The sequence below is a fragment of the Felis catus genome, chromosome B1 (genome assembly GCF_018350175.1).
Source record: "Felis catus isolate Fca126 chromosome B1, F.catus_Fca126_mat1.0, whole genome shotgun sequence".
Lineage (NCBI taxonomy): Eukaryota > Metazoa > Chordata > Mammalia > Carnivora > Felidae > Felis > Felis catus.
The window spans coordinates 81,428,494-81,572,672 of NC_058371.1; the positions used below are offsets into that span (position 1 = coordinate 81,428,494).

Sequence of the window (144,179 nt, forward strand, 5' to 3'; positions counted from 1 at the left end):
TAAAACCCTGCTAATTTTGGCATTTAGGATGCTGCTAACATACAGCTATGAAGGATACCTGCTGAGCAACAAGCCCATTGCTAACACTCAGAGGGTGTTAGGCTTCTAATTGGCCTTTTTATTGCCTTTTTCATCAGGATGAATGGAGAATAAGAGGTCAACATTCATTGGAGAAAAGCAAGCACCATGATGTAGAGAGTCCAAGATTAAAAATCCACAGCAACAACAATGAAAACCCAGAAAAATCTATAGCAGGAAAACATTAAACAAGATATTTAAAATTTTTTCAGAAAAAAAAAGATATTTTGGAAAATAAAAGGTATTTCAGATTCACTTTGAGATAGTCTACATGAAAAAAGATACATGCTCTTAAAATAAAAGTATATCCATAAAATAAGAATAGGATCCTAGTGAAGAGAAACAATCAAGAAACAATAGGTCTTGAGGGGCGCCTGGGTGGCTCAGTCTGTTAAGCGTCCGACTTCAGCTCAGGTCATGATCTCACGGTCTGTGAGTTCGAGCCCCGCGTCGGGCTCTGTGCTGACATCTCAGAGCCTGGAGCCTGCTTCCAATTGTGTGCCTCTATCTCTCTCTCCCTTCCCCACTCATGTTCTGTCTCTTTCTCTCTCTCAAAAATAAATAAACATTAAAAAAAAAAGAAATTTATGGTCCAAATAAAAAGTATGCTAAAATCAAATGTTATTTTGATTACACAAAAGGAGAATCCATTTGAAGTTGACTCTAGAAACATTTCCCTCCAAGGGATGAGGTTGTTGTGATGTTAGAACCACAGAGTCACTTGGCTCTGGATGGATACTTTCTATGCAGTTATGACAACGTTAATGCTGTTTATTGGTTTGGAACATTTAGAATCAACCTGTGTGCAAATCACAGCAGACTTGACTCTGTTTAAGGAACACAGTGTAAACGCCATCAACCTTGACATTGCACAAATAGAGGTTCTGGTTACAAGGCCAGGAGGAGAAGCTGAGGGCAAAATGAAGGAAACAAGAATCATGAAATCGCTACCCTGGGCGGAGGCAGGAAGGGGATGTGGGAGCCGTAGAAGTTAGCTACGTCATCTATCACAGGGCGGAATCAATAAAAGAGGTCTAGAATCGATAAATCAAGAAATAGAAGTAGAAGCTTATTATTTAGAGCTGCAGAGATGGCAACCAAAAGAAAAACAATAGCAGATGACAATGGGTGCCTCAGGGCAGCCTAACCGAGAAAGGGGAGAGCAGAGGGGATTGTTGTTTTGCAAGAAGTCTTCTGTACTATTTGTTAATTAATCACAGGAATGTCACCTTTATGAAAAATTTAAACAATCATATTTGTAAACAAAATTTCAAACAAAAACGAAAGGCTGCATGAGCTACGTAAAAGATGCACGTTGGACAGAGGGCACTGTAGTAATCGTATTTACAACAGAAATTCAAGATTACTATCCAGCCTCCTTCTCCTGCCTACGGGCTCAGTAAGGCCTCCTGAGATTTGTGTTTGGGGGTCAACATTCAGCACCGCGCACACAGCTGGCCTGGTGACTGGGGAAGAATGCTGGAGGACAAGTCAAGTATCATGTGGTAATAACATCTGACCCCTAATCAATAGCACAGGGCATTTCTCCAACTTGCCTGGCTTCTCAGGCCATCTGCCTTTTGGACACTCACATGTAGTCAGCTCCCATCAAACAGCGGCTTGGCCACTATGTGAAGGAACCCGGAGGGAGGAGACTGTTCTGCCAATGACCCCAATTCTATTAGAGTGTCACCACACACTGCAGGTGATTAAGGCTTGTGTTGGAACTGTCCCAGGTTTTTTTACTTCCTCATCGCAATTTCCTGGCAGCTGTGCTCCAAGGCTAGATGAAATCTTGACTCTTACCAGAAGCCACTCTCAATAAACATTTGCTGAATAAATGCTTGCATACATGAATGAATGATTAGAAGCCAGAGGAAAAAGCCTCCAAGAGAGGCTTGGGGCGAACAGGACAGCAAGCGGGTACTCGGGATCTTTGCAGGTGGGGGAGAGGGGTTGGGCATGCCAGGTGGCATGTGGGGGATGTGGGGGCGAGAGCAGACCACGGACAGCTGGCTTTTCCTATTAGCTTTCTCTCTGTGCCGTTTGCTCTGAACTCTTCTTTCTCTCCTGCCTTGTGCCACTTGGCCCCGGGACCTGGGCTTTCATGTGTCCTCCTGGCCACCCTTCGGTTCTGTTCAGCATCTGCAATGCACATCCTATGTACATAATTCTAATACTTGGCTTCTCCACATTCACAGAATGTTCCTATCATTTCCCTTCTTGCGTTTCTTCCTGCATAGTGTCTAGCCTTTTTTTAGGAACTACAACAGAGGGAGGACAGGTTACCCCCTACACACCACTCGCCCCCCAGCTGACTCTTTCATGCTAGATGCACCTCATTGAGCTGTTCTGCATTTGGGAGCCTTCTCTCCCTCCCTCCCCCGGTAAGCAACTCTGAATGAGACTTTTTCAGCAGTAGTTCCAAGCCTCAAGGATAATCACCACAGGCAGTCGTGCAACCTGGGAAGAACCTCCTGTTCTTCAGTATTTAAAAGCCGGGAAAATGGATACACCATAATAGACTGTTCTTGTCACTCTCCACAGCCATTGCACCAAGGCAATAATACTTTTTTTTTTTTAATTTTAATGCTTATTTATTTTTTAGAGAGAGAAGGAGAGAGACAGAGTGCAAGCAAGGTTAAGGACAGGGAGACACAGAATCCAAAGCAGTTTCCAGGCTTCGAGCTATCAGCGTAGAGCCCGACACGGGGCTCGAGCCCACGAACCGTGAGGACGCTTAACTGACTGAGCCACAGGCGCCCCAAGGCAGTAATTCTAAAGAATTTTCCATGAGAAAAAAATAAATAACCTTTTTTTAATTTTTTTTTTACCATTCCAAACCAAAGTCCTGTAATGCTTCTCTTCTAAAAGCACAGAAATGGAGTTGAAACCATAATTTTCAAGGGAACTTCTAGTTGTCATTCCCTATAGGGAACGCGAAGTAACAAAACATTGTCCCTGTAAAAAATTTAAATAACTTGGCCCACATATAAATAAAGCAAGGCATCACAATTTTAGAAACTAAGAGCCTATGAAACTGCAATTTCAGGAGCTCCAACACAGTTCAGTAATTTTATTATAGAATTTGCATTCTGACCTGCAGTACCAATTTGAACAAAATTTAAAAGTATCTCTGAAGGGTGTGTGTTGCGGGGGACAAATGAAAGTATCAAATAGCGCTCAGTCGTAGTAGTTACACAATCTGGTGTAAAACAGAGATCAAGTGCAGTAAGTATATGCCTTAGCCCTAGTTTTAAAGTGGTACCCACTGATATTGCATTCAATTTAGGACAACTGGGATACTGCCATCAGTTTAAGAAGCCTTTCTAAGAAAACTGCCGGAAGCATCAGCCTTCTCTGATGGGAAGGCAACATGGGCAAGCAATGGAAACTTGCATGGGCAAGCAGTGGAAACAAGCAGTGGAGACTGGGTTCCAAGCACAGCTAGGACACTAAGGTGCCACGCAGCCTTGGACAACTCACCCAACCTCCCAGGCCAGAGTTTTCTTTATTGAGGGAGGAAAGTTCATATTGGGCTACTTTTATTTTATTTTATTTTATTTTATTTTATTTTATTTTTATTCTATTTTATATTTTATCTTACTGTAGTTTTGTTTTTAAGTGAGCTCTCTATGCCCCCCCATGACCCCAAGATCAAGAGTCATATGCTCTACCGACTGAGCCAGCCAGACACCCCAATATCGGGCTAGATCTTAACCTTTCATTGGTCACAGATGGTTTTGAGAATGGGGTGGGCCCATCCACCCACAGGGAAAATATACCTCGCTACATACACAAAACATTTTACATGCAGTTTTAGGGGCTCATCGCACCCCCAACCTCTCCATCCCCCCGCCCCATGCACATGGATGTATGAGGGCATGTGGGCTATATGTTCTCCCTGGTTCTTCAAGCTCTCTCCTTCTTGAGGCTGCTGGGCTGCCTCCCCTTAGTTATTCACCAAGCTGGGCCACATCTTCCACTCTTAGAACCCCCTATTGTAGTCTTACAGTCAACAAATGCCCTTGATGAAAGATTATTGAATTTCACATCTGTAAATATTCACCTGCCTTCCTGAATCCCCTGTGTTGCTACTGAACGCTATTCTGAAGAGGTAGAATATAAGAATCCCAAGGAAAGGAAGCTCAGATCTCACATTCAGACTCAGGGTGAGCCTTCCCTATGGAAAGAGCAAATCACGTTCAACTGTGAAAAGATAAAAATCATATTTAGAATAGCAGTCTCTGAAATATCAGATCATTATCAGCTTATTCCACCAAAAGATCATTAAATCTTTAGGTAAATTCATTGTTTTTTTTTTCAGACCAACATACACTGAGTGTCTATCGTGCTCCGAGCCTCGGGTAGTGCGGGAGAGACTAAGATAAGTGAGATACAGTCCTGCATTCAAACAGCAGCTAGTCCAGTGGAAGAATAGGAAGAGAAAATTGCACTAGGAACATGCATCACTTTAAATGGGAATAAGCTGAGGGGGCTATGGTAGCATAATGGCGGAGGGGGGATGGGGTTCCACCACTGCCCAGGACAGTGGTTGTCATGGGTGAGGACAACAAATTTTCCAGAGTGACTAGAGCTTAGGGCCTGCGAGGGGACAGGCTAGCAGGTGGGAGCAGCCAGACTATGCTCTGCAAGTAGGTGGCACTTCTCTGATCTCATTATTATACATGCCATATATGGTGATAAAACTTACCAGAGGATTTTCATCAGAGTAGAGTGATAACCCTGGAATTTTAGCAAGCGCATGTAGTGGATGGGTTAAAGATGGGAGAACCTGAGGCAGGTTAGTTAACGCTCTTTACACACATCTCTCTTTGGATGCTTTCCTGATGAGAGTTTTATTCGCCTAAGCCCCATGCTTATATGCCAGTTTTTGGTAAACATTTCTCCTTGCTCAGTTGGTCATCAAGGTTTGCTGGGAGATGTTTGACCCCATGTTCCTCCATCATGATTTTGTTTTTAACCTCAGTTTGAACAAGAAATCACTTATATGGGCTCTTATACCCTGCATATGTGACCACAGATACATTTTAACTGAGAAATACCACACCTAACTAGAAAGAGCTCACAAATCTATTGTGAATGTACTTGCACTTGGTACTAATTTGCAGTCTTTGAAACGGTGAGCATGGGTGCCGGCAATGCCACCATATTGGTTCAAATGTCTTAACATTTTCTTTTAGAATGCAAGCATTTACAGTTTTGTATGTTCAGAATTATGAATGCTATTCATATGTTACCACCAAGATGCTTTACCTTGCCTCCCTCTACTCATGCTTTGATTCTACAAACATTTTCTGGGCCCCTACCATATTCTCAGGTAATGTTCAATGTTCTGTTGTGTAAGACAGAGAAGGTCCCCGATCAGGTGGTGATCTCCGGCGATGTGATGGAGAGTGCCTCGGGCCAGCAAGGATCCAAGGAGGTAATACCCAAGCAGGAGCCATTGTGCAAACAGCAGGGAGAGGAGCACTGGAGGGAGGGAGAATTAGTGGCTGGTGCAGAGGTGCTCAGACGGGTAAGAACTTGGTGTGTCTGAGGATTTGGATTGGGGTGGGAGGAAGTCAGACAGGAGATGTAAGCCAGAACCAGAGAGCATGGGACACAGAATCTCAAACCTAAGACCCAATGCCTCTTTAAAAAAGAATTGTAGTGCCCCTCCTGCGGCTCAAAAAGGAAATTCTTTTCTATGTTAATTTCACCTTCACTGTTTTAAAATTTAAAAACATATTAAGACTACAAAAGCTATCAAATTTCCCTAGGAACAATAAGAATGGTATTAAACCATGAATTCCTGCCCCTAGTTTGTAGGTGGCCAATGAATTGATGGACCTCATCTGCAATTTTTCCCGTGAGAAGAGTGAGACCTCTCCTCCATGGCCCATGTTGATTATTACTTATTTTGTTGTAAGATTGTCATGGTAACCATAGCCTATCATTGGGAAATAATTTTTGCTTCGTATAGAAGTTCCCTCATCTCATCTCTCAACAGATGAGTATCATTAGTTCAAAATTTTTGCTCGTAAGTCCAAACTGGTATCATCAATCAACCATTAATTCCTATTAAAGGAGTAATTTTAAAAAGCAATTTATAATAAAGTGCTTTGTATTTCAACATGTAAATGTTTAGGCACAACTCCGCTGGAAGATAGAAGTAAGCAGACAACGGCCCACTTAGGCAGAATCAACATGCATGTGAAGGGATGTTGCAGTAATGATTCAAACATGGTCAGTGGCTCCTTCAGCAGTGAGGGGATTTTCCGAAATGGTGAACATTTCTAGATAAAATTTGGAACAAAACACAGCACATCCTTTTCTATTTTGTACTTAATATGTAATATCAAGTCTGGATCCAGGCTCAGGTAATGATCAACAGGCAGAATGAAAGCTCATCCTGGGGCGCCTGGGGGGCTGAATCAGTTAAGGGTGGGACTCTTGGTTTCAGTTCAGGTCATTGATCTCCTGGTTCCTGAGTTTAAGCCTTGTGTCGGGCTCCATACTGGCAGTGCAGAGCCTGCTTGGGATTCTCTCTCCCTCCCCCGCTCATTCTCTCTCTCTTAAAATACATAAATAAGTTAAAAAAGAAAGAAAGAAGAAGAAAGAAAGAAAGAAAGAAAGAAAGAAAGAAAGAAAGAAAGAAAGCTCATCCTGTAGCTGCAGGACATCCAGCATTCCTCACCCCGCCCACTAAATGCCAGTCGCAGCAGCCCCTCCCAATCACTATGATAATCATAATCCCATAAAACTCTAATCACCCCCTAGGAATGAGAACCACTGAGGCAGTGCCTCATGAGCCACAGGAGGGTTTGGAATTGATGCTAAGCACCTGTGGGAACTCAGTGAAAGCTTTTGTGGTAGGAAGTGACATAAACTGATTTGCATTTTTATTTTATTTTTTAAATTTTTTTTAACGTTTATTTATTTTTGAGACAGAGAGAGACAGAGCATGAACAGGGGAGGGGCAGAGAGAGAGGGAGACACAGAATCTGAAACGGGCTCCAGGCTCTGAGCTGTCAGCACAGAGCCCGACACGGGACTCGAACTCACGGACCGTGAGATCATGACCTGAGCGGAAGTCTGACGCTTAAGGGACTGAGCCACCCAGGTGCCCCCGATTTGCATTTTTAAAGGTTTTCCCTGGTGCCATGTGGAGAGTCAATTGTAGCAAGAGCAAGGTTAGTGACCCGGGAGACCAACCAGAAAGTGATGGTTGTGGTCCAGGCAAGAGATGATGGTGCCTTAGGCTAGGAAGGAAGGAGCAGGGATGGAAAGAAGTGGAGAAAGATGTGTTTTGAGGGTAGAGGCAATGGGATCTACGGATGGGATGGATGTGGGATGAGAAAAGATTTGTGGCTTTAGCAACTGCGTGAATGATGGTGGTCTTTACCAAGAAGGGGAAGAGCATGTGGGGGTGTGGCATGGGATCAAGTTCAGTTTTGGCCATGTTAAGTTTGAGATGACACCCATGTGGAGATGTCAAGCAGGCACTTGGATGTCTGAGTTCCCAAGGGATGCCCTGGCTGGAGACACATCTGTGAGTCAATGGTATACAGAAGGTAATCAAAGCCATGGGATTGGAGAGTGGAAGAAGTCACCTTGGGAGGGAGGTGTATAAAGAGGAGAAGGACAGCTAGGACAGAGCCTTGGGGCCCTCCAACACCATTAAATGAGGCCTCTACTCTATTAATTATTCCATTAAGAGCAACACTGAAGTTTTTACATTAATTTTAATGGGAATATTTAATGATTAATGACACCAGTTTTGGCTTATGAACAAAAATTTTGGAACTAATTATACTCATTTATCAAAGCATGGAGATGTACTTCTTCATGAATTTCAAATTATTTCCCAATGCATAGAGTATGATTATCATAACAGTCTTGTGATACAAAAGTAGTAATTAATGTTTGGATTAAGGGCAGTCTACATAAGGGAGAACTTGGGCTTGCCTTCTCATGAAAAACTACAGATGAAGTCTATTAATCAATATTTATTGGCCCCCTACAGAATAGGCACTGAGGTTTTTCAGCTTAAAAATCACTTATATATTCTCTAAGGGAATTTGATGGATTCCTTTTTTTTTTAATTTTAAAAATCTTCCTTTTTTATAGCTTTATTAAGATATAACTTTCACATCATGCAACTTTATCGTTTTTTAATTTGAAGGCAGTGAAGGTGAACTTTCAAACAGACACATATAGATTAAAAAATAAATCACCCTGGCAGCCTAACCAAACATAAGTATGGCAACTCCTATTTATTGGGCACCAACTCAGATACCGATATGACAAGCAGACTCGTCCCTCTTCTTCACACATTCACTGAAGGGTGTGACTCCCATTTTACAGAGAGAAACCCAGGGTCAAAGGACTGGAGAACTTCACAAGGATCACCAGAGATCACCAAGGGCCAGAGTCTGGATATAGGTCTCTGACTTGGACCCTTTCTCTCTCCCTTACTTCCTCTTGCTCCAGTCTCCCGAAAGACAGAAGCTCCAGTCTGGAATATATATGGGAACCCTCCATCCATTTTAAAGATAGATCAGGACGCCTGGGTGGCTCAGTCAGTTAAGCATCTGACTCTTGACTTCTGCTCGGGGCATGATCTCAAAGTTCACGAGTTCAAGCCCCATTTGGGCTCTGTGCTTGAGATTCTCTCTCTTCCTGCCCGCCCCCCCCCACTCCGCTGCTGCACCCCTGCTTGAACTTTCTCTCTCAAAATAAATAAATGAACTTAAAAAAAAAAATAAAGGTTGATCAGTGTCACAACCCATTTGGATTGGTGTCTCAATCATTGGAATTTTAAAGCGTTTTACTGTCACATAGGGGCACCTGGGTGTTTCAGTTGGTTAAGCGTCTGACTTTGGCTCAGGTCATGATCTCATGGCTCATGAGTTTGAGCCCCGTGTCAGGCTCTGTGCTGACAGCTCAGAGCCTGAAACCTGCTTTGGATTCTGTCTCCCTCTCTCCCTGCCCCTCTCCCACTCATTCTCTCTCTCTCTCTCTCTCAAAAATAAACATAAAAAAAAAAAAGGCTCTTTACTGTCACATGAGGATTAGTTTTAGAGACATTTCTTAGTGGTGTTACAGTTAATGCCTTATGCTTAAGTAGAATTACATATCCTATAAAGGTTAAATGGGTTTATCTTGTCTCCTTCCTCTCAAAAGGACCTATGCAAATTTAAATTTCTAAATATACTTAGTCAAGTGAGGGGATGGAGCTGGAAAATTGGTAGGAACATGAGTTAATGGATTTTACTAGATACGAGTGGGTTATTAATATACGATGACTGGTAACTGGTAGAATCTGCTGTGTATTTAGGCAGACACCCAGGGCACAGTGACTGCCAGTTCACCCAGTTAGGAATCATACGCTTCCAGAAGTAGAATAGGAGGCTTCCATGTCCTGACCAGAGGAGACAGAATTACACTACCAAAATAAATCCTTGCCTACACAGGGATAAACAAGAATTTGGAATGTTGGAAAGACACAGAAAAAGAATGGCTAAGGTTGTGGGGAAGGCATACGCTGCATGTAAATTTCCAGTGGGGTGGCCTCTCAGCAGATGGAGGAGACTCTGGGTCAGAACTCTAGAGAAGCCCGAATCCTTTGGGATTAGTGACACGCTAAGGCGGGTGGCGGGAGTTACGATTCTGAGACCGGGTTTGGCAAATATTCAAGGTAGAATAACCTAGGATGGAACCAGGAATAAAGACATTATTTTAATATTGGAAAACACAAGGGTAAGAGGTATCCTAATAAGTGGCTAGTCTATAAATTAAGGGTGGATTAAGGAGTAATGTAAATCAATATTTGTAAGTACTCTGAAAGCAGTTATTTAGTAAGTAGAATAAAACTGGCAATAGTGTTACATCAAGAATCTTCTGTCAAGAATCTATAGGTGGGATTCTTGTTGGAAGCAGCAGGAGAAAATGGACAAGATTTATGTTTTATTAACATTAGCTGTGCTATACACACTGGCCACTGCTTTTTTTTTCTTTAATGTTTATTATTGTTGTGGGGATTTAAAAAATTCTTACTGGGTTTCAAATCATCTACGATATCCCAGAGATAAGAGTTCATTCATTAGGCCTGGGGCACATGGGTGGCTCAGTTGGTTAAGCATCTGACTTTGGCTCAGGTCATGACCTCACGGTTCGTGAGTTTGAGCCCCATGTCGGGCTCTGTGCTCGGAGCCTGGAGCCTGCTTCGGATTCTGTGTCTCCCTCTCTCTCTGACCCTCCCCACTCATGCTATGTCTCTCTATATTTATTTTTAATTTTTTTTAACATTTATTTTTGAGAGAGAGAGAGAGAGAGAGACAGAGTATGAGAAAGAGAGGGAGAATCAGAATCCGAAGCAGGCTCCAGGCTCCAAGCTGTCAGCACAGAGCCCAATGCTGGGCTCGAACCCACTAACTGCGAGATCATGACCTGAGCCGAAGTCAGATCCTCAACTGACTGAGCTACCCAGGTGCCCCAAACATTAAAAATTAAAAAAAAAAAAAAAAAAAAGAGTTTATTAGGCCTGTATTGATGAAGCCCTCTAGGTCATCGTCACCATTGTACCCAAGTCACTATTAAGCGCCTACTGTGTGCCTGCTTCTGTGCCAAGTATTTAGTGCACATCACAGCATCACACAACCTGTGAGAGTGTGACTATTATTCTTCCATTTACAGATGATGAGACTGAAGCTCATACATTAATTCGCTTGCCTGAGATGACACAGCTGGAAGGTGGCAGAGTCAGCATTAAAAAAAATGTCTATATATAATTCATGTGCCCAGACTCTTTATCACATCTGCAACATAACTATACAACCATGCAATGGAAATCCATGCAATGGAAATCCATGCAATGGAAATATGGTGGAGGTGAATTTATTCTTTCGTCTCCATCTGACCCAAGACTAGAGGAAAAAACAAAATTTTCTCTCATGTTCTCACAAAATATCTAGTCTTAAGGAATAACGGCAGCTTGATTTCAATTTATTTTTTTTTAACCTTTTAAAAACTTACTCCAAGGCTATCTTACTTTGATTTACTTGTCTTTGAGATCAAGGCAGGGGAGGGGGTAATTTACACATTGTCAGCTTTTCACAAAGTCTTCCTTAAAGCCATTCCTGAGCTTTTAAATATAACAGGACGCTGCCTTTTAAACTGCGAATTGCATCTCGGTGAGAATGTATTATGGCTTTTCAGTTGCTAGCACTGAGCTTCCAGATCTTCCGTGAAGAGATTTTCAGTTCCAGTGCTTGGAAACTGTAGGCCTGAGAATTCCCTCCAGCACCATCCTTGGGGACCACTGCCTTAAAAACCACTTAAGAATTGTGCGGATTTTAAAATTACAGTCAACAGACTCAATTAAAAAAAAAAGTTTCCAGTAAACTGCCTACAATCCCAATTCTCCCAGAAAAATAAGAAATGTGTATGTAACAAAGAAATCAATGCACATTGAGACCAAACAGCTCGTCTTCTGCGTTGGGTGAAGCCTGAGTTATGAGATCTAAATCTGGTACGGTAATGTGCCGGGCATTTAGCACCGTCCCCTCTGAGAAGTCTTCCCTGAGTCTTCTGGTCCAGTTTATATTCCCTTCTGTGCCCTCTGCTGTCACAGCACAATGTTATTGTGTCACTTATCTTCCTTTCTCATTAGAGTGCAAGCTGTGCAGGTAGGGCGGGGGATTTATTCGCTTTTATCACTCAGCACAATGGTTGGCACAGGGTTGGTGCCGATAACTGCTTAACAAATGGAGCCAATCACCTTGATGCTAGTGACTAACCTTTAGACCTGAATTTCCTATAGCATGCCGAATATCTCTATGCCAGGTTGTCATAACCACCTGGTTCAAGGATAAAGTAATTTAATCACCAACGGTTAGTACAGGTGATTTTCAGTGTCTTTTGTTTTTCTTAGACTTTAAAAATCTTTAGCGAACCAGTATTGTTTGGTTAAAAGAAAATTACCAATAGAAATGGTGTATCTTTAAAAAAGTCAGGTATGGGGCTCCTGGGTAGCTCAGTTGGTTAAGTGTCTGACTCTTGATTTCAGCTCAGATCATGATCTCATGGTCCTGCAGAGCCTGCTTGGGATTCTCTCTCTCTCTCTCTCTGCTCCTCCCCCACTCCTGCTTACTTGCACTCTCTTTCTCAAAATAAATAAGCAAGCATTTTTTAAAAAGTCAAGTATGTTCAGGGTGCCTGGGTGTCCCAGTCGGTTGAGCGTCCGACTTCAGCCCAGGTCATGATCTCGTGGTCTGTGGGCTCGAGCTCCGCATCCGGCTCTGTGCTGAGAGCTCAGAGCCTGGGGCCTGCTTCGGATTCTGTGTCTCCCTCCCTCTGTCCCTCCCCCGCTCACGCTTGGTCTCTCTCTCTCTCTCTCTCTGTCAAAAATAAACATTAGGGGCGCCTGGGTGGCTCAGTCGGTTAAGCGGCCGACTTCGGCTCAGGTCACGATCTCGCGGTCTGTGAGTTCGAGCCCCGCGTCGGGCTCTGTGCTGACAGCTCAGAGCCTGGAGCCTGCTTCCGATTCTGTGTCTCCCTCTCTCTCTGACCCTCCCCCATTCATGCTCTGTCTCTCTCTGTCTCAAAAATAAATAAATGTTAAAAAAAATTTTTTTGAAAAAACAAAAAACAAAAATAAACATTAAAAAATATAAAAATAAAATTTTAAAAATAAAAAAATAAAAATTCAAGTATGTTCATACCGTATTGCTTAAACCACGTATTCTTGCAGGCTGACAAAAACTCAAATCAAACTACATGAAGCGAAAGAGCGGATTAGCCATCAAGATTCTGGTGTCGCAGGATAACCATTAACAGGAATGTGGCAGCACTTGGTAAGTCCTACACCCTACAGTCTGGATGCCCTTAAAACTCTCTCTTATGTTCTCATCCCCAGCCCATAGAGCCAAAGAGATGGTAGGGACAATCCCAAGGTTTACCTTAGCTTCAGCCAGACACAGAAAAACTCTTCTAGTCTCAGCATTCCTACAGAACAGGTCCCTACGGAGACCACCTAATAGTGGCCAGAGGGACTGTTTGATAAATCCCACGGTAATCCTGTAGGTTGGAGGAATGTCTTCAGAAACTGGTGGGCAGATGCCGGGGTGGACCAAGCAACAGGTTATCTGTCACGTATACTTCTACTCAGACTGTTCTCTTGCCCAGAAGTTTCTCCAATTATGAAAATGCTTCCAACCTTCAAAGCTCAACCTTAAATACCACTTCCTCTGTAAAACCTTTATGGATCTCTTTACTCACTGAAGTCTGAACTGTATCTTCTTTCCTTTGTGCTTTTCCTTCTGCCTTATTTTATACTGTTTATGTCTGCAAACTAACAACAGAAACATATATAATGGAATTAACTCTAAATTTTTAAGTCCTACCCGAATTGAAATTCTGATTCCCAGACTAACTAGCTAGGTGACTTTGGGCAAGTTATTTAGCTTCTGGGCTAGTTTCCTCATTTATAAGAAAAATGACAGGAGTTGAGGATAGAGTATTCTCTCTTATGTTCTTGTGTGGAAACTGCTTCACAGTGCTTGGCGTGGGAAGCCTTCACAAACTGCTAGCTTTCCTCCGTTGGGTTTCTCTTATCACTAGACTACATACTCCCTGAGGTCAGTCAGGATTCCCCACCGTGCTTCTTACATGTTTTAAAGGTAAGTAGTCTTCATTAAATGTTTGTTGATTTGAACTCTTCTCTGATTGCTTTCCCAGATAGTGTGAATTGATCGTATTAATATCTATTGAGAAGTTCTAAGTGCTTCGCGTGTATTGACTTAATTTCCATGGTAACTCCATGAGACAGGCTTTGTTGCTTCTATTTTATGGGTGATTAAACAGGTGCAGGAAACTTAAGGAACTCACTGGATGTCGGAAACGAGGGAGTGAGGAGCTCTAGGCCCTCCACTTCTAATCATCCCCGTTCGTGGTTTCTTGGTGGCAGGAAATAGGTCTACTATGAAACAGCTCGCATTGCTTTTTGTTTGAATTTGTTGAATTTAAAGTAACCCTAACAGTTGCTCTTTTTCCCCTTAATCCGAAACTTCCAGGAAGACTCAATAGTCTCCTATGACGACAATGACCTCTATCAAGATTTTACCCAAAACACAAATAATTGCACTTGAGCAGGAAGGACTCATTTACCATGCCGCAAATTCCTAGGGTACCCCCTTCCAGTAGGTTTCAATCTTCCGGATTATTTTGGAGTTTGACCCAGTCTATCTCCAAGCTGCCTACTAGAGTGCTACACCCAGTTAACAATTTGCATAACTGTACCAGCAAGCAGCCATGGGAACTGGGGGAAAGCAAAAAATAGCTAACTGCTAGGAAGAGGGTGAGAAATCCTGACCCTGGCTCTTTATTGTTGGACAATTTTCAGCGACACTTCGTTGTTGAAGCTCAATAGTTTTAATTTATTCATCTTCTCTAACTTTATTGCATCACACTAATCCCCATCATCACTCCTGATCACCCGTGAGAGGAATGACTTAGGGAAATGGGAAAATAGCACACAGGGGAGGGTTTAACAGTGACTCCCGTACTCACATGCAGTAATGTTTCCAGGGCATTTTCACACCTTTTTCTTCCAAAAGAGCTTCACCTCAACTTTGTGATAAGGAAACAGTGTCTCCTTTTTACAAGTGAGGGACCAGAGGTTCACTGAAGTTAAGTGACCCAGCAGATGCCCATAAACGTGTGCACTAATATAGGTATTCTATCCAGGGCTTTCTCCACTGGCACAATGTTTTTGGAGACAGCAAGATGCAGCAGAAGTTTCTATTTGGTCACAGTTCGGGGCAGAAACGGAGCTATGGTAAACAACTGTGGGAAGGATGTATCAAAAGAAGGGGTGGCATCGATGTGGCCAAGGGAAGAATCTAAGTCTTCTCAAGTCTGTGTCCTTCATGGGCAAAGTGTCTGGGGTTGGGGTGGGGGATGGGAGAGAGGACAGAGGATTCCCATAGGAGGTGGATGGGCAAGCGAACACCGTCTGGCTGCAGTTTTGAGCTCTCCTTCCGGGCCAACGTTACACTTGCTTTGTTTTTTTTGTTTTTTTTTTTTTTTTTTGAAAAAAAAATTTTTTTTTTCAACGTTTATTTATTGTTGGGACAGAGAGAGACAGAGCATGAACGGGGGAAGGGCAGAGAGAGAGGGAGACACAGAATCGGAAACAGGCTCCAGGCTCTGAGCCATCAGCCCAGAGCCCGACGCGGGGCTCGAACTCCCGGACCGCGAGATCGCGACCTGGCTGAAGTCGGACGCTCAACCGACTGCGCCACCCAGGCGCCCCTACACTTGCTTTTTTGTGTGAAGCTGAGATGCCGTAGAGTCTTGTCCATCTAGAACTGTTGGTGCTGCAATTCCTCACATAAACAAGTTTATACGGTTAGGTCTAAAATTCCAAATTTTGCTCCTTTTTTCTTAATTTCCAAAGTTCCACACGTCCTTTTCTGATTGATAGGGATGCTGCCCTCTTCATGATTCAGTTTCCCTGTCTCTGTATTAGTAACTTAGTTTGTTATGTTTGGCAAAGAATTATTTGAGAGAAATCGCTCTGAAGATTCAGAAGCAAATCTGATTGATCCTAAAATCTAGCAAGTGAAATAAGGAAACGACAAATTTTTAATCAAAGTAAGCAATAATGACAGGTTTATTTAAAATTTCCAGTAGAGAAAACCCACTAGTTTTGGAATAAAAGTACTCAATGTACGAGAGCATAAGTGAATATAAAAGATTAGCAGAAGAAAAATAAAACCAAACACAGTACAAAAAAAATCCTTAAAAGTTTGAAATGGATTTAAACAGGGATGTTCTTTAAATCCTCCAAATATTTAACAGTTGGTGAACAATTCACTTGAAAATTAAAGCCAGTTTTTGTAAACTCCATAAAAAACTGCTTATTAAATTGAAGTACTCCATACGGTTGGTATTGAGACATATAGGCAGTCGATTTCAGAGTAGCAGGAATTACTCATTTGCTCTCACAGTTACATGAATTAACCAGCTGCACAACTGCTTTTTGGAGAGGATGGGATAGAAGGCGCCCAAAAAAAAAAAAAAAAAGAAAAGGATAAAATGTCTAAAAAATTGAAACACAGCAAAATTCAGGCATCAGTTTGTTTCCTGAAAGTCACAAACTGACTTTTTACAGTATATTCTACATTTGCAGTTGTCATTTCCCTCTCCCCCACCCCCTCAAATACTAAGTCCACTAGTCTAATCCATTCTTAACTTCCAAATATTCTGTACATATATATTTAGCAAAGAGCATATACCTAACATTATTCTGACAGCAGTATGGTCAGCGTACAATTTTAGAAAGATTACTATGTATATCATCAGATTAAACTTTACTTAAAAAACAAACAAAACCCATTACTAAACAAATAGTTTTAAAACATTATGAAAACCCATGAAAATAAGACTCAACATGGGTTCTAAACCTGATAAAAACACACTTCAGAAAGACTATTAATGCTAAACTTCTGCCAAACGATGACCCTGAAGTGCCAAACACAAAAGAATCTCTTAGGACCATTTCTCTTAGGACCAAATAGATAATTTGTCCCTGGCTTGGCCATCTCTCCTTTAACTATACACGAAGTCCTGCTAAAAGTATGCATTTTAGTTGATTTTACAATAGAATGTTACAATGTAAACTAAACAGGTTCTTGATATCGACAGTATGTTACCAAGGTTTTTGGTTTTTTTTATTTTTTTAATTTCTGAATCCAACAGTTGGTCACAGAGGTCAAGTATTATCAAGGCTCCTTTGTCAGTTCTTGATCGTGTCTGACTCATCCATCCTTCAAGTACATGCAAGGCTCAATAGTTTTCAAGAGGCAGAAGCCTGAGGCTGTTTAAGACACAGATGAAATAGGATTGTGAGGTGAACCCATCTGAGTAAGAACTTTATCCAGCCACTGGAGGGGGCCATGCAGGTGGATCTCAATCCAGCAGGGGGTGCTAGTAACATCCTGGCGGTGATATTCTGCTCCCCAACCCTAGAAGACACAGTGGAGGTCATTTAACTTGCTTCACTCTGTGATTAAACTTTTTAAGTAAGAAGAATTCAAGTAATCAGACACTCTTGATTAAAGACACAGATGCCTTCCATAAGACAGATGCTTGTGTGTACAAACACATACAGTATGGCAGGCAGTTTCAGGTGATGGGTGTGTTCTAGGCTCCCTAAGTTTCCTCCACAGAATCAAAGTTAAGAAGCACTGGTCTTGGGGAATGAAAGTTTCAAATATATTATAAGGCTGTTTCATTTAACGAAGGCACCTTTTAACTTTTTATCATCAAGAAAATAAAGAAAAAGTCAGGTTAGCCAAACTGACTTTCTGCTTCTTCCCTCCTCAGCCACTGAAGGTCCTCCTACCAACACAGAGCTCTTGATCTTTCAGTCTCTAAGCAAACGGGCAGAGGCACATACATATCCAGAAAGCTATTACGGACACCGAAGCATTGCTTTGAATCAATAGATTCCATTATACATTTGTACAAGAAGGTAGTCTGCCAGACATCTTCAGTATGACTGAATCGGGACACTAAAGTTGCAAAAGACAAAGGTAATTTTGCAACTGCAATGATCAAAAACTCACTAGTGTGGTGGGCAATGGAATATAAAGCTCTCATAAACCCTTGTTTCATGAGGAATGTCAGAGAAGGCTGGGTTCTATTTATCTGATACCTATCTACTCCAGGAATTTCAAGAAGTACATATAAATACCAGAACTCTCAGGAAGAAGGTGTGATATATGAAGTGCATATGTATATACATTCATACATTTGTACAAATATCAATACACTGCTATGTTTAATTTAAAGGTATGTGTGCCTGTTTCCCCCATTAGACAGTAAGTTCTTTGAAGGCAGGGATCAGATCTTATTTATCTCCATCTCAAACATCTAGCACAGTGATTGGCACAAAGCAGAAGCTCTAGAAATACGTGTTCAGCTGAATGGACTTGGATTTTTCAGATATATGGGGAATTTACTGTGCAAATAATTTAGAAAATGTATGTTCTAAAGTCCAAGATGATCATCTTCAAAATGGCAAAAAGACTGGCTATTAAAATTAGCAAAATGACCTATATAATTTCTCTAAGATGCTAAGTGTGCAAGGGCAAGGTATAAAACCCTTATGGTTTTAATAAAGAACAATACCATATAAACACTCTGCAAACTTGTTGTTGCAAATGTATGATAAGCAGCTGCCCTTCATCATGTCAGCAGGAGTTTTAAAACAAAATTTGTTCACCCTTAGCTTTCCAAATCCGGCTTCCCAGCTATGTCTATTATATCTTATATTACCCTCCATTCCAGTATATATCATGTTATTTTATAATTAAGCATATACTAGGCTGTAAGCATTTGTGAAGCTAGAAACTTTAAGGTGCTTTTTTTCATCTTTGTATTAATTCTCTGGAATAGTGCTAAAAATATTTGCTGAATGAATGAAATCCAATACATTTTTAATGCATATCCTCGTATCATAAACACTTTTTATTAGTGTAAAGTTTGTTTTTACTTGTGTGTAAATAATTAAAAATCTATAAAAGTAAAACCATTAAAAGTGACAGGGTAAACAATATGAAATGAGTTTGAAGAGAAATTCAACTGGAGCAGTAGAGTCATAGATTCTTCTTGAGTGGCCCTTCAAGAATAGACTCATCAGGGGAACTCTGTAATGATTACCACAGTTCCCAACTCTATCCACCCATTTTACTTTTTTTTTTTTTTTTTTTAAATTTTTTTTCAACGTTTATTTATTTTTGGGACAGAGAGAGACAAAGCATGAACGGGGGAGGGGCAGAGAGAGAGGGAGACACAGAATCGGAAACAGGCTCCAGGCTCTGAGCCATCAGCCCAGAGCCTGACGCGGGGCTCGAACCCACGGACCGCGAGATCGTGACCTGGCTGAAGTCGGACGCTTAACCGACTGCGCCACCCAGGCGCCCCTATCCACCCATTTTAAAGATGAACATGAGGAAGGGCAAAAGATCCCTGTGCCTTAATCACACAGTTAAAATGGCAGCTAAGGGGTGCCTGCGTGGCTCAGTTGGTTAAACGTCCGACTTCAGCTCCTGTCATGATGTCACGGTTTGGGAGTTTGAGCCCCGAGTGGGGCTCTATGCTGACAGCTCAGAGACTGGAGCCTGCTTTGTATTCTAGGTCTCCCTCTCTCTCTGCCCCTCCCCCAACTCATGCTCTTTCTCGCTCTCTCAAAAATAAATAAATGTTAAAAAATAAATAAAATAAAATAAAATAAAATAAAATGGCAGATAAAACTAGAACCTGGGTTTCCTGACTCTTAATAGTTATTCTTGGGCGCCTGGGTGGCTAAGTTGGCTAAATGCCAGACTTCAGCTGAGGTCATGATCTCATGGTTCGTGCCCTGTGTCGGGCTCTGTGCTGACAGCTCAGAGCCTGGAGCCTGCTTCAGATTCTGTGTCTCCCTCTCTCTGCCCTTCCCTCGCTCACACTTTGTCTCTCTCTCTCTCTCTTTCAAAAATAAATAAACATTAAAAAAAAAAAAAGGTATTCTTTCCTCAATACCAATAAAACAACAAATAAGGGGCACCTCGGTGGCTCAGTCAGTTAAGGGTCCAACTCTTGATCTCAGCTCAGGGCACGATCTCATGGTTTGTGAGACAGAGCCCTGAGCTGGGCTCTGTGGTGACAGCGCAAAGCCTGTTCGGGATTCTCTCTCTGCCTCTTCCCTGCTTGTGCGAGCACGCACCCTCTCTCCCTCAAAATAAATCAACTGTAAAAAAAAAAAAAATTAAAAAAAAAAAAAAACCCCAACAAACAAAAACCATCGCTGGCAAGTCAGAGTCTTCATTTTAAAATTCATTTTAGCCAAATGCAAAGTCAAAAATTAAACCGTGAATATTAATAGTGCATGAGAAAGATCTTTCCAGTCCCATAGGTACACAGCATATTGGTAAACTTCTTTAAAAGGTAAAAACCCTCCTTTAATACTAACAAGGTACCATACTCAGCCACACACACACATCACAAAACTGGTGAATTATGTTTCAAGAAAACCAACACCAGGAGAAAAAACTCAGAATCTGCTAATATGATTCAAGAAGTAAGAAAAAAATGATATTCAGGGAAAGGCATCTTTGATCTAAAGGATGATTAACAAAGTAAGGTTCCAAAATTACCCTCTGTAATACATACATTACAAAACAGGTTTCACAACAAGTTGGGTGAGCTTCTGAAGAGAGGACATAAAAGGTGATTGCCTCACCCAAATATATAATTAGTTTTGTTTCTCAAGGTAACAGGATGAAAATTTATCTTTGAGTATTTAGAGACAAGTCAGTTACTAGAATAAGTTACAACTCATGAAAATCTAGTCAGATATTTGATATTTAATTTTGACATCTTAAAATTTTTTTTATTTCTTGGAGGTGGAAGAGAAGGGAGAAAGAGATCAATTATTGTGAGCAATGTCTTTAACCTTCTCCATCCTCAACCCTAACAACAGTCTTAGAACGAAGGTATCTACTGATCTTTGGGCAAGGGTCTTATTAACTTCTGAATTATAGGAAAATCATGAGGTTTTACTGGAACCATTAAAAAAACCTGACCTATCACAAATAAACCCCAGCATGGTGAACTTTTATTTAAAAAAGATCACTCATTTATTGCTGAAACAAAAGCAACAAATGTTATCATCATAAAGGTACTAAAAATGCAGAATGAAAAAGGAAGGGGGGTTTGTTTACTGAATTAATCTTTTAAGAAAATCGTGCATTTAAATTATATATGTTAAATATACAACAAAACATATTCTTATGGTATTACAGTAGCTAAAATAGTGCTTATTTGAAGAGGAAAAAGTTATTAAAGCCTGCTACACTGTTGACATTTAAATACAAACACTCCTATATTCTAACTATATCCTAATAACCGACATCCTCACTAAAGTTTAAAAAATGCCTAGGTAATAATGTTGGCTTCTATGGACATATATCAAGAGGATATAGATTTATATACTGCGAGAAAGCACAGCAAACATGTTAAAGCCTAAGCAGAGGACTTACTTACTTTTACAAAGCTCATGCGGATAGTACACATTTTAGTGAGCTCATAGACTGTCTCGAAGCCATGGTTCACAGACTGTGCCAATAACTGAGCAAATTCTTGGTTATTAAAAATTTTCAAACTACACCCACTAGGGATCTTGCAAACAGTAGTGGGGTGAAATCCATGATGGTAGTTGCAGTTCCGACTTTGCACAAAGATGCTGCTGTCGCTGAGGCATTCGGCATACACTTCCCCTCCCACATAGTAAAGATGCACTCCTGTAGGAAGACAAGGGACGGATCATATTCATTACCATTTCTCACAGCTGAAAGGCATCTGTGTCTCTTCAATATATGAATTCGCATGGATTTAAACTTTGGTTTTTCTCTAAATCTTGTACAGCTGATAAAATCTTAGTTAACCATATTAGCTAATACAATGTCCTTTTGTTAACGTGTATGTCTAAGAGGTTTCTAAGAAATAATATAACAACACAGTCTCGTAAAAATTAGTAGCGAGATACAGCAAGTTCATTTTGACAAGAGTCTAATGCCCTATTTGGCCATGGATTGAAAGCATATTCTCACTCTAAAAATACAGCATAATAAAGCCGGACTTTATTATTGGATTCTACATATACTCATCATATGAGCTCTCTTTCTTGCATTTATTTTGTAGCTCAGCTCTTTGAAAATATTAGGGTAGGAGAAGGGAGAATCAAAAGTAAAAGGGCTAGAAAACCACATGGAGGAAGTAGTGCTGAGCTAGAAGATGAAGGTCTGGGGGGTGTGGGGGGGGAACTATAAAAATAATTCATACTGTGTGGAATCTGATCTCCCTGAACTACCATCTGCTCCAAACTTCTTCCTGTGACATCTTAGAGTGCCAGGAGTGTAGGAAATTGATCCTACCCAGCCTTTAAAAAAAGGAAACGGGGGGGGGGGGGGGGATACGTTCTGACAAAGCCCTACACCATTAAGGGAGATTATTATAGGCCACGCAGCAAACAGAGTCCCATGCCATGTGGCTTTAAACAATCCACCTTGCATGGCTCAGCCAATGCTAAAACTACGGTCTCCAATCCAATCCAAAATATTATGTGTTGTGTTTACATGTACACACAACGTCTACGACTTCTGTGGCAATTAAATAGCTGCTGGAGCAGAAGTCCATTTTCCTGCTTGATGTAGAGAAAACAATTTGAGAGAGAGAGAGAGAGCGCACGCACGAGAAACTGTGTGTGTGTGCGTACACACACGTGTTTACTTTTTCTCCTGATTATAAAAATGAGGAATTTTCATTTTCAAAAATTTAGAAAGTAAAACAAAATATAAAGAATAAGAAAATATCATCACTTGTTTAGTGATGTAGAGGCAAAAGTTAACAGTTTGATGTGCTGTATTTGGTTCTATTACTAAACTTTCTCTGTAAACATTTAAAGTTATCTACACGATTATATGGATACAACAATTTACTTTAGCGATTCTCCCGTTACTGGACCATAGTGTTGACACTAATTTTCTTCTGTTGTAACAATGCCAGGATAAATGTCTCTGGATAATTTTTGATAATATCCTTAGGAGAGATTCCTGGAAGTTAAATAACTGGATCGAAAGCTCTTGATTCACTTTGCCAAACGACTTTCCAGAATGCTTATATCAATTTACACCCTACCGGCAGTATATGAGTGCCTTTATCATTTTGCCCATGCCAGTATTGAGTGAGTTTAAGACAAAAAAAAAAAATTAAAATAAATTTTCGCTGAAAAACAATATTGTTTTCATTTACATGTGAGACTGGATATGCTCTCATATGTTTATTAGCCATCTGTGTTTCTCTTACGAACTTACTGTTCATATTTCTTACCTATGTATCCTACTGGGGTTCTAATATTTTTATTATTTTTTTATGAGCTGCAAGTAAGATATAAATAATTTATTTCCTATTTGTTTCCCTATCAGTCCTTTGTCTTTTAATTTTGTTCTTGGTGTTTGGTTTTTTTTTTTTTTTAACCTACAGAAGTTTAAAAGCTTTGAGTAGTCAAATTCTCTTGTGATCTTTTCTATTGCTTTTTATGCTTAGAAAATTTCTGTCTCCGATAAAATGTATTTTTCTTCTTGCTTTTTACCAGCTTGCCATTAAAAAAAAAAAAAACCCTCAATTCACTAATCTATTTGCATATGTGAAATGAGGTCAGGGTTCCTCCCTACAGCCTCAACTAAAAACTAACTTTGTTACTGCAGGACCATTAGAAGACTACTGATTTGTTATGCTTCACTTAACATACATTAATTTTGAAATACAACATAGTCTGAGTTTAATTTATTCTACCATTTTGTCTATACCCTGACTTAATTGTAGTTTCATAATTAATCTAACATCAAGAATTTTTTCTTTACTCTTCCATTAAAAAAATTAGCTATTTTCACTTGTTTAACCTGCCAGGTAATATTCAGATCATATTTTCCGACTTTCAAAAAATAACACATTGTGATTCTGGCATGGATTATTTTAAACCATAAATTGAATTAGGAAGAAAGGATATCCTTAAAATATTCTCACAATATTAAGCCTTCTCTTTAAGGAACACAGACTGCTTATTTACATATCTAAATTTTCTCTCTCAGTAAAATTTGGTTTTCTTTACCTAATTCTCATGTATTGCTCATTCATATTATTTCCAAAATTTTATGTTTTCTGTTGATATTAGAAGCATGATTTTCCTCTACAATATATTTTCTAACTGGTTATTGCCAGATTAAAGAAAACTGACATAAAATCTCTAAAACTAAATTCTTTAAAGGTTTCTAGATAAACAACCATAACTTCTGAATAAACACAACGACCACGAGTATTACTATGTCAGTAATACCTATATCGGTGAAAGAAGAAAGGCACTCATCCATAGACTTATGGTATAAGTGGAAATTAACAAAAGCTTTCTGGAAAGTAATTGGCATAATATATCAAGACCCTTGACCTACTAACTTCAGTTCAAGAATCTCTCCCAAAAATATTATCAATTAATCATATCATCTGCAATAATTATAATTTTGGCTTATTTCCATTATCAATAATTCTACATTTGAATACGCTAGTCAAGATATCTGGAACAATGTTAAGTATCAGCATTCCCAGAATCCGTATTTTCTTCCTAATTTTTAATAGAAATATTCTAGAGTGCAATGGCTTTTTACTACTTTGGGGTAACGGTCAACTTTAGAACTTAATGAAAAATTTCTCCCTTGATCCCAAATATATGCAATATTGTGTTTATGTACAATTTTCAGGGTTTGCAGATCATGGAAAGAGACCTATATGTTATGAACCTAGGTTCAAGCATTTCATCATTAAATGCGGAGTTTAGGATTTGGTTTTTTTCCCCCTTAATCATATTAAGGAACTATTAAGTCCTGTTTTAGGAGGTTTTTTTTGTTCCTTTGTTTGTTTGTTTTTTCCAGAATCGAGTATTGAACTTTACCTCAAATGCCTTTTAAGCATTTACTAAATGACCTCTTAATTTGGTCCACTGTTCTAAATTTTATAGTAGGTCATTTAAAAAAAAATGTTTACTCTGGAAATAATTTCAAATGTACAGAAACAGAACAAACAGCCAAGAAAAACAAAAGAAGACCCACGTAACCACTATCCTGATTCATTTATTGTGACAATTTATTCTATATTTTTTATCATTCGCACCTCCTTCCCCTCTATTTTTTTCACACACACTCTCATATGCATATATGTGTATATGTATATACATACATATGTGTATATGTATACATAAACATATACACACATATACATCCATATATATATTCTGACACAGATTTGTTTTAGATGGATAGACATTTGTATATATGCATATATGTGTGTATTTCCTAAGAACAGGCATACTCTCTTACATAGTGACAATATAGTTAGCAATGCCAGTATATGTAACATTGATATAATACTCTCATCCAATCTACCACTCATATTTTAACTTTGCCTGCTGATCCCAATAAGGTCCTCTGTGGTATTTTTCCTGTCTGGCACAGATCATGCCCAGGGTCAGCTTATTACCTAGCTGTCATATCACTTTAATCTCTTTTAATTTGGAACATTTCACACCTTTGTCTCTTGACATTGATATTTTAGAAGAATACAGTTCCTCTTCACCCTTTTTAATAGAATGTTCCTCATTTTGGATTTGTCTGAAGTTTCCCCATGATTAGATTCAGATTTGCATTCTCAACTGGAATTCTGCACAGGTGATGTTACTTCTTTCTCAGGGCATCACATCTGGTGGTATATGGGATCCATCTGTCTCTCACTGGTGATGATAATTTTGATCTCCCAGTCAAGATGCTGTCCAATGTCTCCACTGTATAACTACTCATTTCTATTCTCCCTTGTTACTAATAGGCAGTCTGTGAGGAGACACTGTAAGACCATGCAAATATCCTGATTCTTGCAAAAAATTCTCTCTTTAGTATTCACTGAGGATTCTTGCCTGATGGCTGCAAAATGATGACTTTCAAACTCTAGCACTCACTGCACATTTGTGAACCAGCTTTCCCCATTCATTCCTTATCCTTACCTATGTATTATTGGCACGAGCTTATAAATTACTATGGTTTTTCAGTGGCTTAAAATCCATGACCATACTTCATTATTTTGTTACTCAAACTGTCCCAGAAGTGGCCAGGGGAAGCACCTCCAAGATGGCTCCTGTGACACGCCCCTATCACTTTCATTGGCATCTCTTCACTTTCTGATATAACAAAATGTTCCAGGCTCAACTCTGTCTACCTGGTCCGGACTTGGGAGTCAGCCCTTTCCCTGAGGAGTCCTGACTCCTCTCAGTGGGAAATGGTGTTAGAGACGATGAGCTGAGAACCAGACGTGTTTATGGCTCCTGGGCATCTTTGCCTGCTGGCCCTTTCAGCAGACAGATCAGAAACTACATGCACGTATGAGCACATCTAAATATGCATACGCATACACACACACATCCACGTGTACACACATAAGTACATGTATTATTAAGTCATGATTTCACCCTGATACCTCCACAGGGTGAATTTTTTGCCCTCCTCCATACTTGTATGTTTCTTACTCCACAGTGAAAATCCAGGCTCCCGGAAACATCCACATTCAGTCATTTGCTTAATCTTATAACTAAAAGTTCCATAACTTTTATTCATACTGCTACTAAGCAATCAAAGCCTACTAAAATGAGCTCGGGATTTGTTTACAAGCACTCTACCCTACCTGGCCCAGACTGAAGAAACATAGCCAAATACTATATTCCTAAGTTATTCTGGACTGGTTCTTTCTTTATTTTTCCCAGTGAGTTATGGTACTCATTTGAAACATATTAGGTTTACTTGTTTTAACTTGCATTTAGTTTTAGGTTGTAAGTCACTCTTTAACAGCTATTTTATTCTGCAGCAAAACACAAGATGGAAGAGTGCCCCCCCCCCCTCCCAGATCAATTATTTCAGCTGGTTAATATCAATTCCTATGAGGTGGCAGGACACAAACACTGCTGACTGAAAAGTGACTAGCGTCCTGATAATACAAACTGAAAAGCTATTTACAAACCGGAGCCAGTGTTTATTACCTGGTGTTTGCCCTGGTAGGCTGCTCCAGGAACAACTGCGTCAGTTCTAGGGGAACAGGGGCACAACAGACACACATGTGAAAGAGGTTCAAGTGAAAACTCACCTTTTCCAATATGCCGCCTGGTGTTTTCAATAGTGGAATTCCGGTTAACGTTGGAGAGCAGCCCAAGGCAGAAACGGTTCTTATTGTTGGAAGGATCGGTGAAACCATCCACCAACACACTTGTGGAGGAGGCATGGAACGCTTCGCCCACACGATTATTGAGCTCATAGTAGACAATAGAGCACCAGTGTTTTGGTTCCTCATAAGCGACCGCCTGAACATCTGTAAGAAAGAAAACCTTACAGTCAACCTCAGCGAGTGCCTCGGGCTCTCAAACACTGAAGCTGTGTTGTCAAACTGGCTCAGGACCCTGGAATGCAGGTATGGGACGGCAACTGCTATTAGAATGTATACGGTTTCTCTAGGATATCTGAAACAGGTACTCCTCACCTCACAAAGTGTGACGTCCTCCTTCAACTGGAAAGTAATTTTCTCCAATTACTATCAGATAACCAAAACGCCAGCTAAGCAAGCATACCAACAGCATTTGCTGCACACTCACAATATGCTACTTGCTCCGTAATATGCCAAAATGGAAATTACCCCCACCACAGATGCTGGCTCACCATCTAAAGAAACACAAGTGGCAAGTGAAAAACAAATGGAAAGAGAACAATCGAGGACAGGAAATGTGCCAAAGGTGCTGGCAGAAAAAAGGTGACTTTCAACAAAGCCTTCGTAGGCCTATGCTTTTTCAAAGCAATGAAAATCGGTTTCTAATTATTGATAAGAAGTTCCCTTACTTCACATTAAGCTGCCAATAACTATCACAGCCACAGCTTTGCTCCAGTCCTTAAACTCAGGAAGAAATCTTGCCAGCTGGCCATTTTTACAGAATGAATCATATCTCTCTCATCCAGATTTCATGCTAACTTCCTTATATTTGCTTTAAGTCATGCAGAGCAGGTGTGTTTTGTCTCTCCATTCCCAGAATGGGCCAACAATGGAAATTACCCAACTTTACTGACAGGATGCAGCTTGTTAAGTCAAATCTCTTAAGACTAACAAATCTCCAAACAGAACATGCTTCTAAACATTTGCAACTAAAAGGTTCTAAAGATAAGTTCCTTCTGTAGTAAAACCTCTTTTACCACTGCTTTAGAGATTCCAGGAATATAAACCACGTATGCCCACTGTGCCAATATGTAATGATCTGAGGTTTATGAGGTCCTGAGCATACAAATGTACAAAGAGAAAGAATATCCACATTAGAAGCATAAACTGGACTGTTTAGGAAAAAGTACTTCTGTGTTCGTTTAACAACAACCTCCACAAATATCATAATGCACTTTATTTTAGAATTCGGTAAGGAAAACAGAACAATCCTTAAAAAAATCCACACACACATTAGCTGCTCTATATACTAGATCAGGTGAGCCAAAAACAAGCATACACTATCTTCCCTGCTAAGCAACTATTCCACGTCAATTTACTGTATTTCAAAGAATGAAATTTTAGTGATTTACATAGTGCTAAATCTTAAGACTGTAACATCATTATAGAAGGCTTTTATCAGCTATCAGGATTGTTCAAAATACTACTCATTTAGGTCAGAAGATGACAACATTTTTCTATAAAAGACCAGAAAGATTTTGTGGGGCATATGGTCTCTACTGTAACTATTCAACTGTGCCCTCGTAGTGCTAAAACTGCCACAGATAATGTGTAATGGACATAGCTGTGTTCCCATAAAAATTTATTTACAAAAAACAGGCAGCAGGCTGAATTGGCCTGTGGGCTGTAGTGTGCTGACTCCTGCTTTAGGAAAACCACCAAAGGTAAAACAGTAACAGAAAGGCCAACATTCTTTCCTCATGAAGATATTAACTGTGAACTTATTTCTAATGGGGAAATTTTTAAAAGCTATTTAAAGGAAAAATTTTAAAGCAATTTAAAGGCCTGTTTCCTGAAATCAGACATTTTAGGCTTAACAACAATAGCTACAGGGGCAACACGCTCATAGCTGTAGAGCAGTCCTGTGTCCATTCTCTCCTGCGATCCTTCTTCCCCAAATACCTATTCCAAAGATGTGTGAGACACAAGTCACTTTCCCCAACCAGAAGCTTTATCTGTTGGTTCATAATTATGTTTGGGAAGATGTTCTAGAGATTATCAGGAACCATCAGATACAGAGCCAATAAAGATGTAAAAATATTTTACAGATGAAAAAGGTGTACAATCAGGGACACCTGGGTGGCTCAATCAGTTGAGCGTCAGACCTTGGCTCAGGTCGTGATCTCATGGTTTGTGGGTTTGAGCCTCGCATTGGGCTCCACGCCGACAGCACAGAGCCCGATTCAGATCCTCTGTCTCCTTCTCTCTCTCTACTCCTCCTCCCCTCCCCAAAATAAATAAACTTTAACAATAAACAAATAAAATAGGAAGGTGTACATTCCAATTTATTACACTGCACATCTAAAAACGGTTCTTTCGTCATCAGATTTTAAGAACTTACAAGATGTAAGCAACTCTGACAAAGTCTGAGATATCTCCAATTTTAATAAAGTCAGAATGAAATGAGACCTACACCTAGTAACTAGATTGCCTTAAAACTTCAATTTGCATAAAATTTACACAGTGAAGCTTCATGCCACGTGTTGAGTGCACCAGTGAAGCATCTTCCTCCACGAGAGGTTGTCTGGGAACAGTTTTCTTCCACCATTTGGTCATGACTTCCTACAGGTGCTCAGGGATTCTCCCGACACTCACTGCTTTCAGTTCTCTGCTCCATTAGGCCTACCCCGCTAGCCACTGCAGACCTCGAAACACACCCATCCTCCACCAGAAAGGGAAAGGAATGACCCGACCTGCTTATAGGTTCTGCTTCTAAGTTCTTCCAGGTGAGAACAGGAAAAACACATGCCTCAACCCCTTTCTGTAACAAGGTTAGAAACAAGTAAATATAGCAAGAAAAAAATGTTAGTAGTTCTTTCCAGTTGCAGCTGTGTATGGATGAGGGCTAAGACTCTACCAACAAAGGAAACTTTGGGAAGCCTTGTTATATGAACTTCTAATTTTGGACATCACCAGTGACAGCCCCACTTCAGTAAAGTTATGCTCACTGTTTCTCAATACCTACCTTTGTCCTTCACTTAAAAATATTCTTTTATTGCCAATTTAAAATTATTAAGTATTGTGCTCAAAACAGATGACCACACAATTATACACAGGCCTTCACTAGTCAAATCAGTGTGTTTGTTCTTCATATAAAAGACTTACTTGTAATCCAAAAAATTCTCTCTATCCAGCTTCTCTTATTGTGCTTTCTCCAATAGCTATCTTTTTACAGACTAATAAACATTTGTGAGAGAAAGTAACATTTGGACAGATAAACTTTAGACACTAAAAAGGGATAAACAGCAATTCATTTTACCTCCTCTGTTGATTTCTGAGGGCAGTGAAGGTGCCATCATATTTGTGTCCATTGGCTGGGAGCCATCCTGGGTCATGGGGTCCTCAGGAGGCAGGTAAGCAGGTGGGGGCGTATCAGCTACAAAGTTTAAGAAAAAGAAAAGATTTCTTTATCTTTAAATAACCACACACACTTAAAACATAAATTCTGTGAAATTCCTGAGATTAAACTGCCATTTCAACCTCATCAGAAAATGGACGCTAGACACTGAACTCGGTGTCCACTTCCTGAAAATGACCGGCATCTCGTGATTTTGTACAACCGTAGAGAAGATTCAGGAGGAGGAAAAGCACTATATGCCAGTTCCAGAAGTCATCTGCCTTTCCAGGATCATGCTGTCTTGAAACAATCAGGAGAGCATTTAAACATGTTCTCATACAGTCCACTTTAAGAGGACCTCTGCATTTCATAGTTTCACTGGTGGATGGAAAACCTTTGAAAGCTACGTAGGATCTCTTAAGAAAAAGAGCTTCAGGGTCTCTTACTTTAAACCCACAGGCTTTTAGGAATTTACCAACGGAGTTTCATTATCGCCAATTAGTTTACAGATTTAAACTGTTAATTTCCCATGACTTCAAGCAATCTGTTAGGACTACCTTACCCCTACCTGCTTAAATAATCACTAGTTTTAAAACCCCTAGTAGCAGAATAACAGGAAATAAATCAGTTTATCACAGCCATCTTCTATTTCAGAATTTACATATGCTTCTTCTAGAAAGCTCAAAGTCAGCTGGCAATAAGAGGCAAACAACATGACTTGAAACAAAGAACACTAATATAGGTCTTTTGTGTTTTCTTAAATAAAATAAGGGGTATGGGTTCCCCACAAATAATGCTTTGTGATCAAAAAACAAGTTCCTCACTGGCTATTGTGAGCCCATCTAGCACACCAGACAGGGCAGGGAACAAAGTTTTACCTTAGGGAACCATGAATAACCTGGAGAAGTAGCCCAGATCACTCAGGGCAACTGCTGAACACAAATAGCTAATACTGCTGCTCCTTCACAACTTTTCAGAGATTTCCAAAGACTGACTCTCCAGCTGAATTGCAACCCATTAACTTCCACCATCCAGCGGCTAACAAGCAAGGACTCGACACAACGACAGGACTATGGGGACCTTATCTGGATGCCTTTTTCACCCTTTCCTCCAGCTTATTTTAATTCAGCTTCTTCCCTGCAGCTGTAACACTGACTCCGCTTTGCTTCCAGCCAGGAATGAAGACCTAGAGCATCCTCTGAGACCAAATCCGATAAATTTCCACAAACGAGCTGGTGAAAATGTCCTCAGCAGCCTGTGGCACCAGCAGCACTGAGAAAGTGCTACCTTTTGGGTGATGCTATGGGTGATGCTCTACTATGGGTGATGCTCTATGGGTGATGCTCTACTATGCCCACAAGTGCCTCCTCCCACCTTTGGCGGCTTTCTCTTTTCCACATCACCTTTGCTTGGCCTGCGTCTTAATCCCTGACAGCCGGGGAACAAAGTGTAAACTCAAGCAATAATCTTCCCGTTTTTCACTCCGGGGGCCCACCCTGGGTTTGCTGCTGCTCCCAAGCTTCTGAAACCATCTCTTCACCACTAACCTCTTTATCAAACCCAACAGTTCCGGGTGAGGGTGGGGGCAATAGGAAATAACCAGATGATACTTAGTTTGATTTCTAAACTAATCTATATTTCCCCCTCCCCTGCCCTTCCCACACACCCACACTGCCCTGTTCTAAGGAGTTTTGGATTGCAAAACAAAACGATGCAAAAATAAAAGGCTGAAAACAAAAAAAGTAATAAAAGACAGCACTATCAAATGTGGACGCTTTTCAATTTTTGAGGACATAACCAGCCTGTTGTCAAATTCCCATTCACCTAAACCCATTTCAAGTTGCCTAATAAACTTGCTTGCCCACCCATTTTCCTTTCTTGAAATGTTAATCGATGTTAAGTACATCTTTGTTTACAGTATCCTCCTTGAGGTCTACTGGCAAGGAATTTGGCACTCATCATTTTTTGTGAGATGCTTGCTTCCTAACCTATAATTTGAAAAATATAATGTCCTAATTAATCATTTATTTTGATAAACATTACACCATCAGTTAAGTCTAAAAAAGAAGGATAATTGTTTTTGTCTTTGCTAAGTTAAACAAGCAGATGGTCTCCAGTACTTCTGTTGCATTTCCTTTGTTGCTAAAGTATATGTTTCTTGGGATTACATCACCACTTAAATGAATTTAATTAAGTGTGTGGGGGGGGGTGTGATCCCTCAGGAAATATCTTTTCTGAGGCTGCACTTATAACAGGAGTTTTTTTTCACGTACAGCAAATGTGCGCAGCACATTATTTTTCTCTTCCTCTCTTTTATCAAGAGCGAAGACTGTAACAATTATGCCACTCCTAGAAGGATGCAGCTGTTTCAAAAACCCTTCAAAATCAGAAATAAAACTTATTCAAGCATCTGCACCTGACAAACAGGACATTTGCTTCCTTGACTGCGAGGTCTCCCTTCACCCAGGGCGGTACCCCCGTCTGAGAGCCAAGTGCCAGGTACCAGAGCCGAAGAGCTCTCTGCGCACAGGTCCGCTCAGAGATCCCCCGACTCCGCAGCAGCAGGGCCACTTGCCGGAACATCACTGAACTTTCCGACCTACCTGGCATCTGGAAAGGGCTTCCTGGGTCTGAGCTGGTGGGGGAGTGCGGGTAGGTGCCACTGCTGCTTCCAGGAGAGTTGGGGTAGCTGCTGCTGGGGGAGTGAGGGAACGGATGGCTATTGGGTTGCTGGAAAGAATCCGGAAAAGTGGCGTTGAGTGGCATGTGAGGCTCATTTTGTCCTAAGTTACGGAACTGAGCTAATAGGCTGTGCTGAGGATTATATTCACTGTGTCTTGGAACCAGCACTGGAGGAAGAACTAGAAAAGGGGGAAGAAAAGAGAGAGACGAAAATGAAAATGATGAAAATCTGTAATCACATCACAATGAAGTAGAAACATAATCTGTAAGTAACAACAAATTATCTGAACCCTGCCCCGCTGCCAACTGAAAAGCATCATGCAAATGAAGAGCCATTTTTCACTGAGGAATAAATGCAGTAACAAGTGGTCTCTTTAGAATCTGCCGTGACTTATGCCCCAGACCTGTAGCATTGACATACTGCCCAAGGAAAGTCTGCAAAACACCTTTTATGTTAAAAATGTCCACAAGGTTTCCCCATTCTTGTTTTCATTCACTAAAAACCAAAGCACAATTATGAACATGTACCACCACTGACAATTCCACTTTTCCAGCCCTGGTTGATAAGATGTTCCATTTAAGAGTTAATACTTATTGAATGGTATGAATTATTCACCATAAATGTTTTAAATGGACACATTAACTCACTGTGAAACAAAAGAAGGCACAGTAAATAACGTTCAGAGGGTAAATACGGTGAGCAGCATAAAATCCAAATGCCATTAAAAGTAGTTAATTAGACAAAATATGATGTTTTGTGGGACAGACTTTATGTTGTGTCCAAGTCGTCCTACTTCACAAAACTCTGTTCTCTGATGATCTTCATGCATTTAACCCACTTTTCAGTAATCCATATTTTGCCTGACAGGCAAAGGAGGAAACAGGTCATATAAACCACATTTTGCTGATTGGATACTCAAGGTTTAAAAGCCAAAAACATACACACCGCTAGAGAATGAAAGAAAACAGCTCAAGTCATGCCTGAAAGCTCCATTAGGTACCTAAGGAGTTAATAATTAGCATGGTCTGCAACCTCCAGAAACCTCTGGAGGCAAAGCCACTGTAAATTATGTTGCTAATCGAAGTGAAGGACTGGGTAGTAAACCCTAACAGGGTTAGATCCTCAACTTCCCACCATAGTCCCCAGACACCTCCTCTCCGGTAACACGGGCCCTTGGAACCCCTACTATGCTCACAGCCTTGGCTAGAAAAACCACCCATTTGGAAATCTGCTTGGAGGAGAGAGGAGGAGATTTAAAATCTTCTATTGTTGGGAGTTAGAACTCAAAATATATTCTCCCAAAGAAACAATATTTAGTGGTATTAGGAATTAAGTAGATTTTTGAGGACTTTCCAGGGACTCTATCTATAATGTATACCATTTTTGCAGGAAAATGTGCCATGAACACTTGCATTATCACTTACTTATTCATAAGCTAAAAACTGTTTATATAAAAATAGGTTTCTGAAGGTCTTAAATGGTCTCTTATGCTATTATCTTAAATTGCTAATCTGTAGAAATAAGATCTACTAGTTTCTCTAAGCTGATCCCTTAGAAACAAGTCTTTTTAGTACAATAAACATATTTCCTTTTCTGCACAGCGATGGAATCTGCCCAAATTAAGTCCCCAAAAGTATAATTCTTCCTTCTACCTTTCAATAGTCATCCGAAACGTAAATTATTTTGCTAAAGAAAAAATTCCCAGTTGTCATAAGGCTCCTCCAACGTCAACAGAAATCTATATTGCAAAATAAACAAAGGCTCTGAAATAGCACAATACCTTTGAATTACCTATGCAATCATTCTTTTTCTTTTAGCTGCTGCAGCTTGAGTTACTACTTCCCAACTTGCCTTTCATGGTCATCTAGCGATAGCCTCATTTCTGACTGGTGCCTTAAAAGGGGGGCAAAATACTGGCCTCTAAACCCTGCCCCCAAAATGCAGCACCAGACATAGCACCTTGAATCAATCCTCCGTCTCAACCCTTTGGAGGACCCACCTCCTGCCCTGCCCCCCAACCTTCCTTAACGGAGGACCCACCCCCTGCCCTGCCCCTCCCACACTCTCCTTAACCGAGTCCCTGTTTCAGCACCACTCATTGTCTATAATTTTATAACAGAGAATTTGTGGGGCGCCTGGGTGGCTCAGTCAGTTAGGCCTCCAACTTCGGCTCACATCATTGTCTCATGGTTCGTGGGTCTGAACCCCACATCAGGCTCTGTGCTGACAGCTCAGAGCCTGGAACCTGCTTTGGATTCTGTGTCTCCCCTCTCTGCCCCTTCTCTGCCCCTGCTCTCTCTCTCAAAAATAATCATTAAAAAGAAAAATAACTTTTTCCTCACCTCTGATTATCAAGATAAGATGAATTCTGCCACTGCTGACATACGCACAAGTATCTTTTAATAAATTTAAAAAATCGTATTGAGTATCACACATCTATAATAAAATGCACAAGTTTTCATATAAATGATATAGTATGTACTCTTGTGCCTGGTTTCTTTAGTTCAACACTATGTGTGTAGGATTCATCCAATGTTATGTATACCATACACACACACACACACACACACACACACACACACACACATACATATATATATATATAGTAAGATGTTTACTCAGTCCCCCCACCTAACCTCCTCAGAGGATAATCAATTTCTTTTGTTCCTCTGGTTTATCCTTGTATTTCTTCTTGAAAAAATTAAGCTGATAAATATGTGCTTTCTTACTTTGTCTTTATTACTAAAAAGGAAAGTAGCCCACTCTATAGACTCTCTTGCACTTTGTACAGCACCATAGTTTATTCAACCAATCTCTTATGTCTGAGTAGTTTACACTATTTTACCATTACATATAATACTGCAATGAATAACTCCATGTATATACACTGCAGTATTGTTAAAGGATTATCTTCAGGGTAAATTCCTAGAAGTAGAGATACTGGGTTTTGAAAACGCAGATACAACTTTGTTATTGTCAAGTACCCATCATGTAAGAGAGCGATTTTCCCCCCACAACCCCACAACTATTTTGTCAAAGTTTTGATTTTTTGGACAACTGGATGGGTGAGAAATGATATTTTGGTGCAATTTTTTTTTAATGTTTATTTGAGAGGCAGTGAGAATGTGAACATGCAAGCGAGCAGGGGAGGGGAAGAGACAGCGGGAGACACAGAATCTGAAGCAGGCTCCAGGCTCCCAGCTGTGAGCACAGAGCCCTACCAGGGGCATGAACTCACAGACCGCCAGATCATGACTTGAGCCAAAGTCGGACACTTAACCGACTGAGCCATCCAGGCACCCTTCTGGTGCAATTTCAATTTATATTTCTCTTATTACGGTGAAAGTCCATCATTTTTTCATGTACTTCAGGGGACATTTTAATATATTTTTCTGTAAATGGTCTTCTTGTGCCTTTTGCCCATTTTTTGGTCTTTTCATTATATATAGGGACTCCTGGGTGGCTTAGTCAGTTGAGCATCCGACTCTTGGTTTCTGCTCAGGTCATGATCTCACAGTTCCTGGGATTGAACCCTGCGTCAGGCTCTGTGCTGACAGCAGGGAGCCTGCTTGGGATTCTCTCTATCGCTCTCTCTCTCTGCCCCTCCACTGCTTGTAATGTCTCTCTCTCAAAATAAATATTTTAAAAAATATTTAAAATAACATTAAAAAGAAAAAAATATATATTAGAGATATTAGCCTGTGTGACATTTTATATGTTACAAATATTTTATTGCAATGTGTCATTTGTCTTTTGACTTTCCTTATGTGAAGAAGCTTATTTTTTTATGTTTGGTAGTCAAATTTACCAATATTTTCCTTTATTGCGTATGCAGTTTGATCATAAAAAGGCTTCTCCTACACCCATAAGGAGGAATTCATCCATGCATTCTTCTAGTACATATAAAGTTTCCTATTTTATTTAGATCTCTGATCTGTTTGTAGCTCAGTTTTATTTATACTACAAGGAATAGATCTAATTTTATCTTTTTCCAAATGGTTGGCCAGTTGCCCCAACACCATTTATTAAAAAGCTCTTCTTTGTTCTAGTGATTGGATATACCACCTTTCTCATAAAGTTCCATATATGTTAGAGTCTATTTTTAGACATTCCATCCGTTCTATTCTAGTCTGTGCCCTGCTACCACTGTTTTAATTATAGAGGCTTTATGTTTTAATATCTGATAGGGCTAGTCCCCTCTCACAGTTGTTCTTTTTCAGTGTTCTGCTTGCATGCTTACTCCTCCATATGAACTTTAGTTATTATCTTGTCTACCTCCAGAATAAAGAGATTTGGTACCTTTACTGCGGGTCACATTATATTTATAAATTAACTTAGTAAGAAAATCTTGATGATGTCAGATGTCCTATTTAAAACCCAGGAAAGTTTCTTCAAGGCTACTTTTGCATCTTTTCGGAGTGTTCCATAGTTCTTGTATTAGCTCAGACTGCCATAAAAAAATATCACACTGGGTGGCTTCAACAACAGACATTTATTTACTCAAAGTTCTGGTGGCTGGAAGTCTGAGCTCAAGGTGTTGGCGGGCTCATGTCTCCTGAAGCTTCTCTTCTTACCTTGCAGATGGCTATTTTCTTGTGTTTTCTAACATCGCTTATTTCCCTGGTGTCTCTCTGTATATCCGTATCCCTTCTTATAAGGACACCAGTCAGACTGGATTAGGGCCCTCCTCAATGGCCTCACTTAAAGGCCTATCTCCAAATTCAGTCATATTCTGAAGGACTTATGATTAGGGCTTTGACATACAAATTTGGGGTGGGGGTGGTGAACAATTCAATCTAAAACACTGCACTTGGTTTTACACATTTATTACATTTATAAGTATTTTATTTTTTCTGTTCCTATTTTAAATGAAAGTTTTCTCTTCCATTATATCTTCTAGCTGGTAACTGTTTATATATGAAGGTTATTGATATTGCCATGCTTTTATATACTGCTACCTGGCTGGATTCTTTTGTTGTCTGAGTTAGTTTTATCATTGATCCTTACAGAGTTCTCCAGGTAAATAATCATGTCACTGAACAGTTAAAACACAATTTTCCTTTCCAATTGTTTTCTCTTGTCTAGTTGCATTGGCTAATAGTGCTAATATAATGTTAAAAAGTACTAGAGACCGTGAACTTTCTTGACTTATTCTTGACCTTAGTGGAAATGCCTCTAGTGTTTGTTTCTCCATTAAGATGCTGACTTTAAAACTCTGATACATATATATATTAATTAAGTTAAGGACGTATTCATCCATTCCTGTAGTTCAGTGTTGTTATTAGGAACAGGTGTTAAATTTTCACTAGAGGATTTTATAGCATTTCTTAAGATAGTATTGATTTTTCTTCTTAGACCTAATTAATATGATTAATTATTATTCTTGCATTCCTGGCATAAAGCCTGCTTGGTCATGATATATTATTTTCTTAATGAGGGGTGTTTATAGTAATATTTAGGAATTTGAGGCCAATATTCATAAGTGATCGTGATCTAAGTTTCTTGGTATGTTATTTTTATCAGGTTTCGATGTCAATGTTGTACTTGTTTCATAACTGTTTCTGTGCTCAGAAGAGTTTAGGTTGCTAACTAGTCTCTAAATGTTAGGTAGACTTCCCATTAAAATTATCTGGGCTTGGTGCTTTCTTGTGGAGCAGTTCCTTACTTTCTCTATTCATTCCATAGAAATAAATTTAAGCTTTCTATGCCTACTGAGGTTAATTCTGGTAAATTATACTCTCCCTCGAAAATATCCATTTTATGTGGTTTTCAAATTTACTTGCATAAAGTATGCAAAATAATCTTACAGTTAAGTTTCATATCCTCTGTATCAATAAGTATATCCCTCTTATTTCTTATTTTTTTTATATTTGTGCTTTCTCCCCAGCTGACTTTTTTTTCTTTATTCAATTACCTGATCCTTGGCCTTTTTTCCCCCCTCCAAACCAGGAAAGGTTTGTTGATCTTTTTTTTTTTTTTACTTCATTATTTTTTACTTCATCTTTATTATCTCCTTCCTCATACTTCCTTTGATTTACTTTGTTGTTCTTTTCCTAGCCTTTTTGACTGGAAGTTTAAAATTAATCTGTTTTTATTCTTTCATTTTTACTAAGTGTTCAAGGCTATGAATTTTCCTCTGGTCACTGGTTTAAATATATCCCATAGATTCTGATATGTAGATTGTGATCGTTATTTTCCAAAAGTCATGTGATTTTTGTTTATATTTGCCCATCCACTTATGGGTAATTTTTTTTTTTAAGTTTATTTATCCACCTTTTGAGAGAAAGAAAGACAGAAATCCCAGGCAAGCTCTGTGCGCTGTCAGCGCTCATGGGGCTCAAACTCATGAGTGAACTGTGAAATCATGACCTGAGCAAAAACCAAGAGTCGGATGTTCAACCTACTGAGCCACCAGGTGCTCCTCACCTATGAGTCACTTAATAGAATAGTTTTAAAGTTCCCAGGTAAAAGAGCTTATTTGCTTTCAATTTCTAGGTTTATGGTATTGTGATAAGACTGTTGATTACACTATTTCTAACTTATGTAACTTGATATTTTCTTTGCAACCTACAACAGAATACATTTTTGTGAATGTTCTTTGCACTAGAAAAGAAGATATGTTTTCTATCAATGTACACTGTTAAAAAGTATCTTTAAGAGCTAGGTTATTAATAATGCTGTTTAGGTCTCCTGTAAAAGGTCAGCAACCTTCCTCTACAAAGGATTAGAAAGTAAATATTTTAGGTTTTGTGGGCTATATGGCCTCTGTCACAGCTATTCGACTCCACTGTTGCAACAAGAAAGCCATAGATAATATGTAAAAAAAAAACAAAACTGGATATAGCTGAGTAAGAAAGCTTCACATTTTTGGTTTCTTCACAGAAACAGGGAGAAGGGATTTGGCCTGTGGGCAGAGTCTGCATACCTCTTCTGATATCATTACTTACGTTTTTTTCTTCATGACCAGTCTTGTATTTAGACTGGTATGTTAAACTTCCTATTATTAGTGTGCTTCTATTTGTTTTTGCTGCCATATCCTATAGTTTCTGCTTTATACAGGAGGTTGCTATGTCGTTTGGTACATGTATGTTCATTATGAAGTGTTCTTTGTGTCAATACTTTCTGGTCTGAATTCTATTTTTTCTGATATCAGACTCACAACTCCTACTTCTTGTTTCAATCTGCCTGATATACCTTTGCCAATCCTTTATTTTTAGACTTTTTAATCACTTTTCTTATCTTTTGAAGAGATGGGTCTCTTGAATACAGCACTGACTTCTGCTTTATGAACCAACTTGAAAATCTCTTTCATTGTTAAGCCCATTTATTGATATATGACTGATATGCTTTGTCTCAACTCTTGTCATGTTATTGTATACAATAGTTATCGTCGTATATTTACCATATTTCTCTATGTGATCTAATCCTTTGTCTTCTAGATTTATATTTTTTAAATGTTTGTTTATTTTTGAGAGAGATAGAGGGAGACACAGAATCTGAAGCAGGTTCCAGGCTATGAGCTGCTGGCAGAGCCTGATGCAGGGCCTGAACCTGAGCCACCCAGGTACCCCTGTCTTCTATATTTTTAAAGAAAGTTCTAAAGATGGCCTTGTATTTCTGTCATAGGATTATTTTTGTATTTGTATTTCTGGTGTCTTCAACCTTTGTTCTTTCCTTACTTAACCATGTATTTTCTAGTTGGTCAGTTTTAAATGGTTATCTTTTGGTTCTCATCTATTATCTATACAATCAATGATCTTATTCTACTTTCCCCTTTTTCTATTCTTCTATTTTTTAAAAAATGCTTATTTATGTATTTTGAGAGCAAGTGAGGACGCAGGGAAGGGGCAGAGAGAGAGAATCCCAAGCAGTCTCCATGCTGTCAGCACAGAGCCCCATGTTGGCTCGAACCCACAAACCATGAGATCATGACCAGAGTCAAAACCAAGAGTCACATGCTTAACTGACTGAGCCACCCAGGTGCCTCATCTTCTATTCCGTTTTTAAATTTGCACTCTTTCTACTTCATCAGAACATCTTAGGTTTACATACTATCACCATTCTTACTTTTACCTTATCTCTACAATTTCATTGACAATTTTTTTCCCAGTCATCTCTTAGTTGAATAAGGTTACTCCATTAGATTTCTCAGGAAAAGCTCACTGTAACAGTGTTCCCTCTTGCATATTTAAAACTTTCTGTAGTTTTCTTTTTTAATGTTTATTTATTTTTGAGAGAGAGAAAGAATGTGAGCAGGGGAGAAGCTGAAAGAGAAGGAGACACAGAATCTGAAGCAGGCTCTAGGCTCTGAGTTGTCACCACAGAGCTCAATGTGACGGTGGAATTCACAAACTGCAAGATCATGACCTGAGCCGGTCAGACGCTTAACCTACTGAGCCACCTAGGCACCCCAAAACTTTCTGTAGTCTCTTTTTTTTTTAATTTTTTTTTCAACGTTTTTTATTTATTTTTGGGACAGAGAGAGACAGAGCATGAACGGGGGAGGGGCAGAGAGAGAGGGAGACACAGAATCGGAAGCAGGCTCCAGGCTCTGAGCCATCAGCCCAGAGCCTGACGCGGGGCTCGAACTCATGGACCGCGAGATCGTGACCTGGCTGAAGTCGGACGCTTAACCGACTGTGCCACCCAGGCGCCCCAAAACTTTCTGTAGTCTTGATACCTAAAGGAAAGCTTGGCTTGCCCTGGAATTCCTTAAGTTTTCTGAACTTTTTCCACTGTTGCCAATTTCTGTATGATGTTTTTGAGAAGTCTGAGTTCAGGACATTCTTGCCTTTACAAGCTATGTGCTCTTCTTATCTAGAAGCCCAGGGGACTTTTGTTTTGAAAGTCTAATATAGTTTTACTAAGGTATGTCTCAAAAGTTCATCATTCTAGGTGAATTTTCCCAAGTAGTTGGTGGGTCCTTTCTATATATAAATTTAGGTTTTCTCTAATTTCTGTTGCATGGTCTCTGGGAACTTAGGAGCTCCAATTATACATATATTGGATCTTCTTTGTTTTCCATTCCAATCGCTTTCTCTCAGACCTTTTTTACCTCTTTTCAAATCTCCCATTCATTATTTTCCTGCTTTCTTCAGTAAGTCTTATTACATTTTTAAAATTTTTATTTTTTTCAACGTTTATTTAAAATTTTTGTTTATTTTTTTGAGAGAGCAAGTATGAGTGGGGGAGAGGTAGAGACAGAGAGGGAGACAGAGAAAATCCCAAGCAGGTTCTGTGATGTCGGGGCAGAGTCCAACATAGGGCTCAATCTCAAGAACCATGAGATCACGACCTGAGCCCAAACTGATTAACTGCGCCACCCAGGCACCCTTTATTACATTTTAATAAGAATTTATTCTCCCTTTGGCACACTATAATTTATTCTTTACTTATGAAATGTTGTTTTAAAATTTATTTTCTGAGTTCTAGCAACTGTCATTGACTTTCTTCCAATTTTTGTCCATTTCTGTAGTTCCCAAATTTCTGAATTTTCCCCCAAATGCTTGCTGGAGGATATTTATTTTGAAGTGTTGTCTTACACATTCAAGCCACAGACTGAAAGAAAATATCTGCAAGTCACATAGGTGATAAAAGATTTTGTCCTGAATATATAAAGAACCTCAAAACTCATTAATAAAAAACCAAATAATCCAATTAAAAATTAGGCAAAAGATGTGAAAAGACTACGCCAAAGAAGATGACCTTAAAATCATCATGTTTAGTGAAACAGGCCAGACACAAAAGGGCAAATATTTTGATTCTATTTATATGAGGGACTTAGAATAGGCAAATTCATAGATATAAAAAGTAGAACAGAGGATTACCAGGGGCATGGAGAAAGAAGGAAAAAGGAGATATTGCTTAATGAGTATAGAGTTTTTGTTAGGATGAGAAAGTTTTGGGTATGGATAGTGGTAACAGTTATACAACACTGTGACTTTATTTAATGCCATGGAATTGTACATTTACGAATGGTTAAAGTAGTAAGTACTGTGTTATACACGACTTACCACAATACAGTTTTTTTTTAAATAGGATCGACATACCAAGTGTTGGCAATAGGGATTCTCACACATTGCTAGCTGGAACGTAAAGCGGTATAACCACTTTCGTTAATATTTTGGCAGTTTCTTATAAAGTGAAACACACCTACCATATGACCCAGCCATTTTCCTTCTTGGTTTTTACCCAAGAAAAATGAAATACAGATGTGTGTGTTTTATTTGTGATAGCCAAAAACTGGCAACAAATGTCCACTGACAAACAAATGAAAAAACAAATTATGGTATATCAACACAGAATACTACTCAGCAATAAGAAGGTATGAAATACTGATTCATACAACATGGATGAATCTCCAAATATGCTGAGAGAGAGCAGACAGAAAAAGAGTGCATACCATATAATTCCATGCATATAAAATCTAGAATACGCAAGCCAATGTATGGTGACAGAATGGGATCACAGTCACGGCTGACGGGAGAGATTGCAAAGGTGCAGGAGTAAATTTTTGGAGGTGATGTGTATGTTCCTTGACTGTCGTGATACTCTCATAGGTATATGTCAAAACTAATTATATCGTACTTTTTAAACATGTACAGTTTATTCTATGTGAATTATTCCTCAATAAAACTGTTCAAAAAGTAAATATGAAGAGGCAATTTTAAATTGTCTTTTACCAATTTTTAAATATGGCTAAAATGTTCCATTATCTATTCCTTTTCCAATCCCATCTTCAAAGTTTGGGAACTATTAATCTGAGCTCTCAATAGTATAGTAATACCCAACTAAAATGGCTTTATCCTAATGTCTTTATTTCTTGAGACTATATAATGTGTATCTCCCAATGCAGAATCCTCATCCAGGAAAGGGATTCCAGTCGGTTATCACAGACATATCAGCTCTTACAGTGAAAACCAACTGAAGATATCAAAGGTAAGGAGCTGCAAGGAAGTTCCATGTTAAAGCGGTGATAACATTTAAGACATTCAATGTCTTGTATGGTCTGTTAGAAGTTAGTAAGAACTGCAAGGTAAAAAGTAAATGGATATCCTATGTACTCTTGAAAGATAACTTTTCTATCAAATTTATCTAAAGTTCCATTTAACTCTCTAACTAATGGCTGCCACCAGTGTTCCAGACTCTCTCACATTACCCTCAGAATCTCTGAGAGACATTTTCCCAGTGTTTCTTATTACCTTTCACCAAAGTAAACAGCAGTGACAGACAATGAATTCATCAGGGGTCCCGGCAGCTTCACTGGAATTGTGAAATTTCACTGAAAATTTTATCTTACCAAATTCAAACATATTTTATGCTCTACTCCTTAATACTTACCAAACATAAAGGTGATATTTTAAGTAATTTGGAATCAAGTAAAACTGATACTCCATGAAGATGTGCAGTTTTACCTCTGGCTCAGAGTACCTGGAATGGCACACTGTGCTGGGGTGGGTTGTAGTACCTTACTTTGAACGTATAGATTTCCTCTTTACTCAGTGTGACAATTCTAACAAGTTATTAACTTCTCAGAAAACTTCAGCCAAAAAGTGACTGGTAACAGCAAGAAGGGAGACAAATAATGTACAAAATAGATTCCAGAACTAAGAGCATTTATGTAGAAACAAAGAGACACTCCTCAAATCAATTTTAGGTGATCACCATATACCACAGAATTTACACACCACTATCACCACAAATATTTGTTCTAAGCCTGGACCAATGCTGAGCATGTTCTATCCACTTTGGAAATAAGAGTGCTTAGAGGGGTAATTTACCTAAGGTCACACAAGAAGTATCAAGAATTAGGAAGGCACAGAGCACCCTCAACTATGATATTCTACTGCCTCAGTGACCCTAAGTGCTTAGAGGGGTAATTTACCTAAGGTCACACAAGAAGTATCAAGAATTAGGAAGGCACAGAGCACCCTCAACTATGATATTCTACTGCCTCAGTGACCCTAAGTCTCTTAAATTATGTTCTATGTAGTTTAAGAGATGGATAAGTAGAATAAATTTCAGAAGTGTTTCTGGACAAATTAAGGTCAATTTAAAGGGGAAAACTCTAGTCTAATTTAACAAGTTCAGTTATGGGAGACTTCTAACTCCCTGATGGTGCATAATACATGATTATCAAACCCGATTTGTAGAGTCTGAAGACTTAGAAGTAGGATGTCTATATGTCCTGGCTTGCCTGGGACAAGTCCTGATTTGTATGGGCTTTCCAGTGGAATTATAATAGGTGACCCATGTCACTCTCAAAAGTGTCCTGCTTTGGACAACAAATTCTATGGGCATCCAAAGTATAAACAGTAACTACTGAAATGCAGGAGGAGAAAGAGCTGGGTCTGGGATCTGAACAGGTGCTACCCCTAGGAAGAAGTGTTAATGGGGAAGAGACACGTGGGGGCTAGTGAGGCAGGGTCACGTCTACATGCACAAGCTCCTCTAGGATAACCAGGCCCAAGCCTCTGTGGCCTGGGTGGGCCCTAAAAGGATAATGCTGCTGCTCTTCTCTCTGATGTCTCTTCACTCCGCCACCCCCAGTCCTTGTTGCCTTCAGTCAGTAATATTTCAGGTAAGGAATGATTAAGATATCAGTTTTCTTCTTTTTTTTTTTTTTTAGTGTTTATTTTTGTGAGGGGGGAGGGAGAGAGAGAGAGAGAGAGAGAGAGAGAGAGAGAGAGAGAAGAAAGAGGGAATGAGCAGGGAGGATCAGAGAGAGAGGGGGACAGAGAATGCTAAGCAGACTCCTGGTTGACAGAAGGGAGCCCAGTGTAGGGCTGGAACCCATGAACTATGAGATCATGACCTGAGCTGAAGTCGAACGCTCAACCGACTGAGCCGCCCAGGTGCTACGTGATCTCTGTTTTCTATTGGGAGAAAAAGGAAAGAATGAACATGCAGGTGAATTATCCATGTGTAAAGGCCCCTTCTGTGTACAATTTCTATTTCTTAGGTGAAGGCTGATCAACTACCTGAAAGAACTAGGATTTGCAAACTCTAGGCCTGACTCAGGTCAGGAACAGGAAGGGAGACAATGAGGAGGGTCTTCCTTTTAATATTTCTTTCCATGTTTCAGGCTACTTCTATTTTATGGGAAACAAATATGTGAGCTCTGACTCTTCTGGGGAACCAAAGTTCTCTTCGGTGTACCAAAAAGGTTACTCCTACTTGGCATCTTCAAACAATGACTCACGTTTGCGGCTTCCCATCAAGAGCTGCTCCTTTGGCTAATTTGAATTTCAAGAATCTCCTTGGAAAGAGGAGCCCAATGGTAAAACACCCTTCCTTACACACACTAATTTTTGATTTGAATAATTTAAAAATCAGACTGTGTTGTGTCATTCCTATAACCCTTGTAAAAACCCTGCCTGGCTCCACACCACCTCCTCAGGTGCATTCGGGGTGGGGAGTAGGGGTGGGGGGAGATGCCTAGGCAATTTCACAATGCCTCCTTCCACCCACTTGAAACATCTCTAATTGCTGTAGATCTTTAAAAGAAGGAAGCTCTCTTCCCTTCTTTTCCTGACTAATCAAGGCGGAGAAAAGTCAGATTGCTGCCTTTTCTTAGAGATGTACCTCTGCTCTTCAAATTTTTAGATCTCTCCTTCAGTTAAAACCATAAAATCCCTTTCTCAGTCAACAGGGAAACCAAACTAAGAAAGTTTCAGGAGATATTTTCGTTTCGGGAGACAATTGTGATTCTGCTACTGGACTCAGCTCTTCTGCGTTGCCAAGACACAAGGAAAAGGAATGAGAAAGAAACACTAAAATTGGAAAAGAGGAGCTGAGCTCTGCTAAGCATTCATGCACGCCCTCTAGATTTGTGAGCTTTTTCAAGATTTTGAAGTACTGTTTGAAATTCTATCATCAAATCAGTGGTAGCCTAGTAATGAGACTAAGGCTGACAAATCACTACCAAAGTTGTGACCCACTAAATGCTGGTGGTGAGTTTTTTTTAAAAACACACAAGTTCTGGTAACAAAGCTGCCAGGCCCTTGCCTACATCTGTTCACATACACATAACGGCTAATAAGCTAGATGCTACCCAGTGGTATATAAATGTTTCTTTTAGTTCTGAGGACTTGGAAAAGGCATTCAGGTAACAGTCAAGACATCCGAGTTCAGCCCTGGCTATGATAACAACTACTTTTGTGACTTTGAGCAAATCACTTAAACTTTTCAGAGTCTCAATTTCCTCATTCAAAGGCGCAAGGGATTTGAATTCCAAGGGATCTTCTGGCCCTAAACTCTGCAAGTCTTCTGACTGAAGATAATGCTGATTTTTATATATCTGGAGCTTCACATGTATAAAATTCGGTGCCAGACCCCATCTCAGTTGGGTCTCAGGACGCCTCAGTGAGGTCACCTAAGGGCAGGAAGGTGGCCCAGAGCTAATGGAAGAATGGCCCAAGAGCAAGTTCAGTGGCTGCGGCTCTCCTGTGAAAACGAGGGACAGCCAGGCTGCTGAAGCAGCTGTGCCCGCTATAATATCTATACTAGACAGATGTCCCTAGATACAGTGTGTGTTCAGTGACCTTCTAAACAGAAACATTTCAAGTAGACAGTGGCAGAGAGGGTAAGACCACTTAAAAGTTAATAGTGTATGCATTTATGAAATAGAATTCCTTACTTCAGGATGCGTCAGGGAAACTCTACACTGAAGAAAAGATTCTGAGAATCTTTAATCGAGGTTGAATTTTAATGAAAATATAGCTCCAAATCCCTGACTGCTGACATTTTATCTTTGCTCAGTGGTAGACAGGCAACAGGAAGGAGGGTCTGAAATAATATTAATGTTCACCTAGCACTACATATATACCAAATACAAGCAAGCATACAAGCAAGGCCCTGCGCATGGTACCGTGGGTGCAGAAGTCAACAGGACAGCCACTGTCCCTGCGCATGTGGACTTCATGAGAGCTCACCGAGTCTTCACAACTGATGAGGGAGCAGGCTCAGCCTAGTTCAGTAATACATACAAGGTCACACCAGCTGCTAAATGGAGGGCCAGGCTTTGAATCAAGGCCTACTCATCACTACCAGACTGCATTGCTCAGTCCCATAAAGCTGGAAAGAGATCCTGGAAGTTGTTTCCGTTCTTCTGTTTAGTTTTTTTGGAGAACATTTTTTTCTAAAGTTACTATACTTTTACCTAAAAGTAGTAACTTGACAGTATTTATTTTCCAGGAATATATCAATTACCCTAAAGTACAAATACATTAACAGAAAACAAGTAGGTGAACACAATTTGAATATAAGCAGAGAAATGAATTGCATTCAATAACAGTATCCTCAAGCTTAAAACAAAACAAAACAAAAAAACAGGCTCAGGTGGTTGAGCACCTGACTCTTGATTTCAGCTCAGGTCATGATCCAGGGATTGTGAGATGGAGCCCTGTGTCAGGCTCCACACTGAGCGTGGAGAACCTGCGTAAGATTAAATTAACTTAAAAGTAGCCTAAATCTAACTCAACTTCTGAGAATGAAATTTCCCAGGTAATTCCAGGCCAGTGATTCCTTTTGTACACTACAGCTGCTTTCCTTGAAAGACATCTTCTCTGTGAGATTACGCACCCAGAATATATCTCCAGTAACCCCATGACCTAGTCCAGATTCCCGTTCCAACCTGTCTTTGGGGGTAGGTGTCCTCCCACACTCTCTTCGCCTAGCTGCCTCGTGCTTCTTGCCGTTTCCATCTGCTAGTTTCATACTTCTGTACCTTTTGTTTTTTTAAGTTCATGTATTTTGAGAGGGCGTGCGTGTGCACAAGTAGAGGAGGGGCAGAGAGAGGAAGAGAGAGTCCCAAACAGGTGCTGCCAGAGTGGAGGCATGAGATCATGGAGCTGTGAGATGATGACCTGAGCCAAAAACAAGAGTGGATGCTTAACCGACTGAGCCACCCGGGCGCCCCCATACCTCTGCACTTTGGCTCACTTGACCATATTTCCAAGTTTCAGTTCTCAGTGTCCTCTCCTTTATGGGGCCCTTCTTGGTTTTTCTACTCACCCCCAATAAAAATGAATCCCTCTTTTCTTTGTGCCCCACTGCTGCCTACGCAGACTTCCATCATAAGCACCTGTAACACTGTATTGCTAATTTGACTTTACCTCACTCAGACCCTAAAACCCTAGAGGATAGAACTAAGTTTTCTTTTCCTTCTGTATTATTCAGTGCACAGCATGTAATAGATTCTTAATAATTAATGTGTTTATGAATTACTATTCTTGGACTGTTTATTATGAGTTGATTAATACAGACCGACCTTTCTCCAAGTCCTCAGACTACCTGCATCTTGAATTAGCAAGACACTTATTTAAAAAGGCAGATTCTTGTGCCCCATCCCACATACATAAAGTCAGAAAGTCTGGACTTTGGGTGCAGACTCCCTATGTCTCTAAGTAGCTGTGAAACTTGAACTTCAGTTTTCTCGTTTTATATCAAATTTCTAGAGATTATTCCTCTTACCCCTAAAAACTCTATATAGTATCAGTTCTAATTCTCAGCTATACAGATTAAAATGACAATGATATAGAAGAGACCAGCAGGGCATTACACTAAGCTGACAGGAAAATTTATGAAGTGTCCAAAGTTTTGGCCAGGTGGCATGGTATGACAGAACAAGTGTTGGCTTTGGATCAAGACTGCCAAGAGTGCTGGGTGTTGAAGTAGACAGTGTAAGTTCTCACCAGTGTCTGTAGGGATAACGAAACAAGCCCCCCAACAGCTCTGTGGGGCTCCGGTGCTGCAGCACAGGGCAGGCTCTCAAACGCTGGCTCTCTCCCTGTCTCCTCTCTTCCCACTCTCACCCCAGGTACCATTCCGCTGCTGAATGTTTATTTAACTACCACAGAAGGAAGGTGCTATGTTATTAGAGCTTCAGAGCTTGTTAGAGGAACAAAAACTTCAGAATGTAAACTAAAAATAACAGGAGAAAAAAAAATCCTTCATAAGGTGTAATCGGAGGAGAACAACAATTAGAGGTGGGTTTTAGTTTTAGACTTCTGAAACTGGAACCCCTGCTCAGCTATTTACTATCCAATTATCAGAACTTCACTTCTTACAAGAAAATGGGAATAGTAGTACTTCTCACAGGTTTTCTCTTTATTTAACATTTATATGGTGCTTATCTAGGCCAAGTGATGTAAGAAAACTCATTTGATCCTCCTAACTCTGACCTACATAGTCATTACCTCCACTTTATACAGATGGATACACAGGTATGGAGATTAACTTGCCTACGAGAATATAACCAGCCACCAGTGGAGACAGGATACAGACCTAGGCATCTGGCTCCAGAATCTAGGCTCCTAACCACTGTGCCATAGCGTCTCTCTGTGTGGCACAAGCAAGTTCCTGGGCTATGGAAGGCATTCACTGAAGGGCAGTTACAATTACACAAGCAGCTGGTGGGTCATCGATTAGACACTATTGATATGTAAATGACCATCCCTAGGGGTCACACCGGGCTGTGTGGCTTAATTTGTAATTGCAGCTGAATGTAATTAGTTCTCATTATGAGTTCAAATTTGATTCCATTAAATATACTCCATGAAACAGATACTTGTTATCTAATGATGATTACTGACCAATGGGAGATAAACATAAATAAAGCCTCTATACACACCTGAAACACAGGGGTGGACTCTCACTTTACCATTATGGACCCCAACTTCATGCAGCTGGTAAACAGCTGAGATTACATACTCTACTATTAAAAACATTAGATACCCCTCACCTTCGTTATATTGGTTAAAGGGGAAAAAGCTACTTCTTTTGGAAAGCAGTGCAGTGTAGTGTAGTGGTTCGACCATGGGTCTTGGAGTTAGACTTCAGTGTGAATCCCCAGATGGCCTGTTACAAGTTGTGTGACAACTTACTTAAAAGGCATCTCGGTAGCCCAGCTGGCACCTCCACAGCTTACGGCTGTGGTCAGTATTAAATGAGAATACATGTGATGTGCCAGCACGGAGTCTGGCACAGAGCAAACATAAAAAGTTACTAATTTAATTTTCACTGTTACTATTATTATTACTGTAACTACAAGCATTAATTTTCCAAAGATGTGTTTAATGAAAATGTACTTACATTACAAATTTCATTTTTATTCTCAAAATGTACACGGAAATTATGTTCCTTACTTCAGCCAATGTTATGTTTCAAGAATGCATACAGCCTTTTCACATTCATTATTTAATTCAATCCTTGCCACAACCCTGGAAAGTAGGTACAATCACACCCTATCTCACAGGTGAGCAAACACCAATTCAAAGAGGACAACTAACTGGCCCAAGGTCAAAGATATCAAGTGTCAAAATTTTAGTCCAGGCCTTGTGACCCAAGACTCCTCCTGACCATATTTTAACTTTATAACTAAAGAGAAATAAATATCTGCTTTAAATGGTCTTATTTGTCCTGAATATCCTAAGGAACTCCACTCCACATTTACCAGTCAGCAATTGGCATTCTACCATGAATAAGGGCCCCTCCCTTTCCCCTCGATTTATTTATCATCAGCGTGGATTCCTGTTTTTATCCCTAAATGGTTTATAATTATTTTCAGTCCATAATTATTTTGTTGATCAATTTATCTCTGATTAAGCCAGGGGCAGCCCCTTCAGACTGACCCCTGTGTCCTTATGACATGCTCCCATCAGGTTGTTGGGGTTTTTTTGTTTTACATAGCTCATTTTAAAATCAGCACTTCCTTTTCCAATTTAAAAGTTGCAGGTGATACTGTTTCAAAAGCATTTACCCAAAACTGTTTCCTAACTTGACCATCATACTTAAATATCTGTCTGGCACACCACCATACCCTGGATAAACTTCTTAGACACTCCAAGAAAGTGTCACAGAAGAAATACTGCTGAATCTGTTACAGGGCTAGCTAGACATAACTGTCAGCGAAATGACAGGGAAACATAACAGAAAAAACATACAAGGCAACCCCACTCTGTTGTCTTACATAGGTTTACTTTTACTTTACTAAAAGCTGCCCCAAACCATTTACAACAATCACAGGCTCTCCTTTTGCCTTACTGTAAGTGAAGATCCCAGACAGACAAGCAGGCAGGAGGTGGTCAGGGAAAAGTGATGTGTGACTCTATAAACCAGACCACTACTTGGATAAGAAATGCCTCCTTCGTGTGGAAGGGTTAAGAACTATGAACACATCTCTTTGAGAGGGATGTTAGAACTGAGGTGGTGAGGCAGAACGTAAACGTGACCTTCTTCCATTGTAAGGTCTCCTAAGATTCCAGGGCATAAAATTGATGATACAAAGAACTGGGGGAAATGGACACCTGGGTGGCTCAGTCAGTTAAGCTCCAACTCTTGATTTCAGATCAGGTCATGATCTCATGACTAGTGGTTCAAGCCCCACGTCAGGCTCTATGCTGAGCACGGAGCCTGCTTGGGATTCTCTCTCTCCCTCTGTCTCTTTCTCCCTCTCTCTTTCTCTCATAATCAATAAATAAAAATTAAAAACCAAAACAATACAAAGAACTTGGGGGAAAATCTGACAAACAGTCCTTTGTTGCCCTAAATCTTTTTAGTTAAACATGGCCTGTGTTTCCAGACTCTAGATCTTTTATCATGGAAGTTACAGTTACTTCTAGTTATACAACCCACGTCACTTACAACAGTTTTATGAAGAGCAGACTCACATTAGAGTATTACAGGCAGGCTTCGGTGCTAAGGTCACAGGAATGGAGAAATCCTGTTGAGGGCACTGATAATTAGGAATGTGGAAAGGGTGAGCAGCAAGTGAAATGTTTATCTGCCCACCTCCCACACATGGGGAAGAATCACTATTGACACAGTGGAAGCCCAGACCAGACTAAACTCAGGGGAAACAGAAGTCTGCAGCCTTTCAAACCAGTCCTAACACCGTATCTAAGAACTACACTAATCCCCTGCCAAGCTGGCAAATTAACAACATTGGGTGTTGTTTTTTCATTTTTTGTGTTTTTTTGCTTTCTTATTCTTCAGACCCTCTGAGATTTTTTTTTTTAAACGTTTATTTATTTTTAAGTGAGAGAGAGACAAAGCATGAGCAGGGGAGGGGCAGAGAGAGAGGGAGACACAGAATCTGAAGCAGGCTCCAGGCTCTGAGCCATCAGCACAGAGCCTGATGCAGGGCTCTAACCCACGAACAGCAAGATCATGACCAAAGTCAGACGCTTAACTGACTGAACCACCCAGGCGCCTCTAGACCCCCTTAGATTTTTCACACTGTGCTCGAGACTATGGTTGCCCAAAGTACCCCAGCTCTGCTCTTTAAAATAAACATCTTCTCTTTCCTTCCCAATCTCTTCCCCAAAGAAACTCGCTTTTCTAACTACGAGGACAGAGGTCTAATCATTTGGCTAATTCAAGATTATTAGGCATGATGTTGAGTTTTTCAGGAGAATATTTCCATTTTGAAGTAGAAAAAGACAAAGTGATGAGACATACATTTTGGGGAAAGAAATCTCCAGTCTTCTTTGAGCCTCTGGATATCTAATACCAAGGAGGCTAGAAGTTAACACTGAGATAATCAGCCTAGGCATTAAATAAGCCAATCTTCCCTTCTGATTCTCTCATGTTTGCAAGTATCCATCAAGAGCAAGAGCACAGGGCACTCCAACATGGGGCAAATCACCTGTCACTCCCATACCCAACCACATAAAACATTCACAAGCCTACAAAAAAAAAAAAAAAAAAAATCACCGTTTGAAGATGTTCCACATGTGGGGATAAGAAGCCAAAAAGCACAACTCACAGGTCTCATTTTATTTCACCCAAAGCTAGCTAGCCTTCCTTGGAAGCCAAGGTTTTCCTTTTAATTTAAAATATTATTTTCACACAATTACAATTACTGTATAACTACATCTTTCACTTATTATGACAAACTTTTTATGGCTTTCAAAACTGTTTTTTCTTCATCAGCCATGCTTTTTGTGTTTTGTTTTTAACAACTGCTAGTGGGCGAGTGTTCCTTTGGCCCTATAAACTAGCAATGGCAGATGGGAGAGTGCCAGAATCTGAATGAATCAGAAAGATGTGAAAATACCTTCTCTTGCCCACCTAATGTTGCAGAGACAGAAAAAGGATGAAGTGGAAGATAATGGTCAGGAAAGCAAAAGGATGAGGAAGATACTTTGTATAATCTGTATAGTCGTAATTATTTCCAATTGAAGTGTATTTGTCAACAGAAAATCCCATCTAGAAACAAATCACATAATTGTCCAGTTATCTACCTCAATTTATGTAGTTTTACAATTTTTGTAAAAGTAACCTATTGTAACTGCTCTTTCTTATGTTCATCAATTAATAAATAGCACAATACCAATGCCCCCAAATAATGCACTAAAAACAGTTGCTCGGGAAAAAAAAAAAGAATTAGATTAAACTTCACATTTTGCCTTTAAGAATATGGAATCTGCTAAAAGATTTGGGTATAAAATCCTATGCATAATTATACTACTTCATCTGTTTCTAGTAAGATGGTTGATGCCAATGATAAAATTATCAAACACAAGTCAAAGGCCAATGATAATATCTTGGAGAAAAATTCATCATCTAAACTCCATGCCCCCTTGGTTGTGTACTGAGCTTGTACAGAAGCAGAATTTTCAAAAGAACTTCCACATGGACAAAAGAATGGAACCCTGAGTAGACTCTGAAAGAGCAACTGCAAAGGCCAGGGACATTCTCCTTGCCCCAAGGTATCCTTCCTGCACGCAGCCTCTACTAAGGGCCTCAAAGTCTCTTCCCCACCACCCCCCTTCACAGGTACAAATGCTTTGATATGTTCCTCTTACAGCTTTCAAAGCATTCTTCTTTCACCTAAGTATTATATACATCTCTCTCCTACACCAAAAGTATTACAGAACCACCCAGACTAAGACACAAACATATAGAAGCTATATAGAGCTGTATATCAATCATAGCAACGCTTACGGAATGCATATGTGTTTATTTTCCTCTTAGTCTTGACCTTCCATTTTATTTTGTTTTCACTGGTCTAATACTTTCTACTTTAGTGTATGTCTTCTTATAAGCTGATTTAAATCCTGGGTACAATGAAATATACATATATATCTGCATATATATCTGCACTACCACATAGTCTGGAACACAATGTCAAGATGTGTTAGAGATGAATGAGCTTTTTTATGACCACTCTCAGCCTTTTAAGAGTTAACTGCACCCCCCTGCCCGACTTATACTATTTGATTTAGCAACCTGTGCTATCATCACATACCAGCCTTTCTTGGGCAAACACGGTTCGTGAGGAGTTGTATATGTGCCATAAATGTTTAAATGAAGAGAAATTTAGATGCAGATAATTATAGGGGAAGATGGTTAATTTTAGGTGTCAGCGTGCCTGGGCTACAGGATGCCCAGATAGCTGTAAAACATTTTTCTGGCTGTGTATGTGAGTGTGTCCCCAGAGGAGATTAGCATTTCAATCAGTAGACTGGGTAAAGATGGTTGCTCTCACTAATGCAAGGGGGACATCCTCCAATCTGTTTAGTGCCTGAATAGAACAAAAAGGCAGGGGAAAGGCAAGTATGTGTATGTGTGTGTGTGTGTGTGTGTGTGTGTGTGTGTGTTTTAGCGTAAGCTGGGACACCATCTTCTGCCCTCAAACAATCAATGCTTCCGGTTCTCAGACCTTTGGACTAGGATTGAGACTTCTACCACCCACTTCCTGGCTCTTCAGCTTATAGAGAGCAGATCACGGGACTTTATGGTCTCTATACTTGTGTAAGTCAATTCCTATAATAAATCACTTCTTATATGCATATATCTATATATATCCTAGTGGTTCCATTACTCTGGAGAACCTTAATACACACGTCATAATGCTTTATTTTAATTTTTAGACTTAATTTTGTTAATTAATCCAAAATCTTCAGGATCAATGATTATATCTTGATATCTGGCTTACAACTTCAGTTATCAGACTCCTATGTATCACCATTCAGATAAACTTGAAGGAAAAGTCAATACTTCTCCTCCACTCCAATCTTCCAAATGAATATACTAACACAACCCTAAGAAGGAAAAATCTTTACTTGTATGTAAGTTTTTGTCATCATTGGCTCAAGTAAAACCACATTTGCAGTATGAAGAGACACAATTAAAAAAAAATTTTCATTTTGGTTTTTTAAAATATTAATTTTATTAAATCTCAATCCTTAAGTATATGTCTTTTTAATAATCTGTGTGTAAAATAACAAGTACACATAAACATCTTTGCTGCATTTACCAAAGTACAATGGTTTTCTTGAGGAAAACCAGTAGTGTGATTGAGTCCTGAGGTGAATTAGGGGCTTTTTCACAGTTCACTATTTTTTATTTTACTTAATTTTTTTAAATGTTTGTTTGTTTTTGAGAGAGAGAGAGAGAGAGAGAGAGAGAGAGAGAGAGAGAGAGCGCGCGCGCGAGCGGGGAATGGGCAGAGAGGGAGACACAAAATGTGAGGCAAGCTCCAGGCTCTGCGCTGTCAGCACAGGGCCCGAAGCGGGGCTCAAACTCAGGAACCATGAGATAATGACCTGAGCCGAAGTCAGACGCTTAACTGACTCAGCTTAACTGATTGTAACCCAGTTACATTGAAGTAACTGTAGACTCATTCACATGCAGTTGTAAGAAATAATTCAGAGAAATCCTAACCTTTATCCAGTTTCATCCAATGGTAACATCTTGCAAAACTATAGAATAATAAAACAATTTCAATATAGACATCAATACCATTAAGACGCAGAAAATTTCCATCAACCCAAGGATCCCTCATGTTTTCACCCTTTTACAGTGACACCCACTTCCCTCCTGCCCACCCCCTTCTCAGTCCCTGGCAAACACTAAATTCATTCTCCATTCCTAGAATTTTAAGACTTTCTGAGATAAAATTTACCAAGCCACGAATTACATGGTGACTGAGGCAGATAAAGAGTCAAAACTCTCATTCAGCCAACAGGTGAAGAGGCTTTTAGGTATAGTTTAACAGCTGGGAGCCATTTTACCAAAAATGGAAGCACCAGAAGGTTAACTCCAGGGTGTTAAAGACTGAAATAGAAATCTCAGAATTTCAAATTCAGGTTTAATACGGCCTTTCAAGTTGATTAAGTTTAAAGTACAGAAAACAGTTTTCAAGAACGATGTGAAAAACATAAAAAACAAATAAGGCTAATGACAGGAAGTCTCCATAAAGGCATGTTAATATCCACAGATAGCAATTGAATGGTCTTCTTAATACCACAGTTAGATGACTTACTTTAAGACTGTCAGCATTTAGTTGGGTAAAGAAAAGGAAAACCTGTATTTAACCCAACCACTAATAACTAGCCTTAATTCTAAAGGCTACTAAAAGTCCAAATAAACAGTCACCTGTTACATCATCAAGAGGGTCACGGTCAGAAACTGCATGAACTTTCTTTCCTGTAACTGTTCACACACTGTAGAAAAAGAAATCCTTAATATTTTTTTACTTTCCCAAAGATAAATTTTTCAGTGATGGTCAAGGTAGTACCTTTCACCAACAGAAAGGTTCTTCCCCATTTCACACTCTTTACCATCGTTAACTATGATGAATACAAGTTACTGCACAGTGCTTGTGTAACTTCTGGTTTTCCCCCCCCTGTAATTTTTAGACTTCTTTATTTATAACAAAATAAATGACATAGGTTAAAGAAAAGACACAATTCCTTAAATCCATGAAAGTATTTTTGGGGGCACCTGGGTGGCTCAGTCAGTTAAGTACCCAGCTTCGGCTTGGGTCATGATCTCATGGTTCGCGGGTTTGAGCCCTGCGTCAGGCTCTGTGTCTCCCTCTGTCTCTGCCCCTTCCCTGCTCCTGCTCTGTGTCTCTCTCTTTCAAAAATAAATAAACATTCAAAACAATTAAAGAAAGTATTTTTGGTCAAAGGAACATTAAAAGGACAATTCTAAAACCTGCACTGGGCCAAAAACAAAGCATTCACAATTCTAAAACCTGCATTGGGCCAAAAACAAAGCATTCCTTTCTCCTCGACTCCTCCACCTCCTTAAATACACCTTATGACATTTTATCAGAGTGCTGATCTTAATGAATATTAGAGAGAAGGGAAGTCCTGGAAGATCGGGTCAATTTTATATCTGTAACAAAACATGCAAAGTTCAAAATGATGAACAAACAACTTCAAAGACAAACCCATTAGCATCTCTTTTCGATAAAAGACAACTTCATCTAGTCAACTGGACTTGACTTGTCTAGGTACCTTAAACCAGTGGTTCTCAAACTGTAGCCTGCATCAGAATCACCCACAGAGCTTGTCAAAACATGGATTCCTGGCCCAGGAATCAGTTCAGTTCAGTAGGTCTGTGCAAGGGTCTAAAACTTTGCATTTCTAAAATGGTCCCGAGTGATGCTGATGCTGATGCTGCTGGTCTGGGGAACACATACTTTGAAAACCACTCCTTTAAACTAGAGACACCCAGTTTTTGTTGAATGTTTCTCCAGAGATCTCAACAGGAATCTCTGCAGAAAATACCGAGTCTGGGAGACCTAACTAATGCTTAAACTGCTAAATTGCTCTTTGAAATAATTTATCTGAGCTAAGTTGTTACATAGTTCAAAGTAATTCCGTGTAGAGCTGTGTATCTGTAGCTTAGAATTCCAGACCCCTTGAGGTGCCTGGGTGGCTCAGTTGAGCGTTCTACTTCAGCTCAGGTCATGATCTTACTTATCTTGAGTTCAAGCCCCACATTGGGCTCACTGCTGTCATCACAAAGCCTGCTTCAGATCCTCTGTCTCCCTCTCTCTCTCTCTCTCTCTCTGCTCCTCCCCCCACAAGGTGCAGGGGCTGCTTCATAGTGGTCTCTGGAAAAAGGCCATTTGTTCTTATTCCCACATTAGTCACTTTATAATATGAAAAATATAAGCTAAATCCTGATGTGTTCAAATTCAACAGATCTTGGCCTCAGCCTCAAAGTTTTCTAGAACTATTCTATGCATGCCTCACAAGATTTTTGGCTAACAGTTGGGGGGGGGGGACGACAAAATGTCACCTGTAGTCTCAAATGCCTTATTTTAGCTGGTTTTCCACCCATCCCACCCCTGCCCCAACAAACCTTCTATAAGTAAGTTACTAAGAGCAACAAAATCATCTCAGTATTAATTTTTAACCTAAAGAAAAACTTTTCGTCATGTCAGAGGTGTTAGTAATAGTGTTATTTCATTGTAAGTAGTGAAATAAACGAACAAGGGAAGATGATGTTCAGAGCGCATAGGCAAGCTGAAAACTCATTTCCAAAAAATGGACAAATGACCATACAAAGATATTACAACCAAAAAAATTTATTGAACTGTGCTAGCTGCTTAAAGTAGAAACGCTAATAATACATATGGGCCCTACCCTCACAGTTTTATTTATTTACTATCTTGCCAGGAAGACTAACAAAAAGACAAGTGTAAGTGTGAGGAACATTATGAAGAAATTCAGATTGCTACAGGAAACAGAGACTACCCTATCAGGAGGGTAGCAAAAGAGGAATCAAGAGAGACTTCTCAGCAAAGCTGAAACCCATTAAGCTTAGAACTGAAGGATAAATAAGAGTGAGCTAGACAAAGAGGGAGGAGAAACGAGTTACAGACAGAGGAAAAGAACAGAGCGTTCCCATATGACTCAAACACACAAAATATGGAAGAATGGGCAAAGCAGCTGGAATAGCAGGCAGGCAGGACCAGAACGTGCAGAGCTCTGTGTACTAGCAATGGGAAACAGGAAGGTAACAGGATCATAACACGCATCTTAAAGAACTCTCTCTGTAGTGCAGATATTGGCCTGAAGCTAGTGATGGGTCAGGAGGCACAAGATGAATTGCTGAAAGGGTGGAGAAGAGTGGCAGGAGTGTGGATGGAGAAGACATAGTGAACCTTAATTGTCTGACACACAGGTTACTTAAATTTATAGGGACCTCAGTTTCATCATTAATGAAGTAGGATTAGAATCTTCCCTGTATACCTCCTTAAAGTTACTATGGTGAATCAAAAAAAATCACACACCTAAATAATCTTGTTTGTACATATTACTTGTATACACTGTTTATTTCTTCTCCAAAACTCTTAACTCCATCTCAATTTCTGGCTAAAAGCCCATGTATCTTTGTGTTGACTTTCTGCTTTTTAATTTACCTCACAGCACATATAATAGTTAGTAAAGAATGTCTGCATTAGAATAAGAATTCAGCAGGGGCGCCTGGGTGGCTCAGTTGGTTAAGCATCTGACTTCGTCTCAGGTCACGATCTTTCGGTTTGTGGGTTTGAGCCCCGCGTTGGGCTCTGTGCCGACAGCTCAGAGCCTGGAGCCTGCTTCAGATTCTGTGTCTCCCTCTCTCTCTGCCCTTCCCATGCTAACCATCTGTCTCTGTCTCTCAATAATAAATAAATGTTAAAAAAAAAAATTTAGAATAAGAATTCAGCAAAGTTGGTGGAAAAAAGCAAATGCAGTCTTAGCAAAGATCAAGTCTAACAAAATGTAACTTTTAAATGGATACAATAAAAACCAACTAGTTATCTAGACATAAATCTAAAGAAAGATCTACAAGAATTATATGGAGGAAACTTAAAGAAAAAGACCTAAATAAATGTAGAAAATGCAAAATTAAGTCAATCCTTTGCAAATGAAACCAATGAAATTCCAAAAAAATTTCCAGAGGATTTTTCACAGAACTTGACAAGGTAATCCAAAAGAATATAATACAGAAACCACAAAAATATAATGTTGAATGAACATAACAAGTTGTGGAAGGATGTTCCAATATCGGTAACTCTTCTAAACATATAAAATAATATTATGTGTTGTCATGGATTCAGACATATATAATAACAGTATAAAAATACACATGGGAATGATGACATCAAATTTTAAGCAAAAAATTCAGAATAGTTACTGAAAACTGAATCAGAGAGGCCAAACCTAGAGTTTGGGTTTTATTTGTAATCTTTTATTTCTCAGGCTAAGTGGATACAGAGGTGTTTATTATTATACTATTCCCTAGTCTTTAAACTCTTTTTGTAGGTCTTAAATATTCCATGAAAAACCAAAAACTTTTTTTAAAAAACCCACAAAAACAGAATGCCTTTTTTTTTTTTTTTTTGGGACAGAGAGAGACAGAGCATGAACGGGGAGGGGCAGAGAGAGAGGGAGACACAGAATCGGAAACAGGCTCCAGGCTCCGAGTCATCAGCCCAGAGCCTGACGTGGGGCTCGAACTCACGGACCGTGAGATCGTGACCTGGCTGAAGTCGGACGCTTAACCGGCTGCACCACCCAGGCGCCCCCAGAATGCCTTTTATTTGAGAATGTTACTACATGATCTAGCATAGTAGTTTCCAACACCAGTCCAATAGCTACTCGACACCATCTGAAATATTTGTTAAAAACATGGATTACAAGGCTGTGCCAGAATCAGAATGTCTGGGAGGGGAGCCATGTGATTCTAATGCACAGCTTCATTCAGGAACCCTTGGTAACCAGAAATCATTAATAACGAATCCATCAACAAAATGGGTTCCAATCTGACAATGAGATATTTAAGTGCTTAAGGCTGTCTAATTACTTTCCAATTGATGCAAACTGTCTAGAATGGGGATTCTAATTTGAGGGCAAAACCATACAAATTTTAACACATATTATACCCTCAAAAAAGGTCATACACGTTAAAAACTAGGAATATCCTCTAAATTAATAGCATCTAATGATTCCACAGCAGATAGAATTCCCTCATATCCTCCACAGGAAGCAAAATTCCACCAGAGATGATAAAAGATGCTATCTTTTAAAAATTTTTTTTTTTTAACGTTTATTTATTTTTGAGACAGAGAGAGACAGAGCATGAACAGGGGAGGGTCAGAGAGAGAGGGAGACACAGAATCCGAAGCAGGCTCCAGGCTCTGAGCCGTCAGCACAGAGCCCGATGAGGGGCTCAAACCCACGAACTGCGAGATCATGACCTGAGCTGAAGTCAGATGCCCAACCGACTGAGCCACCCAGTTCCCCCAAAAGATGCTATCTTTAAAAATAAAGTGGTACTAGTCATTAGCAATTGCACTAAAGATGTATTTCCCTCAAGTACACAGATGGCAACCCCATGTTTCTTCTCTTTCTGAATTTTATTCCTCTGTAATAAAATCACAGCTAAGTTTATCTAGAGAAATTCAGAGGACCAATGAGAAACATAAAAAATAAATTTAGAAAGAAAACCATTCATTCATTCATAATTAGAGTTGTCAGTACTGCTATGACAATTTTGCCTCGCTCCTAAGACACAAAATTAACTAGAGAGGACTAAGTTGTTAGAAAGTACAAAATCTTCAAGGGCTGGCACATTTTCCCCTAATATTTAAAAATCACAACTAGGGGCGCCTGGGGGGCTCAGTCAGTTAAGCATCCCACTCTTGGTTTCAGCTCGGGTCATGATCTCACGGTTCATTCAAGCCCTGTATCAGGCTCTGCGCTGGCAGCACGGAGCCTGCTTGGGATTCTCTCTCTCTGCCCCTCCCACATGCGCTCTCTCCCTCTCAAAATAAATAAACTTTTGTAAAAAAAGTAATAAAAATCACAACTAAAAACATGGAAACGGATTATTTTCGTATTTTAAACAACACGAATCTGCTAAATACATCAATATAAAAGGACTCACTTACCAGGACTTTCTACTCGCTTATAGTGGTAGGGATTGATGCACACTTCCTTCTGCTTGGAACCAAAAGGAAACTCACAGCATTCCAGTGGTTTTAGTTCATGGTGGCTCTGAAGATCGGGCCAACGCCACACTCGGCAGTAAATGACATGAGGCAGTCCCTTCCGGTGGGAAACTTGCAGCCTGCCATCCAGAGAGCGGGGGATGGTGACACAGTTACTTGGCTGCCCTGGGCAGCTCAAGGCCTTTTCCAGTTCCTCCATGGCACCTTTCTTTTTCTTCAGTTTTTTCACCAAAGCATCAACAGCTTTCTCTGCCCATTTTTCTTCTTCATCACCCTGTTTCCACCCAAGAAGTCTCTTCACAGCTGGACTTGTGAAGGAAAATAAACTTGTCACGTTCATAATGACCACACTAGTTCTACACTCCTTGTGTACGGGAAAATACAGGAGTCTCCAAATGCAAAAGCACAACGGAAGAGATTTCACTTTATTGACATAGGATTCTCTGTAGCTTCTTGGTTTTGAGGTCCCAAAAAGTAGAAATTACCATGCCTAGTGCTTTAAAAAGTAATCCAAAGTCAGCACCTAGAAAAGAAAAAAGGGGGAAAAAATGTTTAAAATACTCGCTACTACAAAACCACAATTCACTGCACAATTACTATGGGCCAGGTACTATTTTAAGTACTTTTATGTATTACAATATGTTATGGACAGAATCATGTCCTCCCTAAAATTCATGTTGAAGCCATAACCCCCACTGCAACTGTATTTGGAGATGGAGCCTCTAAGGAAGTAACTAAGGTTAAATGAGGTCATACGAGAGGGGCCATGATCTGGTAAGACTGGTGGCTCTACAAGAGGAAGGGCTCCCCCACTTTGCACACACACTGAGGAGAGGCTATGTGAAGACTCAGAGAGAAGACAGCCGTCTACAAGCCTGTGGCAGAGCTCTCACCAGAAATCAAACTGACCGGACCCTTGATCTTGGTATTCCCAGCCTCCAGAACTGTGAGAATAAATTTCTACTGTTTAAGCCACCCAGTCTGAGGTATTCTGTTGCGGCGGCCCAAGCAGACTAACACTTAGTTTTTTTAAACAGTCTTCACAGTGAGGTAATACAGTCGTTGCTATTTTACAGAGACACAGTTTAAAAAGTAGTAAGTTACTGTTCTGAGATAGAAGCAGTAGACACCTTTGTGCAAAAAAGTCCAAGTTATCAACAATATTGTAATGCTTTACACTCAGATTCATTGAGAAGCTCTAAAAATGTATTTCAAAACAGACCTCAAGCAACAAAAACTGAAAGTGACAGAAAAACATACAGTGGTCTTAACATCTGTTTTTGGTTTATTCTTCAAGTATCTTTATGCTAAAAGAAAAAGTAGTTCTATTTCTACTATGTAAACATTATAAGATTTTAGGGTATTTATTCAGTAAACAAGCCTGTGCCTATGGGCCACAGGGCAAGTAAAGTAGGAAATTTGGTTTTTATTGATAGGAAAGGAATGGAGCACATGAACATATACTGTACCAAATTCTTTAGTCCAGCTGTCTCAATCAAGCCTTCCAGTTACTCCTCACCAGACAAAAACAGAAAAGGTGAGAAAGCTTAAAGAGGGAAACTTTGCACAAATTCCAGCTAAGATATAGTAGAGCATGTATCACACCAACCTCCTCCCAAGAATCACTCTAAAAGCTAATAAAATATAAACAAACAAAAACGCCCCACTTTAATTTTAAATACATCAAAGAGCAACCAAGGTCCTCAGGACTAGAGGGCCAAGATGCTTAGAACAGAAAAGCAATGAAGTGAGCAGAACGTTCTCTTCTGCTCCTCTTCTCAGGGCCCTTACCAATGCCTGCACTGTAAGTAGCAAGAGGCCTGGTAGCTGAGCTGAAGGGGGCTCAAGAATGAAGCAGAGATTTCAGTGGCCTCATAGGGGGAGACCCCAAAGGGGCATGCTCTAGTGTAAGGGCAAAAAATGAAATGGACCAGTTTTTATACTGAAACATGGCCTGAATTCATCTTTTTTTTTTTTTCTCAAATCATCTTAATTGGTGGGAATAGAGGAGAGAAAACTGTTGCAGAGGCAATATTTGTAGATACTGGCCAAGGATTTTCCAAAACTGACAACAGACATCTAGACACAGTTCATGAAGCCCTACAAATCCCAACAAGGATAAATATAAAGAAACCCACAAGTTTTGATGGATCATATCACAGTAAAATTGCTGAAAACCTGTAACAAAAAACTTTAAAAAGACACCTTATTATTCTATAGTAAGTACAATAAGGCTGACAGCTGACATTCCAACAGAAACAATGGAAACAAGAAGGCAATCATCAGCGTGCAAATGTAAACAAACAACTAGTAACTTAGAATTCTATACTTAGTGGAAAAATCATGCAATAGTGATTGTAAAATAAATGTGTTTTACAGCATACAAAATCTGAGAGAACTGACTTCTGACAGGAATTTGTGAAACAGAAGGAAAAAGATCCCAGAAAGAAGCAAGGAATGGAGGAAAGAACAAAGAGCTCCAGAAGGATAAATAAAGGTAAGTCTAAATGAGTACTAACTTTACAAAACAATAATAGGAATCTCTTGTGGTATTTAAAAAATAGAATTAAAATGCATGGAAAAAACAAAACAAAACAGAAGGGAGTAAATGAAGTTAGTGTTCTATGGTCCCTGTATTACCCAGGCTGTGATAAAGCACTGAATTATTATTGATAAGTCTTGTCTTAATAATAATTTAAAAAACTATAAAAAGGTAATAGATAACTTATACAATATAGAATTCTTTTTAAAAATATGATTCATCCAGAGAATTTAAAAAAAAACACAGATTTTTAAAAAAAATATTACTGCAAAGAATTTAAGAGAAAAAAACAGAGCAAATACGTGGGACAAACAGAAAACAATAGGTTTAGATCTAATTCCAAAAGTATCATTAATTATTTAAATATCAACACACTAAATATGCAAGTAAAAGATGGGTAGGGATGGATGGGGATCATACCTAACTCTACTATGTACTTACAAGAGGCATACATTAAATATGAAGGACAGAGAAAGTTTGAAAGAAAAAGGATGGAAAAAGATATACTATGCATATTTTAACCAAAAAAGCTGCTGTAACTATCCAATAAGAAAGAACAGACTTCAAAAATAAGAAGCATCACCAGATATTTAAAAAAGGGATATTTCATAACATTAAAAGAGTTGATCTAGGGGTACCTGGGTGGCTCAGGTGGTTAAGCCTCCGACTTCAGCTCAGGTCATGATATCACGGTTTGTGAGTTCAAGCCCCACGTCAGGCTCTGTGCTGACAGCTCAGAGCCTGGAGCCTGCTTCTGATTCTGTGTCTCCCTCTCTCTCTGTCCCACCCCCACCTGCACTGTCTCCCAAAAATGAATAAACATTAAAAAAGAAATAAAAAAGAGTTGATCTACCATGAATATAGCATAACCTCAAATTTTCATGTAAAAAGTATCAATATACATTAAGCATAAGCTGACAGAATTAAAATGACAAACAGACAAACCCATAATCTTAGTGGAAGATTAAAATGGTAACTGATATAACAAGTCAACAAGAATCAACAGACACTGAAGATTAACAACATTTGTAAAAAAAACTTGATCCAATTCATGTACATAGATCACTGTACCCAATGACTGTAGAATATACTTCCAAATATACATAGAATACTTACCCAAATTGACCATATAAAGAGCTATAAAGCAAATCTCTATACATATCAAAACCAAACAATATGCCTTTGAGCACAGTATAAGAAATCAGTAACAAAAATATCGTTTTCTAAAATAATTACACTTAAATAACTCATGGGTCAAAGAAGAAACTACAGTGAAAACTGAAAAACATATTTAACTTAATGATTATAAAAATATGACACATCAAAACTTGCAGGATGTGGCTCAAGCCATTCTTAAAGGAAAATTTATAGTCTGAAATGCATGTATTAGAAAAAAAAAGATGAAAACTAATGGTCTATGTATCTACCAAAGAAAAAGGAAAGGAACAGTAAATTAAACTCAAAGAAAGTAGAAATGATAAGAAATTGGAAAAAAAAAAGCATAACAGAAAACTTACAAAATCAAAGTTGCTTCTCAAGAAATACTAATAACATTGGACAAACCTCTAGCAAAACTGGTCAGTAAAAGTGAAGGCACAAATTAGTAACAATAGGAATAAAAGGGGAAATCATTACTGATCCTCGGAAGTTAAAAGGAGGATTACTAACTGCTGTCACAGCAATCTGCACATCTAGAGCTACTTTGTGGTAGTCTACATGCGTTCCTCACTACAGCAAAGTGACTGAGGAATTCAATCTTAGTATCTTCCTATCCTCAGAGCCCAGCACTGTACCTGGCACCCAGCAGATTCTCAATAAATGTTTAATAAATAATTTAGCTCCCTGAACAAATCAGAAGGCCAAGCGTGGAACTCCAACTTTACTCAATAAACTATGAGTAAATATTACTAAATAAAAATATTACTCAATGGGCTGTAGAGAATCAGTTATTTCCTTTTTCAAAGTAAAGAGTTTTACCCAAATTTGCCAGTTCTATTGAAGTTGGTATTAATTTCATTTAACAGAAAAGGAAAGAGAAAACAAAGCCATGCTGCTATCCAAAGTCACACTTGGTCAGAGTGTACCTACTGAAATAATCATTTACTTTTAGATTAGCTTTGCAAAAGAACAAGGACAACCTCTTTCTAGTCTTCTCATAACAAATTACGAAGGGAATGTATTTCTTATTTTATATTGCCTTTTCTTCTACTCCAATAACCGCTTTTTTGTATTTTAGCCAATGATTTTCAAATAGAACGGGGTGAGTTTATATCAAAATCACCAGGGGCTATTTCAAACACTATCAGTGATGGGTTATACAAGGCAAGTATGTTGCGGGGTGAGATTAAGAACCACCATTTAAGACCTTTGTTTTAACTATTCAAACTGACACTCATTCAACAAAGCTATACTGAGTGCCTGCTAAGTGTTTGGCACTGTGCTATAGATATACAGGGACAGGGGCAAAAATGTCTGCATCCTAAAGGGGCTCACAAGCTGAGAAAAGAGCCAGGAAGTCAACAACGCTCTCTGCGGCAAGTTGGTGTCCATGCTAACGCTAAAGGATTGGGTTGAGAAGTGTTAGGCCACCTCCAGGGAGTCATCCAGAAGGATCACACTGTGACTATATACCAAGGTAGAACATGAGCACAGGAGTAGAAGTGGAGGCCCATGTACTGTGCATTTGCCCACCAGGAACTAACTAGAACACTGTCCGAGGAAAGCTCTAAAATGCGTGTAAACAATAATATATAAGAGAAGAAAATTAATTCCAAGGATTTCAGGAAGTTTTCCCAGAGAGGTCTTAAAGGATGAGTAGAATTTTATGAAACAACAGAGCTAACATTTTGAGCTATCGCTACCTGACAGACACTGTCCCGACACTTTGGATCTACTAACTAGTGTAACCTTTACAACAAACCCTCTGAGTAAACACTATCGTTTCCCTCTTTTTACAGGTAAGGGAAGTGAAATACAGAAAAGTGAAATAAGTTGCCCAAAGTTTACAGACACAGCTGTATGCCAGAGCCAGGGTCTGAATCTGTGCTCTCTAGAGCCTCAATATTTTAGCCACTTGTCTAAACTGCTGGTTTGGGGGGAGAAAAAAAAAAGTTACAAACAGAGAGGGAGGGAGGCAAACCATAAGAGACTCTTAAATACAGAGAACAAACTGAGGGTTGATGGGGGGTGCGGGAGAGGGGAAAGTGGGTGGTGGGCACTGAGGTGGGCACTTGTTGGGATGAGCACTAGGTGTTGCATGGAAGCCAATTTGACAATAAATTATATTAAAAAAATAAAACAAACTGCTAGTTCTAACAGACGCAAAATAGAAATGCAGGGCTCACGGTGGCTGGCGATGACACAGGGCTGATAAGAAGGGCAGGGGCAAGACTATGAAGGGCCTGTGATACATCTTATCCCGTAGACAAGTGGAAGGTTTTCTATCACAGCAATGCTGTGATTAGACCTACAGATCTAATCTGTGTTTCACAGAGACAGCCAAGGTGATAGCCTTAATACAGGAAGACTTCTCCATACAGAGAACAAAAAACAAACCGCTACCTCTAAACACTGCAGGAGCCAACTGGAGGGACTGTCCCAATGCCACTTCACAAAAATTAAAAGTGGCAAGATCACAAACCTTTACATATAAATGTGCGTAGATGAAACAAAATGCCAGCCGATGACTAATATCTGTCTACTTGAGTTAAGTATTTTTTTAATATACAAGTCAAACAAGTCACCTACCAATGAGTCCATGATACTGTGGCCTTGGCAAGACAGCTCATTTTTTTTCTGCCCGTTTTTGTACTTCCTGCTTTAGTTTATGTCAAAAGCTAAGTGGCCTTATCAGTTTAAAGTGCAAAATAAAAACATGAGTCAGCAAACAGAGATTTCCTTCCCTCTTCTCCAAATACAAACATTTCACACTGACAAAAAAAAAAAAAAAAAATCATTCACTCACTTAGTAAAGAACCTCTAAAAGCCTTAAAAATACTATCTTTTGTTCCAGCAACTTCACTTTTCGAAACTTACTCTAAGGAAATATTCTGAACTAGAAAGGTAAAATGTTTTTGCACAAAGATTTTCATCAAAGCATTATCTTTTTTAGAGGAAAAAGAGAAAAGCTAATAACTAGAAAACAGGTAAGTAAGCTATGGTACAATCCACTCAATAGAATATTACGTAGCCCTTAAAAATTATGTTCATAAAAGCTATGTAATAACTTGGAAAAAACCTTAAGCACAAAATAAAATGGGTTATGTAGCATGAACAACTATGTAAATACATCAAAATATTAACAGTGGCTGGATTTGGAAGGTTAGTAATATGTCTCTCCTACTTTTCTAAACTTTTCAAACATTTAATGAAAAACTTTAACTTCTGAATTTAAAAAAAGCCTCCATATGCAAATATTTGCAAATTACAAAAAAAAAATCAATTTTATGAGGTCAAGCCACATACAAACTGCTTTTAAAGCCAGGTTGGACTTAGACTGTGATCTGATTTTGGAAATAATAAAAATACGTTTTTTTAAACCCTGTTTAAAACAGGGTTCTAAATTCAGATTTTTTCCCTATGGAGTGTTGCCCATGAGAAGGATTTCTATTAGCACTGCCAGAAGTCAAATGAGAAAAATACTCTTCTCATACTCCTTTTGACTTGGCTATTTAATTTTGCAACACATGTACTATTCCTTAATGTTAAAAGGAAAAAAGCAAAAAAAATTAAAACACCTTTAACTGCTGTGTAACTTGCTTTCTATTTAAAGGAAACCTAAAATGCCAATTGCACAATGGACATTTTCTTTATCTTGGCCTCATCTAGTAAAGAAGCATGTAATTATCCAACTGTGTGAATATAAACAAAATACATTATCTACTATTCAATACCTTTCAGATCCCAGATTCCCACACAAAGTCTTAAAATAATTATTCTAATTTGTATCTGAAAATATAATTAAAAAAGGGAAGAGGGAGAGTAGCTGCCAAGTGGTACAAAACAAGTACCTTTATAAAAGGATGGAGGAGGGAGGAGACAGATCATGACCAAATTAAATCCCTCTGTAGCTTCAGACTAGTGTGGTTTATAATTCTTGCACTTGCATGGAATTCAATGAAGTAGACAAAATAAATGGCTCCATTAAATATTGAGGGAATAATTAAATTCTACAATAAAATAAATATAAAATATAGGCTGCAAAAAGTGACTGGGGAAAAAAAACAAAGACTCCTATCCTAGTACCTTAAAAAAAAAAAAAAAGGAACTAAAGAAAGATAACTGGTCTATTGTCAATGAAGCAAGCAACTTTTTTTTTTCGCTTCTCATTCTCTGGTTCATTACTTTGTCTTAACTCTAATGGTAAAACAGCATGGCATAAAGATCAAAGGAATTAAGGAACTAAAAGCACAGGGTATTGATTAACTTCACTTTGAAACTGTTTAACAGTTGGATAAGTTATTTAGGAAAAAAAGACAACTTTACAAAAATTACTTTTCTATAAAAATGCTTGAACCATTTTTTTAGGAAACCAATATTTCCAAGTAACAAACTGTGTGCATTATTTCCTGACTTACACCACTAAGCTTTCTTCTTAAGCAGATGATCTTGTGAATAAGCAGAAAAAGTTAAGACTTGAGCTCCCAAAGAAGAGCCACAATGGGGCTTCAGAGAAATCATAAGCCAACTATATGATTTTTGTAGTGCACTAGTTTTTATACCTAAGATGTTTCACTATATACCTCATTAGAATGCCATGGAGATGTAAAATACCTCAGAGATGTGTTGTACAAGTACTATGGAAAGGTACGTGTCATCTACCCTTGCATCCAACTTTAAATAGGATTTAAGGCCTAGTAAGAATTCTTGCCTCCTCTGAGGTGCTTGACTAAATTAAGACATCATAAAGAGCTAAAAAGTGAACATGCCAGAGGATCTGTAATGTAACTTTCACTACTCCATTTTTTTTAGCCTACCTGATTTCATTTGGGTACCCAAGTCAACTGCATACTCCTACCAAAGGCAGTATTGGCAAAACAGATCATGACTCTCAAGAAGGATAAAACAGATACCCTAAAAATTCCCGACACTCAAAGAAACCACAGAATCACAGAAGAGTAGACACAACAGATTACGGTTAAAAATACTTAAAAAACATGAAGGCTGAAAAGAAAAATACTCCAGAGATTCAATGCCAGTAAATATTTTAAACCATAAAGAGCAATTCATCATTAAGCCAAGAATTGCAATGAGCTTTGTTGATGGAAGAGTAAGACAGAAAATTCACAAAATGGCACAAGGGTGGGGGTGGGGGTGGGGGTGCGGTGAATAGACGGGGATCACAACCATATTCATCAGACCTAAGTAAAATTAGGCTACAGAGTCAAAAGTCCTGAGGAATAGAGAACTTCTAACTTTTGGTAAAACTAAATTACCTGTTACCCAAGAAAGTAGAACAGCAGACAATCCGCATACTGGCTTAGCACTGAAGGAGAAGAAGGACATACACTCACATTTCCAGGTGGAAAAACAATCCTATGAACAGTACCTGTGAAAAAGTTATGAACACAGGTAGAGACAGTGCTCTGGAACAAGTAAAATACAACCATAAGCAGCATCAACTCTAAACAGTGCCTAACAAAAGCACAAAGACTATTATACTGCTCATTAAGGAAAATGATACATCCTTATCCACTGTTAAGGCAGACCAGGAAAAAAACAAGTTAAAATTTGCTATACAAGTATAATGTCATTACAATGAATATAAAAACAGAGATGGGTTTTCTCCATCTATTTTGGTCTCAGACAAATACCTCAAAGTTATAAAGCTCTGTGATCTGGTTCCAAACAAAGATTTCTTTTCCCCAGCTACTTCATTAGGAACTAACTTCGTTTTGAGATATTAGACCTGTAGAAAAAAACAGGTGAGGTGCCCCTGGATTTATTTTTCCTGTTTTAAAATAGCAGTTAGCCCTCGATGTTCAGTTTCAAATGGGTCAAATGTAGCTAAATAAAACTCACACTAACCAAAATAATCCTAGAACAAAAAGAAAGTGAGGATGAACAAAATCTCTCTCCAACTTTTGCAGGTTTGAAAACACTTTTTAAACTACCTACTCTGCTGCCAGGAACTCTACTTCAACTGAATCCTCAGAAAACGTATTTAAACAAATTCCTACACAAGAAAGTGACATGAAGATCCACTGGAGACCACAGAAGAATTCTGCTGGTCTTAGATCAAAGCATCAAAGTCCTGCCATTACAAACATCCAGAAGTCAAATTTCACCTTAGTGAGCCTCTTATTATTAAGCCTTGTTTTGGTTACTTCCAAACACTTCGCAACTTTCTAAGCATGTTAATTAATGACTCTGAATAGTTACGGCTGCCATTTTTTCATTAAAAATCTTTTTTCAGAGATTAATTTTCCAAATCCGGGCAACCGGTGTGTGATAGTGGGAGGAGGGAGGATGAGCTCTCAAAACCTATTTTTAGTAGTAATGCAATTACGACTACCTTAAAACACAGATGCTAACAGCCCAGTCTCTCAGGTGCAACTTAGGAGACATGCAAGCAAGAGCGGCCATGTGGTCTGTCACCAGTGTTAACCGAGTGGGAAACTCCGGAATCTAAAAGGACAGGAGTAACACACAGACTGAAGAGCAGCTTACCACTTACCACTCGTAAGTTCATTGCAAGCTGTGACACTGTGGCCAGATAATTTCAAAAGTAGCATCCCTTGGATGAAAGTGAAGCAAGGAATTTATAGATGTCACAATTACATGAGACTCTAAAGAGGACAGCACTCTGGTTTACATATTTAGGTGTGCCAAATATACTATCCGATACATCTCCACTGTGTTGGAAAATTCTTTAAGACAAGAACGCTTTCTGGTTCTGCTCTGCATGCACAAGTCCTTCCATCCTGACAAACCTAGGCTGCTTATAAGACAAGCGGTCAATTATTCTTAGTCACAGACACTCCCTAGAGAATAGCAAGTGTCAGCTCTGTTTTGTTTCATTAGATGATTACTTGTTAAGTAGACTGAAGGCACTTAGGAGTTTTCTTACCAGCCTCAACTTCCACAAACAAATCTGTCTTATTTGTACGTCTCCTTGCCACTTCCTCCAGAAGTTGTACCGCTTTCTTTAATCCCACTGAATCCCTGTTCTGTTCTCCAATTTGTGCTTGTAATGGAAAACTGTCCTTCGGTTCATAGTAACTTTTCAAGACATCCAGGTCTTAATGACCTCACACTGATAAATTTCATCTGTATTCACCTCAACTCAAAAACCAGAGTCATCTGGCCTGCAAGTGCTCACTCCTTGAACACAGGAGACTGAAGACTGGAGGCATTTTAAACTTTCATTTCATTGACAAGAAGAAAAACTCTACCACAGTTGTCTCTTAGAAAAAAAAATATTCTGAGTCACCGTTAACGGAGAAGAGCAGTTTCACGGATTGCAAAAAATGCCAATCGTGGTAAATTCCCACAAGTGGTCAGTTATGAATGATTCACCACCAACAAATGAACAAAATTATTCTAACTGCATTATTACCTTATGCAAGCATTGTATTGGTTGTGTTTACAAACATTATCTTATTGATTCCTGCAGCAATTCTTCAAGGTATGTATCAGTATCTCAATTTTACTAAGAAACCCAAGAATCAGAGGTCAAGTAACTTTCTCATATTCTAATAAGTGGTAGATCTACATTTTAAGCAGATAACTAAAACAGAATAGGTGTGTTAAAGTCCATTAATCAGGTTAAAAAAAAAAAAAGTAATTCACAAGTCAAATTCAGATGAAAATGGAATAGGCCAGAGGAGGAAAAACACTGCCCTTTTATTAAAAAAAAAATCCTGCTGTATTTCATTTTTTTGGAACATATTTCTCCTTCCCCACTGATCTCACAGGTGCGGTTTATGACAACAAACACACATCTGTAGGGGTGAGCTGACACACACAAGGCAGGACAGCCTGAACCCTCTTCCCTATATTTAGAACCTTCTGCTCAGCTCTTAATTGAATAATTTAATCAGGACCCTCTAAAAGGGAAACACATCCATATTCATCACAGGCATCAAAGGAAACATCTTTACAAGTTATATCCTTTTACAAACCAACATATGGTCTCACGCCATTCTCTCAATTGTTGAACTCCTCCTCTGGGAAGAGCATGGAATTTTATTTCTTTTTATCACTTGAAAAAATCACTTCCCCCCTAATTCAGTAAAACTGGGTGGAGGCCACTTCCTCCACAGGTGAGAGAAATAAAACTTGTTGATCTGTCATTGTCAGGAATTTTAAAGTTAACTATTTATTCTGTGTACTTTTAAAATAGAAACAAAAGGCAGACCAAATCCAAAATAAGAAATCAGGGCACATATCCCACACTTTCAAATAAAGCCTCTACAATTTTTCTGTCATCTTAAGCTGCTTCTAAATGAGAAAACAAGAGCCCTTCACTTGGAAAGAAAAGAGCTAGGCTTGAATGGTAGCATCCACTCAGGAGGTGCCCTCTGAACAAAACACCTCTCTGAGCTTCCATTTGCTTTTCCACAAAACTTTGATTCTACCACCTATCCCGCCGGGTTAAGTATGAATACATAAAACTGTTCTGAAAATCACAACATGCTGAAAAATGTAATATATTTTATTAACACAAGTTTCACAAACAAGGAACCTAATTTAACACCTTGTATATACAAAAAAAGAGTTTCTGTCCTAGCTGTGTCAGTTCTATGAAGTTCTAACTGTGTAAAGGGAGAGAGAGAAAGGGGGATAAAAAAAGAGAGAGAAGGCTATATAACTGCACTCAGAACACAGCACTGAACGAGACAAAAAATAGATTTTTAAAAGCTCATGCCTTTATGAGACCTGCATTCCAGTGGTCAGGTAAGGCCTCCCTGAGAAGGTAATATTTATTTTTTTAAGTTTGTTTGTTTGTTTGTTTATTTATTTATTTAGAGCATGTGGGAGGGGCAGGGAGAGACAGATAGAGAATCCCAAGCAGGCTCTGTGCCATCAGTGCAGAGCCCAACACAGGGCTCGAACTGAGGAACCAGGAGATCACAACCTGAGCTGAATCTAAGAGTTGGATGTTCAACTGACTGAGCCGCCCAGGCACCCCATGATATTTGAACAGAAGCCTAAAAAGGTGGGAGGCTGAGCCCTGTGGGTAAGTGGGGAAGCACACTGCAAGCACAGGAAAGAGCAAGTGCAAAGGCCACCAGGTAAGGGACAGTAGTGAGAGAGAAGATGGGACAGGTAAGGGAGCCAATCCATAGGGACTTCATAGCCTTCACTCTGAACTGAACCAGGAAGCCTGGGGGGGGGGGGGAAGGGAGGGGGGAGGGACGGATGTGACCAGAGTTTGAAAGGATTACCATGGGCTGGCCCACTGAAAGAATGGAAGTAGGAAGCAGGAGCAGCGACATAGTGGTAGTGGCAGCAGTAAGAACTTAGGAGACAGATTGGAACGCCATAGCAATTGTTGTGGTTTTGAGAGGGACAAAGGTTTGGATCAGTGTAGCGGAAGAGTCAGATCCTGGATATATTCTAAAGGTATGGCCATGAACAAACACGTTTTATTGCTAAAGTAAAGGAAATAACCGTAAGGTTGGAGAAATCAGTTTAATTTTTAGACATGCAAAATCCCACATTATATAACTATGAGACTGAGTCTCTGAGGTGGAGTCCAAGGTTACTGGAGAAGTAGTCCAGGAATGATCACAGAAGCAGTAGGGAGGGAATAACAACTAGAAGCTGAACTCTTTTCGGAATTAGGGGGAATGATGGGGACTGGGAGTAAATCACTAACAAGGAAGGGAAGGGAGTGGTATAATCTGACATGATAGTCAAAGCTGGGTGTCTCTATGGAGGATGGTGGAAGAATGGTCTGACGGCAATGAACAGGGCACCCACTTCCAGGCACTGCGATATGAGGGTTATGAGAGAAAACAGCCACGCCTTGAGACCGTTACAAAGGAAGCAACATCCTCAGATGAACATACACAAAGACATTCATGTTCTAAATAACCCAGATGTCTAACAATAATGGAATGATTAAATAAATTATGGTACATCCGACAATGATGTAACTGTTAAAAAAGAAAAAAAAAAAGACAGACTTTCATGTCTAACAGGGGAATAAAGCCATACAGTAACCGTTCAGTTTGAAAAAAGCTGCAGAACAATATACACAGTATGGTTCCATTTTAAAAACACAAAAACAAAAACTGTACAGGTACAACATATGTGCATTTTTAAAGGCCTGGAAGGAAGAAACTAAGCAGAACAAGTGGGTTCCCTCTAGGAGTGAGCTGGAAGGAGAGGAGTTCAGAACATTTTTACTTATAACCAACTACTGTTTTCAATTTTAAAATCCCAATAATAAAGATAAGTAAAAACTGAAGAGGGTAACATTTATTCCACATGGCTCTATAAGACAGTATTATGAACAAGAGGTGGCAAGATTTATCTTTTTATAAAGAAAAAAATAACTGAAAGTGTTTCTGCACAGGGGTGCCTGGGTGGCTCAGTCGGTTGAGCGTCCGACTTCTGCTCAGGTCAGGATCTCGCAGTTTGTGAGTTCAAGCCCCGCATCGGGCTCTGTGCTGACAGCTCAGAGCCTGGAGCCTGTTTCAGATTCTGTGTCTCCCTCTCTCTGCCCCTTCCCTGCTTATGCTCTGTCTCTCTCTGTCTCTCAAAAATGAATGAATGTTAAAAAAACAAAAAAGTGTTTCTGCACAGAGTGGAAATATCACTGAAGTGGAATTTCAAGAGAAATCTATTCCTGTGTACAGTGTTGGAATAGATGACTTACCTCTGGTGGGAATATGATTTTTTTATTAAGCAATTCAGCCACATGATCAAAAAGTTCAATTTTACAAAACACGTATTATAAAAAAAATTATTTACCTTCTCATTCTAGTCCTTGATTCCTCTTTCCATTAGCAATTCAAATATCCTTCAAACCTTTCAACGCATAAATTTCTTACCAAAAAAAGTTTTGTATTACTCAAGTATCTTCAAAAGCAATTTGGTCCTGTCACTTTTCCAGCATATAAATCTGTTACTTGGGAGAATGAAATGATTTCTAAAAATCAAAGTTTACACAATCCCTGAAACACTGACTCTCTTCCACATGACAATCAATGACAGCAGCCTGTTATCCATCTGCCAAAAACAGGACTGGACTTACATGTTTGCCTGGCTACCTCAGAGAAGAAACTGAATAAAACAAGAGCAGCCCCCTTCCAGAACAGTAACAGCTCCCTCCAGTTAACAGCTAAAAGAAACAAATGCAATATCTCTCACTAGGTCACGGAAAAAATGCTTTGGATAAAGGCAAGCATAACCTACAAAATTAGGTGATGTACTTTAAGTCCGGACTTGTTCAGTCCAGTCCTATCTATTAACTTTACCACAGTGACTTACTTACCAGTCAGAATGCAAACACCTAGTAGAGTTCTCAGAAGGTTTCAGAACCCCAAATCTGCTCCTTTATACATCCAACTACTAAGAGAATGTTAGTCTTCATTAATTCACAACTTAACTGAACAAATTCCTTAATCCCTTACCACCAACATAAAAGTACAGTAGAAAGAACACGGGCATGATACAGTTCCCACCACGACCAAGCTTAGAGTTATGAAGTGTGTCAGTGAGAGATGGGAGAACGATGACGGTGGTCAGAGCCACACAATACGTTCAGGCTGTTTATCTAAGGAGAACACAGGGTGAACAACCAACAATCTATGCTGTTTTCTTGCCACAACTACATGTTACATGCATCCTGGGCTTTGTTACTTACCATGCAATAAAAATACAAATTGAGTTCAACTGACTGTCAACCAGTCACATCAGTATGAACAATAAATGGATAATCCAAAGCAGCCTTAATAAAAAGTAACCATTGTAGGGGCGCTTGGGTGGCTCAGTCGGTTACACATCCGACTCCTGATTTTGGATCACATCACGATCTCACCTTTCATGGGATTGAAACTCACATTGGGCTCTATGCTGACAAAACGGAGCCTGCTTGGGATTCTCTCTCTCCCTCTCTCTCTCTCTCTCTGACCTTTCCCCAGCACATGTGTGCTCTCTAAATAAATAAATAAATAAATAAATAAATAAATAAATAATAACCATTGTAGGCATTTTTCCAAAGAAGACCTACAGATAGTCAACAGGCACATAAAAAGATGCTCAACATCACTAAGCATCAGGGAAATGCAAGTCAAACCACAATGAGATGTCACCTAACACCAGTTAGAATGGTTTTTATCAAAAAATTGTCAAAAAGACAAGAAATAACAAGTGTTGGTGAGGATATGGAGAAAGAGAAACCCTTGTGCATTGTTGGTGAGAATGTTAATTGGTGCAGCCACCGTGGAAAACAGTATGGAGGCACCTAAAAAAAAATTCCATATGATCCAGCAATTCTACTACTGAGTATCTACCTGAAGAAAATGAAAATGCTAATTCAAAAAGATATATGCATCCCTATGTTCATTATTTACATTGTAATTTACAATACCCAAGATATGGAAGCAACCTGTGTCCAACTATGGATGAATGGATAAGAAGGATGTGATACACACACACACACACACACACACACACACACAGATACTATTCAGCCATAAGAAAAGAATGAAATCTTGCCATGTGTGACAACATGGATGGACCTTGACAGTATTATCCTAAGTGAAATAAGCCAGATGGAGAAAGACAAATACTACAAGATGTCACTTATATGTGTAATCTAAAAAACAAACAAACAAACAAACCAAAACCACAAAAAACCCAGACTCACGACACAGAGAACAGACTGGTAGTTGCCAAAGGTGAGAAAAGTTGGGAGAGAGGGGCAAAATACGTGGAAGAGAGTAAGAAGTACAAACTTCCACTTAAAAAATAAATAAACCATGAGGATGTAATATACAGCATGAGAGATACAGTCAATAATATTGTACTAACATTGTAAGGTGACAGATGATATCTAGACTTATTGTGGTGACCACTTCACAATGTAAATAAATGTCCAATCACTATGTTATACATCTGAAAATAATATACTGTATATCAATTACACCTCAATGAATTAAAAAAAAATAACCAGTTTTTGGAATGTATTATGCTTTATCAAGAAAGGTTTTAACTCCTTTCCACATGTTGTTTACACTAATAATAAAACTATTATATATACCCTGAGAATACAGTAAATTCTAAAAATAATTTTTTTTACATTTATTTATTTTTGAGAGAGAAATAGGGCATGAGTGGGGGAGGGGTAGAGAGAGGGAGACACAGAATCTGAAGCAAGTTCCAGGCTCTCAACCGTCAGCACAGACCCCGACGTGGGGCCTGAACCCACAAGCCGTGAGATCATGACCTGAGCCAGTCGGACGCTTAGCCAACTGAGCCACCCAAGTACCCTTTAGAACACAGTAAATTTTAAAGAAAGGCTTGTGCAAGACTCAAATATTGCTGTGGAAAATCTCTAAGTGGATGACACAGTTAACCAGAATGGTTTTATTCTATATATTATAAATTATATATGAAATATATATATCTATATTATAAAATTTGCCAAGGCAAAACATATTTTATCATATAAATCTCCCCACCCTCCTCTTGAAGTTCTGACTGTAGGCAAGAAACAGCCTTAACAGAACATCTGAAACACACCAATTTGAAGATTCAACAAACTCTCATTACCATCACTACCAACTGCAAAGGGAGGGAGCGGTCATGCACGTGGTTCGAGGGGTGACATTATACAAGAGTGCATCCATGGTCTCCATCAATTTTCAGCACAGCTCAAGTATTCAAAAAGAATCAAAAATTATCCTCTTATCACCACCACCACTACCACCCCACAATGAAGCACCAAGCACTGTTTGGACACTTTATACCTATTAACTCCCGTAATCCTTACAGGAATCCTATAAGGACTATTTTAGAGATGATGAAAACAGGTACAGAAATGTTCAGGAGCTTGCCAAGGCAACCTGCTCCTCTTAAATAACCTCTTCCTGTGTCTCATGCATAAAGCAGAAGCCTGGTAATGAAGGATTTGCTTATGGTTTTATTTTAGTCCCTCTAATTCCTTCCCTTCCAACTTATTTGTTTTCATTGTTCTTTCCTTCTTGATACTTGATACACTTTCCTAGAACACAGGAAAAACCAAGAGTTTTATCAGGGCAGCAATGACAAAATGAAGTTCATTTTAATCTAAAGAGTCCAAAATAGGCATAAGAAATCATAAGCTGTAACTCAACAAGACATAAGGAACCTGCACGAGGGCTTCACGCCAACAGACCATATATGTGTTCAACTCTTAATATTCTTTTTATTTTTTTAAATGTTTGTTTATTTTTGAGAGAGACAGAAACAGAAATGCGAGTGGGTTAGGGGCAGAGAGAGAGGGAGACACAAAATCCGAAGCAGGCTCCAGGCTCTGAGCTATCAGCACACAGCCTGATGTAGGGCTTGAATTCACGAGCTGTGAGATCATGACCTGAGCCAAAGTTGGACACTCAACCGACTGAGCCACCCAGGTGCCCCTTTAATATTCTTTTCTTATGATAAGTCTGTGGAACGTTAAAATTAAACTCCTTTTACGAAATGCATTTTCTTTACATTTCCATTGGTTATTCTTAAGAGTCCTTCATGGAAAACAAAACTAATCAAAACTACTGGCTCATTTTTTTAAAGGTAATACTTTTCCATTCAAGCAAATGTAGAGATGGAGAAAATTTAAGTATAGGTAAAATATTAAAATATTCATCTTAATGGCTAGCACACAGCTGACAATCACAATGCTATCTATAGATACTGGCAAAAAATACTACTCTACACTCTGGAGGGTGTGGGGGAAGGAAGGAGCAGCAGACGGGAAGATAAAGCAAACCGTGTCTCTGTATGGCAGAAACATCGGCTGGTGGCACTAACACTTCAATTCTTATGTGCCTCCTAATCCCTGCCTTTTCATGCTCTACTGCAGGGTTCCTTAGCATTATGGGACATTAAGCAGCATCCCTGCCCTCTACCCACTTGATGCTGTTGAATCACTCATGCCCTGCCTCCCCCAGTTGTGACAACCCAAAATTTCTCCAGCTCCTGGCAGAGGAACCACTGCTGTACTCAGCTATGTTTTTCTCTCCTTTCCTCCTTGTTATCTAAGTGCCTCGGGCTTCAACAGTTTTTTATATGACTCTACTTCTAGACACTAGGACACAAGGAATTGCTGATCTCTTCAAGAAGGGAAAAGAGAAAGGAGTTAAACATACACATTCTTTCTTCCTCTTTTTCTCCTCAAACAAGAAAAGCAGGAACAAAACAACCATTCCTCAGAATTAACTGGTATGTCTTGAGCGATTACAACAGGTATCACCCAGGGTCAAGTGCTGCTGGGTATAAAAGACTTAGTTCATACCCACAATGAACTTACATCAAAATGAAAAAATTCATCAAGTACCTACTGTGTGTCAGGCCAATAGTTCTTAATGCTGGTGTACATTAAACTTACCTGTAACACTTTTATAAAAACTCCCCGCCATAACCCTTGAATAGAATCCCCTACAGGCAGGTCCATGCATTTCTGTGGTGGTTGCTGAAGTGATTCTGATGTGTAGACAAGGTGAGAACAATTGTGCTAACACAAAGATCATAAAGACACTGCCTGTGTACCTCCAAGTAACTCAGTCTAAAGAGTTAATAGATAACTGTAATAAAAGCTATTAAAACAAAAGCTAGACTAGACAAGCTGGCTTGTACTTTTCCTCAAAGTTACAAGATTTTTAGTGCAAGCCTAACATTTATGACCACCGACTCCAATTTTATCAACTGTGTAGGGCATACCCTATGAAGTAAAATACAGACACAAAAACTACTGAAGGGCAGGATGCAAGAGCTCTATCAACTGCGTCTTCAGCTTTCTTTCTCAATCTCTTGATTTTGAAAGGTCATCCCAATTGTAAGAGAAATACTTTCAAATTAAAAATACGCAACGCTAACAATGATGACTTGTTATTTAACTTTCTTATTTTTGTAGTCTCTTACTAATAAGACTGCTCCTTCAAGTCAGAAACTGACTTATACAGTCCTCATTCCCTCCCCAAACACAGTGGACAGGCAGCAGGAGGGTATGAACTGCTTGCTGCATTGATTAATATGGAGGCCACAACAGGCAGAAGCCCACAGTGAGGATGCACCTTCTTAAAGGAGCCTTTCCCCAAATAGAGATCAACATCTCAGCCTGCACAATTTGACAAAACTCCTCAGTGTCTAAATGCAAATAAATGCTATAAATAGTTTGTGTGCCAATCATCTGAATGTTAATCAGGTTAATTTTGTTCACAGTTAAGAGGAAAACATTTAAAACCAATCAAACATTCCCTGAAGCTTGAACAAATTTCATAAAAACCCTAAGCACACAAACAAAAACACAGGAAAATAAAGAGGTGGTTATTAATCATGCCAGACTGCAAAGCCAGCAATGGGCAAAAAGCAAAACAGGAAGCTGTAATAGAGGGGACAGCAAGCCATATACAACCTGCCATCCTGGGTTTCAACGGGGGCTAAGTACTAATGCAACATGCACTGCATTATTATTCCCTTTCACGGAAAAGCTACAGTCAGTCTCTGCTAAAATTAAGACCCATTTTGCAGTTCATCCTCCCTTCTCCCTAGCTCAGCTTTTAAAGAGTCTAAGTCTGACCAAGGCATATCAGCTCAGGGTTCTCATACATGCTCACTCAGAACAAGGAGGGGATAGGATAGGGCCAAGTGGTAAGCCGTTAGGTGAGATTTCAGTCTGTTTTGGGGCACCTGGGTGGCTCAGTCGGTTAAGCATCTGACTTTGGCTCAGGTCATGATCTCATTGTCTGTGAGATTGAGCCCCACATTGGGTTCTGTGCTGACAGCTCAGGGCCTGGAGCCTGCTTCAGATTCTGTGTCTCCCTCTCTCTCTGCCCCTCCCCTGTTCACACTCTGTCTCTCTCTCTCTCTCTCTCAAAAATAAATAAAGGTCAAAAAAAAAAAAATTAAAAAAAAAAAAAGTCCTTCTTCCCCCCTAACTTTGAAATCTTTTCAGGTCATTTAAAAGAAAGAAGATGGTGAGGCAGAAGATAATAACAAATTAATTCTATTCTGTCTAGCCCCTAGGGAAGAACTCAATGCTGAGTTAAGACTGTATTTCAGTTAGGTAAGGATCTAACCAACAAGCAACAGATGTTTCCTTTACAGGCAGTGTAAGAAAGCCTTTTTTTTTTTTTTTTTCTTAACACCTCTGATCACTATTATCCTTAGGAGAAAATCTGAGAAATTAAATGCTGATGCCTAACTCTAAATGTTTTTCATCTTATAAGAACTCCTACTACATGGGAGAACTTTTCTCACTTTAATACCTTATAAACTAATCCATCTCAACAATCAAAACCATATTCCAAGACCACCAGTGTGTCTCCCAGGAATAAGAAAATGCCAGTACAAATAAAACTAATCCTGCAACCCAGGTAGGAGAGAAAGAGGCCCATTTTCACGTACTCTGTGAAGCAATGGTGTCTTTAAGGTTCATCAATCCCATCAGTTGACTGAGAAACTGCATATAATGGATAACCCCTATAGGGCTGGAACACCTCACATTCCTAGGAGACTCTGACCCCAAATCATGTCATGGAGAGGAGCAGGGTATTATCAAGGAAACAGGACAGAGAAGGCCTGTCTCTTGTAACTCCACCTTACATATATTGGGTACCTCCAAATAACTGCAGCTTTGCATCGGCAGCTGGGAAATATTGGCTTCAATAAGAAAAACCCAGTTTTCCCAGACGGATACCTCCTGGCACACAAAGAATAACACAATGATATACAAGACATCATTCCTATTTCAGTGAGGAATCTGACCAGGACACAGGAGAACATTTTTTGTTTCTTAATAGTTAGCATTTTATTATTTGTTTTTGTCCTTTGCCAATTTTGTTTCTTACTGGGGGTGTCTTCCTATTGATTTTAGAAGTTTCTTACATAGAATGGTAACTTGCTGCAAATATATTACCTAAAAGGTTGTTTGTGTGAGTCCATGTTTAGTCATTTGTAAGTGTGTATTTGGCCATATAAATGCTGTCACATCTATCAAATCTTCCTTTATGGCTTTTGCCTTTTACATTTAAAAGGTCTCAAGCGTACTTCAGCTCAGGTCATGATCTCATGGTTTGTGGGTTCAAGCCCTGCACTGGGCTCTGTTCTGACAGCTCAGAGCCTGGAGTCTGCTTCACATTCTGTTTCCCTCATTCTCTGTCCCTCCCCTGCTCACACTGTCTCTCTCTCTCTCAAAAATAAAATAAACATTAAAAAATTAAAAGGGGGGAGGCTCTAGAGCTAGCTATTAATTACTCCCTCCTATCTCTTGATGAAATGGCACAACCACCTCCCTCTCTCCTTCTGTCATTATGACAAGAATCCATGCCAGAATCTTTCTACACTGAGCATGTATTACTCCACTGGAAAAAAAAAAAAATTTAACACTAATGAATGCTATAAAAAAAAGCCACAGATAAATTCGAAATACTTATCTTTAAAAGCTCTGGGCAATTTAAGTAACTTCTTTAAATCATTAAAGGGCATTCTTCTCTTAACTCAATTACTATAGTTTTCTCAAAAGCCTTTATCTACAATTGTCAGGGAAATGCTCCATCTACAAATTCCCAAACTTGATATTTCACAACGTCATCACCAGGATTCCCACTGCTTAACTCTTCTCAATTCATTTAAGTCCATTAGACTCCTTGTAACCCACGACCTCTTATCTAGATTGGACTCAATACTGCTCTCATTAACATTCTAGACTCTAAAAATCACATTGATTTTTACAAACAGCTAATGTTTTCTGAATGCTTACTGTGCACTGGATCCTATGCTCAGTGTAAAATGCACCCCCCCCCGCCCCCATTTTAACACCTCTGAAACCAGGAACTCTACAATCAATGGTATGTCTAACTGACATTGTCCTCAAGTAGTACATGAAATAATGCAATGAAATAATTAGCAGCATCTTAGATTAGATGAAATATGGAAGTGTAACTCATTTCATCTTACTATCAATTTTGAGGCTGATACTATCATCTCAATTTTTCACCAAAGTGAATGGTAGCCTCCCCCAAAGTTACAAAAAGCAAGTAAGTGTCGGGGCTTAGACTTTAAACCCAGGCAATCTGCCTCTAGAGCCTCATCTCTTAACTGATTTGCCAACCACTGGCCAGAATCATCTTTACCGACATTTCTCTCTAATCTTGCTATCAGGCCATCAAGTTATCCCAGAAAGTAACAATTACCTAGTCTACAGCCACATCACCCTTCCCATCAGGCTTTGTCCCTGCTGGTTAGATTTTGAATTCTCCATAGATTTCCTGGCACACTACCTACGATAGTTCTTTCAAAACTTTTCCATTACTTTTAAACTTCCAATACCATCTGCTGGTCTGCCCACCTCACCAACCCAGTGAAGGGACCTGCCTCCCATACTACTGGGAAAATCAGCACACGCTCTGCCATCTCCTTTCTTCCAACTTGGACTCCATTGTGCTTCTGTCTCAGACAACTCTTCCTCCTTACCATGGTTATATTTTGTCACCTGCACTTCAGATCACTAACTCCATTATCTTTAATTGCTCTCTGTCCATTAACTTCTTTCCTTCAACCTTTGGAATCAAAACAATCTCATCGATTTTGAAATATAAGTCACTTGAGGGCATCTGAGAATCTATTTCTCATTTCTCAATCTGCTGTGTCTCTTCACAACTACATTCACTTGATTACCCAGGCTTATTCTTCACCATAAACCATACAACATTTTCCCACCCTGAACCTACTTCTGGAATCTCTCTTCCCTAGGCTTTGTTTCACTGCTCCTCTGAGCTCACATGTTTCTTCCAGTTTCTTCCTCTATCCACTTTATTTTTATCTTTTATTTTTTTAAGTAGGCTCTATGACCAGCATGGAGCCCAACACGGGGCTTGAACTCACGACCCTGAGATTAAGGCCTGAGCTGAGATCGAGTCAGATGCTTACCTGACTGAACCACCCAGGCACCCTTCATTCACTTTAAATATGCCTCTCCCTTCTATTAATTTCCAATTGTGCACTTCAGTGGAAGACTCAACTTACTGGCTCTCTTTCATGGTTCTCTCAGAATACCTATCCACCCTTAGAAGTCCAACCATCATTTCCAGGAGATGACTCTGGATTCATCACTCTTCCTTAGCTACCCCACCTTACCTCAACATGTCAATTCTAATTTATCATTCATACAATCTTTATTTCTTCCACAACCAGTTCTTCCCTAATTTTTAAGTTTATTTATTTATTTTGAGAGAAAAAGAAAGCTTGTGTACACGTAAGCACAAGAGGGGGAGGGGCAGAGAGAGAGAGAATGAATGAATCCCAAGCAAGCTCCACACTACCAGCACAGAGCCCCACGAGGGGCTCAAACCCATGAACCATGAGATCACGACCAGAGCACAGATCAAGAGTTGGACACTTACCCGACTGAGCCACCCAGGTGTCCCAGTTCGTACCTATTCTTAAGAAAAGGTTTAATTAATTTTCCAGCCACTCAAGTTGGAAACTTAAGAACACTCTCTGACCCCTCTCTCCCATTACGCTATAGCCAAATAACCACCAGTTGGTTTTTTTGCTCACAAAACCCATCTCATATATCACACAGATAACTCAAATACTTTCCTATCAATCTGCTGGCATCACTGCATGTTCACCTTCAGTGATTCCCGATGCTTCCTTATTCTGGCACCGTAAGGTCTCAAATTCTCACTCCAACTTAACCTTTCTGAACGTGTCTCCCACCTGACCACACTGAGCCCTATCAGGAATACCCACAGTGGTGAGGGAGAGCTGCTCGCCAGCCTGTGGGTCTGTGCTGTCCAACACGACAGCCGCAGGATAAACACAGCTATGTCTAAACATAACTTAATTAAAATTAAAAAATGCAACTCCCCTCAGTTGCACTGGCCACATTTTAAGTGCTCAGTAGCCACTTATGGCTGGTGACTTTTATACTGGACAGTGTAGATACAAAACATCTCCATCACTCCAGAAAGTTCTGTTGGACAGTGCTATACAGATCCTCAGCATACATGCTTACCTCTCTGGTCTTCCATACCACCTCTCTGCCTAGAACACTTCTCTCCTCTCCCTATGCAAATTCGCATGTCCTTCCATACCACAGTGGTCCTCATGCAAGTTGTCTGCTCAACCTCCTCCTGTATTACCCTGCAACAATTCTTGCAGTGTTGCTGCATTTAATTTTTCATTTTTGTGTGTCTTTTAATTATTGAGCCACTCAGAACTAATAAATATTCAATGGAATAAAAGAAGTACATACGGACTATAATACTACATCAAAATTATCAAATAATAGTATATGTAATACCCCCTCTCTATTAAAAAGACATGTTTTCTTTCAATTTAAACAAAAGATCTTGCATTTAGCTAACTAAATGACTTAATTTAATGCCTAATTATAATACTTGAAAGATAATTAGTTCCCCTTTTTTTCCTTGTGGTGTTTGACTCTGAAAGAAAAAAAACCTTAAAGGTCTGAAATACTTCCACTTTGCATAAGCACACCGCAAAGAAACCACTAAAGATAGACAAGGAAAAGAAAATGAATGAACAGTTTGAGTAACTATACCCTAACTATCTGAGATTATAGGAAAAAAAATATCTATAGTACAGCCACCCTAAAATTAAGGAGAAACTACAAATAGAGCATTTAAAAATTATAAAAATTATGTATATAAATGTTTTTGAATCAATAGCTAAGACCCTCTATCTTTCAAACGTGAAATCATGAATATTTGAATTCTGAGCTCAAAAACGATACAGATGCATAATTAACTGTTATATATGTATGTGTTCCTTCTTTATATTCAGGATTATTGTCTTAAGAAAATTAGTTCAGAAATGGATCCACACTATAGTTCTGGATTCTTAACAAGGGAACAAGTTTCCTTATCTGAATACTGGAAACTGAGCAGAGATTTGGAGGAAATTGCCAGGTTAAGGATTCACTCAGACCATAAAGAGTTACTTTAAGAGGGAGTCTCCCCTAAAGTTCTGATTTGAGCTTATAACAAAAACTACAAAGTGTAAAACTCCTCAGATACTGTAGTTCCCAGTACCTTCCTAAAAACTCTGATATAATCGCTGTAGTTGAACTATTTGTGAAAGTTTTGACTTTTTTTCTCTTACATAAATGAATGTTCAACAGAGCCTGGTCATTTTGCAAATCAGCCAGCAATAGCTGTGTTACTGTTTTTACCTAATAGCACTTGTACATCTCTAAAATTGACATCTCTAAAAATTTTTAAAGTTATTATTTATTTTGAGAGAGAGACAGTGAGCAAGCAGGGAAGAGGCAGAGAGAGAGGGAGAGACACAGAATCCCAAGCAGGGTCCGCACTATCAGTGTGTAGAGTTCGATGCAGGGCTCAGACCCGCGAACCCGTGAGATCATTACCTGAGCCAAAATTAAGAGTCAGACGCTTAACTGACTTAGCCACCCAGGAGCCCCTAAAACTGACACCATCTTAATAATGCACAGCAAAATCATTTTAATTTAGATTTTAAGTAATTACATTCATGCTACTTAGTTTTGCTTTTTTTTTTTTTTAATAAGAAAGTTACTCCAGAGTATGTGTTAAAAATACTTCGGTATTTTTGCTGCAAATCAGATGACAGATCACCAAACTGGACTGAATATGTGCACTACTAGGTAACAGCAGAAAAGGAATATGAAGAGCCAAGAGATTTCACTTCAGAGAGAAAAGGTGATGCCCCTATTTGTTATCAAAGCATACCCTGCTAATCTTGGCACAAAAAGTAAAACCAGAGCTTCCAGTTGCTGAACACAAAGTGCTAGGAGAGTGGCATGCCCGGAGAGGACACGGGAGCTCTGCGCCCCTTCCTCTGTACCCTGCCCTGTGTACTTCCTCCATCTGGCTGGTCCTGAGTTGAATCCTTCATAATAAACCAGTAATCTGTTGGTAAAAGGGAGAAAGTAAGGGTGAAAGAGAGAGACGGAGAAAGAGAGAGAGGAAGACAGAGAGAAAGAAAGGGAGAGAAAACAGTAAAACCACACACAGAAAACACTGAAACGACATACCATTATAGAGAACACTTCATCAGCCTCACTTTATGACTTAATATCAAGTTTCTCTACTTCTTTGTATGTAAACTATCCTTTTTCTTTTCAGATCTTTCCAATTCTCTCCCTAATACCCCTTAGCACCTTCCTTAAATACCCCAAACTTTGGCTTTTGGTTAAAAATGTGATTTGTTTTTGAGAGTCAAGACAGAAAATTCATACAGAACTGTCTGAGTTAACTTGAACTTTGTACAATCTTGGATCTCTCATTTTCTAGTAAGGTCCCATTGATTGAGACACAGGGCTTTTCTTTTCCATTTCTAAAATGAAAAAAAAGAAAAATCGATTTTAATCTGTAAAAAAAACATCTCTCTGAGGTTGTCAGACTTGATTCCTACTCAGCTCATATGATGTTAGGTACAAAAAGTCAATACCATGCCAAAAATTATCCTTTCCTTCCCTCCCCAAATTACAGTGGATTTATTCAGACCACAGCCTTAGGAAACAGTGAGCATGGCAGCAAAGGATAAACAAATGAAAACTCAACAGCAAAAAGAGTGACCTGGGTTCTGGCTTTGCCTCTTCTAGTCACTTAGAAGAGTGGCTCTAGGCAAGTCAGCTAGCTGTCTTCTCTGGGCCTCAGATTGCTCAGCCTGATACGAACCAACTGGATGAGAAAATCTTCAAAGCAGCTTTTAACACTAAATATCTCTATTCTCTGCAGAGGAAATTACAAATCTTAATGTTTATGAATGCACTTGGCAAGGCTGTCCCATCATGTCCTTCACCTGAAATATCATGCAATTTGGGTACTTGTGTGTATACAAGCTCACCAGGGCATATAAACATCTTTGGATTAGAGGATGGGAATGAGCAGACATTGGATCCATGGTATCATCAGATTCTTAAACAGCCTCACCATTAAAAAAAAAAAAAAAAAAAATCACTGCAAGACTACACAAAAGTAGACAAATGTGGAAAAAAATTCCAGAATTTGCAATGAACTATTTTCATTTCAAAGTGTAGTGTTTAACAGCTAAGAGAAGGCTAATTTTGATGTCATTAAACTACTAGAACTTTTCACTACCATCAGCTTGTGATATTACAAGAAAAACACAAGGGGAAAGTGACAGGAATTATCTGAAAAACAGGACAATTCAGCTTTGAAATGCATTGCTTTTTTGGTCATATTTATTCTTCCAATTATGTTCTGCTTAGATATGTATAATATAAACATTATATTTCTTCTTAAGTACTTAAAAGAAGACAGCCCAGAAAAGCAAAATAGAGGGCAAATTTGTCTAAAAGTAAAGTCATGTCTATACTGGAATAGCAAATCAGAGCAGAACAAGGATTATTCAAATATTCTAAGCGAAAAAAAGTATACATATAAATACAAACTAAAATATATAAAATAGTCAAACTAAATATATACAATATATTATTATATAATAAATATATTACAGAATATTTGTATTTTATATATTTAATGCATATATAGTTAAAAGTGAGGCTCCAGAGTCAAACTGCCTGTTCATATCCCAGCTAAGATTATAAATCATAATCACTCACTAGTTATGTAGCCTGAGGCAAGACACTGAATCACTCTGAACTCAAGTTTCTTTGCCTGTAAAATGTGGTAACAACAGTACTTAGGTAAGTTTTGGGGTTTAAATGAGGTATGAGTATTAAAACTAAGCATACAGTAAAAACTCAGAAAATATTAGCTACCACTATTTATCTTATCCAAAGCTCTAAATCAAATTAGGGTCTATGATAAACATGATCCATAGAAAAGTCAACCTCATTTTATCCAGTACTTGTTACTTCCAAACTGCGTTTATCTTATCAAGAGCCAACTAGAAAGTAGAAAAATTAATGATACATCTCTTTCTTTTTTGACCCCACAAACTGACTAGTAGAAGTAAAAAGCAGAAAAGTAGCTGAAAGAAGGAAAAGGAGAAGCAAAGGTGCTACAGCAGCACTATCCAGCAGAACCTTCTGCGATAACGGAAATGTTCTACATACACTATCCAATATGGTAGCCACTGCCATATGGTCATCCTCAGACGACCCATAAACTGAATACGACTGCCAGAAATTTAAGTAAAAAAACAAAGGTCTTCTCTTCCTGAATTGTTCATATGTTCAATTCAAGTATCTTTGTTTTCAGTGGAGACCTGATAACCCTGACTAGTTAAAGAAATAACATGCCAGCTGATACATCAATACGGTGCAACTTAGTGCTAATGAAAGGATCAGAGATAAGAAGTATGTGGTCCTCTGATATTTTAGAAGGTCCCTAAGGCCAAGTTAAATTCAAGCTCACATGAAGCATGATTCAGTACACAGATCAGAGCTGCAAAGGTCCTTATCAGCAACCCCAATGCATTTGTTCCTCCACTACCAAATGGAAAGCTACTTAGGCAAGGCAGACTGAACATCCCTGCATTTATCTTCAATTTCTTCGGAAATTCAGAGTTCGGTAAGCCTTTCCCTCTTTCAGAAACACTAGCGTTCCTGGGCTGCTCAGCTTTTCCACTATAAACAAAATCCATGAACCACCCATATCTGAAGTATAACGCCAGACTCCTGCTTAGCTGCCCCTGTAATATGGTTTAATTATGATGACTGAACTAATAGGCTGACATCATAGACTTTTACAGGCTGACCCCATGTCATCCTGATGTATCATTTTGCACCAGTTCAGTGCTGTAAATCAATTTAAGATCTCAAGCAGGTTGAAAAGGCTGGTAATGATGCTTTCTCTGCTGTCTCTGGAGACTCTACATTATACACAACTTACATTATTTATAAAGCCTCAATGATGCCTCCATTAGCCTTGTAAGACTACACAAATGAGATCTTTTATACACACACAACTTGGCCTTGATTATGTAGGCGACTACAGCTTAAATATACTCATCTAATTACACTCTAGTTTCTTCTTTTTCCGATCTAACCGAGTCATTAAATTTTATCTTTAGCCCAGAATTACTATAAATCAAAATCACAAACTGAAATTTAGTTTTTTTAACTAATAAATGTATATGGGGAAAATGGGACTTACTTAATGCTTTAATGAACTTAGTAGGAAAAAAATTACTTAAATTCCAAGAGATGTAAGAGGTTAACATATTTAATTGCTTAAAAACGGTCATTTCTCTAAAACACAAAGGTCATCAGCTCTTCAAGGGTATAAAACCAATGGATACTGCAAAAAGGAAAAATGTATTTGGTTACATACCTATGGTTGTAGGGGTCAAAACTAAATCAAGGACAAATCCCTATCCTCAGAAGAAACCCGATCCTGCCTGGATCCTCCATAGAGGCTCTGGCATCACCCACCTCTAGAAAATCATCTCTCCCGACCCTGGTTACAGTTTCCTAAGAATTGCAATATCACACAAATGTACGCCACCTGCAGAGAAATATCAAATAACTGCAAATGGGAAAGAGGGAGGGAGAGAGGAGGACAAACACTTTAATCAGTTCAGCATACTCAGGCCTGGCACCTACATCAGAACAGCAATGATGCAAAATATTTATACTCCTTGAAAATGCTGAGGCCGTGAACATTGGTCCTGCCTCGACTTTTTTGAAATAGTGGTTCCAATACAACTCACCTACCTCCAATAAAACGTAAAGTGGTAATTATAAACAAGATCAAAAATCAACATGGGCAGAGAACAGTTTTCTCATTGTGTTACTGAATGCAGGCATGTTATCCACACACGCAATTAGAGCAAACGTTCTGAAATAAAGGCATTCTGTGATCTAGGTGCTAAGAGTTCCAGCAACAGGATGGCACACTGCAATCGTGCAACTTCTCTACCATTCCACATACTCTGAAACTTCAGATACCATGCCAAGAAGAGAACAGGAGGAGAAAGGCAAAGGCCGGTTGCCACAGCACTCACGGAAACGATGGTTTCTCAAGGAGATGGTTCTGAGACGCGCCTCAATTTTCAGAAGGGAAGCGTCTTACTGGCTATCTTGCACAGTCTATTTAAAAGTCGTATGCACCTCAAAATAAACAAAAGCCGCAGCTACTGGAGTTGTAAGATCCGGCAGGCATTTGTTCCTCCTCCCTTCCTAAAGTACATCAAGGAAACGTTCTCTCTTTAAGCCTACATGTATATTAAGCAACTAGAAAAACAAGCCCACGTCTGTCTCTCTCACACCCACTACCCCCCACCTTACTACAGCAACAACCCCGAGAAACACTAACAAAGACAGAGAGCGGAGTAAATGAACAGTTGTTCAACAGCGAACTCACAAATACACATGCAGTGAGGCAATCGAATCCGGTAAAGGGAAAGGAATGAGACGACACTTGGGAGACGCACGGGGTGTAGGCGGAAGAGGGGGAAAAAAAAAAATTACGCGCCGCCGCCAAGCCTTTGAATAAATTAGAGGGAATTTCGGTGCGAACTTTCCTTGACCTCGACCCCCAAGAGGCTCGTCGGGGCAGAGAAGGGAGCCCGTCCGGGATGCGGAGGGGAGCAGGGCACCGGTGTCCTCCTCGCGCCAGACCCGCTCCGCGAGGCGCCGACCGCGTAGAGGGCAGCGCCTGCGGCTGTCCAACTCCCGCAAGGGTCGCTCGGGCCGGCGCGGGACACAATGGGCCCGCGGGCCGCGCGGACGGGCCTCGGCCCGGCTGCGGAAAGGGAAAGAGAAACGGGGAGCGGGCGGAGGGAGAGGGTGGAATGGGAGGTCCCGCCGCGGCCGGGGCCGGGGGCGAGGCTCGGGGCCGAGGAGCGCGGCTTCCCCACTGCAGACCCAACAAAGACGCGAGGAGAACCCCGGCCGAGCCCTGCCTGCCTGGCCGCCTGGGCGCCAGGACAGGAGGAGGTGGCAGGTTCGCTCCTCGGAACGGCCGGGAGGCGCCATCATGGGGGGGGGGGTCCCCGGTCCGCCCCACGCGGGGAAGAGCCCCCTCCCCGCCGCGGCCCGCGTCACCGGCCCCGCACAACCGCGGCAGCCCGGCGGGCCCGCGCCTGCCCCACAAGAGGCGGCGGCGGCGCTGGAAAGCCCAGGGAGCCGAAGGAGGGCGGGGACGCGGCAAAGGAGAAAGTTGGGCTCAGGTCTGTTTCGTTTTACCGGGTTGGCGGCGCGCCCGTCCGCGCGGGCGCACGAGTGGCCGGGCGAGCGGGGTCCCGCGGCCCCGGTCCGGCCGGCGGGGCGCTGCCCTCGCAGGGTCCCTCCCCGCGCCTCGGCCCGGGCTGAGCCGCTCGGCCTCTCCTTCCTTCTCCCGCCCGCCCGCTCGCTCCCGGAGCCTGGATTGATCTGGTCGCGCTGGCGTCAGGGAGTCGGAGCCGCCCAGCCTCCACTCCTCGGCTGCCAATACCCGGCGCACTCGCCCGCCCGCCCGCACGCTCGCTCGCCTGCTCACACGCGCACCCGCGCGCCGCCGCCGCCGCCGCCGCGCGACCAGGGATCCTCTCCAAATTCCCCGCCGGTTAGCGCGAGCGCAGGACCAGCCACCTCCCCCCGCCTCCGGCCCCACGCCCCATTTATTCCGAGGAGAAAAAACAACTTTCCTCCTCCTGCTTCCTTTAGTCCGGGTGGAGCGGACTTGGTGCATTATCCTCAAATGAAGTTTGGTGTTCAGCATTTATTTCCTGAAATGTTCATCACCCGTCCACCGCGCCCTCCGAACGGTACCGTAAACGTGGAGTGCATTTTGACAATTATCTTTCAAGGCTCTCCTTTTCCTGTCTAGTTTCCATTGCCCTTCACTAACTTTCCTGTTTTGCAAGCCCCAGAAGTTGCTTGTACCCAGAATTGGATAGCCTAGTTCTGTTGCGTGTGCTTACACCAAACCCGGAATCAGTAGTGTTTTGTGCCAGTTCGGGATCTAATGATTCCAGTAGCTAACCTAATTGACAGCTGCCACAATGGAACTCAACTTTTGATCCAATTTCTACAATCTTTTAGATGACTCCAACCCCCTAAAATAAAAACAAACTGGCTCTCATCTACCTGATCTGCAAAGACGTTGAACATATCTTTTTGTAACGATTAATTTTTCCCTTGGCTAGCTCTCTGGAAGCTGGCATGAAATCTTGGATAATCACCATAATGTTGAGTTATGTTTAGAGAGGAGTAATTACCCTGAGGAATAAACTGCACATGAACCAAAAGAATCGCTACCACCAGTATAAGGAAAATATCGGAGACCGAAATAATGGTACTCTCCAATTGCTCATGTGCGATTACATGTCCACATTTTATTTAAAATTCTTACTTATTAATTTGTTTCTGCATCCCATGTGTAATTATTCAAAGGATATGCAATAAATCCCATGAAACACATAAAATACCATTTATAAAGTATAGATCAGAATGTTCCAGCTAATTTCTTTGTTAAACTATTTGAGCACTTTCTGGTCAGTTCTTGGGCCTCATCTCATTTTCCCTAAAAGCAGCATTTGACACAGTTCATCATTCTCCACTCCTTGGAACAACAGCTGGAATGAGCCTTGTCAAATGCCACTCAGATCAGGTCACTCCTCTGCTCAAAACCCTTCCTTGATAAATAGGATGTGCTATACATACAATGGAACATTATTCAGTCATTAAAAAGACTGAAACACTGACACATTCTACATGGATGAAACTTGAAAATAGCTATGTGAAAGAAATCAGATACAAAAGAGCATACATTGTAAGCTTCCATTTATATGAAATATCCAGAATAGGAATATCTATAGAGACAGAAAGTAGAATGGTAGTTGCCTGTGTTTGGGGAAATAGGTTGTGGAGGAGTGATAGCTAAAAGTTCTGGAGTTTCTTTTGGGAGCATGTGTGTGTGAAAAATGCTCTAAAATTAGTTTGTAATGATAATTATACAACTCTGTGGATATACTAAAAGTTATTGAATTGTACACTTTAAGTAGGTAAATTATAGGAATTTTATTCAATAAAGCTATTTAAAAAGCCATGACAACTAAGGGCAGTGTATGCTCCTTGACTGGATCCAGGATTAGGGAAGAAGCTACAAAATGACATGATAAAACTTAGTTTTTATATTATAAAAATTATAGAATTATTAAATTTTAAGCTATAGATGACCTTTCCTCATGCAGTCCTACCTGGTAGCTGAAAATCATAATTATTAATTCTATACATGCTATGCAATTTGATTTTTCCCTTTATGCAAGTTCTTTCTTTAAATGGTAATAAAAAATTAGATACTTTTTTTTAAAGGACATTATTGGGACAATTGTCAAAGCTTGAATGTGGCTTGTGTCTTAATATCATTGTATCAAAAAAAAAAAAACCTTCCCATGGCTCCCCATTTCACTCAAAATAAGGGTTCTCACAATGTGCACAAACCCCTACCTAATCTGCCCTCTTGGCTCCCCTTTACCGCTCCTATCTGGTCTCCTATTCTCTCAGTTGCTTACTTCCTCAAGTCAACTCAACCTCCTCACACGTCCTGGAACAACAACCCAGGTGCAATCCACCCCAAGGCCTCTGCACTAGCTGTTTCCTCCTTGGAAAGCCCTTTCCACCATGGGCTGCTCCCTCACCCCCCTCAGGTCTTCACCCAAGTGTTTCCCTCTCAATGAGACCCACCCTGGTCACTCTAAAATTTTGCCCACCTCTCCCAAACACACACATCCTATAATGCTCTTTCCCTGCTTGGCCGTGGATGTTTCACTTATCACTACCTAACTACTTGCTTAGCCAAAAAAGCAGGATTTTTTTTCCTGTTCTGTTCATTGCTATTGTCTCAGAGCCTAGAGCAGTACCTGTGCCCTAATAGAAGCTTATTAAACACCTGTTGAATGAATGAATGAACAAATGAGTGGAGCACTGTTCTAATTACAGGGCATATAATGGCAAACTATGCAGATTAAAATCCGTGCTCTCATCAAAGAAGACAAATAATGAATAAACACACAAATACGCTAGCGGGGTTGGGGGTGGAGGGTGGAGGATGGTACACGGGATGGAAGAAACAGGGTAGGAAGGGATTAGGAATGGGGAAGGTTGCTATTTCTAGGGCTAGGGCAAACTCCCTAACAAGAGGTCTTGTAGGAAAAGACAGGGCATGCCACTGACCTAGGAGGAGGGTCTCCAGACTCCCAAGCAGAGTGAAGAGCAAGTGAAGGGCACCTGAACCTGGGTCTACTTCACCCATTCACAGAAGAGCCAGGAGGCCAGTGTGCTGACCAAAGGAGAAGCTAGACATAGGAGGAAAGACAGTGTGTGGGCCCAGATGTACCTGGGCTGGTGGCTGTGGAGGTGGGAACATAGGGAAGTCCTCTTCTACTGCTTCTCTTATCCTAGTGAAATAGCCACAGACCCTACTTCCTGACAATGGAGAGGGTGGGAGAGACTATGGAGTTTGGAGAGAGCAGCAGATATGAGTTATCTTCTGGGAGAGTTTGAGAGCAAATGAACTACGGAAATGTGGTAGGATTGCCAGGCAGTGCTATTAAGTGCCCATTTGAGGTTAGTGGTCATGAATTTAAAGCAGGACCAGTCAGCGTGGCTGTGGATTTTTTTCCCAGCCTCGTCAGCCCAAGGGGCAAAGCTAGGATTTTGCAGGTGGGTGTGATGGAGGGAAAAAGGGTTAGAGAGAAGAGGGTGTGGGAAGGAGGGAGGTGAGGACATACAGGAGTAAAGGACAATGGAAAAGTAACAGGATCAATGGATTGGAGGTCCCAGTGGAATCTAAGAATTCCTGAAGTTGGGAACCACTCCCAAATGCTGGAGAACAGTCTGAGAATGGGTTGCTTGAAATGATGGAGCTGGAGCAGTTTGGGTAATGCCGAGGTCTAGCGGTGTGACCAGAGACAGTGGGTGGCTGAGGAGGATAAGCTCCTCAGAGAAAAGGAGGTATCAAGGAACTGAAGGCAAATTAATTATGCTATTGAACTAGCTTGTTTAAAATAAAAAACAACTACTAATTTACAATAAGGGAGAGCCCTGAAAATTGGCTGCAAATACTAAATATACAAAATATGAACCCCAACATTTATTTTAAAAGATATGACTCAATATAAAAAATGTAATGTGGGTTTTGTGTCACAGACCTTAAGTGAATTTGAATGAATCGATTTCCCTGGAATGAGCCCGCCAAAGATCCCTGGTGTGGTATACTACACATTAAAAAGGAATGTTCCAGTGATAGGTATAGTTGGGGGAAAAAGTGCAAATTATGAATTAAAAAACATTTTTTTTAACGTTTATTGATTTTTGAAAGAGAGAGAGAGAGAGCACAAAGCAGTGGAGAGGCAGGGAAAGAAAGAGACACAGAATCCAAAGCAGGCTCCAGGCTCTGAGCTGTCAGCACAGAGCCCGATGCAGGGCTCGAAGCCACGAACTGTGAGATCGTGACATCAACAGAAGTCAGATGCTTAACTGACTGAGCCACCCAGATGCCCGCAAATTATGAATTTTTGATGTTGAAATCCCTCTATTCTCTCATCGCACCTTTTCTTCCAGAGAGTTTTTGGCTGCTTATAATTAGGAATGTGTTTAGGCATGCTGTTGAATATCCGTGAGAAGACCCTACTTGCCTTCTAAGTACTATGAGGGTGAGAACTATGTCTAGTTGTTTCCCCACTGCATGCCCAAAATTTGCACAGACCTATCACAGTAGACACTCAAATATTTGCTGAAGGAATAAATACCTAATTGAACTGCTGTGAAAATTCCAATTGGTGTTTTTCTTAAAGGACAGCATATTTTTGCAGTAATGGTTCTTTCTCATGATTGCCTTCACTCTCAAGTCTGAATTTCTAATTTATTTATTTAACTAAATATTTATTTTACTTATTTAAATTTCTAATTTCTAATTATAAATTCCAGGAATTTGCAAAACGCTGTTAGCCCCTTTCTAAGAGTTTCATAACAGTCTATACACTATGAGTTCTATGTCAACATTTTATAATAATTATTATCGTGACAGTAGAATTTTATATGAATTCCCACAGTTTCTGAAGTTTGTGGGATGTTCTGTAAGCTTTGCTTAGTAGAATTGTTCTCTGGGGCCCCATTTCCAGGCGGGGTAGTGCAGTATTTATAGCATCTAGACACAAGCCTTGAAACGCTATTTCTTCCTCCATTTGCCTGCCACAAAGAACTTCAATGTTGTTATTCCCCCAAACCTCACAGTGAGTATCAGTGCTACTGAATTCCTAAAATGTAATATATCCACAGCATTTTCTGCTTATCTGACGTCTATTAACTCAACCATTATTAACCAAGACTGATCCTAATGTTATGAGTTTACGACCTATTGTTCAAGCTGTTGTTTCTAAATTCACCTAACAAATGTTCAGCCCCAAGCTTGTGCCTCGCGCTAAACTGCTGAATTGTCACATCTACTCCTTGCCAGTTAAATCATACGGGGAGAAGTTTCCATGGGTTCATTCCTTTCCTAAGATGTTCACATGTTTCTTGAAACTCGCTCACGTCCTTCCTTTTCCATGCCCCCAGGTACTTGGATCTCATGCCTAGACCTCTGTGGTGGTCTCCAACTCTCCTCCATGCATTGAGTGAAACTCATATCATTCTAATTGGTGAATAATCTCCCAAAAGGAGTTGTTTGTCCATGTCATTCCCCCCGACCAAAAAGTTCAATGGGTCAGCAGTACCTCCCAATAGACTTCTAACTCTGAGGCCTGGTACCCAAGGTTCCTTAAAGTATGACCCTGACCCATGTATCCTGCCTGGTCTCCTTCATTCTCCCACACAAGATACCTGAGAGGCATCATTTTCCAGCTTGAGAACCTCCCCATGAGATAGATACCATTCTTCTCATCTGCTGGTAATATCGGTGCCTACTGAATAGGGTTGGTGGGAGGATAAGAATAAGATTAAAGGTGATAGCTAATACTTATTTAGTGTTTACAATTTTCCAGGCATTGTTTTCAGCACCTTACATATATGTTTTTAACTCCTTTATCCTTCAAAAATTCCAGCGATATAGCTATTATATTATCTCCACTTTATAGATGAAGAAAATGAAGTGCAAGATGTTAAGTGACTTGCCTAAGGTCACACAGCAAGTATGCTGATGCCTTGAATGTGCTTAACTTGGTATCTGGTATATTGTCTATGTTCAGTAAAAGTAGTCAATTTTCTTTTCACGGTGTTCACAGTGCCTGGTGTGTGTTGGGCACAACTTCTGGCTCCAAAGTCAAGTGTTTTAGGTAGACTCATACCAACAAAATATTTAGTGGACTGGTCAGCTTTTAAGTTGTAACGACTATCTGATTTCCAAAAAGAGAAAAATTCTTTTTTTTTTTTAATGTTTATTTATTTTTGAGAGAGAGAACAGGGAAGGAGCAGAGAGAGAGAGAGAGAGAGAGAGAGGGAGACAGAAGAACAGAGCATCCGAAGAAGGCTCCGCACTGACAGCAGATAGTCCAACGTGGGGCTTGAACCCATGAACTGTGAGGTCATGACCTGAGCTGAAGTCAGATGCTTAACCAACTGAGCCACCCTAGCACCCCCAAAAGAAAAAAAATCTTAAATAGTTTTTCTTCTGGTGGCAATTTCTCTTCACTAAGCCGGCATCCATTGACAAATTTAATTGAAAGACTAAAATGGTTGCCTTTAACACAAAAGCTAAATGACAGTGGCTTAAGCAATAAAGGAGCTTACTTTATCTCTTGTTAAGAGAAGATCAAAAATAGGAATTCTAGGGGTGGTGAGGCAAGTCAAAGATGTCAGAGCCAAGATCTCTGTGATTTCCTTGTCCTCTCCCTCATTGGTGATTATAAAATGACTGTTGGAGCTCTAGTCATCATGTTTGCATTCCAGGCTGGAAAAAGAGAAGGACAAGGACAAAAGGGGTAAACTGAGTCTGAAGTCCTTTAAGGAACACACACTACCACCACCATCTGTGATAGGCCATTACTACTACCATGACATGTGTCTACTTCTCCTTAGTAAATATTGTCATCTGGCCTCCTCTCTTTGCAAAGATGGCTGGCAAGTGTCAATTTTTTTGTTCTTAATCCTAGAAAATTGCCACAACAGATGGTATTTCTGCTGGTGATGGAGAAGGAGAGGGTGAATGCAGTGATGTGCTCCGAATGGCTCTGCCTGGCTTGTGAGAGCCGATAGGTAAATTTTCAAGATTTTTACAAGCTGGTTGTTAAACACCTTGGTAGCCTGAAATTGGTCACAGTGGGAATCTTTACACCACAAAAATTGGCAAACACCACAAATTAAGGCCCTTTAAAAAAAAAAAAAAGAGCCAGTTGTCAAACATTTACCAGCATACCACTGAATATTGGATAGGTGACTAGGAGTTCCAGAAAGTTTTTTATTTTGCCTTATTATATTTGTCACTTATTTCCAACTAGAACGGTTGAGACCCATGAACACTTAGGCAGGCAATCTTTTGAAGATCTTGGTATATTAATACTCCCCTTCTCTTTATTCCATAAAAATGTTAGGCGTATGCATTTGTATTGTGTTTTGATATTTCCTCAGAGAATGTACAAGTTGTTCTTTGGTAGTAAGTGAGGCATGTCATGAAAATCTTATAAATGTCTATTCAGGAACTTAATAAGCTTTGTGTAAAAAATCATCTGTTCTAGTAAGAAGTGCAGAAATACGTGTAGAAACAGCCTCTGTGTTTGTAGTTGAGGCAATTGTTAAATCAGGTCATGCCTAAGACAGAGCAGCTTTTCCAAACTAAGGTATATGACCTTACTGAGGCACAAATAATCCTTTAAAATAATTTCTTCTTCCAAACTTTCTTTCTGGGAAAAGAGTAAAGTGGGAACATTTTCTCCGGATGGTTATGAGAAAGAATCCATAGTTTTTCACTCTTAAGGAGTCAACTCCCTAGGTAGGTCTTTTTTGCTTTTTAATTTTTTAAATTTTTTTTAACATTTATTTATTATTGAGAGACAGAGAGACACAGAGCATGAGCAGGGGAGGGGCCGAGAGATGGAGAGACACAGACTCCGAAGCAGACTCCAGGCTCTGAGCTGTCAGCACAGGGCCTGATACGGGGCACGAACTCACAAACTGAGATCGTGACCTGAGCCTAAGTTGGACGCTTAACCAACTGAGCCACCCAGGCGCCCCATTTTTTTTTTTAAACATAAACAGGCACTTAAAAACATAGCACTGATAGGGACAAAGAATGCATTCCCTTTGGTTTGGAGGGAGGCAATAAGAAAAATGATTTCAGGAGCTGAGCCAAAAAATGAGAAGAAAACCTCAGGGGCTTGTGAACATGACCCCACCCAAGGGCTCTTACCTGCAAAATAGAATTTAGGTTATTTAGAAATGAATACCAGAAACAAAGTCACATATGATTTGGAGTTGCAAAATGTATCTTAGCTTTTTCTTTTTCTCTTATTATGATAAATGGACAAGAAAAAGCCTTTGAAATTTTGCATTAAACTTTAAGTTTTTATCTCTTTGGATACTTCCTTCTAGGACAGGAATTTTTAGTGTTGTTTTGTTACCTCTAAAGTCCATTACATAACTAAAGATAGTAAATTTTTTGTTGTTGTTTAAAATATTTTCTCTTTTAAAAAACTTGCTGTGTGGGATTTACCTTAGTGAATGTTATCCAACCATAGCGGTTGTGATGAGGAATCTAATTTGAAAATAAAAACAATGATCAGTAGTGATTAATCTAGAAGGCTTGGGTATCCAACTGAGCCAACCACATCTGAGCTCTGTCTGTTCAGGAATTTTTGGAAGATAGTCAGTAAATAACACCTGCTTCCTGTCCTGAGTATGGAGGCAAACCAGAACGAAACCCAGAAGTCAGGCAGATGGAACTCAAAATATGATCTTTGCTAATTAGAAAGTATATGGTAACATGTAGCCATAGAGCTGTGGCCAAACTGACTTGCTAATATTTTACCTCCAAATTAGAAAGTCTCATGCATTAGCATAGTAGAACAGCCACAGACTGCAATTTATTTGTACAACTGTGGATCAAAAGGGTCATTCCCTCACAGAGAATCCTCTTTTGGTTTCCTAGAGGATTCTTCCACTCTGCATATGCCCAGTTAGCTCATTTTTCAAAAGAAAGCATAACGTTGCCCTTTTCCACCTGAGACCAGGTGATCAGGGTTTTTTTTTGTTGTTGTTGCTTATTGTTTTCTTTTGTTTTCCTGATTAACCCAAGAATACTCCACTTTGCCTAAATAAAGTTGCCTGAAGTTTGCAGTTTGTTTTTATGGAGTCCAAACCCAAATGTTATCCATTTCAAAGTTTCTGGAGTTGTATTGGCCCCCAAAACTGTAACTGCTAACCTGAAATGCCTTGTGTAAAACCAAAGGCAAGAAAATAATAGGTAAAAGATGGGAAGATTACAAAGAACAATATTAGTTCAGTCATGAAATGTTTATTGAGTGCCTACTATGCGCCGGGTATAGTTTTAGGCACAAGGTCATAATAGTGAACAAGTAGCTTTTACTTTTGGTTGGCACATATTTTAATTGGAGAGACAGACAATGAACAAGGGAAGACTAGGTAAGTTATGATATGATCATTTAAGCTGTGAGGACATGAAACAAGGTAATGTGATAGTGACCTTCAGGGAGTGGGCAGGGTTCTATTTTAGATAGGGTGGACAGAGAAGGCCTACCTGAGAGGAAAATTTTAAGCTGAGATGTGGACAATGCGAAGGAAGCTGGGAAGAAGTTACAGAGCCTTTGTAGCCCCTCATAAGGATTTAAGATTTTATCCAAAGTGCAATAGGAAGTCATTGAATAGTTTTAAGCGGGGAAGAGACAGGATTTGGGTTACATTTTCCTGGCTTCTCTATAGAAAAGTAGGAACAACAGAAGAATCAAAAGGGAAATCAGGTAGGCCATGTAGGATGCTGCGACAGTGGTCATAAGAGAAAACAAACAGTAGTTTGGACTAGGAGTTAGTGACAGTGATGGACCAGAAGAGAGAACACTGTGAAAATGATAAACACTTCTTGTACTATGAGCTTCAAGAGGACAAGGATTGGGCCAGGGAGATATATATATTTATTTATATTTATATATTCATTTATAAATATATAAATATAAATAAATATATATATATATATATATATATATATATATATATATATATATATATAAAATGCTGGTCACACATTTATATTTTCCAACCACATTCTCAACAACCTCAAGAGTCTTCTCTTCACAAATAAAGAATTCTAGAATTTCTCCACCAGCAATATCTTTTTTCCCTCTTGTTTTAACTTTTCTTCTTCGTGGCCCCTTCCCCCAAGTAATAAACATGCTCTAATATCTGCTGTCCTAAAAATACAACTACACAAACATTCATAAACATACAAAAGAGAGCCACTAAAATAAAACCAATCCTGTTCTCAAATATTTCTCTAGTTATATCTATTCTATGTCCTTTCTCATTCAAACTTCCTGAGAAAGCAGTTTATATTTCCTGCTGTCTCTTATTTCTTATATCACATTCACTCTGTGACCCGCTAAGATCCAATTTCAGTTTGCACCATGGCACTGAAACTATTCTTGCTCAGCTAGGGCCACTGCACATTGCTGGGTTAGTTGTGCATATACTACACAGTCCTCGTTAAGATTTCATTGATCTTCATATTGCCAAATCCATTGAATGCTTGTCTGTCTTCTTTTGGATGGTTCAGATTCATTGGACACTACTTATCATTTGTTCATTCTCAAAAACTTTGGCTTTGTGAAAGCCTGGAAATGATGCTAACATCCATTCCTGGAGAACTGGTTGAATTAATATGATAGAGTACTTTGGAACAGTAATAAGGAGTTAGGATTGTTTTCTATATTCTGTATGAATGTATCACCAAGATATATTGTTAGGTGCAAAAAGTAAGGTGGAGAAAAGTGTGTATAGTTTTCATCTATGTAGGTATGTTATCATCTATTTTAAGAAAACAGAAGGATAGGGGCACCTGGGTGGCTAGTCTGTTAAGTGTCCTACTCTAGATTTTGGCTCAGGTCATGATCTCATGGTTCATGAGATTGAGCCCCGTGTTGGGCTCTGCACTAACAGCACAGAGCCTGCTTGGGATTCTCTCTCCTCTCTCTACCCCTTCCCTGCTTGCTCTCTCTCTCTCTCTCTCTGTCACACACACACACTATAAATAAACTTAAAAAAAAAAGAAAATGGAGGGATATGAATATATCTCTCTATATATTTGCTCATATCAAACAAAAATGGAAGGATAAACCAAACCTTTTTTTAACAAGTTATATACAGGGGAGAAAGAGAATAAAGTAAACAGAGATGGAAACTAGATTTCTCTCAATATATCATGTCTGTGGATTTGACTTTAGAACCCTTAAAATGTTTTACCTAATTATAAAGCAAAGGTAATTTTTAAAAAGAAACAAAAAACAAAAATCAAAATGAACAAATGAACTGAACTGGAAATCAAGCCTGTAATATAAAAAAGGGAAATATTTCAAATGACAAAAAATACAGCAATCTGACTGTAAATACCTAGTGGGATATAATCTAAGGACAAAAAGAAATTTAAAAAAATCAAACTGTTTTCACAAGTCACATTGTTAGTAATAACATTTGGCATTTTTTTTCTGAAGTTGTAATAAAAATATATAATAAAAACAATTATTTAAACATTGTTGCAAACCAAGAATTTCACAATAGGAGAAAAGCAATACAAATATAGATAAAAATGCTTTAACCTTATTTTTGAATTGGAAATATCAGTATGAACTCATGATGTATTTTGTCTAAAAAAGGCTCTTTTGAGGAAAAAGTTCTACAAATAATTACCAATGTAATAGCAACGAGCACCTTCAGCTCCCAAACTGTGGTCTCCGAATACCATGCCCCCATTAAGGAAACCAGAACTTTTTTGAGAAATAACTGATTGTGGATCTGGACTAAGAAAAACATAAGATGACTATGAATCATTTTATCATACTAGAAAGCAAAGGAAGCTAGCAATGGTTACTGGAGTTATTTCAGAAAACTCAGAAATGGACTCAAAGAAGCCCCTGTAGGGGTGCCTAGATGGCTCAAGAGTTAAGCGTTTGACTTCATTCAGCTCAGGTCATGATCTCATGGTTCCTGAGTTCGAGCCTCACAATTGACTCTGTACTGACAGTGTGGAGCCTGCTTGGGATCCTCTCTCCCTCTATCTCTGCTCCTCCCCCATTCACTCTCTTAAAATAAATAAATAAACTTAAAAAGAAGAAGCTCCTGTAGCCAAAGATGGGACAATTTGTGTATCAATAAAATAGTTGCATAGATTGAAATACACAAAAATATTTAAATAAATGACTTTATGATAATGATTTGAAAACATCCATTTGATCACATTGGTTGCTAGGGAACCAACTTATATTGAACACTGGTAAATAAAAAGAAAGGATGATGCATTATTTCTTATATGACTATACTTCCAGGTAACCAAATAAGTGATATGGGGATTTCTCTTTATAATGTATTTGCATTAACAAATGAAAAAGTGATACATGAAAAAGAATGATAGAATCATACTACTACTATAATTTCTAGTCAAATAATAGATCTAGGTAATAATCATCAATGACTGCCCTATCGCCAAAAGAAAGATAACCAGAAGTGCACAATACCTCCTGTGAGGGTATTCTTGCCAAAAAATGGAACATAAATTGGTCAAGCCTTGCCTCTAGATCTAAATTACCAAAACATGGGAAATACAGTAGATAAAGAATATATTAAATGACACGATGGAGGCATTCAGCAAAGTCCAGAATGTGGGAAATTCTACAGAACCCAGTTTCTCTAATAAATAAATAGCCAAGAAAAAAAGAAAGAAAGATAAGAAGGGGGGTGGGTGGGGAGGAGCTGTCAGAAGAGATCTAAGAGACATATTAACTAATTGCATTGTGCAGATCTTATCTGGTGCCTGCTTCAACCAAACCAAACTGTAAAACCAAGAGACAATTAGAAAAATTTGGATATTAACTAAATATTTAATGATATTATGGAATTGTTAATTTTTTTGTTGATATAATGATATTGTTGTGACATTTTCAGAAGAGCTCTTATCTTTCAGAGATGTCTACTGAAATATTTGCTAATGAACCAATATGACACCTACTTTGTTTCAAAAATAATGCAATTTAGTTGGTAGAAAGGCGTGGTAGAGATACAAATAAAATAAGATTGAAAAAAAAATAAGTAAAATAAGATTGGCCATGAGTTGACCATTATTGATGTCTCTATGGGAAAATATCATACTATTCTTTCTACTCTTTGTGTTTCAAATTTTATATAATAAAACATAAAACAATTAAATAAAAACCCTTGGCTCCCATGGCACTGCACTCCCCAGTTCTCTTCTACCTCTCTGACCATTTTCTTTTTCCTCCTTTCATGTGTTCCTTCTTCTTTGCCTGTCCCATAAAATATCGTGTTTCATTTTTAGCTCATTGCTCTTCGGACCCCACCTACCCCCCCTTGAGTGATTTCATTCAGAAATCTCCTAGCTCTGAGTACCACCTATCTGTTTACCAGAGGGTTCCAAACTGGTATCTCTGGCCCAGATCTCTCGCTCTCTAATCTTCCGATTCTCATATCCAACCATTTAATGATTATGTTCTCCTGAAAATCTTGCACATCCTTTAAATGCAACATATCTCAAGCTGATCATCATCCTCACCCCAAACCTGCCCTTTACTCTCTAGTTTCTGCCACTGTCAATGACATCACTCATGGTCATGTAAACCAGAAATGCGGACGCCAGTCTTGACATGTTTTCTATCTTACCTCCCATATCATCAGGTAGTATTGATTTTCTCTCCTGAATATTTATTAAACCTATTATTCATTTTTTTAAGAGTTTTCTTTTCTTTTTATTTTTTTAAGATTTTATTTTTAAGTAATCTCCACACCCAAGTTGGGGTTCAAACTCACAAGCCCAAGATTAAGAGTTGCATGCTCTTCTGACTAACCAAGCTATGCACCCCTATTATTCCTTTGTTTATTCAGTAAGTGTTTATTGAGCACTACCAGATGCAAGGCGCTTTCTAGGTGTTGGAAATACAAAATTAAATAAAACAGACAAAAGCCCTGCTCTCACAGAGTTTATATTTTAGTTTTGGATTTGACTTTAGTCGTTCCTTTTCTCTTTCCTAGACTAGCGATATAGCCTACTGGGTAGTCTCCAGTCTAGCCCCCTTCAGAAGCATCCTTCACAACAGGGGTTCTCAAAACGTGGTCCCTGAAGCCACAGACCATCACCTGGAACTTGTTAGGAATGCAAATCCTCAGGCCTCACACCAAGCCCACTGAGTGAGAAAATCAGGGAGTAGGGCCCAGACATCTGTTTTAAAAGCCCTTAGGGTGATGCTGACATGCGTGCTAGTGTTTGAAATTCACTGCCCTAAAACACCATCAGAGAGATTTGTCTAAAATGCAAGTCTGGCCATGCTGTTTCCCACTTAAAACCCCTTGGTAGAATTTTCCTGAATAAGGAAAATTTCCCAGCCCCATGGAAATGTACACATGACTCTCCATGATCTGGCTCCAGCCTGCCTCATCGCAACCATCAACTCAACACACCCTCATCTTTTCAGGCTAAATTCTGGCCTGACTTCCTCTAACAAGACTTCCCTCACTATTATCTCTGCCTCAGCCAAAAGCCCTACTTCTGTGTTTTTTTGTTGTTGTTTTTTGTTTGTTTTTGAGAGAGAGAAAGAGAGTGCATAAGTAGGGGGGTGACAGAGAGAGAGGGAGAAAGAATCCCAAGCAGGCTCTGTGCTCAGAGCAGAGCCTGATGCAGGGCTTGATCTCACGAACTATGAGATCGTGACCTAAGCTGAGATCAAGGGTTGGTCGCTTAACTGACTGAGCCACCCAGGCGGCCCCCTACTTCTCGGTTTTTATATTAGTGCATGTATGGCCATCATTATACATAGCACATATAAGCAGAAGAATATTTCCTGGGCTCTGGAGCCAGATAAGCAGTGTGAATTTGGGCAAGAAACTCATGGTCTTCACTTCTTCATCTGTAAAATGGATTAATAGGTCCTATATTGTAAGATTATGAGAAATGCATATAGTGCTGGCTGACACTTGGTAAGAGCTCTGTTACTTATTTAAAAAAAAAACTTTTTAAAAAAGTTTATTTTGAGAGAGAGAGAGAGCACGGCAGAAAGAGAGAGGGACAGAGAGAGAATCCCAAGCAGGCTCTGCACTGTCGGCAAGGAACCTGATCCAGAGCTTGAACGCATGAAATGTGAGATCATGACCTGAGCCAAGTAGGACACTCAACCGACTGAGCCACCCAGGTGCCCCTGTGTTACCTATTTTTATGAATTATCTTTGTGTGGGCATCTCCTAGGTAGATTATGAGCTGCTTAGGGCAAATGCCTGGGAGTTATTCAGCAATGTGTTCAAAACACCTAGCATAGGATCTGCCACATAATAGGTGCTCAATACATATTTGTAAATGAATTCATTTCCTTGGTGTTAATTTCAATTCAGACAGAAGACTCAATGAATGGGCTCTGTCTAAGTCTCTGCTGCTGAGTGATCAATATAGTGTTTTCGGTGAAACGTTTATTAATAGAGCAGTACACCAAATCAAAACTGGAAAGTATGACAAATACATGTTATAATTCAGTTGACTTTATTATAAATAAGTTTTTTTTAAATGTCAGTAATGCTAATTGTGCAAAACAATCTCACCACCAGTGTATTCTTTTGGAAAAATTGCTTTCAAACATTTAAATCGTCCTTTCCCTAACAAGGAAATGCATTATGAATTATAAAATGCTATTGCCTACTAAATTTTACCTCTACTTTCCCAGTAGTGAGAATCCAAGCCTGCATGAGCCCTGAATGTGTGTTTTCCTGCTAAGATTTCTGAAGCCTGTTGTCCTTCGAGGCTTTCAGACTCCTACACTTTGACATTCCCAACTTTGTAGAAAGCCTTTCCATTTTGTCTGAATGAGGTATAAACTTTTCAGGCCAGAGAGATCCTGTGCCTTTGCAAGATTCTACCTTTCAAAAACTCTTCCTACACTAAAAACAGCAAGATACAGTTGATTTACTAGATCATTCTCAATAGTAGCATAGAGAAAAAAATATTGTACAAAGTCCCAGAAGAACTGCAGCAATAGAGTTTTCCAACAGTGTAACAATTTTTTTTTTATCAAAGATAAAATCTTCTTTCCCGGGAAGTAGAGGCTATCCTGACCCTTTCAGTTACTCTTGAAGAAATCAGCTATTATTAGTACATGCTTAGCCATAAGAATCCTTGGATAAGGTATGTCTTCTCATCTTCTCATTTCTTCTCACTTAGTTTGGGCGTTGCAGTCTGCCTTAAGACCTCAAGCCTCCCTGACGGTGTGGCTCCTAAAATTACAGAGAAAGAAACTTCTTCCCCCACATCCTCTATTACTTCCCGGACACACATTACTCAACGCTGCCTAACACACAGAGGGAGGGAAATACACAACTTGGAATAGGTGTTGTTTCCTTTGTCTGTCATGTTTAGTGTGCTAGAATATCTGGCATCAGGCCCAGAAAATCAAGATTTACTTCCCCTTCCCTGAAGCAATTTCCTCTAGGTAGGGATACTGTTCAGTAAGGAAATGGTCTCTGGCTCAATTTGGCTTAAAGGAACCTGGGCTGAAGCCCTCCATCACACAGGGTTTCTCACCAATGTATTTGTATTAATGTGTTTCTTCCTCTCTCTCCAATCATCTCCCAGGAAATGTCTCCCTTCCTAGGAATGTTTTCAATGGACAAAAATTAACCCTCATTAATCTTCAGCCCTACGTTGTAATGTTTGGATGTTTTCATGTCTGTTAGCTTACTAGATACATTTGCTTGTCCACTGAATATTTCCTGAGCATCTACCAGGCCCCCCTGCAGGTCAATCAGCAATACAGAACTTTTGGTTCCATGGAACAGTTGTCGTAGTGGATCCTGCAAATGTCCTGTGAGGTGCCTTCCAACAGGCGACATGCTAGTATATAAGAAGAGGCACAAAGAACCAGACTAATACATGCCGATTTCCTGTTCTCAAAGCTCTCACTGTTACCCTGCAGGTCCATTTTTCTCATAGATAGACTGCCTGCCTTGCTTCTTATATTCCCAGAAACACTGAGTTTAACCGCAGGTGTTGTGGGAATACACTGAAGAAATTTAAGAAAGACGGTAAGGGAAATGACTCATTTTGCAGAAATTCATGTCAAGTAGTGTATCTGGAATGATCGTTTTTATTGGCTTAGAGTACAAACACAACTGCCTCACTTTTATTTATTCAATTTATTGCTTGAGCACCCACCTGCCCTTCATGACGGGAAGTCCACTTATTTCCCAAGGCCTCCTCCAACCACCTTACTTGGGCAGGAACACTAGGAACTAACTCAGTTCAAAAGAGATGGGTCCTGCGGCAAAAAGCCAGGAAGAAGGAGAAAACCAGGAAGTGTGAGTGGCTTGGGTCACAGGTGGGTCCTGCACATTCTGATGTCAGGAAATTTGTTTGTGGTTGCTACAATATGCCCATTGATTCAGCTCTTTTCTTCCCATCACCCAGTAGTGTCCCCCCCCCCCCGCCCCCGAGCTCCAAGGCCACATCTCTTTTAGATCATACTCACACGCTCAGCCATTTCCCCCTAATGCTTAGCACAGTGCCCGGTGGGCCATGGCTGGGGGACCCTGCCTCAGCCTCCTGTCATACTGGAAAGGTCTTCCCCAGGAAGCCTTGTTCAGTCTGCTGTGGCATCGTTCCCTGCCTTGGGACCACATCAGCATCTCCCAACAAGGGATCTCCCTGTTGCGCATAAAAAGGAAAGACAGATGTTGTTAAACAATAAAAACATAGGTGTTTAGCACACACACTTCACACACAAACTTTCACAGACAAGGATTGCCTATTTGCCTTGTATTTTCATAACTTGGAGGGTCTTTTAAATCATTCGCTATGATGAAGCAATATCCTGCAAGGGACTGTTCTTGGCCATATGGCAGAAAGGGCCCTCATTATAATACTAACTTTGCATTAAAAATGTCTGTTTCTAGGACTATGGCTATTGAAAGGATCCCCTGGCCCCCTGATTGTGTATTGAGAACCACCACTAAGCCCTTCTCTCTCACTGCTCCTCAACCAAGTCTCATATTGCCATTAAACTAGACTATTCTTTATCTCCAAAACATAGGCTGGGACTTAGGTCCTAGAAGTTACTTTACATTATGTCCTACGTCTTTCCTTTCCAAGGGCATATATCCTCATTCCCAGTGCTAAACTTTGAACACCATAGAATACAACACCAAACATTTGTTTTTCTTCTTTGTGAAAATATTTAGAAACTCTTAAATTTTTTTAATTAAAAAAAGGTTATGCACATTAAGAAATTCTGAAGTATAAATATGTAGAGTAATGAGTGAGAGACACCTATTTGTTTTTTTTTCTCCTATTCCACAGGGACAGATTGTTTACAATTTTGACCTTGACACAAATTGTTAAAAATCATGACTATTTTTAATTATAAAAGAAATACAGGCTCATGATTCTAAAAATCGAAAACTTTTCAATTCTACAGCAGAATAAATACAAAAATAGAATCTCCTTAAGTCCTACTTTTTGGAAGAAACTGCTCTTGAAAGTTTAATATTTTAACACCTCCAGAAAGTTTCTAAACCTGTAACTTTTTGTGTTTTGCTTTTGTTTTTGAGGGAATAGAGTCCTGGCTCACCACACTGTGACCCTGACCTTCCCCCGGTCCAGGTGTTACTGGACTTCTGTCTTTGAAACTGTTGCCCATTCTTTTTCTGCCCTAGCCACTCTCATTTTCTAGACACTGGCTAATCCTGTTGCTCTTTCTGACTCTAACAGTGCATTTATCTGGGATGTCTGTTCTTTCTCCAAATACCTTCACCCTCTGAGAGCTTATCCATTCCTACTTGTTCCTAACCTTCAAACTCCAGAACCACTTTGGTCTGGATCACATATTTAGAACATGGTGTATGGCTGACCTGTATTGCTATGTATTTTTTTCTGTGTTGCTTGCCAGTTAGCATTTAAGGAAAAGATAACAACTCATTCATCTCCTTATCCCTGGCACATGTGCAGGCATTGTGTTTTCAATAAACATTTATTAGTAATGAATTTGTATATTCATGTTATATTACCATTAGCATACATAATTGGGAGCACGCTGTAAATATTAATTGAATTCTCAGAGGCCCAAGGTTACTATTCATATTTATATTTCATAATATAATAGATAGAAATGTAACTTGATGAGCAGTAATAACACCTAATATTTATTGAGTGCCAGCCATATACCTGGCTCCCTGCTAAACACTTTACATGCAGCATCATAATTAATCCTCATGAAACTTTACGTGGCAAATACTATAGTCAGCCCCATTCAAGGTTAAGTAATTTGCCTAAGACAATACAACGTGAAAGAGACGGAGCCAGGACTCACACCCAAGCATTCGGGCTCCAGAGCACATGTCCCCAACCACCTCACTATAAAGTGCTTTCTGTCCCAGTGATGATTTTGCATGAGTAGTCTACACTTGGTGCCTCCTCTTTGTCACCACTTAGTCTTTCCTTCTAAAATCGGGGGTCCCCAGTAGCCCACTGACACTGTTCCTGAAGGTTTCAAATTACTTTTTCTTATCAGTTCCAGTGACCTTCTACAATTTTACCTCAGGGTTAACCTGTCAGAGCGTAAAGTCAAACCACCCTAAAATACTCCCCCTGCCTCACTTCCCTATTCCCCTTTAATGGCATGACCACTCTCGAGTCAACTATGGAACTTATTGATCATTTTCTTCTCCCCTGCACCTTGGGTCCCCTCAGTTGCTTCTCCCACAAATTCTACTGCTGTATCTTTTTTTTTTTAGTTTTATTTATTTATTTTGAGAGAGAGTGCATGAGTGGAGGAAGGGCAGAGAGAAAGAGAGAAAGAAAGAGAATCCCAAGTAGGCTCTGTGTGGCGAGCACAGAGCCATGCTGGGCTTGAACTCACAAACCATGAGATCATGACCTGAGCCGAAACCAGGAGTCGGTTGCTTAGTTGACTGAGCCACTCAGGTGCCCCTCTACTGCTGTATCTTTTAACTTGCTTCTTTCTAGTCCTACCATCTCACTGCTTCTCAACTGCACTAGCACAGCCTTTGATTGTTTTATCTTCACTTCCCCCCATGGTTGTCTATCTTGCCACCAGTTGCCAGGTTGAGTCTTTCCAAAAGCCTGACTCCAATCTTGCACCTCCTTGCTCAAAACTCCTCAGTGACAAGTCACTACATGTGAGTGGAAGACAAATTCTTCAACATAGTTTCAGAAATCCTCCTTAACAGGGGTGCCTGGGTGGCTCAGTCAGTTGAACATCAGGCTCTTGATTTCGGCTCAGGTCATGATCTTGTGGTTTGTGAGATTGAGCCCTGCATCGGATTCTGCGCTGACAATGCAAAGACTGGGATTCTCTCTCTCCCTCTCTCTCTTTCTAAGTAAATTAACATGAAAGAAAGAAAGAAAGAAAGAAAGAAAGAAAGAAAGAAAGAAAGAAAGAAAGAAAGAAAGAAAGTCCTCCGTAACAGTGATTCTCAAACATTTTTGTTTTAGAATTCCTTTTCATTCATAAAAATGCTCAAGGACACCAAAGAACTTTCATTTATATGGGCTATATCACTATTCACTCTATTAGAAATTAAGAGTGAAGAAAATTTTTAAATATTTATATATTTTAAATGACAATAATAAGCTTATCACAGATTAACATAGAGACCACATTTTATGAAAAATAACTATTTTCTAAAACAAAAAAGGAGCAGCATTGTTTCACATTTTAGTAAATCTCTCGAATTTTGGACTTAATAGCAGACAGCTGTATTCTTTTCGCTTTTGCAGTCAATCTATTGTGATATTACAGGCCATGGAGCCTCTGGACAATTCCATTATATACCTAGGAGAGTGAAAAGGCAAATAACATCTCAGTATGGATGGGGAAATAGCTTTGACTTCTCAGACCCTTTGAAAGTGTTGCAGGTCTCCAGATTGTGCATTGAGAACCACTGCTGTTGCGTCTCTATCACTGTTCTTCAACCAAACCTCATATTCCCATTAAACCAGACTATTCTTTATCCCCTAAGCACAGCCACATTTCCAGGGATATTCTCTGAAGTAAGTATTGTGATTAAACAATTTGTTTCTTATTAAATAAGAAAGATTATTAAATAGTTTGGGAGGGTACAGGGATTTAGAGAAGAAAAAACCATGGTATTTTTCATCTGATTTACTGGAAAGCACTCTACACTGTGAATGAAGGAACTTAAATGCTAGTGACAATTCTGTAACAGTTTATGTCACCTTGGGCAAGTCATTTAACTTAGTTACCTTCTTCGTTCTCAGTTCAAGCATCTATAAACACAGGAAATGGATAAAGGTGGACTGTGGTTCCAGTTCTAAAATCATCAGTCATTTGGAATTAAGTCACCAATGCCTACTCTGAGAAAGTAGGAAACTTCTAATATTTTGTATACTTCTCTCTCTTTCTCTCTCAACTACAAACTGATGTCTTTTTATGACAGCATAAAAAATCAATCTCTGTGTGTGAGGTTTCTAATGACTGGAAGGGTTTCAAGAAAGAACCCCTTGGAAACTTTGTTGAATTTCTTTTGTTTTTAATTGAGATATAATTTACATGTAACATTATATTAGTTTCAGATGTATAACATAATGATTCAATATTTATGTATATTGCGAAATGGTCACCACAGTAAGTCTGGGTGACATCCACCATCACATATAGTTACAGTTTTTCTTTCTTGTGCTGAGAACTTTAAAAAAAATTTTTTTTGAGAGAGAAAGAGTGGGGAGAGACAGAAAGAGACAGAGAGAGAGAGAGAGTGAGAGAGAGAGAGAGAGAGAGAGAGAGAGAGAGAGAGAATCTAAAGCAGGCTCCATGTTCAGCACAGAGACTGATGTGGCCTCAATCTCAGAACCATGAGATCATGATCTGAGTGAAATCAAGAGTCAGATGCTCAATAGACTGAGTCACCCAGACACCCCTCTTGTGATAAGAACTTTTAAGATTTACTCTCTTAGCAACTTTCAGATACACAATACAGTATTACTAACTATAGTCACCATGCTGTATGTTCCATCCCCAGGACTTATTTATTTTGTAACTGGAAGTTTGTACTTCTTGACCATCTTCACCCACTTTGTGTGCCACTCTCCCCTCAAGCCCTGGCAACCACCAATCTGTTCTATGTAACAAACTCATAGGAGTTTGGGTTTTGTTTGTTTGTTTTAGATTCCACATGTGAGTGTATCATATGGTGTTCATCTTTCTCTGTCTGACTTATTCGCTTAGCATAGTGCTTTTAAGGTCCATCCGTGTTGTCACAAATGGCATGACTTGCTTTTTTTTATGGCGGAACAGTATTCCAGTGTGTGTGCATGTACACTATATTTTCGTTATCCATTCATCCATCGATGGATACCTAGTGAGTGTCTTGAATTGCTGATAGTTTTTTACCATGTTTTCTTATTTTTCTATTTGTTATGTATGTATGTATGTTTGTATGTATTCATTTATTTTAAATTCAAGTTAGTTAACATACAGTGTTGTCATGGCGTCAGGAATGGAACCCAGTGACTCATCTCTTGCATATGACATCCAGTGCTCATCACAGCAAGTGCCCTCCTTAATGCCCACCACCCATTTAGCCCATCCCCCCACCCACTTTCCCTCCAGCAACCTTCAGTTTGTTCTCTGTATTTAAGAGTCTTATAAAAGACTTATAAAACTCTTCTAAAAGCCTTGCCTCCCTCTGCACTTTTATCATATTTTTCCTTTCCTTCCCCTATGTTCAACTGTTGTGTTTCTCAAATTCCACATATGAGCGAAATCATATGATATCTTTCTTTTTCTGGCTGAGTTATTTCACATAGCATAATACACTCTAGTCCCATCCACATTGTTGCAAATGGCAAGATTTCATTCTTTTTCATTGCCAAGTAGTATTACATTATATATATATATATATATATATATATATATATATATATATATATGAAAAGGTGCTCAACGTCACTCATCATCAGGGAAATACAAATCAAATACCACCTCACACCTGTCAGAATGGCTAAAATTAACAACACAAGAAACAACAGATGTTGGTGAGGATGTGGAGAAAGGGAAATGCTTTTGCACTGTTGGTGGAATGCCACTCTGGAAAACAATATGGAGGTCCCTCAAAAAATTAAAAACAGAACTATCCTATGACCCAGCAACTGCACTACAAAGTATTTACCTAAAGGATACAAAAATGCTGATTTGAAGGGGCATGTGCACTCCAATGTTTATAGCAGCACTATTAACAATAGCCAAATTATGGAAAGAACCCAAATGTCCATCAACTGATGAATGGAGAAAGAAGATGTGGTATCTATCTATCTATCTATCTATCTATCTATCTATCTATCTATCCACAATGGAATTTAATTAGTTTTAATTAAAATCGGGATAAATTTCTAATATATTTCATAAAATCTGGAACAATTTCAGCCATTATTTCTTCAATTCCTTTTTGTGTTCCCTTTTCTCTCCTCTCCTATCCTGTAGGGACTCCAATTACACGTTGTTATACCCCCATGATGATCTGGCCTTTTCTCTCCCTTTTTTTTTCCTTCCTTTTCTCTCTTTGTTTCATTTTGGATAGTTTCTATTGCTGTGTCTTTAAATGTCTTCAATTTTACCAGTTTTTTCTTAAAATAGTGTCTACTCTCTTGAACCCATCTAGTGTATCTTTTATCTCAGATACTATATTTTTAATCTCTAGCAGTTTTATTTGGTCTTTTAAAAATCTCTTTCATGTCTCTTCTTAACATGCTCATGTTTTCCTCTACCTTCTAGAACATATGAAGTATATTTATGATAGCTATTTTAACATCCTTATTCACTAGTTCTATAATTCATTTCATTAAGTCTGTTTTTGTTTATTGATTTTCCACCTCATCATAGATCATATTTTCCTCCTTCTTTGACATATTGTGTTTCTTCTTTGAATGCCTGGAAATTTCGATTGGATGCCAGGCATTGTGAATTTCATATTGTGCATTCTGGATGTCTTTATTCCTTTAAGTATTCTTGAACTTTGTTCTGGGATGCAGTTAAGCTACTTGGAATCAGTTTGGTCTTTTCAAAGCTTGCTTTTAAGCTTGTTTATGTAGGACAAGAGCAGCCTTTAGTCTAGGGCTAATTTGGCCCCATTCCTGAAGAAATACCTTTCAGAGAACTCTGTTGCTCTGTGTAGTATGAGGTTTTTCCACTCCAGCTACATTAGACTTGTGTGATCTCTGGGGATTTTTCCAACTGCTCTTTTTTGGTGATTCTTTCCCAGGCTCTCAGCATATACATGAACAAATCAATAATCATCTGAAGATTCAAGGGGGAAACCTCTGCAAATTTCTAGAACTCTTTTTATGTAGGTCTTTCTTCTCTTTGCAGCAATCTTTCTGGAATTTATTTCCATTCCCTCAGGGACTGCTGTCCTGTGCTGCCTGATGGCCAGGGTCTGAAAACTGTTGCTCAATATCTTATGTTCACTTTCAGTAAGTTTTAAACTCTTGTCCTTTGTGTTTAAGTCCTTGATCATCTGGAATTGTGTCCTCTTCAGATTAGTATGTTAAAGCCCTAACCCCCCAATATGACCGTACTTGGAGATAGATCTTAAAGTGGATAATTAAGGTTGAATGAAGTTACAAGGTGAGGCCCTAATCCGATAGGATTAATGTCCTCATAAGTGGAGGAAGGAACACCAGGAAAGCATGCACACACGGAGAAAAGGCTATGTGAAAATCCAGGGAGATGGCATCCTCTGCAAGCCAAAGAGGGTGGTCTCATCAGAAACCCACTCTACCAACACCTTGATTTTGAACTTCCAAAACTGTCAGGAAGATAAATCTCTGTTGCTTAAGCCACCTGGTTTGGAGTATTTTTTATGGCAGGCTGAGACGACAAATCCCGTAGAAGATAAGCAGTTATGCTAACATGTTTACCAAGGGTCTTATCTTTTCCCCACAGAACTGCTGTATGGTCTCTGCCATACAACACATGTCTACTTTCTGGGCTCTCTATCCTATTCTACTCATCAGCTTGTCTCTTCTTGCACCAAGACAATACTATCTTAATTATTAGAGTTTTAAATTATTTTAATAGCTGATGAGCAAATACACCCACCTTGTTTCTCTTCATCAGGAGTATTGGTGATTCCTAGCACATAGGCATTTTGGAAACGTTTCATCAAGTTCCACCAAAAGCGTTATAGGGATTCTAATTGTGCTGCATTTAAACAGTTTATCAGCTTGAAGACTCTTCACATATTTAGAGAATCAAGTTTTCCTATTCATGAATATGGGATCTTTCTTATTTATTTAGTACTTTAGTGTTTTTCAATAGCATTTTGTAATTTATCCATAAGGGTCTTGCATATTTTTTGGCGAGATTTGTTCTTAAGTACATATTTGTTGTTATTGCCATTGCAAGTGAAAGTTTTAGAGTCTATTTACTCTTCGCGGCTGTCACATATAAAAGCAACTAATTTTGTATATTGATTTCTGGCCAAACACCTTGACAAATTGCGATAATTTGTCTATAGTGTCATTTGAGTTTTTTATGCTTGTATATCATCTGTGGAAAATGGCGGTTTTCCCCCTTCCTTTCCATTCCTTGTATCTCTCATCTCTCTTTCTCTAGACCTATTGAGCTGGCTTAGAATATCTCACACAATGTTCAACGACAGTGGGCCTTTTTGTATTGTTCCTGATTTGAAAGGGAATGTTTTCTTTAAAAAAACGTTTTTTTTAATGTTTATTTATTTTTGAGAGAGAGAAAGAGCACGAGCAGGGTAAGGGCAGAGAGAGAGGGAGACACAGAAACTGAAGCAGGTTCCAGGCTCTGAGGTATCAACACAGAGCCTGACATGGGACTCGAACTCATGAACTGCACGATCATGGCCTGAGTCAAAGCCAAACGCTTAACGACTGAGCCACCAAGGCGCCCCTGAAAGGGAATATTTTCAATGTTTCCCATCTAAAATGATGGTTTATATAAGTTTTTGGTAGTTAGCCTTTATCAGGGTGAGAAAATTCTCTTCAGTTTCTATTTTTGATAGGGATTTTAAAAATTTGATAGACACTTTTTTTTTTGTCAAAAATGATTGATACATTTATATGATTTTAATTCTAGGTCTGTTGCAATTATCCCATGATTCTTTTCCTTTAATATATTTATGTGGTAACTGACATACATAGATTTTTTAAATACCAAACCACTCTTGCATTCTTAGAATAAATGCAACTTAATTGTGTGTTTTGTTTTTCTGCATGCTAGATTCAGTTTAGTAACACTTTATTTAAAAATTTTTCATTATGTTCCTAATTCAGATTGACCAGTGCCACTCTTTTCTAGTTTTAGAATCAAAGTTAAAATTCCTCAGAATATGCATTCCTGATTTTTTCCTCTTTTTACATCTCTGTGTAAGTTTGTATGAGACTAGAATTATTAATTTCATGAAGTTTGGCAAGGTTTGCCTATTACATACACACAATAAATAAATATTTTTTGAGTCAGTTTGGGGATATATTTTTCTAAGAATTTATGCATTCTACCTTTATTTTCAAGTTTATATTGACATAAGCTTGTCCATAGTACCCTTGGTATTATAACCATGGATACAATAGAGTTTACACTTCCCATTTCTATTCTAGGAATTGATTACTTGCGCTCCCTTTCTCTTCCTTGATCAATCTTACAAGAAAGAGATTGACTTTTCATTAAGTATTTTCAAGGAACCAACTTTGATTTTAGTGCTTTTTTCTTTTGCAATCATTTTTCTAATTTAAGTTCTGCTCTTATCTTTTTTAAAATTTTTTAAATGTTTATTTATTTTTATTTTTTAAAATAGCTGGCTGCTATTCTTTTTTTTTTTTAATTTTTAATGTTTATTTCTGAGAGAGAGAGTGTGTGAGTAGAGGAAGAGAGGAGAGGGAGACACAGAATCCAAAGCAGGGTCCAGACTCTGAGCTGTCAGCCCAGAGCCCTATGAGGGGCTTGAACCCATGAACTGTGAGATCATGACCTGAGCTGAAGTCAGACACTTAGCCAACTGAGCCACCCAGGTGCCCCAAATGTTTATTTATTTTTGAGAGAGAGAGAGAGAGAGAGAGAGAGAGAGAGAGAGAGAGAGAGAGAGAGAGGCAAGTGGGGGAGGTGCAGAGAGAGAGAGGGAGACACAGAACTGGAAGCAGGCTCCAGGCTCTGAGCTGTCAGCACAGAGCCCGATGCGGGTCTCGAACCCATGAACTGCCAGATCATGACCTGAGTTGAAGTTGGAGGCTCAACCAACTGAGCCACCCAGGTACCCCAAGTTCTGCTCTTATCTTTATTATTTCTTTCCTGCAGGATTACACTATTTCTTACCCCTTAACTTACTAGTGGGACATTTATCACATTAATTGTCAATCTCTGTTCTTTTATATAACACTCCCTCAGAGTGTCATTTACACCTCATTCCACAAGTTTTGAAATGTTCACGTTTCACTCATTTCTAAGTGTTTTTAAAAGTGATTTTTTTGAACCATGACTTAGTAGTCTATTTTTAATTTCTATGTATGTATGTGGATTTTATTTATTTTTCATTTTTGATGCTTTCTCAAATTTCTAGGGTTGTTGTCTAATTTGGGAAAACCTCAATCCAGTTTCTTTTATATATGGGCTATAAGGTTTCAGGACATTTCAAGTTTTCTAGTGTAGGACTAATTTTATTTTATTTATTTTTTTATTTTTAAGTTTTTTATTTAATTTCTAGTTAGTTAACATACAGTGCAATATTGGTTTCAGGACTAGCATCCAGTGATTAATCACTTACATACAAAACACCCAGTGCTCATCATAACAGGTATCCTCCTTATGACCCATCACCCATCTAACCTATCCCCCACCCAACTCCCTCCCTCAACCTTCATTTTGTTCTCTATCGTTAAGAGTCTTTTATAGTGGCACCTGGGTGGCTCAGTCAGTTAAGTGTCTGACTCTTGATCTCAGCTCAGGTCTTGATCTTAGGGTCATGTGTTCAAGCTCTGTGCTGGGCTCTGCACTGGGCATGAGGCCTACATTAAAAAAAATAAGAAAAAATCTATTATGGTGTGTTCCCCTGTCTTTTTTCCCTCCTTCCCATATATTCATCTGTTTTGTTTCTTAAATTCCACATATGAGTGAAAACATATGGTGTTTGTCTTTCTCTTACTGATTTATTTTGCTTGGCATAATATACTCTAGATCCATTCATGATATTGCAAATGGCGAGATTTCATTTCTTTTCATGGCGGAGTAATATTCCATTGTGTCTATATACCATATCTTCTTTATCCATTCATCAGTCAATAGACATTAGGGCTCTTTCCATAGTTTGGCTATTGTTGATAATGCCTATAAATATCAGGGTGCATGTTATCCTTCAAATCTGTATTTTTGTATCCTTTGGGTACAATACAATTGCTGGATTATGGGGCAGTTCTATTTTTAACTTTTTGAAGAATCTCCATACTGTTTTCCAGAGTGGCTGCACTAGTTTGCATTCCTGCCAACAGTGCAAGAGTGTTCTCCTTTCTCACATCCTCACCAACACCTGTTGTTTCTTGTGTTGTTAATTTTAACTATTCTGACAGGTGTGAGGTGGTATCTCATCATTGTTTTGGTTTGTATTTCTCTGATGATGAGTGATGTTGAGCATCCTTTCCTGTGTCTGTCAGCCATCTGGATGTTTTCTTTGGAAAAATGTCTATTCATGTCTTCTGCCCATTTTTAACTAGATTATTTGTTTTTTTAGGTTTGAATTTGATAAGTTTTTTATAGATTTTGAACACTAACCTTTTGTCAGATGTGTCATCTGCAAATTATCTTCTCTCACTCTGTTGGCTGCCTTTTAGTTTTGTTGATTGTTTCCTTTGCTGTGCAGAAGATTTTTATGTTGATGAAGTTCCAATAGTTCATTTTTGCTTTTGTTTCCCTTGCTTCCTGTAATGTGTCTAGTAAGAAGTTGCTATGTCCAAGATCAAAGAGGTTGCTGCTTGTGTTCTCTTCTACCTCACGTTGAGGACTTTCATCCATTTTGAATTTATTTTTGTGTTTGGTGTGAGAAACTGGTCCAGTTTCATTGTTTTGGAATGAAACATCATTTGTTTGCCCAACATCATTTGTTGAAGAGACTTTTTTCCATTGGATATTCTTTTTTGCTTTTTCAAAGATTAGTTGACCATATGGTTGTGGTATTCTGGGTCTTTCTGGGTCTTCTGTTACATTGATCTATGTGTCTGTTTTTGTGCCAGTATTATACAGGCTTGAGCACTACAGCTTTGTAATATAGCTTGAAGTCTGGAATTGTGATGTCTCCAGCTTTGCTTTTCTTTTTCAGGATTGCTTTGGCTATTTGGGGTCTTTGGTGGTTCCATACAAATTTTAGGATTGTTTTTTCTAGCTCTGTGAAAAATGCTGGTGGTATTTTGATAGGGATTACATTAAATGTGTATATGCCTTTGGGTAGTCTAAACATTTTAACAAGTTGTTTCAATCCATGAGCATGGAATGTTTTTCCATGTCTTTGTGTCTTCAATTTCTTTCATAAGTGTTTTATAGTTTTCAGAGTACAGGTCTTTTACCTCTTAGGTTTATTCCTAGGTTTCTTATGTTTTTTGGTGCAATGTAAATGGGATCAATTTCTTGATTTCTTTTTCTGCTGCTTTGTTATTAGTATATAGAAATGCAATAGCTTTCTGTATGTTGATTTTATATCCTGCAACTTTGCTGAATTGGTGTATGTATTGGTTCTAACAGGTTTTTTGGTGGAGACTTTCAGCTTTTCTACATAGAGTATCATGTTGTCTGCAAATAGTGAAAGTTTGACTTCTTCCTTGCCAATTTGGATGCCTTTTATCTATTTTTGTTGTCTGATTGCTGAGACTAAGATCTCCAGTAGTATATTAAATAGTAATGGTGAGAGTGGATATCCCTATCTTATTCCTGAGAATAGAGGAAAAGCTCTCTGTTTTTCCCCATTGAGAATGATATTAGCTGTGGGTCTCTCATATATGGCCTTTATGATGTTGAGGTATGTTCCATCTATCCCTATTTTGTTGAGAGTTTTTATCAAGAATAGATTCTGTATTTTGTCAAATGCATTTTTTCTGCATCTATTGAGAGGATCACATGGTACCTATCCTTTCTTTTATTAATGTGGTGTATTAAATTGATTGATTTGTGAATAATGAACCACCCCTGCTGCCCAGAAATAAATCCCACTTGATTGTGGTAAATAATTCTTTCAGTGTACTGTTGGGTTCAATTTGCTAGTATCTTGCTGAGAATTTTTGCATCCCTCTTCATCAGGAATATTGGCCTGTATTTCTCCTTTTTAGTGGGGTCTTTGTCTGGTTTTGGAATCAAGGTTATTCTGGTCTTGCAGAGTGAGTGTGGAAGTTTTCCTTTCATTTATATTTTTTGGATAAATTTGAGAATAATAGGTAATTCTTCTTTAAATGTCTGGTAGAATTCCCCTGGGAAGGCATCTGGCCCTTGACTTTTGTTTGTTGGGAGCTTTTTGATTACTGATTCAATTTCTTTGCTGGTTAGAGGTCTGTTCAAATTTTCATTTCTTCCTGTTTCAGTTTTGGTAGTTTGTAGATTTCTAGGAATTTGTCCATTTCTTCCAGATTGCCCAGTTTGTTGGCATATCATTTCTCATAATATTCTTTTATAATTGTTTGTATTTCTGTGGTGTTGTGATTTCTCCTCTTTCATTTGTGATTTCATTTATTTGGGTCCTTTCTATTTTCTTTTTGGTAAGTCTGACTAAGGGGTTGTCAATTTTATTAATTCTTTCAAAGAACCAGCTCTTAATTTCATTGTTCTACTGTTTTTTGTTTGTTTCTGTATCATTTATTTCTGCTCTAATCTTTATTAATTCCCTTCTTCTGCTTGCTTTAGGCTTTATTTGCTGTTCCTTTTCTAGCTCCTTTAGGTGTAAGGTCAGGTTGTGTGTTTGAGATTTTTCTTGCTTCTTGAACTAGGCTTGTATTGCAATATACTTTTCTCTTAGGACTGCCTTTGCTGCATCCCAAAGGTTTTGGATGGTCATGTTTTCATTTTCATTTGCTTCCATGTACTTTTTTGTTTCTTCTCTAATCCTGGTTAACCCATTCATTCTTTAGTAGGATATTCTTTAACCTCCATGTATTTCTAGTCTTTCCAAATGTTTTCTTGTGGTTGACTTCAAGTTTCTTAGTGTTTGGTCTGAAAATATGCATGGTATGATAGCAATCATTTGTACCTATTGAAGGCTGATTTGTGACTCAGTATGAGATCTATTCTGGAAAATGTTCTGTGTGCACTTGAAAAGAATGTGTATTGTGCTGCTTAAGGATGAAATGTTCTGAATATATCTGTTATGTCCATCTGGTCCAGTGTGTCATTCAAAGCTAATGTTTTCTTGTTGGTTTTCTGCTTGTTGATGATCTGCCCATTATTGTAAATGGGGTGTTAAAGTCCCCACTACTATTACTGTATTATTATCAATAAGTTTCTTTATGTTTGTTATTAATTGATTTGTATATTTAGGTGTTCCAAGTTGGGGGCATCAATATTTACAATTGTTAGATCTTTTTGATGGATAGACCCCTTAATTATAATGTAATACACTTCTTCATCTCTTGTTACAGTCTTTGGTTTAAAATCTAGTTTGTCTGATATAAGTATGGCTACACCAGCTTTCTTTTGACATCCATGAGTATGATATATGGTTCTCCATTCCTTGACTTTCAATTTGCAGGTGTCTTTAGGTCTAAAATGAGTCTCTTATAGGCAGCATATATATGGGTCTTGGTTTTTGTTTTTGTTTTTTAAATCCATTCTGATACCCTACATCTTTTGATTGGAACATTTAGTCCATTTACATTACAGTGATTATTGATAGGTATGAACTTAGTGCCATTGTGTTACCTGTTGAGCTGGTGTATCTGGTGATGTTCTCTGTTCCTTTCTAGTCTTTGTTGCTTTTGGTCTTTTTATCCCCACTCAAAGAGTCCCCTTTAATATTTCTTGCAGGCCTAGTTTAGCAGTCACAAACTCCTTTAGTTTTTGCTTGTCTGGGTAATTCTTTATCTCTCCTTCTATTCTGAATGACAGTCTTGCTGAATAAAATATTCTTAACTACAGATTTTCCCCATTCAGCACATTGAATATAACATGCTACTCCCTTCTGACCTGCCAAGTTTCTGTGAACAGATCTGCTGTGAACCTGATCTGTGTTCCCTCATAGGTTAAGGACTTGTTTCCCTTGCTGCTTTCTAGATTCTTTCCTTGTCTGTGCATTTTGTGAATTTGTCTGTGATATGTCTTGATGATGGCTGGCTTTCATTGAATTTAATGGGAGTTCCTGTGCGTCTTGGATTTCCATGTCTGTTTCCTCTCCCAGATTAGGGAAGTTTTCAGCTATACTTTGCTCAAATAAACCTTCTTTCCCTTTTTCTCTCCCTTCGTCTTCTGAGATTCCTATAATACGAATGTTACTATGTTTTAAGGAGTTGCTGAGTTCCCTAAGTGTACATTTGTGATCTAATACCTTTTTCCCTCTACTTTTCAGCTTCATTATTTTCCATAATTTTATCGTTTATGTCACTGATTCGTTGCTCTGATTCATCCATCCTCATTGTTATTGCATAATTCAGGTTTACATCTCAGTTGTAGCATTTTAAATTTCAGCCCAACTAGTTTTTAGTTCTTTTATCTCCGCGGTAGGAAATTCTCTAGTGTCTTCTATGCTTTTTTAAATCCTAGCTAGTATCCTTATAATCATTGTTTTAAATTCTAGTTCAGAAATCTTACTTATAACTGTATTAATTAAATCTCTGGCCATGACTTCTTCCTGTTCTCTTTGGTGGGGGATGACTTTCTCCATCTTGTCCTTTTGGAGATAAAAAGAAAAAAAGAAAAAAAGAAAAGGAAGCTAGATACTAGGTGTGTTTTGGCCTGCTTGTTAAGAGAAGTTTGATCCAAAAAAATAAAATAATTAAAAATTTAAAAATATTAAAATTAAAATTGAAAAGTTAAATTAAAAAAAAATGCTTTTTCTGTATCTAAAACAAACCCAAAGGAAGCTAAATCTTGTTTCTGCTAGAGCTGAAGGTTTGCAAGACTCTATGATCAGTAGACTAATATACTTGGTATGTGCAAGGGGTTTGTACTGGTCTTCTGGGTATTGGGCCTGCTGCTCTGATTCTCAGGCTGACTTGCCCTAGTGGAAATGCACCTGAAGGGCACAGAGGCACAGGGCTTGGTGTAAGAAGCCATGGCTTCTACTTGGTGGCACTGTTTTTCTCACGAAAGTGGGTCAATGTTGATGAAGCAGGGGTGGAAATGGCACTGCCTCCCTCTCTAGTCTCCAGCTCAGGGAGTTTAGGCCCAGTGCTCTTCAGGAAGCCCTCACAGAAGAGAAAACAATCACCCCTCCTTTGTCCCTGGCTTCTGTCAGAACCCTGAATGTTCCTTGTCTGTCCGCAGGCTGTCCTCTTGCCCTGCGGCACAGTACTCCCATGTTTTATCTTAGGCGTGGCTGGGTTTCAAAACTCCAAACTTCAGAGAACCCTATAGTGTAGACCCACACTGATCCTCTGGGAAGGGTCTTGCTGTGCTGTGGCAGGGTGCCAGTTTGTTCCAGAAAATGGTTGTGTGACTGCTCAGTGGCTTGGAGTTTATTGTAAAATGCAGCAGAAAGCTGGGACCAAGGCTATGCTGTATTCTGCTGGCATCTTTATTCCTATGCAGGTAAATGGGCCAGCTCAATGGTTACTGAATGGTCTTTTGTTTACAGAGAGGCCATGCCACCTCTCCCAAATGCATTCCAAGCAGAGGAACTGCTTCTCCCTGTGTGACCCAGGGGATCCTCACACCATGCTGCTCACTTCTGGGTCTCTGCTCTTCTTCCCCACAGGAGCACTGCTAATCCTGCCAGGTGCAATCTTGGCAATGGCATGGCCCTCTAAAACTTCAGACTTTGCTCTCTGCTACTTATAAAAAACTTGTGGTATTTAACCCCTCTCTTTTTCCCAGTCAATGGTTTGGGGTAGAAGTTTTCTTGTGCAATTCCTTGTGTGTGTTTTCACTCGTTGTTTTTTTTTTTTTTTTGTTTGTTTGTTTGTTTGTTTTTTGCTGTTTCTCTCTTACTCCTCTCTGTGATCAAGGCTCCCTTCCTTCTGCAGTGACCATGGCTCTTTTCTCTCCCAAATCAACTCTCTGCAGCTCTTACCTTCCACAAGGTGGTCGTTTTTCTACTTCTAGAACTGCAGCTTTGTTCTCTCAGTCTTCAGATCTATTTCTTGGATGTTCAGAATGATTTGATATTTATCTAGCTGTGAGTGAGAGAAGAGGCAAGTTTAGGATTGCCCTACTCCTCCACCATCTTAACTGCTCTCCTCCTGTAGGAGTTATTTTAAATAGTCTTTGAACTGACAACACTCAATGAATAGTTTGTCATGGAAGACTGATGTACTTGTTTATCAGAACATTATGAATTTATGTCATCTTGGATGATATCAAAATTTTGCCAATTCAACTAGGAATTTCTATTTTTCCTATGTATTTGAATGTATCCTTCTTTCCATTAATTGCATTACTGAACAACTGAAGAAACTATTCATTATTTCTGTTTGAAATGGATCTATTTTTCTTAATGATTTATGGGTTTTGGTAAGACCTGAAAAGGTTTTTTGCTGTTGTTGTTACAATTTGCTTTACACCAAAATAATTCCTATTGATTTCATCAATCAGCATTATCACGTTCACATTGTAGTAATTTTAATAGAGTTTTCCTTCTGTTGTTGAATATGTAAAGTTAAAGATGACAAAAGAAAATAACCTTTATATATGTTCAGAGTGGCTATTGTTAATATTCCAAACATCTGTGCAAATTGCAGTTAAAATGGCATAATTTGCTCTATTAATTTTTTGAATAAACATTTTTCAGCAATTAAAATGGATTTATATTTAGGTTACTCTTTCGAATCTTTGAAAACATAACTTATCCTTAAAATGGAAGACTTGAATAGATTTATTCAGGGTGGACCGTCTGAATACATTTAGTTTTTTTAAAGAAAAACCCAAGTTAGCCAGTGTGTTAGTTTTCTAGGGCTACCATCACAAAATAACACAGACCAGGTAGCTTAAACAATAGAAATTTATTTTCTCACATTCTGGAGTCCAACATTAAGATGCTGGCAGGTTGTTTCTTTTCAGACCTCTCTCCTTGGCTTGCAAATGGCTGCCTTCTCTCTGTGTCCTCACATGATCTCTTACCTGTGCATATCTTTATATCTCTTTTTATGTGCTAATCTTTTCTTATAACTAACTAACTAACTAACTAACTATAACCATCCTAACTAACAGCCTCATTTTAACTTTGTCACCTCCTTAAAGGCCCAACCTCCAGTAGAGTCCCATTCTGAGGTACTGGGGGTTAGGGTTTTAACACATAAATTTTGGGGGCCCACAATTCAGCCCACGACAGCCTATATATTTAAAACAGTCCATCAATGGGCAAACTGGAAAGACACATAACTTTGCAAAACTTAGATGAGTTGAAAGGAGTGACCCTTACATAGCACATATGCAAACTCATTAATGTTTTAAGATATGCTTGCACTCCTTTGTCCTCAAGATCACACAGGAGTGTTATTCTAAGATTTATCATGACTGTTATTCAATGGCAGATTATAACCATCCTGAACTTCACTTTGCTGAATAAAATCACAGAAGGATGAAAGGTGATTTTTGTTTGGCAAAAAGAAACAAAAAAATTTTTTAATGTTGATTTATTTTTGAGAGAGACAGAGAGAGAGACAGAACCTGAGTGGGGGGGGGGAGGGGCAGAGAGAGAGGAAGACATAGAATCCTTAGCAGGCTCCAGGCTCTGAGCTATCGGCACAGACCTGACACAGGGCTCAACACAGGGTTTGAACCCACAAACTGAGATCATGACCTGAGCTGAAGTCGGACGTTTAACCAAGTGAGCCACCCAGGCGCCCCAGCAAAAAGAAATTAAAAATAGCTCTTAGAATTCCCTGTGTCACACAATAATTATCATCTGGTTAGTATTTGTGATATCTGGTGTGTAGCATCAACAAGAACAGAATAGTATCTATTGTCTGGTTTATTATATACATATTTTCCACATTGTTTTTATAAATTTTTCATAAACTATCCTGGATAAATAAGTCACATTGAGTCTTTTATTTTGACATATTTCCATGTACTTATGGAATAAAAAAAAAAGATCAGATTTAACAATTGGTTTGATACAGTCCATGAAATTTCCACTGCCTGAAGTGCACATTACATTGTAAGTCCACATTACATTGTGATCTCTGAAAGACAGACTCCTTTCACTTAAATAACCATGGGATGCTTGGTGGCTCAGTCAGTTAAGTGTCTGACTTCGGCTCAGGTCATGATCTCACAGGATCATGGGTCTGAGCCTGCATTGGGATCTGTGCTGTCAGTGTGGAGCCTGCCTCAGATCCTGTGTCTCCCTCTCTCTCTCTGTCCCTCCCCCCTCTCAAAAATAAATATACATTAAAAAAAGAAAAATCCTAGGGCACCTGGGTGTCTCAGTCAGTTAGGCCTTGGTTTCAGCTCAGGTTATGATGTCATGATCTTGTGGTTTTTGAGTTCAGGCCCCACATCAAGCTCTGCGCTGACAGTGCAGAGCCTACTTGGGATTCTCTCTCTCTTCTCTCTGCCCCTGCCCTGATCGTGTGCTCTGTCCCTCTCTCTCTCAAAATAAATAAATAACCTTAAAATATCTTTATAAATAAATAGGTAGATAGATAATAAGAAAAGAAAAATCTTTAAAAAAAAATTAAATAAGCAGACTACTCTTTTTACTTTCAAATAAAACTGGATATTCTTCCTGGTTTACTATCTGTCCAGCGCACCTTTATTTGATTTATGTGTAATTCAGGTAAACCTGCTTTCTTTTGCTCTGGGGGACCCAGATGACCTTTGAAGAGGATCTCAATATAACATTCAGTCAGAAAATCGATTTGATATAAGTACATCCATTTCACTGAAAAAAATTTGCAAACAAAACAAAATATGTAATTTTCAGCCTTAGAGTAAGCCAGGATCTCAAAACAGTTTTACCACTTCTTGGGCAGTGTGATTGTCCTTAAAGCTAATAGACAAGTGGAACAAAGTTAAAGTCTTTCCTGTTATGCTGAACTGTTTCTGTTCAGCACCCCTCTACTTAACGCAAACTGATCCCCGCACCCCTCCACTTAACGCCACACGGGAGGGATCTTTCCCATGAGTGAATGGGGAGCTTTAAGAAGTATTATTTCTGGAAGCTTAAATGGATTATATTCTTTTTTTTATTATATTAAATTTATTGTCAAATTAGTTCCCATACAACACCCAGTGCTCATCCCAAAAGGATTATATTCTTGTTATATAGTTGGGTATGAATGTATTTATTTTCATTGTGATAAGGGTTCTCCCCTCTCTCTCTCCCAGGTCCCTTCTCAGATTTTTTTCTGTGTTGTAAAATCAAACCTAAAATCATTAGAATACAAGTGTATGTATTCTAATGCATGTTAGAAAATTGGATATGTAGGAAACACAAGGCTGTATGAAGAAAAGTACGTTGTTACTGTGCGGTTAAAATTTCAGCTTCCGGCTTTCTTTAGTTTGAACACACTTCTTGTCTACACTGATAGTCACAGATGTCATCTCTCCAACAGAAACAGCAGTGGTGGCAAAATTTCTAGAATGCAAAAGAAGAGCAAACAAAGCACACCCATGCGCCTTTTCAAAACCAACTAAACTTCTATAAAGCGTCTCTGGTTCTTTCGAAGTTTTGTTGTAAGGAGCAATGTAGGCAATGCTATAGTACTTTATGTTTTCGCTTATAATGGCAACTAGCAACTCTTTTTCTTGGTAACTTAAGTTAGGTTGAGAAATTTAATTTAATGGCAACTGAAGGGAAAAAAGAGAAACATCATTTAAAAATTAATGTACTTAAAATAAAGTACAGAGAAAAACATGTATATATCAGGCTTTGTTTTGAATGATTTTTTTTCCTGATCCTTAATGTAAAGATCTTGTGCTATAACTTTTCAAGCCATACAAATAAGAGTGCTAAACATGGACTTAAAAGTAGGTGTGTAAATATTTCTAATCAGTATTCCTTGGAAAAGAAAATACAACAACCACATTAACTAAACCAGTATGGTATTTTCTTTATCTGTTAACTATTGGGAGATATTTACATTTTTAAAGTAAATTTAAAGAAAAACAGTTTTGCCACTTCTAAAATTTTTCAAATACCCGCTTGAGAAGCACCTCTTTGATTCACTGTATGTTCTATTTGATTACCTATAAATACTATGAGAATCTTGATTTTGGGAAAAAAAAAAGCAACTCTCATTAATCAATAGTGAATGAGGGACACCTCGGTGGCTCAGTCGGTTAAGCATCCAACTTTGGTTCAGATCACGGTCTAGCAGTTTGAATTGGAGCCCCACGTTGGGCTCTGTGCTGGCAGCTTGGAGCCTGGAGCCTGCTTTGGATTCTGTGTCTCCCTCTCTTTCTGCCCCTCCCCCATTTGTGCTCTCTCTGTCTCAAAAGTAAATAGACATTAAAAAAAAATAGTGAATGAAATTATTGCTCACTATATCACCATAATGAAAGACTCTCATCACCATTTTCATCAAAATAAAATTCTCAGTTTGGTATGATCAGTAATTCTGAAAAGTGTAAAAATCAGAAATGAAGGCAAACTTAAGAGCATTTAAAAATACACTTAAAATTTCATAATCAAATTACCTTTACCATACATACATTGACCTATTATGAATATGGGAGGGTGTTTTCTCATTGGAATACTTGCATCATCGGGCCATATGACTATGGTAGTGGCAGTTTTCACCTGTAACAGGACCTGATGTGTCAGGAAAATTACAACGGTGTGCATAAAATACACAGCTTCACAGTCTGTTTGTAGTATTGCTTACAAATATAGGAATTCTGATCAGTTTTATTTCATTGTGTATAGTTTAGGCCCACTGAGGAACAGATGCCAGGTAGATGTGATAGGGAATTATTTAGGGAGGGCAGGAGAAGGTGGGGAGAGCCTTAGCCTGTGATGTAGGTCTGGAAGAAGAGAGGGAAGGAAGGAAAATAGAAAGATTCTCAGACTCCAGCATAGTTCCGAGGATTGTCAGCTAGGCTGATGGGGAGTCCTTATGCCAAGTCACCAGCTGGAAGAGTCCCTCACCTCACCAGAACTGGCTGCTTTGGGGCCCACTGTGCTTAGTCACTGGCTGTGAATGACCTCCTGCGAGTATAGCCTCAGCACAAACCCAGTGCTGAGTCCAGAGGGGCAGGAGCTGGGCCAGCAGGCAGTTATGCTCCCTGCAACAAAATTCTCAGGGCTGCACAGACAGCCTTGTGCCACACAGATCTACTTCTCCATGGAGGTTCAGAAAGGAACGCCTTCATGGTTTCCATGGAACTCTTTCTGGGCACACTCAGAAGTGATGGTCAGTGGGATGAACTACAGCCTCCACTGAGGTAGTGGGACCCAGATCTATGATTGGACTCATCCTTGCCCTCCTCCACTATCCATTCCTAATTGCCATCACTCCCCACTGTCACCTCAGCAGACGTTTGTGACTTACGTGATGGTGTCATCTAAACCTTCATTCCTGAGGAGTCTGAGCTCTTGGCAATCATACCCTTCCCCGACTAGGGTTGCTGCATGTATCTGATCATAGTCACCCTTAGGGAAGGGGAAGGTAACACCAGGAGGCACAGTACCTGGATTCCACATGGGTTCTTTCCCGTTCCTGTTGTGAATGAGTAGCCTTCTTCATCCTCCTGAACAGGGTCAATTACCCCTGCCACAGTGTTGACTTATCACCTGCCAGTCCCTAGGCATAAGTAATCCAAAGTGCACTGGGGGTAGCCAAACTAGTTTGTTGTTCAATAGGACACTTGTTGTGTCACTGGTAAGAGTGGGACACCAAGAGTGGGCCCTTTGGGGACCTCTAACCTTGCAGAACCCAGAGTTATAGGGATGAGAAAAACAAAATCCGAAGTGGGTCATTAATGGCAAGTGGGACCATAATACTTCCACCCCATGGTTTCTAGGACCATGTTTTCTTTCTAGTGGGGACATAACATAGCTTTCTGATTAAATGCATGTGTTATATCCTAAAGCATGGTACCTAATCCTTGCAGTGTATTATTTCAAAACTGGCATTGAAATTGTATCTTTAAAACATTATGCCAGTATTCCATGAGGCTGGCTGCTTCTGGATGATGATATGCAGACACTGGCGGATCGCTTGGCCACAGGCCCACTCTCACACCTCCTTCACTGTGAAGAGGGCCTCTTGGTTGTATGCTACATTCTATTGGATCCCATGTCTGTCTGAACCATTGCAAGTTTGTTTCCCTCCCCTGGGACATTTTCTTATGTTGTCACCACTAAAACCTTTAACAATTGAACTGCCACCTTTGGCCAGGGTGCCCCACCTATCATCCAAGATGATGTCCTCTTTGCCTTCTGGGCAGTAGGTAAACCAGTCGCAAATATCCATCTTACTGCCTGTTCTTTGAAACATTCTCAGGATCAGTTCCCTTAGTTCAGGTTCACTGAGAAGGAGAAGCTAAGATGAGATGAGATATACATAAGACTTATTGGTAGATGGAGCAACAGACGGCAGGGAGAGCCTTCAGAACATGTTGCAGGTCTGAGATCTATGGAAGAAAAGAGCGTAGGAAGGAGAGGAAGGGAAGGGAAGGAAAGAAGGGAGGCGAGGGAAGGGGAAAGGAAAGGAAAGTAATTGAAGGGACAGAAGAGAAGGGAAGGGGTCCTAGACTGCAGTGTATTTCCAGTGAAGTTTTTCCAGGCTGTTGGGGAGTCCTCAGGCCTTACTGACCTACTGAAGGAGTCCTGCCTTTCCCAAAATGGGCCTGCCTCAGTAGACCTGAGTACCTCTGCCATGTTCACTCATTGGCTGGCGAATGCAGTGATCGATTCAGTGGAACAGCAATTGGGGCTGTTAGCAGATGATCTGAATAGTGTAGTTTAAAGATATGTAGATCCCAAATGAAAAAGAAAACAATTGTAAGGTACTTTTTAAGTTGCATAGATTATATTGGTAAGTATATCCCTAACAGAAAGAAGATTCAGTTTTTTAAAAAAAATTTTAATGTTTATTTTATCTTTGAAAAGAGAGACAGAGCACAAGTGGGGGAGGGGGAGAGAGAGGGAGACACAGAATCCAAAGCAGGCTTCAGGCTCTGAGCTGTCAGCACAGCGGGGCTCTAATTCACAAACCTTGAGATCATGACTTGAGCCAAAGTCGGATGCTTAACTGACAGAGCCACCCAGGCACACCAGAACTTTAGTTTTTGACTAGGCGTTGATAAGAATCAAATTTCCTGCTTAAAAATTTTAAACTTGTTTTTTAAAAAAATTTTTAATGTTTTTATTTATTTTTCAAGAGAGAGACTGACAGAGTGTGAGCAGGGGAGGGACAGAGAGAGAGAGGAAGACAGAATTGGAAGCAGGCTACAGGCTCCGAGCTGTCAGCACAGAGCCCAATGCGGGGCTCAAACCCACGAACCGTGAGATCATGACCTGAACCGAAGTCAGACACTCAACTGACTGAGCCACCCAGGTGCCCCCCAAAATTTAAACTTTTAAATTACATAAAATATATATGCAGAACAATGCACATATTTTAAAAGTACTAAGTTTTCCATGCCAAGCATAGCTATATTATATTTATAATTTTATATGTTAGATGATTGAAAGAATTTCCCACAGACTAGCTTCTGGTTTTATACATTTTATAGATTGTTTCTTCACCATTATCTAATACAAATGATGCTGAGTGTCTTAGGAGTAATTCATTCATAAAGTAATGCCGAGTCTTCCTGTCATGATTCTCAATGAAATGACCCACCAAACAGTAATAAAATTTCTGGAAGCCATTATTACACTGGGATGGCTAATAGCAACCTGCCAATACATGAAAGTAATAGCAAACCATATAAATATGTCTCACTCCACCCAAAATGAAGGCATCATCAATTCAACTTCCCCTTACCAGATCCTAAAATGCAGCTACTCCATCATCACTTAAAGACAGGGGACATGTGATGTAGGGAAAGTTAGAGTATAAAGAGAGAATGGTCTTAACTGATTATGGATGAAATATATTAATTCTGAAACATGTACAAAACATGTGCCTATACGAACACATTGTTCCCAAGTCCTTGTGGGTCTGTGTCAGTGAGGGGGGCCCTGAAACATAAGTTTCAATAACTTCATGATATATCTACCTCTGATAAGCAGGTAATAGAAATTTCTATTCTGGATCTTTACCACCCCTTCATCGAGAGCTTTACAGCTCTGTGGGCACACTGTCTTCTAAATTACTGCACGCAAAATTCTACTAAATGTTTTGCCATGATATGAATGGGGTCACCAGCTTTCCAGACTGAAATATCTATGTTCTGACCACTTGCAAACTCCCTGCCAAGCCAATGAGCATGATTTTAGTTTTTTGTTTTGGTGGTATAATACTTACCATGTTCTGGGTAGCAATCTTCTATTAGGATAATAGGCTAAGCAGCTGTAACAAGAGATTCAACAATGTGTCTTAAAGAACAAAGAAGTTTATTTCTCTTTGATGTACCAATCTCAAGGTGAGCCATTAGAACTAGTGGGCATCTTTGTTCCACCCAATGGTTCAGAGGCCCAGGCTTACACTGGCTCTGTTGTCTTTAATATCTTTGGCTTCCAAAGTCAATCTAGTCATTGCCATTTCGGGTAGTATAAAGGGCATTAAAGTGGATATTGTGGGCCTGGGGTTTCTCTTAAGTCAATGGGGCAAAAGTTGCCCACTGAGCTCCCGTTCATATTGACAAGAGCTTTGCCACATAACCACAACTAGCTGAAAGAGGCTGATGGGTGTAGTTTAGTTGTATGTCCATGAGGAAAGGGTAGGATGGATTTTAACAGCATAGCCAGTAGTCTCTGCCACAGGACCTAAATTGAAGATATTTTCTTCCCCCACCTATCTCCTTGGTGGCCACTAGGCTCAGGATCTCTACAGCCACGCTGCTGTCATCATGTGCCCTCTGCGCAAGCCAGCCTCTCTCCAGCCCCAGTTCCTTGAAGCTCTGCCTAGTTCACTTCTTCTTTGAGGATGAACTTTGAGACCAGTTATGCTTCAGAGAAAGTGTCCCATGTAGGACAGTGGTTCTGCACTGAGAGATGTTCCCAGAATTCTGTCAAGCAGAAACTCCATCCACTCCACCCTGGATTGTCTTTACCACAGATGCTCTTAGTAAGGTCCCTAGAGACCTCTTGGCCCTGATGCAGACCTCTTAGTCCTCCTCCTCCTTAACAGTTCTGCTATTCCAAAAAAGTTGACGTGCCTGCTTTCTTAAAATCTCTTCTTCTCGGCTTTCTTCCTATCTTGGCCATGATTTCTCAAACTCCTTCCTTGAATTTATTTCTTCTACATGACTTCTACGTATTGTTTATCTGAGCTCAGTCTAAAACGCCCCCCTGGGTTGCAAAATCCTTCAAAATCTTCCTCTGCCTTTCTGTTCAACTGAATTTCTCATGTCAATCCAAAATGCACCCTTCACGTTGAATGCCTCATTCTGTACTACCCACACTGTGCCAGTTCCCACTTCTGAAACTTGGCTCAGCATTCTCTTTCCTGGAATGTCAACATTTTCCGGTTCTAGCTCTTTATACAATCCATCCTATAAAGAACATTAGACCTCCCAGCCCCTGAGTGAGGCTTTCCCCAAATGTTCTAGGACACACTAGTATCTACCTCGCTTCTCCAAACTGCTCTTGACATTTAGTAAAAGCTTCTTTCTACTTACTCATTCTGTATATATTTTTTTCCTGGGTGTGTTGGTCTTAGCTCACTGAGGGCAGCAACCAGATCTTTCTTTTTTTATGTCCCCATCCCCCATAGCATTTTCACCTTTCATAAGAGGCTTTCATCATGTACTCCAATAATTGCTCTAGACTTTGAAGCAATATTTCTTAGACTTTCTGATCAGAAGACTTAATGAGAAAGCTTTTTAAATACAGATCCCCGGGGCGCCTGGGTGGCGCAGTCGGTTAAGCATCCAACTTCAGCCAGGTCACGATCTCGCGGTCCGTGAGTTCGAGCCCCGCGTCCGGCTCTGGGCTGATGGCTCAGAGCCTGGAGCCTGTTTCCGATTCTGTGTCTCCCTCTCTCTCTGCCCCTCCCCCGTTCATGCTCTGTCTCTCTCTGTCCCCAAAATAAATAAACGTTGAAAAAAAAATTAAATACAGATCCCCGGAACCCCAGTATATTTTCTGAAATTCTCTAGAGGAGAAAAGTAGGAATCCCATTACGTTGTTGTGGCCGACCCTTGGGAACAGAAGATCCAGCTAATCCCTGGTCTATGCAAGGTCCCACCCATGCTATTTATCCTCTCTCATGTAGGTACCCCATTCCCCTTCCTCTCCTGACCTTATACACATCAATTTTAATGTTTATAGTGTTTTACCTTTTTGGCTTTTTGTGTTTTTACATTATTTTTTACATTATTTTACATTATGTGTTTTACATTATTGTCTTATATGCACATATTTTTAAATTTATGTAAATGATGTTGTGTTATATATACCTCTGCTTCTTACTTTTCCCATGAAATATTATGTGAGCCCATCCATGTTGCTATGTGTACATTTACACCACTGTTTCTCACCACTGCATAATATTCCTTGGCATGCATTCTCAACCCAGCAATAGGTCTCAGGTTACCCTCCTCTCCCCACTGCTACAAATACCACCACACCAACCAAGCTAATTCTCTTCCTAGGAGCCTAAATTATGCTACTCGGTGAGATTATTATTTGCTCAGTGAAGTTTGAGTAAACAAGTACAGAAGAAATAGGGGAAAATCTCATGCTTTCCAAATAGCTGTTGGATACCAGCCCTGAAAGAAGGCTAGAAATCCAATTATTTTTTAACCAAGGATAATAACACTACAAAACAATACTTATTTTCAAGATGCAGACTTTAGTAAAATTGGTAGTCCCAACCAATCCCTGATCATTTATAAACAGGCTTGTAAAAAGGCTGAAGGTTCTTAGCATTAAGCTTCCATTTATTTGGAGTCAATTATGGGAACACCCTGGTTATATTCTTGAGATAACCCTGTTGCAAACAACAGTGGTCTCCCCAAAGCACTGCTGAGGACAACTTACCTTGAATATCAATCAGGCCCAGTTTGGAGTCATTGAATGCACTTTAGCAGAAGCCAGTTGTCATGCACTGTGGTGCAGGTATTTTTAAAAGCTGAGCACAGCAGAGACTCCCCCATCAATTCTGGCTGGCCTCAATTTGTTGCCTGGAGCTATATTGCAGAACCTCTGATGTATTGCCAGAGGGGTCACTGGAGGATTGTGTATTTGCTCAAAGGTACTCTAACCCTCTTGTCTTTGCCCATAAGTCATAGCACTAAAATGCATGTATTGGCAAAAACTACTCCAGCTGCCCAGGGCCTCTTATGACAAGCCCTTCAGATCTTCTGCCATCATATCTAACAATATGAGGAAAAAACAGAGATACCTCTATCTCTTGAAATACTAAGCATAGCACCCGGCCTGGGGAATCTGAAGGAAATCCAAGAGGTTAATAAGAAGTCAGAGCAACAACTTGAGGAAACAGTTTCACATCTATAGGAGTATCCCGTATTTACCTAGCTCAAAGAAGTAGGACAGCTTATTATTAGCAAATGTAAGGGGCAAAGAAAGAGCATAAAGTTGCAGTTTCCTCACATAGATTGTACCATGGGGCGGGATGGAATCCAAATTTCAGCCTCCCATTTGTTTAGCCCATGGCTGTGAGAGAAAGAGCACATTTTTCTAATTAGTCTAACCAAAGCAACACCTTTTTCTAATTGGTCAGTCAAAAGGGGACACATTTTTGTAAAGCCCCACCCGAGGGATTTGGATGAAATTTCCATCTCCTCTGTTAAAAGGCACTTTATGTTCTGGCAGCAGCTCTGTGGGGAGGGACATTGTACCATTCATATTTTAACCCTCCGTGACAGGTGCAGTGAATGACACGGTGATGGGCAATAAAATACAAGTCTGTGGAACTGAATGTTTCTCAGACAGGTATTTGTGGCTTTAAAATCCTGGCATCTGCCTCCAAGAGTATACTCACAATAAAGCTGATAAATTCATTTACCTGCCTCCCCAACAAGATGGGTAGTTGGCTTTCTAAGGAAGGGAATCATGTGTCTACTTCCTTTATGTCATTCCCCTCACAAAGCAGCATGTGTATAGTACATATTCAATAAACTTTGGTGAATGGTTCATACAAATGAAATAGGGAGTTTGTTTTTAAAATCTGTATTGTAAGGCCTATGCCATTTGAGAATTACCAGAGCTGACTAGCTAACATGTTACCCTTTAATGTAACTTTTGACACAGAACTTTGGAACCCTACAGGCAAATTTCAATTTATACAAGTGTTCGAAAGAGACTACCCTGAAGGTATACAGGTGTTTCTTAACTCGGGTGAGTCAAGCCTAGCAATGGGAACAAAATAGTTTCTGAATTTCTTAAAGGGGCAGTATTTCTCAAAACAGGCAAAAAAGTAGAATCATTCTTCTCTTTTATTTCCTAGTGCTTGACTAAAACATAGACTTAGCACATTTACGGGCAAATTATAGGGTCTAATTGGTTTCCAATTCCATCTAACCTTTCACAGAAAGAATGAAACCAAGAATTCACAAATAGAAACTAAAATAACATGTTAAATGATGTGCTGTTCCTGCAACCTCTCCCCCATTTTCTAAAAGAAATTATTTATAAAAGGTTAATATTGTCTCTCTTGGACGGCACAACATTTGTATTCTTTTATCTACTGTCTAAGATTTCCACAATTTTTATAAATGATAGATATTTTAATGGGAAAAAATGTTTTGTTAAAAAGTAACACAGTATCCTGCTCTCCCTGGGCACCAGGGTGGGCATATAATCCAATCTGGGCTGGTTAGAGTCCTTTCCTAGACTTTTTCCATTTGGAGCTAGAGAAGGAGATCTTTCTCTAGAGCCACACAGCTGAAAAGGTGTGAAAATATAGCTGTTTGGAAATGTCATCCCTGATACATGGAGAAAGCCTGGCTATATAAAGAAGACTAAAAATCAAGCATACACAAAGAAAGAGGATCCAGAAGTCAGTCAGGCAACCGCAAAATATACTGTCCCTCCAAAACTTTTTGCATTTTACTTTGTGATTCAATTTAACTTTTATTAAGCAGCTACTGTGGGCTATGTGATTGATGTTTAAGTATGCAAGAGTGAATAAGGCATAACCTCAGGGGTTTACGTATCCATTTTGGGCATCTCTTTGCTGCTTTGGAATAATAAAGCCAATATATACACTTTGGTGAGGCATCCTGCAATCCTGCTACAACACTGTACCTTTATTTTTATTTATTTTTATTTTTTTTTTAATTTTTTTTTCAACGTTTATTTATTTTTGGGACAGAGAGAGACAGAGCATGAACGGGGGAGGGGCAGAGAGAGAGGGAGACACAGAATCGGAAACAGGCTCCAGGCTCTGAGCCATCAGCCCAGAGCCCGACGCGGGGCTCGAACTCCCAGACCTCGAGATCGTGACCTGGCTGAAGTCGGATGCTTAACCGACTGTGCCACCCAGGCGCCCCAACACTATACCTTTAAAACACAATGAAACTGGATTTCTATTCTTGGCCAAAATGGGGAAACAGGGACCAAGTTTAGCTTCCCTTTAGAAACAACAACAAAATATATGCAAAATATATGAAACAATGATTTTCAAAACATGGGAAATAAAAAAGTAAGCCCTGCAATTGCCCCAGTTTACTGATTTGAGGCAAATATGAGATAAATTCCAGATTGCAGTTCAGGAAGGGAAAACCCATGTGGAGCTCTACAGACTCTCCAAGTTGAGGAGATGGAAGTTGAAAGTTCAGATAGATCAAGATGGTCAGAATTCATAGAGAACCAGAGAAGAGAGAACACTACAGAAAGAAAGCTCCAGAGACTTGCGTGAATATCTATGAGGAAATCATCAAGGGTTGGGAAAAGAACCACCTGAAAAGACTAGATGCAACATTGCCATGTGACTGGAAGAGTGCTTATTTCCACCAGCCAGACTAGAAAATTTCATAATTCATGAGTCAGAAGGGACTTACCTGAGAGGTAAGGAATAGTTAACACTGGACTGAACACTGCTCTGGTATGCCTGGCAAATCTTTAAAGCAAGACTCTTTCTCCTGCAAAACAAACTATCTCTTACTAATATAAGTGTATAGCAGGACAAATATTAAGTATACTTGTAGAAAAATTTAAAATATCCAGCACCCAACAAGGTTAAACTCACATTGCCTGGCATTCAACCAAAATTACCAGACATGCAAAGAAGTGGAAAATGTGACCCACAATGAGAACAGTTAACCAAATAACACCAATTTAGAACTGAAATAAATGTTAGGGTCAACAAAGACATTAAAATAGCTACTATAACTGCATTCCATATGTTTACAAATTGGAGTATATGGGTGCCTGGGTGGCTCAGTAGGTTAAGCATCTGACTTCGGCTCAGGTCATGATCTCACAGTCTGTGAATTTAAGCCCCACATCAGGCTCTGTGCTGACAGCTCAGAGCCTGGAGCCTGCTTCAGCTTCTGTGTCTCCTTCTATCCTGCCCCTCCCTGGCTCACACTCTCTCAAAAATAAATAAACATTAAAAAAAATTTTTAATAAGAAAAATAAAAATTAGACTAGAGACAAGATTTAAAAAAATTAAACTTGTAGAGATAAAAACTACAATTAAATGAAAAATACACTGAACAGGATTAATGATGAACTGGACATTACAGAAGAAAAGAATAGTGAACTTGAAGATATAGCAGTAGGAACTATCTAAAATGAAACGGAACAAAAATAACAAGAAAATAAACAGTACCAGTGCCTAAGGGACAACTTCAAATGATCTAATACAGGTATAATCAGAGTTCCAGAGAAGGGAGGAGGCAGAAAATGTATTTGAAGAAATAATGACTGAAATCTTTCCAAATTTACTGAAAACCATAAATGCACAGCTGTAACTAAAAAACAAAATAAAATAAACCAAAACAAAACAAAAATTGCAAGCACAAGATATGTGAAGAACACCAAAGCACATCATGTGGAGAGAAAGCACAAATAACCAGTATCAGGAATAGAGTAATAGAACTTCAGATTCTATAGATATTAAAAGGATAATAAGAGAACATTATGAGCAAAATTATACCAATGAATTGACAACCCCAAAGAGTGGACAAATTCCTTAAAAGATATAAACTACCAAAGCTCATTTAAGAAGACATAGATAAATTGAATATATATTTAACTCCTTCTCTTGCCAAAGTAAACTCCAAGTCTCAGGGTGCTTAGGTGGTTCAGTTGGTGGTTCAGTTGGTCTGGCTCTCGATTTCATCTCAGGTCATGATCTCATGGTTCATGGGATTGAGCCCTGCATCAGGCTCTGTGCTGACAGTGAGGAGCCTGCTTGATATTCTCTCTCTCCTTCTCTTTCTGCCCCTCCCCTACAAGTGCTCTCTC

The 144,179-nt window shown here is 39.3% G+C and overlaps 1 protein-coding gene and 2 long non-coding RNA genes across 3 annotated transcripts; 2 read left to right on the plus strand and 1 right to left on the minus strand.

Moving 5' to 3' along the window:
- Positions 1-15,739: 15,739 nt before the first annotated feature.
- Positions 15,740-94,693, minus strand: SMAD1 (SMAD family member 1). The gene is made up of 7 exons (XM_023252779.2): positions 94,563-94,693; positions 62,683-63,265; positions 32,920-33,177; positions 30,239-30,355; positions 26,866-27,087; positions 21,175-21,431; positions 15,740-17,111 (listed from the first exon to the last, which is right to left on the minus strand). Exons 2-7 carry the CDS (start codon positions 63,080-63,082, stop codon positions 16,968-16,970), a joined length of 1,398 nt encoding a protein of 465 aa, XP_023108547.1. The 5' UTR covers positions 63,083-63,265; positions 94,563-94,693; the 3' UTR covers positions 15,740-16,967.
- Positions 27,061-46,293, plus strand: LOC123384922. The gene is made up of 3 exons (XR_006596713.1): positions 27,061-27,186; positions 43,855-43,937; positions 46,084-46,293. It is a non-coding gene; the product is annotated as an uncharacterized LOC123384922 (long non-coding RNA).
- LOC123384923 lies at positions 64,979-72,701 on the plus strand. Its single transcript, XR_006596714.1, has 2 exons — positions 64,979-65,239; positions 72,373-72,701. It is a non-coding gene; the product is annotated as an uncharacterized LOC123384923 (long non-coding RNA).
- Positions 94,694-144,179: the final 49,486 nt, after the last annotated feature.

Coding starts and splice junctions, on each gene's coding strand:
- SMAD1 (XM_023252779.2), bottom strand. CDS start 63,082: ATGAACGTGACAAGTTTATTTTCCTTCACAAGTCCAGCTGTGAAGAGA. Junction 33,178..62,682: donor TAAGCGAGTAGAAAGTCCTG/GTAAGTGAGTCC, acceptor CCCCTTTTCTAG/TTCTTCCTCCAGTGCTGGTT. Junction 21,432..26,865: donor CAGGCGGCATATTGGAAAAG/GTGAGTTTTCAC, acceptor GTCTTCCTACAG/GAGTGCATCTTTACTATGTG.